Here is a 144,179-nt window from a genome sequence, read left to right on the forward strand (position 1 = left end):
TTATTCTCAGACAGCTATATATAAGGAGCCTCTGAAAGTGATTAAGGCAGAGAGGACAGACCGGAGAGAGGCCACGTCGGACAGGCCAGAAAGAGCGTGCCAGGGAGGCCACGTGGGTAAAATTATATACCTCTTTTACTACAGTTTTACCTTGAGGAGATAAAACCATTTGGCTGAACACTACGATAATATTTGTACGTTTCTGAGGATATCTTTTATTGGTCATTTTGACGAGTTATGCATTTATTATACTACGAACTATTTGAACGATTTTCTTCACTCGTTTTATGCTCAAGTGAGGTTTGTTATTGATAAATATACTTTATATCGAAGCCTGAGATAGGCCAATCTATTATTGATACGACGACGATATTTGAGTTTAAAACCAGCATTTGAAATTGACGCCCGAGAGAGACTATATACTGGTAATACAACAGTGGCTAACACTCATACTACAGAAGAACAAACATTGGTGCCCAAGCGAGGCAAGACAACTATTGAACTGGCAACTGAATATAAAACATTCACGAGAAGACAACTTGTGTCAGAATTGCAAATAAGGTATACCTAATTATATAACAGATCATACACAAATTCGCAGGATTGATTTGACAGTTTATTGATATAGAGAAGATTTCTTTGCCTGGCAGGAAGAGCCACTTTGCCAGTTCGAAAAATGTATTTGTTACGTGAGAAAATCAGTCAGGATTGCTACCTTACACAACATTATATAGAACCACACAAAAACATGATTGCATTTATAAGTTACATCTTATTAAATTTTTAAACACTGATTTATAGTTTAAATAATTATTTATATATTTGTAAAATATTATTATATTTTTCTAGTGACAAAGCTTTAGCTTTGCACCACACTATTTATTAATATAAAAACATTAATTCAGAAACATTTATACAATTAAAATATATTATATTATTTAAATATATTATTATTAACTTTTTAATTTTTCTCACGTTACAATATAAGGAGCTGTATTATAGAACCTGTATATAGCTGTATAGCTGTATAGCTGTATAGCTGTATAGCTGTATAGCTGTATATAGAACCTGGTTAATTATTAATCATTTTTGACTGGAGCTATTACTTGTCATAAGCTGCCAATAGCTGCTACCGGCGGTAACCATACATTACTGATAATTTGTCGTAATTTCAGTGGACATATTGTCTCAAAGCCCGCATATGTCATAAGGTATGCATCTATCTCTTATTACTTTTTGGGATTGTAAATAGCAATCGTTTTATTCAACTATAATTCAAAAGTCAGCATTCTCAGATTATGGTTGCTAAAAGTTACTAAAACTAATTATTTTTTCATTGTTACATTTGTCATGACTAATTATTTATATGCCTGAAAGAAACTTTGACGCATTGGATGTAGACCGGCGCAGGCAAGCCGCTGAGTATGTGTCAGGATATGACTGGATACCTGGAAGATTTGGGCCACCACCAGGCATTAAAAAAGAAAGAAAGGAGCAATTTGGTAAGTATGAACTACCAATTTGTTTTCAAAACCTTGTTGAGCTTTAAGCGTTTAACTGCATAGATCATCTTTTCATAATAATAATGAAATATTTTTATATTAAAAGGTATTATTTTCAGAGTATGTATGACAAGTGAGCAATCGAATGTACTCGTCACGACAGGGAATTAGTTCAACATCATTATTGGTTTGGAAAAATTCAGTTTATCAAAATCAGACATAATTATACTAGAGTTAGCTAGATATGCGCTAGCGGAGTTAGCTATGTCAGTGCTATGCTATTCAGTATAACTAATGATATACAGCCCCCCTATGGGGGCTGTATATCATTGATATAATTGTGATTGGTTCGTTGGATTCTATTTAGCTGTTGACTACAGTGCTTACAGCACTAATATTTGTATTGAGCAAACTCGCAAGGTCGAGAAGGAAATAATTTTTCATGTTTTCTGTCGTAGATCGCATGTCAGACAAGGAATTCCTCTATGCTTTTCTAAAGCTCAGTCAGGAAGAGAAAGAGTCTCTCATGGTCTCAGAGAGGGAACGGCAGCGAACCTTTGCTGCTCACTGGCCAATAGAAACAATAGTAAAGGCTCATGACTGTGCTAAGGAAGGGTTTTACTACACTGGTGTAGCGGACAGAGTGCAGTGCGCTTTCTGTGGTGGAATCGTCAGGAACTGGAAGAGGGGAGATGTACCCAAGTATCAGCATAAAAACTTCTTTAACTACTGCAAAATGGTTCAAAGTGAGTTGCATGTGATGAGTATTGTATTTCTACTAGTAGCAACTTTGGATAATTTAATATAATGACCTCAGTTTATTAAATTTATTTCGGCTACGAGATGCTGAGAATTTCTTGTTACTACAATCAATAAAAATGTTCCCAGATTTCTTAGATAGATAGCGGAGCATTTTGTCTTGTTAGTTTATCTAATATTAGTAGTATGTAGAGAGCAGATCTACACACGTTTGCACTTAAAGTGAGATTTTGGGTACATTTTAGCCCGAGAACCTCGGAGAATGGTGTTGTCTGATGGAAAGTTTGGGGGGGTAGGTGTGTGAGTGTTGGGAGCTAAGGTTATGAAGTTTGAGAAGAATTGTGGGAAGGATGCGGTGCTGGTCGAGAGGAATTGTGGGAAGGATGACGTGAAGAGGGCGATAGTTTCGGGTTTCGATGCGATGGGTTTGGGGTTCGGGTGTCGACGAGTTGAGCGATCGATCGTCGAATGGTTGGGGTTGGGTTGGCGACCGGTGGGGTGAACGGTGTTATGTCGTTTCGGTTGAATGAACGCTGATGTTGGACGAGTTCGGGCGTGTCTATTCGTGGAATCGGTTAAGTCTCCCTTCGTTATAAAACTCTTTAAAGATGAGTAATAAGAAAGGGGAAAGTCGAATGATTTATTCATTATGAAAAATTTCTTTTGAGAAGACATGAAGAGTCTTTATAGAAAACTAGATGATATAATTCAAATTTCTCCAATACTATTTATTAGTTTTGGATTTTTTTCGGTTAACGGTGAATTTTTACGAAATATAATTCAATTAGAACATAACCCCTCGGATTGTACTTATGGTATAGCTAGTTATGAAATTATTCAAAGGTTGGGAATTACTGAACGACTTGTTCAATGGGCTAATCCATCTTCACGGTTAGCGAGATATTGTGTAGGCAACTCAGCTCGTTCAAGGTTTTGTGGAAGGAGAGCATTGCCTATTAAGTTTGTTTGTCATCATCCACAATTCGAAGAAAATAATGGTAGATTTACAGCACCAATTAATACTTCCACTACTCGATCCACCATCAGAACTACACACACATCCAGAATTCCTACCACCACCACAACTACACTCGCTAGTACAATTCCTACTACCACCACAACTACACTCGCAACCATCATTCTAGCAAGTGGAATCACAACTCTTCCATCATCTGAAAATCTTAAGGAAAATATAACTAATATCCCATTTGTACCAATAGCCTCAAGATTATATAATCCGAATAATGAAGAAAGAGAATATGGAAATGAAAGTTTTTCTGTAGACAAATTACAGGATGTCGAAATTTTTTATCATAATCACATGCTGCTGCTAAAGTTGTAATCTAATTTTCATGCTTTCCTAAATTTTTATTCCACAATGAAAATGATATGTGAATATTGTATTGATTGTATTTTAATAATAGTATCTTAAAATATACAATAAAATATAAATTCTCCATCTTTGGAGATGAAGATTTTATTTCTAAAGGTTCTATTGAATTGCATATATATTCATTCAAAAAAAAAATTCTTTCTTATAAATACTAATTGCCAGTTTTCTGTGGAGTTGAAGAGCTTGTCACTTCAGAATATTGTAATTCTTTCTTATCGAGATAGAAGTATGTGTTGCTTGACTCGCTTTTCTCATCAACTTCTTTTTGTTTTGCATCATCACTGTTTAAATATATAAAACATTGAGAATTGAGAAAGGATAAAATAAATGGATAACTATATATCTTTGGTTTTAAAATTCTCAAAATCTACTTACCAAAATATACATTGAGCTAAGCCATCGTATACGTCTTGTCCACATGTACAGGAAGGTAATCCATCTATAGGATAATCCAATGGTAAATCCAATTGCAACTCCGTTTCACTATTTTGAGAGTTTGTTTCTTTTGAGTTGTTTTTTTCATCAGTTTCCTTACCATCTTCTTGATACCTGTTTAATATTTTGAAAATCCATTGAAAATTGAGAAAAGATGATGTATATAAAATGAATAATTATATATTCATATAAAACTTTAGAATTTAAAATTTCAAAATGTACTTACCAATGTACACATTGTGCTAATCCATCATATACATGTCCACATGTACAGGAAAGTAGTCCGTGTGTACAATATTCCCATGGTGTAGCCCAAATTTGAAGACAACTATCTGTACATTTCCATTCTAACATTTTACCCTTCTCAGAATTCTGTTAGCTTATGAAGAGTGTTATGATAATAATGATTCGTTCTCGATTGCTTTATATAATTGAACGTCTGTAAAACGCTTGAGTGAGTTTAATGAAAATTTATAAATAGATTACAAAACATTCCTCTATGCTTACAATTTCGAGAAAATGAATTTCGCGAAATTACACATATATATTATATAGTCAACTTTCGCGAAATTGAATTTCGCGAAAGTGAATTTCGCGAAATTGGATTTAGCGAAATTTTACATCATATATGTTATATAGTCAACTTTCGCGAAATTGGATTTCGCGAAATTTCACATCATATATATTATATAGTCAACTTTCGCGAAATTGAATTTCGCGAAAGTGAATTTCGCGAAATTGGATTTCGCGAAATTTCACATCATATATATTATATAGTCAACTTTCGCGAAATTCAATTTCGCAAAATTGGATTTCGCAAAATTTCACATTATATATTATATAGTCAACTTTCGCGAAATTCAATTTCGCGAAAATCTGTTTACTATTTTCACCTCATTAATTCCTTTGGACAAACCCATCATTCTTCAATTCATTATATAAGCGTTGCATGATCTGATGGAATATTCTGCCTCCTTAACCATCTCTTGATGCCTACTTATATACAGACTTGAGAATTTGGGTCGATCGAGCGTTGATACCATAAGGCTTGTATGCTTCAGCTAGAATTCTGTTAGCCGGCTACTCGCGATTAAGTTCGTTGAGTGTCGCTGTGTTCAGGCTGTTGTGTATTTGACCTGATTGTTTTCCTAGGTTTACCTATGGAATTCTCCTGTTTGGTTTGGCTTAACCATTCCATAACAGTCTCTCGACCAGTAAATAGATGAAGATGATGAACTAGTAAAGGGGCATACATGGATTAATATGTGGATTATTTTGAGGATAGCTCCAACTCAGCGTGAGTATATCAATATATAAAACTTATATCAAAAAAGTAAATAATATTCGGTTGTATTTGTTACCAAGTTTATTTCGATATAAAGTATATATGTATATTCAATTGTAAAATATAGAAAAAAATTTATGTCAGTTCTTCTAGTAATTTAACAATTTGGGAAGTTCCTTGAATATGTACATTGTCAACACCGTCATTTTCTTCGTTATTAAGACTTTTACTAATTTTTCCATTCCAATCATATCTATCTAGTATAGTTTTTTGAACTACATGATCTCGTGTATCTGTTTCAGAAATTTTTAGCATAACTGTTAGAAAATCTTCTATTGAACATCCTCTGCTCCAAAATATTGCAAAGAGAAGACAGTAATCTCCACATGTTGTTGAAAGAAATCCTTGGAGTAGAACATCATTCCATTTAATTAACTTTATTCCAGAAAGTTTTAAGATTTGAGCGACATCTGGATATGTTGAAGGATCTCGTCCTGTTGAATCGAAATAATTAATTTCGGATTTTGTTCGAATAACTCCTATCCAGTGTTCTCCTGGTTGATAAGAATAGTGTGTGTTAAAAATATATATTCCTTCATTCGATAAAAATTGTTCTTTAAATTCATTTCTTGCACAGACAGCAAAAAAATGATTATTAGTCATGTGATCTTGGGAAAGAACATCGAAAATATTTGCTGTATTCATCCTTAGAATATGCTTCTACCACTGAGTCGAACGCTAAAGTCAGAAGCGATTTCCATCATTCCATCTTTTTGTATATATGTATTAAGATAGACATTTTCTGGTGTTGCAGCCCGAAAACCGATATCGATTGTTAGTGAAACATGTCTCATTAAATGGAAACCTTCGGATGAGAGATCTCCTGTCAAATCGAAAGCGTATATTGCAAGTCCAGTTTCATATTCAGTCAGTCCAATTCCACTTCCTTCAGATGAAAGATCTTTTCCCATTGCATTTAGAAGTTGTACATATGGTCGAGTATACATTCTATTTTCAAAATTTGGAGTATATCGTTTTCCAAAAGGTAGTCCATCAATTTGTAGTTCTACATGACTCACATCGTAATGACCAAATTTGAAAGGATTACGATTGTATGATCCATTTTCTCCATCGTGTGATGAAAGTGAAACAAGTATTAAATTTGGTCTAAGTGTGTTATCAGCAATTTTTATTTGAGTATGGGTTAATCCAGTATTCACATTATAAGATCTGGTGTATACCCGAGAAAGAGGATACTTTGCATTAACACCATTAAGTAGTTTTTCATTATGTAAAAGCTGAATTGTTTGGTTGATTTTTAATTTTCGAAGATGAAGTACACATTTCGTCAACTTTACTTTTCCCCCTCCTCCAGGAGTAGCTGTTGCTGCCATCAAACAATAACTTGGTTTACTTCGGTCTAGTTCTAATTTACAATTCAATCCTGGAATGAGATATCTTTCCTGTTGAAAAATGCTAAGATGGAGTTGTCCAAAAAACTCAAATGTGTTTGAACCTCTAATAAGATTCTTTCTTGCTGTAGTCGCACTATTATCGAATTCCGCACCATCTTTTGCAAGATTATCATCTTGAAACCATCCTTCTGCTTTTAATTGGTATTGTTTTGCTTATCTGCTATTATTGAGAAGGGTTTCTATGAACGATCTCATAGGATAATCACTTGAATGTTCAACAACAGATCCATTAATTTTGAATGTTGCTGTTTTGATTAGCGAATGAAAAAACGCATCCCCTGGTACAACATTTACATTAGCAGCAGTATTGTCTAAATTGGAACCATCGTCCTTGACTACTTTTCCTTCGATTTGCAAATATGAATTACTTAAATCGCTATAGTCATCTACATCTCCAGGTATTTCAATTTCAATTGGCCCATATTCACTGAGACGTGACGGAGCTAATTCACTATAATATCCGTGCTCCACCGAACTATGTGTGCCTGGAACATCAAATATACCCAAACTTTCGTTTATCGTAAAAGGAGAACCCGATATTTTTAAACCTGTTGAACCAATCTCTCCAGAACTCATCTTTCACTATTGATGTATGTCAATGAAATGAACTAAAAAATATTGAGATAATAATATATAAAGCATTTTCAAATTTTAAAAAATATTTGGAGTGGCTTTTCTCCGTCGCTTTGCAGGTTTGCTACGGTTATTTAATTTTTTTTTCCCAGGTTTTCTAACTCTTGGAATTACTACTTCATCTGTTTCTTCTTCTTCTTCTTTTGGTCTCTCTACCATGTTATTAAGATAATTGGATGCAGCATCTAACCCTTTTTTCCCTAATGAGATAGCCGTTTTTTGCTAGAGGCGCAACAGCTTTTGCTAATTTTTTAAATATTCCTGATAGTCGTCCATTTCCCATCACTCTCTTTCCTTTATATGGTGTCAATCCGCCATTTCCTGATTGATTAGACGTGTAATATTGAATGTAAAAGTTTTTTGAGTCTTCTGGAGTATATGGAATTAATATGGAATTCATTGTTTCTTTCTGAAATGAACCGTTAGTATAACCTTCCCTCCATCAAATGGTACTTTTTCTCCATCATCACTTGTTATAAGGGTCTCTATCACATTAGTAGAAATTTTATCCACTTCAACGTAATGCGCTTGACTGAATTCTGTATAAACTCGAGAGAACTTCTTTCCACTTACTGGGACAACTCGTAGCAATCGTACATTTGCATCTCCAACGAGTCTGTTACTTACAATTGATGAATATACGTATAATGATGTAAATCCATAGTTGATATCCGGAGATGTGATGTTTCCGTGTTTTCCCACATTATAAGTTATCTTCGGATCTAATCCTAAGATATTTGCAAAATCTTGTGAAAACGAAACCTGAACACTCGAATCTCTTACATACAACATAGATTTGTTGGATATTTTGTCGTATTCGAATTCTATAGTTGGATGGAGATTGAAGGGTTTTAGAACATCATGAGTTCGTTGAATTACTTCATCTATATCTTCGTATCTTCCATTTCCAATCTTTATGTCGAAACGACGAAATCTCCCATTAAGTTCCGCTTTTGTGATGCTTATTATTCCTTCTACTACATTTGGCCAATTATTTAAAAACGATATATCTTTTAGAGCAACTTCCCATTGTCCTTCTGTAAAATCTACATATCTGGCTAGTCTAACTGTAAAGTTTGAATTAGTATTTTTAGGAAAGTCACTAAAACTAGCATCAGAAGGAAGAGTTACGAACTCCGACATTTTCAATTCTTTCAATGAAGTTCAATTCCTTATCATCCTCTTTTATTTAACAAAATCTCTTTCATTGACCCAGCTATTGAATGAATCAGGATATCCCATCCATTTAACGAGTATTTCCTTTGTTCTTCCTCGTTTCCGAGATTTGAGAATTTTCTCAATTCGAAAAAATGCGGGTTTTTTCACTTTCTGTAGTTCATCTTCATAAAAAGTTCCATCAACCGGTTCGTTTGCTAAATCACGTAATTTATAGATAATCGGTCTTTCAAAATCAAGCACTTCTGTAATTTGAAAAACTTCAACTGTCCAATTTATTGTGAAACCTCTTTCGAAAACTGTTCGAGCTTTACTAATACGAACGTAATCATCAATATTGAATTTGGGAGTACTGTCAGAACTATATTCTCCATTTTCATAAATCCTATTCCAGATTCTTTCTTGATTTTCATAATTTACATCATTCGGTTTTATTCCTAATGTTGTGTGAATAGTATTGTTATATGCTTTTACCATTTGTGGTAAAACATCAATATATCTACGATCATCCGAATATGTCATGAATCTATACATCTTCACCCGTAATGTTTTGTTGAATCGTTCTATGATGGAAGCTTTAATTGTCTCATTTTCAGATGTAAACCATTTTACTTTATTTTCTTTCAAAACTTTTTTGACATCTCGATTATTAAACTCTTTTCTTTTGTCTGTTTGAAAAACTCTATAATTAGTTCCATCCAATACTTTTTTTAAGGCTTTTGCTACCAATATACCTGATTTGTTAACAAGAGGCTCTACCCATGCTTTTCTTGAAAAAACATCAATCAATGTAAGTAAAAATGTAATTCCATCATTTTCAGCTCGATGAGATCTAACATCCATTAAATCAGCCTGTAATTGTTCACCAACTCCTGCAACAATTGTAGGTCTTCTTCTAAATTTCGTTTTTATTTGTTTGTGTAACGTATAAGCATTTTCACCACTTAACCAATCTCTAACTTCTTGTTCGCTTTCTTTTCTTCGAAGTGCTTCAATCAGTTTTCGTGCTCCACCTAATGAAAATGGTAGATTCGGGGTATAATAGAATTCATTTAGTAAGTCGTCCATTTTCCTCTTGTTCCTACATAAGGTTTTCGTGAAGACGATCTATTCGAATTGGATTTTATTTATTTGATAAGTTCGAGTTCGACTCCTTGATAATTTTTTCAAATAGGTTATATTGTTTCTCAAATGAACTTGGAGAAAAGGGAGAAGATACAATTGAACTATCTTTAACACGAATCTTTCTTTTAAGAAGATTTCGTAAGTTCTCAGGTTTAATCTCTCCTGTAGATCCTGTTATTTTCCCGGTTAAAGAATCATAATTTCCAGACTTTGCCAATTTTTCCAGAAGTTTTTTCGCTTTAGTTTGATCTTGTTTCGAACCGAAGTCTTCAACTATTGAAGAAATGGAATAAGTTCTAGAAGAATTTGACGATGGTTCTTCTTCGTTTAACTTCGGTGGTAATAATGTGTCTTCTTTTTTTGGCGAATCTTTAAAAACTGTAGAATCTTGAGACGAATTATCTTTGGGTAATTCAGGTGTATCTTTCTTTAGAGTTTCTTTTGAATTTTGTGGAGCTGAAGGTGTTTGTGACATCATTGAAATCGGTTTTCGAATAGTCGGAGACTGTTGAATTGGATAACTCCGAATTGAATTCATTTCATCTAAAAATTTTTGAAGTTCAGCTGCATACAAATTAACTTTGTTATAGTCTGAAATAGTGTTATCGTTATTAATTTGACGCATCCTATCTCTGGTCTCCTTAACCTTACTTACTCTTGGATTTTCTAATGGATTAAAACGAAGTGACGAACTATAGCCATCATTGATAATTTTTGAATCCTGTTGACTTTTAAATTGGTTCCTTTTGTACTCGTCTTCAGAAACCAAAAAAAATTTTTTTGTGTACTTAGGAAAGCTCATCTTCCTGCTGAATGATTAATACAAGTTGAGGGATGGCTTTATAATCCATTTCAATAATCCTCTTCCGTTTTGCAAAATCTTTCGTTTATATTTAATCGGTTTGTTTTCATCGATAATATTCATCAACTCCTTTTTATGTTGACTCAGAGAATGGTATTGATTTTTCGTTAAAGGTACATTCCCATATATAATATTTTTAACAATTTCAAGTAATGTTCTAATTACTTCTTCTTTCATATGAGGTAAAGCAGAACTTGCAAGTTCATCTGTAAGACTGTTCAGTATTTGCAGAATTACTCTGTTTTTTTCATTCTCTTAGAAAGTGGAGAATTATCCATGATAACTTAATTATCTTCTTTTTCGTGGTTTAAACAATCCTCCGAGCAATGGTTCAACTAATCCTGGGAGTATAGCACCCGCGATCGGACCTAATAAAGCCGATAAAAACCCTCCTTTTTGCAAAAGTTGTTTCTTTTCCAAATTCGATGTTCTAGGACTAATCAGTCGAGCGATGTTCGTACTTTGTCGACTCAAAGCTTTATACTGAGCATCAGTTAGTCGTTCTTTTCTTTTAATGAGTAATTTCACACAATCAATAATTGCTAAAATTAAATCCGTTTTAGCATTTTTAATAATTGATTGTTGAGAAGAAATAGAATCTCCAACTAGAGATAATAAAGTTAGTAAATTTCGTTGAATTCTTTTTGTTTCAGCCATATCTATGTGATCATTTTAGTGATGTTATAGTAATCACTCAGAGGAAGATACAGAAGTAGTATGGTGATTATTTAAAGAGAACTTGGAATATATACTTGTTTTATTTAATTATGGAATACCAATCAAAATCGTTTGCTTAATTAGGCTTATAAATAATCATAGGCGTAGAGTCAACAGGAGGGAAATTTCCCATAATTCTCATTGTATCATCGGTTTCTTGTCGGAGGTCCAGTCTCATGAAGGAATATGGTGAAGATGTTGCATCTCGGTAGGATTCCTGAAAATATTTAACTTGTCCAGGAAAAACTTGTTTTCCTAAAAATGTGATTGATGTAGAATCCCTGGGGTTTTTTCCTATAAAAAAATAGTGACTATTCAACGAAATTGTTCTAAGTTTACCAAAGAATAAGTTTTGTGTAATAGTAAAAATACTAATATTTAGATGGTGACTTTCTCGAGTATACAAATTGTTAGCCATCTTGATATTTGATGATAATTCCTCCATTAGATCATCAATGATCATCCATCTATTTTCTCCATCTTTGGGAAAAGTACTCGGATCTTTCAATCCTTCATGAAATTCCACTCCTTTCATATTCTCAAAAGCTTCCTGCCATATTCCATAGCAATATATAATTTCGATTGGAGAAGGGGTAGATATTAATTGAGATTGTTCAATCAACCGTTTAACGAGTTGAGATTTTCCTGATCCTGTTGGTCCTGTTATCATAGATGTGAAAGGAGAATGTAACCTCACATCAATTGATTGTAGTCCGTCTTTCTCCATGTTTTGATAATTACTAACATTGAAGTTTTCATTTCAACTAATTATAATGATGAGGAGATGTTTCAAAAATCACACTTTCATTATTCATAAGATTTTGAAAAAATACTTCTACGTAGTTCACAGTAGCATTCATCTTTTCTCCTGTAATCCGAATAAAAAAATATTCAATCAAAGATGAAGCTACAGTTATTGCAAGTAATATTAAAACCACTCCAAAAAATTGAAGCAAACTTTGTCGAAGCGGTTTTGATGTAGATTTAGTGATGTTATCAAAATGATTATGTAATAATACAGCCTCTTCAACTAATCCATCTGTTTCATCTTTTTCTTCTTCACAAGAATTGTAAACTTTAGAATTATCCTTATGAATAGTTTCCATAATTTTATATTCCTTCTAGTTGAACTTCTCAATGATATAATGTTCATATATATATAACTCTTAACTTATAAATAGTGAATGGACAGTTAATCGATTCCACGAATAGACACGCCCGAACTCGTCCAACATCAGCGTTCATTCAACCGAAACGACATAACACCGTTCACCCCACCGGTCGCCAACCCAACCCCAACCATTCGACGATCGATCGCTCAACTCGTCGACACCCGAACCCCAAACCCATCGCATCGAAACCCGAAACTATCGCCCTCTTCACGTCATCCTTCCCACAATTCCTCTCGACCAGCACCGCATCCTTCCCACAATTCTTCTCAAACTTCATAACCTTAGCTCCCAACACTCACACACCTACCCCTCCAAACTTTCCATCAGACAACACCATTCTCCGAGGTTCTCGGGCTAAAATGTACCCAAAATCTCACTTTAAGTGCAAACGTGTGTAGATCTGCTCTCTACATACTACTAATATTACTTCTAAACCTTTTAGCACAAGTATTTATCAGTGTATTTTTATTGCCAAATGATTTCAGCCTACCAAGCAATACTCTCAAGCATAATATAACATGTTGATTATCATGTTGTAGACAAGCCATGTCAGAATATCCCTTTAAGTAACTGCGGGCTTCCTAAAGACCTTATGACAAATCAACTGAGTAGCTTTGTCAGAGATGATCGAAGTGAGTATCTATTGACCACATACTGTATGAGAGTTCATTAAATGTTTAATAAATGTTTAGTATAAGTCCACATTACTATGCCAACTCTTACCATGAGTTACATTATAGTAGTTTGTGGTGTAATACTGTAATATAGCTGTATATTTTACCAATACTGTAACAGTTACTTTTTGCTGATATGTGAGTAATACCATGACTTCAACACCAGCCCTAACCATTTATGAACTATTGTGCAGAACCAGCTACTCTTGGTGACCTGAATATCAACACAATCAGACCCAAGGATCCACCTATGAGTGTCTACAGTAAGAGAATGGATACATACCGACGATACCCTAGCGGTAACCCAATAGCTGCAGACAAGCTTTGGGAAGCTGGCTTTCTGTATGAAGGCATAGGAGACAAAGTGAAGTGTTTTTGGTGTGATGGAGCGCTTGAGATGTGGAGCAGGGGAGACGATCCATGGGCAGAACATGCAAAGTATGTGTACAAACCTGAATTAACTGCTTAGAATGCTATTATAATTTTGTCAATTTCTCTTTACAAAGTTAATTTTATTGCGGTATTCAACTGCATTTTTGTTTTTTAAGGTGGTACCCAGGCTGCACTTTTGTTCAACAAACAAAGGAACTGGCCTTCATCAAAACTGTGCTGCAACAGATGACTTCCGATAACATCACTACTGCAGAAACCCTGCTTTACAACAAGGGAGATGTTTCTTTTCTTGGTAAGTTGCTTATCACTTTATTTCAGCTCTTAATTCTGGACCAACCTTTTCACCTTCTGATGGCAGTATATTTAATTTGTCATTCTGACTTAGATATTAGTTTTATTTACTAAACAAGTCCAGAAGTAAATATGTTGTTTAGTAAATGGTCTTTTTAACAAAATAGGTCATTTATGTTATTTACTCTGTCTAATTTGTGATGTAAATTCCATCAGTGTTTACAGACCTCTGGATATTAGTTAATTATTTTTGTACTGCTGCAGAGGAAGACATGGAAGCAAGTGAAGAGCCAGTGCCTATAGAGGAACTTGATGGATACAAATACTGTCGATTACTTGAGTATCCAGCTGTGATCATTGTCAAGGCTTATGAAGTTAATGATGGTAAGTTACATAGACCTTGATATTGTTTAGAAGACTTGTGTATGCTGGTAGCTTTGTTTAAGTGACATATTGTTTTAGCCCTTGAGACTATAATTAGTAATTGACTTTGAAGCAAAATCTTTCAGACTATAATAAGGCACAGTTAAAATAGTTTGTATTTACTCGTTATGTACCACACCATGAGGAACTCACTCTATCGTGGTTGTAGATGTTGAATTTGAGGAACCAAGTAAACTGGTAGAGATCGTACAGGAGCTGTATGAGGGCAATTCCATACCTTTAGGTAAGTGTAGATAGTTCATTTAAAGACATTTTGTGTCGTCATAGGTCATTTCGATGTTATTAGAGGTCATTGTACATTTACTGTTCTACCAATCAGCTTGCTTACGAACTTACTCTTACTGTTTACAGAGGAATACCAAAAAGAAGTAGCTAGTAGAAAGAATGACCAATCAGTGACAACTGGTGTCACTGATTCAACCACTCAACCAGGAAGGTGGGTACCTCATATTTAACTGTTCTTATTGGTTGCCATTAGATGAAACTCAATACTAACATTGTCTCCCTCCGTATAACACAACCTTATATTCTTATAGGAGGATTAACATGGTTGAGCTGATCACGAACCCTAATGATCCCTCTGAGCAGGATTGTAAGGACCTGGTTGATGCTCTCAGATGTAAAAAGTGTAGAAAGAACATGGTGAGGTTTCCTTACTGTTCTATCATAAGCCATATATTTATTATCAGGGCTTCAATGAGTCAATAGTTTACCTATAACATTGATTTCATTATTGACCAGTTTCGTGTATTGATCTGGTTGCTAAAATACTGTAAAACCTATAGTTGAATGCCATGACACTCCATTTTTCAACCATTCCCATATAGTGGCAGTCAAACAAAGGTGACGTTCAAATCGAGGCTGGCATTCAAATAGAGGCTGGCATTCAAATAAAGGTGACCTTGAAATGTAAGCTGGCGCTCTATTTTTCAACTCTTTTCTCATAGAGGCGTTCAAATAGAGGTGGCCTTGTACTAAAGGCATCGTTCAAATTCAGATATTATGGCAGTTTACATTTCACATCAATTTCATTATTGATCAGTTTGATTTGTTGATTTGAATGTTGGTCATTACACATGTACCCGCCCTGGCTAATATAGTTTTAATCTATTCTGGTTTAATGGATGTTTGTTTGTTGTAGTCTGGAGCCGTTGTCCTTCCTTGCGGATGTTACTGCCTCTGTCAGGACTGCAGCAAAGGAAATCTCCCTGCAAAATGCCCAGCATGTGCTAGCACTGTGAAGGGTGCCTGCAGGACCTTCCTCGCCTAATTGTGATATAGTATGATTTGGTTATGTAGAGATGCCAAAGAAATCCTAAAATTCTCAAGATTCTAAGTAAAATGTCACTTTTAGATTTTCAATGAGACAGAGTTGACGCAAACTCATCTTTTAGCAAGGTCACGTTGACGTCGTGAGATGGCTTATTTTGTCTAGTCAACATTTAGATTCTGGGTTTGTTTATTAATATCTGTAGGTGATGATAGTATTTATTGATAAACAAAAAATGAAAAAGAATTGATCTGAATAACAGCAACTGTTGTGCATTGACGATAACCAATAACCTTCCATACTCTTGTGATGAGAAACACCAGGTATACTAAAGTTTTCCTTAAGATTGACTTAAATTTTTCAAGCATTCCCTTTGCTGAGATCAGTTTTCAAGTGTTTTATGAAATGAACCCGTTACCTTATACTCTGCAATATATAGCCTATAGTTTATTTTTTATTTCGTTACAAGTTTTACTTCAGGATAATCTTATATTTCACTTATATTTTTTTATTTAATGCATTTATTTGTATTTTGAACCTCGATATTTAGTGCCAGTTTTTATATAGTTTTTTATAGGTAATTATAAATACAGTCAATGATGAATCACAATATAACGACATACACAACTTCAACCAATCACGGTACAGACATTTGACCTATCAACTTCAATGAGTTACATATGTATTTAAAACTATAACCAATAACTAAGTAGAGGCATGTGGGAAGAATTTAGTAGCTTGTTTTCAACTTCATGCTTATCTTGTTATGGTAAAAGACATTTTTATTACCGCTTTGTTTCAGCTATGCATGATATTTTTACGAACTGATGAAAAGTGAAGTCTACCAGAGCAATGTCTTTGAAATTTGCGGCGAACCTGTAGGAGTTGAATCTCCGCTGAATTAGGGTGTGAATGCTAATATGCTTGTGTGTTTTATGAGTGATTCATGTTTACATCTTTAGCGTTGTCATGGTTGGCTAACATAGAGCAGCAAACGCATATAATTGGTATTACAAGCGTGCCAAAAAACCTAGTCACTCGGAAATCATAAAGTGATGATGCATTTTTATCTGGGTACATCTTAATGATGCACCCAGATAAAAATGGTGCATTGATTGCACCATTTTCATCTTGGTTATGAATCAATGAAGGGGAAATGGAATATTTATTGCACCATTGTTATACATATATGAATCAATTAGGCAGAAATTGGAATAACGATTGCATCATTGTGTATATAGTATTTGAAACTTTAAGCATTTTCTCTTTACATTTGAGGCCCTTGTATATGTACACATTCTCAAATTTTACATAGCAAAATTCTATTAAGTCTCAAAACTAACAGAGAACTTCATGCACTCAACTCTTTACTATAATAAGAGAGCTAATAGTGTTGGGAAAAACACTGCGCTGTTTATAGATTATATATATGCACTCTGATATTTGGATTCTCAGACAACCATGCTATCATACGCACTGCTCGACCACCTTCCAACATCTGAGAATATTTGTGCACATAGCTATTACACGTGACCATCTCTCATGATAAAAGCCAGTGTACTAGTAACCATAACAACTCAGTATTTTTCTAAGAATATCAATTCATATTTCATCATTGATGTTCCGTGATGTTTTATAATGTGGAAAGATAATGGATGTGGAAAGCATATTGAGTTTGATTAAGAAGAGACCATAATCAAATAGCATTTAGTCACACACGCACACACACACACACACGCACGCATGCACGCACACACGCGCGCACACACGCACACACGCGCACACACACTTGTCGACAGATCTTGAAAGTGAGACTTCTCATGTTTCTTGCAAGAAGTGCTCAACAAGATGAGATTTGGTTAAACCTTGTCTGTGTTCACAGACTACAGATGGACGTATTATTACAACTAACTTGGCATGTTAAATTTTGGCATTTGGTCTAAAGTTTTGTGAATGTTACTCTCAGCATAAAATATAACTTTTTTATATAAAGCCCTAATTTTTTGCAACATTATTGGTTTTATAAATAAAAGTGAAGAGCAAGCCAATATTGAAAATAAAATGTGTAAAAAATAAAAAACCCTGTTGCAGTTGATTTTAAACCTGTTCAAGATTAAGTTATAAAGATTTATGGTCATATTTCTATCATTCACTCTAACTATACAAATATTTAAATGAAGAGAGCATGCTAGCAACATGGTAATAATATGTAAGCTAAACTAAAGCACCCAAAGTTTACTGGAAAGTTAGTTGCATAAATGACTTCTTTAAAAATCTAACAGAGTAAATAATTTTATTTCTTTTCATTCAATAAATTTGAAAATAAAACCGATGTACTCGGAAAAATATAATTTTTGTATGCAGGATTCAATGTAGTCTATCACCTCCTTTTGAACAATACTGGTGGGTGGAGTTAACAGTAGGTTGCTCAGGCATTTCTTCACACTACCTAAATTTACAAGACGTACAGGTTAAAATAGCAAAGTAAACACTAATTACACAATGATGATGTCTCTACTCAACCTTATGATGTATTGAAGGAATTGATCATAGGAGTACCCTTGTACAGTAATACCGGGTATGACAAACATATACCTTGAAAAGACAAAAGAAAAGGGTATATTACTTTGAAGAGGACATCGATTTATGCTGAAATTTTCCAGTTCCAGTTGAGATCCTTGGATAGCTTGTAATCTCCATATGATTTTGGTTAGAGATTCCCTTGAGAAGCATGGAAAATCCCTTATTGGAATTCCCCAGTGAACTGCATTTGTTTTACACGTAGGTATTTTGTTTAATGATTGCTTTCAGTGCAAGCGCTAGTGCAAAGACTTTAGCAAACAATGGGCAGTCCTTTATGTGGTAAAATTCACAAATGTTTTTTAGAATTCCTAATAGTGTTGCAGATTAATTTTTCAAAAAGCTACTTTCTATAGTTTTTAGTACAATTTTGAACAGCTTCACACATAGTTTAGTAGCCTGTTTTCAACTTCATGCTGATCTTGTTATGGTAAAAACACTTCTATTGCTGTTTTGCACATGTACTATCCTCTGGTTAATATACTTTTAGGCTATTATAGACTAATGGATGTTTGTTTGTTGTAGTCTGGAGCCGTTGTTCTTCCTTGTGGATGTTACTGCCTCTGTCAGGACTGCAGCAAAGGAAATCTCCCTGCAAAATGCCCAGCATGTGCAAGCTCTGTGAAGGGTGCCTGCAGGACCTTCATTGCCTAGCTGTAACATAGTTTGAACTGGTTATGTAGAGATGCCAAAAGAAATGTAAAATCCTTAAAATTGTAATTAAAACAACACCTTTAGACTTTCAATGAGCCCGAGTTGGCGCGAAACCATCTCTTGGCAAGGTCACGTTGACGTTGTTAGATGGCTTATTTTGTCTAGCCAACATCTAGTCAACCCTTTTGTTTATTAATATTTGTAGGTGATGATGGTATTTATTGATAAACAAAAATTGATAAAGAATTAATCTGGAACAAGCGGTTACTTTTGTGCATTGACGATAACCAAGAACCTTGCATATTCAAGTGATGAGAAACATCAGGTTTTCTAAAGTTTTCCGTAAGATTGACTTGATTTAGTCAAGCAGTCCCTTTTCTGAAATCAGTTTTAAGTGTTTTATAAAACAAACCAGTTGCCTTGTACTCTTTGCATAATATACAATTTATTTTTCTGTTTCTGTACATGTTTTAGTGCAGGCTAACCATGCATTTTATTTACATTTTTTATACTATTTTTTATGTATTTATTTGTACTTCGAACATTGATACTTAGTGTCAGTGTTTATATAATTTTTACAGGTAATGATAAATACAGTCAATATAGCTGTACATCAATGATCACTCACAATACAACTACATATACAACTCCAACTAATCACGGTACATATATTCAAACTATCAACTTCAAGGGGTTACTCTACAGATTTAAACTATAACCAATAACTGAGTAGAGGCATGTGGGGAAGAATTTAGTAGCTTTTTTTCAACTTCATGCTTATCTTGTTATGGTAAAAATATATTCATTGTTGTTTTGTTTCAGCTATACATGATATTTTTATTGACTGATGAAAACTGAAGCCCACTAAGGCAATATCAGTGAAATTCGCTGGACAGTCTGTAGGTGTTAAATCTCTGCTGAGCTAGGGTGTGAATGTTAATATGCTCACATGTTTTAAGAATGATTGATATTTATGCCTTCAGATTTGTCATGATTGGCTTGTTTATTGCAGCAAATGCATATAACATGCAAGTACAAGCATGTCACAAAACCTAATCTTTAGGAAATCATATGATGTAAATCAAGACGCCGAATTATTTATCAAACAATATTGCTGAGAGCAACTATGAGAACCCAACATAACTCACAAAATGCACAACAAAGTTGCTTTAACAAATAAACACTGATGAAATAATGCTATTATTGAAAGCATTGTTTTAACCAACGTTGCGCATATATGTATCAATTGTGCTATTGATGTACGCCTTAATGGCGCAATTATTGAAATAATTGATTGCACCATTGTTATCTGTGTATGAACCAATTAAGCAGAAATTGGAATATTGATTGCACCAATGTTATATGTGTATAGATCAATTGAGCAGAAATTGGAATATTGGGCGCCCCTTGTATATTTCCGTGTTCCAAAACTTTACATAATAAAATTCTATCATGTATGTGTCAAAGCTAACAGAGAACTTCATGCGCTCAAATTTTTATTTTAATAATAGTGCTAAGAGCTTTGAGAATAACATTGCACTGTATATACGTAAATCCACTCTGATATTTGGATTCCCAGGCAAGCATGTTGTCATATGCACCACTCAACCACTTTTTCCCATCTAAGAATAATTGTGTACATATTTATTACACATGACGATCTCTCATGGCGAGAGCCAGCTTACTAGTAACCGTCACCTCTCACTATTTTTTTAAGAATACCAATTGATATTTCATCATTGACATTCAATTATGTTTTATAATGTGGAAAGATAATAGATGTAGAAGACACATTGAGTTTGATTAAGAAAAGACAATATTCAAATAGCATTTAGTCAACCACACAATTATGTTGCATATTTCTATCACTCATTCTAACTATACAAATATTTAAATAAAACAGAGCATGCTAACAGAATAGTTATAATATGTAAGCTAAACTAAAGCAGCAAATGTTTACAGAAAAGTTAGTCGCATAAATGACTTTTATAAAAATCTAACAGAATAATTAATTTTTATTTAAACCATTGATTGAATTTGAAAATAAATCAGATGTAACCGGAAAAAGAAATTTTTTGTGTATATTACGCAATGTTCTCTATCATCCCCTCTCAAAGGATATTGGCAGGAAGAGTTAACAATATGGTGCTCAGACATTATTTCCAACTACTTAAATCTATATGAGGCATATGTTAACATAGGAATGTAATCACTAATTACATCATGATGATGATGTCTCTACGCAACCATATAATAATGTATTGAAGGAATTGCTCATGGGAGTACCCTTGTACAGCAACACCAGGTATGACAAACTCTAGACTTGGAGACAAAAGAGAGCAATATATTCATATAAATAAGTTTTTTGCCCAACTTTTCCCAATATAATTGAGATTATTGGGTAGCTTTTAATCCTCCAAATAATTTTGATTAGTTTTTCTTGACAAGCATGGAAAATCCCATGTTGGAATTTCCCAGTGAATTGCATTTGTTTTACGTGAAGGTATTTTGTTTAATGATTGATTTTAGCACAAGTGCTATTGCAAAGACCTTAAGCAAACAATGGGCAATCATTGATGTGGTAAAATCCACAAATGCTTTTTTGGGATTCCTAATAATGTTGCAGATTGATTTTTCAAAACAACTGTAGCTTCTATAACCTTTAGTACAACTTTAGACAGCTTCATACATATTTCAATACAACGTCACTTATAGTTATAAAAACTAAATTTAGTATAGGCACTTTCAAGTGTGCTATTCTCCACCGATAAACAATGATTCATAATAATTCCTTTATTCTAAGAAAACTACCGAATGCTCGTCATCGAATATTAGTCAGAATTCATACCTTATATATATTACAATAGGTATTACATGTACATGAGCTGGTAAAACTATTGCCTAATTCAGGTGATAATTTGCTCACAAAAAACACTGAACTTGTAGGCCTAAATAAATTATTTAATGTATTAAATTGCCTATTTCTGAGTATAGTCAACAGAGTACTATTGCATCATGGCAGAGACTAGCAGTCTCATGTAAAGGGATTAGCATGTAGCATTGGGTTTCAAAGACATCTCACACTTTTTATTTTGGCTGACGATGGCGGGCTGGTTTTAATTCTCTTATGTTGGATCTAGGGATTTGTATCATAAAAAGTGGCGCAGAAATTAGTGAGAGCAGAATACCAAGCTCAGGAGTGAGAGTAGTCTTCTCTTGCAACATTATAAGTTTGATTTCCCATCATCTGTCGCTGTGCAAGTTATATCTCACGTTGCGCTACTTTAAAAATTGGAAACATTGTAACTTGACGCAGCAGCAATAGGTTTTGAAATGCTAACGTGAATGTAAAATGATCTCACTCTAGCGAGATCATTTTTAATATTATCTTGCACTTTAAGATCGAAATATTGTTTTCACAAGTTTTGCAATGATGAGTAATAACATAAAGGTCTTCCATCTGTTAGTAGTTTTGGTACTGGCTAAACTACGAGACTCAACCTTGCAGTTATTAGTTTCATTTACAAAAAGCAATCACTACCAGAATTGATAAATGGCTCTAAGGATTCTTAGGGTAAAACGACAACAGCGATCAACTACTTTATTTGGTAAACACAGATGACGATGTTCACTAGAATTGAATAATATTCAATTCAAAATGTCCACAGTTTGAATACTGGTTTTGTTCATAATGAACAGAAAGAAATTTATATTATGAGATTAAGAAGTTAGGAATTAGGTATTGATCAGTAAAATTTACATAATCAAATACTACAAGAAAATAGAATGTAATCAAAAATGAGAAAATCTTTTTAATTTTTACAAAACCTCTTCATTCCAAAAGATGTTGGGTGGTTGAGTGTGAGCTAAAGCAAGCATAACTATACGGTTCATAATTTAAATTCAAATGTGATTATATAAATAAGTATAAATAAAAATAATTCAATTCAGCTTTTACGGGAGCAATACAATTATCATTTTAGAACCGCTAGAAGCAGTCAAATCTCGACTTACGATGGTAGAGATGAACTGAAGACGCCTCAGTTTTGCCATTACTGTAGGAGTGTAAACATCAATCATCTGTTCAGCTTTTAGTTTCTCTATAGCATTGTATGCACAGATGTAGATTCTTCACATGCTGCTTCTATGCCTGTAATTCAGCAAACTTTAAAAATATAATTTAATTGCTATGAAAAGCAGTAGAATTCCCAGTAAACAAAGCAGATATATACTTTACTATTGTAACAACAAAAAACAACTTTTAAATAAGATCTACATTTGACTAGTCAGCATTTACAGAAATGATTATGACTGAGAAGGTTTTAACCAACAAACAGAGCTTGGGAATAGTTGCAAACAATAAAAGGTAATGAGATATTTTGACCAATAAACAACTTTAGCTGTTACAGAGAGCTGACTAATCTAAATTGATTAAATCCAAGTAGAAGATAAACCGCACCATGTTAAATTTACCTTTTGTAACACATTGAAACAATTGATGGTATAATATCGGGGCATGCTGAATAAACCCTTTGCACATTTGAGGAATACGCAACGGAACCTAGATAAAATCTGGCTGCTTAAGGAATTCTTATTAATAAATGTGCAAATCCTTGGCACACTTGCTGCATCTGATCACCATTGAAAAAATAGCTGTCAATACTTCAACTATCACATGGTTAGGTATTTTGATTAACAAAAATAGGTAAGGCTTACATGCAGGTACACATGCTCTTGGCAGCCATCTGTTTTTCTAGTCGCTCTAATGTTTCCATCAGTGAGAGGAAGTGGTTTGGATCAGGGAGCTTTCCAATCAGCCATGCAGTCACTACCAACTCTTGTGCTGTCTTGTTGTCCTGATCAAACACAATTATACATTCTGCAGATTTGTTGTATTGAAGGTAGAGCTGTGTGCATTGCATCATATAGATCGCAATCAGTATTTCAAACTAGTTTAATGAGAACCCACATTCACAGTTACCAATAGTTGAATAGTTCTTACAGCATCTACTTTAACATTAGAGTAAATCTAAGTGACTAAATCTAGGGTCTACATATTTATTCTAGTTAATAGAGATGTGTAATAACATCATTATGCTAGTGTAAATGGAGAGATGACAACTATATATAAAACCACTGAGCCTGTTCAAGTGATAGGAACACTACTGCATACCAATGCTACACAGACCAGGGTGTGCTGAAAATTGTTTGTTCACCATTATTTAATTTTTATTTTCTTTTTAAGCCTCGCCACCAAACCTCTGATTTTGATTCATCAACTTATTTGGCTAGTATCTAGCGGAACGATGACTGAAATGTCATTTTCCAAAATCAATTGCCAGAAATCAGCAATCGTGTTAGAAAGTGGTAGTTGTGTGGCAATCCACTGTTTCTTCTTCTTGTAGCCCTGCAATTTAAAGAAAGTGACTATTTTTATATAGAGCTCAAATTTTATAAACATATAGCAGATATATACCCTAGGACACTTATGTATTCGCCTCATCTAATTTTCGCGTTTTCGCAGAGTCATCCTTTCAAGAAAATTTCATGTACGAAACTAAACCATCATAACGAATGAGCAAAAACGGGAAATTAAATAGCTTTGTTCATTGATAGTCCAAGAAACAAATGGCAGCAAGCGATCAAATTGCATTATTGACCTCGCCCACACCATTCTACCTGCGGTTCACAATTACAAACTAGTACCAAATTGAATTTTTTTTTATTGGTGAACCAAACCCGTATTCCTTAAGGCAGCTGGCCGGCTGAGCCGTCCAAACTCTTTAGAAACTTTCCGCGGCTAAGTACAGTCAAACTCGGAAAACTCGCCCTCGGATAATATGTAACATTTCATCTCAAACACAAGGTTAACTCGAACGGATTTGTTTGGTCCGTTCCCACGCAATGATAAATTGCTCCAGATAACTCGATCTCAACATCATTTATTTGAAAAGTTATTTGCCCAACGGCTATGGAGACGGTTTTTATCGCTGTAGAATATCACTTTATTCGAAGCCATAGAGACAAACATCAACTTTTAGTAGTTCTTAGGCGTCATTATTATCATCATCAGTGGCAAAATATTCTTGTTAACGACTTTTATAAAGATTTGCAAAATATCAAGTTTTGCCAAACATCCGCTTGGCCATGTCCCATCGAAAGCGTAGAAACTTTCATATGAACTTAAAATAAAATCGGCAAAATTGATCTTTGCTAAAACGCTCGAAAGAAAAAGATGTTTTTTTTCTGATCATTTTAACTGCGGTCAAGTTTTGCCTATTTTAATTTAAAAACATTTCGTTAGTCACATCACCGAAAACAAAACAGATCTCAAAAAATAGAAAAATTTTGATACTTTTCGATAAAATTTTTTAAAACTTCACACGAGAGGCCCGACTGAGGCCCTACATACGAAAACCTGTTGGGGGCTTACACCGTCCTCCTCAACACCCCCAGGTGTTTGTAACTAGTCGCCTAACATTAGCCACCCCAACTTGCAACCAGTGAATACAGGCCTGCGGTGAACTGAACCTGAGGAATCTAATTATGTTTGTTCCACTGCATTTATTTTCACATCACTATATTTTCGCACTCATCAGAGCTGCGAAATTAAGTTGCAGTAAAATTTTACTCTGTCTGCTACTCATGAAACTAAATACTAGCGAAATATAAGTGTCCTAGGGTAGTGTTACATATTGTAGTGAGAAGCAATAAGCAAATGTAAAATTTCAATTAGGCAGCTTTATTAGCAATTGAACGGCAGTTGACACTGGTCAACTCAACACTAAACAAGGCCAGCTGTTAAGCTTACATATGTTGAGCATCATAACTTATTAAATATGTACCTTAACCCAGGGGGCGTTAAATTCTGTTTAGTCAGAAAACAGTGTTAACCTAGACAATACTAAAACTAAGTTTAACTTGATTAGAGTCTTCTAAAAGTAAATAAATCTAGTGTCTACATATCTATTGCAGCTAATAGGTGTGTGAATAACTTCACAATGCTAGTGAATAAATGGCAACTAGAGATTTAACTACTGAGCCTGTTCAAGCGCTTGGAGCACTATTACACACAAGTGCTACGCAGACAATGGCGCCCTGAAGATTTTTTAGTTGCCATTATTTTATTTTTATTTACATTTTAAACATCGCCACCAAACCTCTGCTGTTGATTCATCAAGTTACTTAGCTAGTATCTAGCTGAATGATGACTGAAATGTCATTTTCCAAAACCAATTGCAAGAAATCAGCAATCGTGTTAGACAGTAGTAGTTTTGTAGCGATCCACTGTTTCTTCTTCTTGTAGCCCCGCAATTTAAAGAAAGTGGTTAGTTTTATATAGAGCTCAAATTCCATAAACAGATAGCAGATAGATAGTGTTACATCTTTTTTCAATTGCATCATTTCAATTAGACAGCTTTATTAGCAACTGAACCTATGTTAACACTGGTCAACACAACACTAAACCGACCCAGCTAGAGGGTAAGAGGAAAAAATTGGGGGGATTCAACCTAAGCTATTTATAGAGCACTAGCTGATCAGAAATTATTGATTTTAAATGTTTAATACTTATACGTGTTTAATTTTAAAACATTGACTTGCTAAAGCAATTTAATAACACTGTTTAGAGATGCCTATTTCGTGGAACAACAGAAATAATTTTGAGCGATTTAAGATAATTAACTAGTCTGGCGAAATTGTTTCGGCCAGATAATGACCCAAACGCGAGTCACAAAAAATACACACCGTCGTGAACAAGTTGCTAGGCAGTGTTGTTGATACATTGCGTGAACTCGACAAGTTGGGTTTCTGGCGGTAAAAATTCTTAGACAACAGAGATATGCGCTACAAACGTTATGAACATTTTTTAGCGCTCAGATAAAATTAGTTGCTCCACAGAACTTTTTTAATTTATGAGTTCTTTAAAAAGTTATCCTTTGTAAAGTTGATGTTGATTTAAATATCAGGTTGTTTCTTTAAGGTATTGCATTATGTAAGCGTTTGTCCACAAATTACTCAACATTGTTTTACACTGATACAAGATTGATATATTTATTCAGCAAGTTTTTTAAAACAAGACGCAATTAAATTTGTCTCATAATGTGCAAAAGTCCGTTGTGTGGCGTATCCGCTGCTTGAAAAGTGGCGTAATAGTTAATGAATAATTAATATCACAGGACTTTGTATGTGTATCTTGGTACACCGTATGATTATTTTATTATGTAGCATGTTTACCAAGGTACACAGTCTGTTTATCATGATACATCAAAAACTCTCAATCGATTCTAGAAACCATATTGCAAAGTATTTAATAGAACTATTACATATAATCTTAAAGCTCATCATCACTGTCTATATGATTACCTTCCTCAATCTCATCATGCATTTCATTGCTGCAGTCTATACAGCCACATCGACTTGTGCAAACTAAAGATGCAGTTTTGCAAGAGCTTCGACTTTCACATCTACTCTTTTTTGATTGCTACTACCAACACCGCGGAGTCACTGGGCGAGACCGAAAACATACTACAAACGCAGAGCTATTGAGTGTAAAGCCTGGTTTCCATATGACAGTGCAAGGCGCGCAACAGGGCGCACGACGTCGTGCGTAGGCCAGCTGTGATATGGAAATGTCAACTCATGACGATTGCGTGACATGCATACGCTGATCGCAAGGATCCAACAGAATGGCTCCTTGCGACGGGTGCGCACAATGATGTATCTCTGCTAAGAGTTATGCCATGCTAGTAACGCAAAAATTTGATCACGTGACCATTTGGTTGCCATCTTACTTCCACTCATTGTACTCAAAGTGATATGTGTCATGATCACAGAAACCATCATTAAATTGGGATTATAAGATTTAGAGTTATCTACATTAGCAAAAGGAGAAAATTCTCACAATTATTTTGCAAATTTTTTTTTGATTTTAGCTTAATTACAGCAGATGTTACGGTCAATGAACTAAATGCACGTTTACCATTAGTGCAAAAACATGGTTCCGAGAAAACTGGTGTTTAAGTTTACGAAACAAAAACCATTGCACAATTTTGTTTACATTTCAAAACGTCATAACAACCAATATCAAGAGGTTGTGATATTTATCTAGATTTCTGTCTTTATATCCAAAACCGTATGCTGAATTTAAAAATCTAAACAAATTTTAGCTGGCTGTCATAGAAATAGCTGTATATTTATAAGAAAATGTATTACTTAATTTTGCAGATATTAGAAACGGCTTGGCAGTACCGCGATATTGAGCACAACCATAATATGATCGACAAAATCTATAAAAAATAATAACAGTAACATATTGCACACTATTGGTCACTATATACTTCGATCTTGTAAATTCAAATAGTTATTTTTATAATTAAATCTTATAATATCAAATAATTATTCTTACAAATAAATATTGTAATAATCTTATAAGAATCGTTAGGAATATATCATCGTCATTCCCTTTACTTTCACTGCTTTTGACATCAGTTGGAATACCAAAGTACTCAATATAAGTGTCCAAAATGTCAGAATTATCTTTCAAATCGGCAAAAAAGAAACAATGACGTTTGTTGGACGCCATTTTTCAGTACTTCCTGTTTAGCATAGCAACGGTTTTAAAGGTTTTTTTTCTGAAGTTTAAAGACATTTATTATCTAAACTGATTTCAGATTCAGAAAAATCACTCTTTGATTGATCCAGATGCATGTGTTACAGAAATCGTTGCCAATATTATAAATTCAGTTAGTGTAACTGTAAAGTCGGATAACTCAACTTCGTGATTTGGACCTAACCATGGTTTCCGTGACCGCGACCCAATTATACGATATTTATCCCATGACCAAACACGAGCAAAGCGAATGTTTCGGAGCTTTACGATGAATGCATATGCGCACACAACTCCCAAAAATCATCTGTTAATGGTCGTTACCAAATCCTAGAACAATAGTCCCATCACAAAATTTACCATTTTTGTGTAAAGTCGTTTAAGTATAATAATGATACAAAAACATATCAACATATTTAAATATGTTACCAAGCCTTTGAAAAGTTTCCGCAATATCCTAAAACTAACCAATCTGATCGGATTACACATAAATAGACAGATTAATGTGGCCAAAAATCGCGATAAAAACTTGACAAGCTTTTTCTAATCAAAATGAATTCCGGCCAACGAAACGCCAATAAGGCCGTGCGACAAATAGTAGAACTATTAAGTCCGGCGCATTTCATGAAAAAAACGTGCACATTTCCACATTCTATGGCATTGTAGTCTAATTGCCAAAGGTTTCTGTAATTAACGTAAAAGTACTGAAAATTAATCGTTTTTTTTGCCAATTTTACTGATGGAAACTGAAGTCTACCAGAGCAATGTCTTTGAAATTTGCGGTGAACCTGTAGGAGTTGAACCTCTGCTGAATTGGGGTGTGAATGCTAATATGCTTGTGTGTTTTATGAGTGATTAATGTTTACACCTTTAGCGTTGTCATGGTTGGCTAACATATAGCAGCAAATGCATATAAATGGTATTACAAGCGTGCCAAGATACCTAGTCACTCGGAAACCATAAAGTTGCTGATAGCAACTATTAAAACAACATAACTCACAAGTTATATCATAAAATAGCTGAAACCAAACAACACAGATGAAATATTGCTATTATTGAAAGCATTGTTTTAACAATATTGCCCATTCATGTATCAATTGCGCTATTGATGTACACATTGATGGTGCAATTGGTGTAAGCATTGATTGCAACATTGTTATCTGGGTTACGAATCAATGAAGTGGAAATGGAATATTTATTCCACCATTGTTATACGTATATGAATCAATTAGGCAGAAATTGGAATAGCGATTGCACCATTGTGTATATAGCATTTGAAAATTTAAGCATTATCTCTTTACATTTTGGGGCCCTTGTATATGTACACATTCCCGACTTTTACATAACAAAATTCTATCATGTATTAAAGCTAACAGATAACTTCAAGCACTCAAATCTTTACTATAATAAAAGTGCTAATAGTGTTGGAAAAAACACTGCGCTGTATATAGATTATATAGATGCACTTTGATATTTGGATTCTCAGACAAGCATGCTATCATGCGCACCATTGAATATATTGAAAAAATGATTGCACCATTGTTATATATGTATGAATCGATTAGGCAGAAATTGGAATAATAATTGCACCATTATGTGTATATCATTTAAAGTTTAATGCATTTTCACTTTATGGGCGCCCCTTGTATATTTGCATGTTCCAAAGCTTTACATTACAAAATTCTATCATGTATGTGTCAAAACTAACTGAGAACTTCATGCACTCGGGTATTTGGATTCTCAGACAAGCATGTTATCATGCGCACCGCTCGACCACCTTCCAACATCTAAGAATATTTGTGCACATAGCTATTACACGTGAACATCTCTCATGACAAAAGCCAGCGTACTAGTAACCATAACAACTCAGTATTTTTCTAAGAATATCAATTCATATTTCATCATTGACATTCCTTCATGTTTTATAATGTGGAAAGATAATGGATGTGGAAAGCATATTGAGTTTGATTAAGAAGGGACCATAATCAAATAGTATTTAGTCACGCACTCACACTTGTCGACAGATCTTGAGAGTGAGACTTCTCATGTTTCCTGCAAGAAATGCTAAACAAGATGAGATTTATTTAAACCTTGTCTGTGTTCGCAGACTACAAGTAGACCTATTATTACAACTAACTTGGCATGTTACATTTTGGCATTTGGTCTAAAGTTTTGTGAATGTTACTCTCAGCATAAAATATAACTTTTTTATACAAAGCCCTAATTTTTTGCAACATTATTGGTTTTATAAATAAAGGTGAAGAGCAAGTCAATATTGAAAATAAAATGTGTAAAAAATGAAAAACCCAGTTGAAGTTGATTTTAAACCTGTTCAAGATTAAATTAACAAGATTTATGTTGCATATTTCTATCATTCAATCTAACTATACAAATATTTAAATAAAACAGAGCATGCTAGCAACATGGTAATAATATCTAAGCTAAACTACAGCAGCCAATGTTTACAGGGAAGTTAGTTGCATAAATGACTTCTTTAAAAATGTAATAGAGTAAATAATTTTATTTCTTTTCATTCAATAAGTTTGAAAATAAAACTGATGTACTCGGAAAATTATAATTTTGTATGCAGGATTCAATGTTTTCTATCATCCCCTCTCAAACAATACTGGCAGGAGGAGTTAACAATAGGTTGCTCAGGCATTTCTTCACACTACCTAAATTTACAAGACGTACAGGTTAAAATAGCAAAGTAAACACTAATTACACCATGATAATGTCTCTACTCAACCTTATGATAATGTATTGAAGGAATTGACCATGGAAGTACCCTTGTACAGTAATACCGGGTATGACAAACATATACCTTGAAAAGACAAAAGAAAAGGGTATATTACTTTGAAGAGGACATCGATTTATGCTGAAATTTTCCAGTTCCAGTTGAGATCCTTGGATAGCTTGTAATCTCCATATGATTTCGATTAGAGATTCCCTTGAGAAGCATGGAAAATCCCTTATTGGAATTCCCCAGTGAACTGCATTGGTTTTACATGTAGGTATTTTGTTTAATGATTGCTTTCAGTGCAAGCGCTAGTGCAAAGACTTCAGCAAACAATGGGCAAGCCTTTATGTGGTAAAATTCCCAAATTTTTTTTAGAATTCCTAATAGTGTTGCAGATTAATTTTTCAAAAAGCTACTTTCTATAGTTTTTAGTACAATTTTGAACAGCTTCACACATAGTTTAGTAGCCTGTTTTCAACTTCATGCTGATCTTGTTATGGTAAAAACACTTCTATTGCTGTTTTGCACATGTACTATCTTCTGGTTAATATACTTTTAGTCAATTCTGGACTAATGAATGTTTGTTTGTTGTAGTCTGGAGCCGTTGTTCTTCCTTGTGGATGTTACTGCCTCTGTCAGGACTGCCGCAAAGGAAATCTCCCTGCAAAATGCCCAGCATGTGCAAGCTCTGTGAAGGGTGCCTGCATAACCTTCCTTGCCTAATTGTAACATAGTTTGAACTGGTTATGTAGAGTGCCAAAAGAAATGTAAAATCCTTAAAATTGTAATTAAAACAACACCTTTAGATTTTCAATGAGCCCGAGTTGGCGCGAAACCATCTCTTGGCAAGGTCACGTTGACGTTGTGAGATGGCTTATTTCGTCTAGCCAACATCTAGTCAACCCTTTTGTTTATTAATATTTGTAGGTGATGATGGTATTTATTGATAAACAAAATATGAAAAAGACTTAATCTGGAACGAGCAGTTACTTTTGTGCATTGACGATAACGAAGAACCCTGCATATTCAGGTGATGAGAAACATCAGGTTTTCTAAAGTTTTCCGTAAGATTGACTTGATTTAGTCAAGCAGTCCCTTTTCTGAAATCAGTTTTTAGGTGTTTATAAAACAAACCCTCTGCATTGTACTCTTTGCATAATATACAATTTATTTTTCTGTTTCTGTACATGTTTTAGTGCAAGCTAACCATGCATTTTATTTACATTTTTTATACTATTTTTTATGAATTTATTCGTACTTTGAACATTGATACTTAGTGTCAGTATTTATATAATTTTTACAGGTAATGATAAATACAGTCAATATAGCTGTACAGCAATGATGACTCACAATATACCTACATACACAACTTCAACCAATCACGATACAGACATTTGACCTATCAACTTCAATAAGTTACATATGTATTTAAAACTATAACCAATATCTGCTTAGAAGCATGTGGGGAAGAACTTAGTAGCTTGTTTTCAACTTCATGCTAATCTTGTTATAGTAAAAATATCTTTATTGCTGTTTTTTTGTTCCAAAAGATTTTTGCTGCATATTTCTGTCACTCATTCTAACTATACAAATATTTAAATAAAACAGCATGCAAGCAGCATGGTAATAATATGTAAGGTAAACTAAAACACCCAATATTTACAAAAAAGTTAGATGCATAAATGACTTCTATAAAAACCTAACAGAGTAACTTATTTTTACTTTTTTGTTTATCAAGTTTAAAAATAAAACAGATGTACTCGGAAAAGTATAATATGTGTAATACAATGTTGTCTATCATCTTCTCTCAAACAATACTGGCAAGAGGAGTTAACAATATGTTGCTCAGGCATTCCTTCACACTACTTCAATCTATATGAGGCATATTTTAACATAGGAAGGTAATCACTAACTACATCATGATGATAATGTCTCTACTCAACCTTATCATAATGTATTGAAGGAATTTACCATGAAAGTACCCTTGTACAGTATTACCAGGTACGACAAACTCTAGACTTGAAGACAAAAGAAAACAATATAGTCATTTGAATACGACATCAAACTTTTGCTCAGTTTTTCCAACTACAATTGAGATCCTTGGATAGCTTTTAGTCTCCCAATGATTTTGATTAGATAGAGTTTCCCTTTTGAGAAGCATAGAAAATCCCTTATTGGAATTCCCCAGTTAACTGCATTCATTTTACATGGAGGGTATTTTTTTTAATAATTGCTTTCAGTGCAAGCGCTACTGCAAAGGCTTTTATCAAACAATCCTTGATGTAATAAAATTCACAAATGATTTTTAGAGTTCCTTATAATGTTGCAGATTGATTTTTCAAAAAAGTCTAGTTTCTATAAGTTTTAGTACAACTTTAGACAACTTCATACATGTTTCAATACAATGTCACCTATGGTTATAAAAACTAAATTTAGTATGGGAACTTTCGTGTATGTTATCCTACAGAATTATAGACAACGATTAATAATAATTACTCTACTGTAAGAAAACTACTGATTGATCACCATCAAATATTAGTCAGAATTCATAACTTTTTGTATATTACAATAGGTATCACATGAACTAGCAAAATTATTTACTCCTTCAGGTGATAATTTGCTCACTAAAAACACTGAACTTGTAGGCCTAAAAAATTATTTAATGTACTAAATTTCCTATTTCTGAGTATAGTCAACAGAGTACTACTGCATCATAGCAGAGACGAGCAGTCTCATGTAAAGTGATTATTTTATCAAAAATTGAGTTGAATTTTTTTGGTCCAGTCGTATTTTAGGTAGCATTGCGTTTCGGAGACATCTCACACTGTTGATTTTAGCTGACGATTTTGAACTGATTTTAATTCTCTCTTGTTGGATTTAGGGATTTGTATCAAAAGAAACTGGAGCAGAAATTACTGAGAGTAAAATACGCGAGAGGAATTGGGAGGAAGTGGTTTGTATCAGGGAGCTCTTCAGTCAGCCATGCAGTCACTACCAACTCTTGTACTGTCTTGTTGTCCTGATCAAACACAATTATACACTCTGCAGATTTGTTGTATTGAAGATAGAGCTGTGTGCATTGCATCATATAAATCACTATCAGTATTTCAAACTAGTTTATTGAGAACCCACCTTCTCAGTTACCAATAGTTGAATAATTCTTACAGCATCCCCTTTAACTTGATTAGAGTAAATCTAAAAGTGAATAAATCTAGGGTCTACATATTTATTCTAGTTAATAGAGATGTGTAATAAATAACATCACAATGCTGGTGTAAATGGAGAAATTGCAACTATAGATAAAACTACTGAGCCTATTCAAGTGATAGGAACACTACTGCATACCAATGCTACACAGACCAGGGTGTGCTGAAAATTGTTTATTTGCCAATATTTAATTTTCATTTACTTTTTAAGCCTCGCCACCAAACCTCTGATTTTGATTCATAGACTTATTTAGCCAGCATCTAGCGGAACGATGACTGAAATGACATTTTTGAAAACCAACTGCCAGAAATCAGCAATCGTGTTAGACAGTGGTAGTTGTGTAGCAATCCATTGTTTCTTCTTCTTGCAGCCTTGAAATTTAAAGAAAGTTGCTAGTTTTATATAGAGCTCAAATTTTATAAACATATAGCAGATATATACCCTAGGACACTTATGTATTCGCCTCATCTAACTTTCGCGTTTTTGCAGAGTCATCCTTTCAAGAAAATTTCATGTGTGAAACTAAATTATCATAACGAACGAGCGAAAACCTGAAATTAAATAGCTTTGTTCATTGATAGTCCAAGAAACAAATGGCAGCAAGCGATCAAATTGCATTATTGACCTCGCCCACACCATTCTACCTGAGGTTCACAATTACAAACTAGTACCAAATTGAATTTTTTTTTATTGGTGAACCAAACCCGTATTCCCTGGGGCAGCTGGCCGGCTGAGCCGTCCAAACTCTTTAGGAACATTCCGCGGCTAAGTACAATCAAACTCGGAAAACTCGCCCTCGGATAAAATGTAACATTTCATCTCAAACACAAGGTTAACTCGAATGGATTTGTTTGGTCCGTTCCCACGCAATGATAAATTGCTTCAGATAACTGGACCTCAACATCATTTATTTGAAAAGTTATTTGCCCAGCGGCTATGGAGGCGGTTTTTATCGCTGTAGAATATCACTTTATTCGAAGCTATAGAGACAAACATCAACTTTTAGTAGCTCTTAGGCGTCATTATTATTATCATCAGCGACAAAATATTCTCGGTAACGACTTTTATAAAGATTTGCAAAATATCAAGTTTTACCAAACATTCGCTTGGCCATGTTCCATCGAAAGCGTGGAAACTTCTGAATGAACTTAAAATAAAATCGGCAAAATTGATCTTTGTTAAAACGCTCAAAAGAAATAGATGTTTTTTTAAGCGTTTCAACGGCTGTCAAGTTTTGCCTATTTTAATTTAAAAACATTTCGTCAGTCACATCACCTAAAACAAAACAAATCTTAAAAAATAGAAAAAATGTTGATACTTTCCAATAAAATTTTTTAAAACTTTACACGAAAGGCCCGCCCAGCTGAGGCCCTACATAAGAAAAACCTGTTGGGGGCTTACACCGTCCCCCTCAACACCCCCAGGTGTTCATAACTAGTCGCCTAGCATTAGCCGCCCCAACTTGCAACCAGTGAATACAGGCCTGCGGTGAACTGAACCTGAGGAATCTAATTATGTTTGTTCCACTGCATTTATTTTCACATATCTATATTTTCGAACTCATCAGAGCTGCGAAATTAAGTTGCAGTGAAATTTTACTCTGTATGCTACTCATGAAACTAAATGCTAGCGAAGTATAAGTGTCCTAGGGTAGTATTACATCTTGTAGTGAGAAGCAATAAGCAAATGTAAAATTTCAATTAGGTAGCTTTATTAGCAATTGAACCGCAGTTGACACTGGTCAACTCAACACTAAACAAGGCCAGCTGTTAGGCTTACATATGTTGAGCATCATAACTTATTAAATATGTACCTTAACCCAGTGGGCGTTAATTTCTGTTTAGTCAGAAAACAGTGATAACCTAGACAATAACCAAATAAATTTAACTTGATGAGACTCTTTCAAAAGTAAATAAATCTAGCGTCTACATATTTATTTCAGCTAATAGATATGTGTAATAATATCACTATGCTAGTGTAAGTGGATAAATGGCAACTATAGACTCAATAGTTTTTACAGTGTTTCCTTTCACCGATTTCCTTCTGGTGATAAAAAATGGTCCACTCTCCAAAACTATGGTGTATTTATTTGGGTAGGAGAAAGTCTAGAACATATGGTGAGCATCATAACTTATTAAATATGTATCTTAACCTTGTGAGTGTTAAACTCTGTTTAGTCAGAAAACAGTGTTAACCTAGACAATACCAAAACTAAATGGAACTTGATTAGAGACCTCTAAAAGTATATAAATCTAGTGTCTATATATTTATCCCACGACCAAACGAGAGTGAAACGATTGATTGGGAGAATTATGATAAATGCACATGTGCACACAACTCCCAAAAAATTATCCGTTAACGGCCGTCACCAAACCCTTGCAACAAATCCTATCAACAAATTTAACTATTTTTCAGTAAAGTCGTTTAAGTATATTAATGATACAAAACGCATATAAACCTATTTAAATATGTTACCAAGCCTTTGAAAGGTTACCGCAAATTCCTAGAACTAACCCATCTGATCGGATTATACACAAATGGACAGATTTTTTCGGATGAAAGTCGCCACAAAACGCTTGAAAAGCTTGGCTTAATAAAAGTTAAGACCGGAAATTGAAACGCCGCGCGACAGAGAATAGAACGATAAGGTCTTGCGCATTTCACGAAATAAAGCGTGCACTTTTCACCAGTCTATAGCATTGTCGAATTGCTGAAGGTTTTGGCAATTAACGTAGGAGTACAGAAATCGTTTCATTCTTGCCGATTTCAATTTTTTCATTTTCAATTTCATTTGCCGGCATATTTGAATACTTTCGCATTCTAACTGACGTCCAACTGAGTGTCAGTAAAGCAAATGACGATGATATTTTTTTAACGTTTCTTACGAGATTATTACAATAATTAATTATAAGTTTGGATGACTAAGGAACAATGACTACGTAGTACAGATTTTCTAAAAATCTATATAAATATCACAACTTCGTGATATTGTTAGCTATGCCGTTTTAAAATGTAAAAAAATTGTGCTTTGGTTTTATGTTATTACTATATAAATAATATTGGTTATTCTAATAATATCAGTGCATTTTACTTCTAATATTGGCCAATATTGCACTTTTCTTTTTGCAGGAGGAGAAATATAAACATAATATTTTCCTTTCATTATTGCTATTTGTTGTATATAATAACACCCACACCCATTACATTACAGCTACCATTACAGTTATCCTATTTGACTGCTAATATTGCATTTCTCAACCGTCAGTACCCTTTTCTTTTTTCCAATATCACTTTGGTCGTAGGCTGTATGACAGTGGAATTTCTAGTTAGCTAGTCTGGCGAATTTGTTTCGGCCAAATAACGACCCAAACGCAAGTCACAGAAAATACACACCGTCGTGAGCTAGTTGCTAGGCAGTGTTGTTGATACATTGCGTGAACTCGACAAGTTGGGTTTCTGGCAGTAAAAATTCTTAGACAACAGAGAAATGCGCTACAAACGTTATGAACATTTTTTAGCGCTCAGATAAAATTAGTTGCTCCACAGAACTTTTTTAATTTATGAGTTCTTTAAAAAGTTCTCCTTGGTAAAGTTGATGCTGATTTAAATATCAGGTTGTTTCTTTAAGGTATTGCATTATGTAAGCGTTTGTCCACAAATTATTCAACATTGTTTTACACTGATACAAGATTGATATATTTGTTTAGCAAGTTTTTTAAAACAAGACGCAATTAAATTTGTCTCATAATGTGCATAATTCCGTTGTGTGGCGTTTCCGCTGCACAAAAAGTAGCGTAATCGTTAATGATTAGTTAATATCACAGGACTTTGTATGTGTATCTTGGTACACCATATGATTATTTTATTATGTAGCATGTTTACCAAGGTACACAGTCTGTTTATCATGATACATCAAAAACTCTCAATCGATTCTAGAAACCATATTGCAAAGTATTTAATAGAACTATTACATATAATCTTAAAGCTCATCATCACTGTCTATATGATTACCCTCCTCAATCTCATTATGCATTTCATTGCTGCAGTCTATACAGCCACATAGACTCGTGCAAACTAAAGATGCAGTTTTGCAAGAGCTTCGACTTTCACATCTACTCTTTTTTGATTGCTACTACCAACGCCGCGGAGTCACTGGGCGAGACCGAAAACATACTACAAACGCAGAGCTATTGAGTGTAAAGCCTGGTTTCCATATGACAGTGCAAGGCGCGCAACAAGGCGCACAACGTCGTGCGTAGGCCAGCTGTGATATGGAAACGTCAACGCACGACGATTGCGTGACATGGATACGCTGATCGCAAGGATCCAACAGAATGGCTCCTTGCGACGGGTGCGCACAATGATGTATCTCTGCTAAGAGTTATGCCATGCTAGTAACGCAAAAATTTGATCACGTGACCATTTGGTTGCCATCTTACTTCCACTCATTGTACTCAAAGTGATATGTGTCATGATCACAGAAACCATGGTTAAATTTGGATTATAAGATTTAGAGTTATCTACATTAGCAAAAGGAGAAAATTCTCACAATTCTTTTGCAAAATTCTTTTTGATTTTTGCTTAATTACAGCAGATTTTACTGGTGTTTAAGTTTGCGAAACAAAAACCATTGCACAATTTTTTTTACATTTCAAAACGTCATAGCAAACAATATCAAGAGGTTGTGATATTTATCTAGATTTCTGTCTTTATATCCAAAACCATATGCTGAATTTAAAAATCTAAACAGATTTTAGCTGGTTGTCATAGAAATAGCTGTATATTTATAAGAAAATGTATTACTTAATTTTGCAGATATTAAAAACGGCTTGGCAGTACCGCGATATTGAGCACAACCATAATATGATCGACAAAATCTATAAAAAATAATAACAGTAACATATTGCACACCATTGGTCACTATATACTTCGATCTTGGAAATTCAAATAGTTATTCTTATAATTAAATCTTATAATATCAAATAATTATTCTTACAAATAAATATTGTAATAATCTTATAAGAATCATTAGGAATATATCATCGTCATTCCCTTTACTTTCACTGCTTTTGACATCGGTTGGAATACCAAAGTACTCAATATAAGTGTCCAAAATGTCAGAATTATCTTTCAAATCGGCAAAAAAGAAACGATGACGTTTGTCGGACGCCATTTTTCAGTACTTCCTGTTTAGCATAGCAACGGTTTTAAAGGTTTTTTTTCTGAGGGTTAAAGACATTTATTATCTAAACTGATTTCAGATTCAGAAAAATCACTCTTTTATTGATCCAGATGCACGTGTTACAGAAATCGTTACCAATATTATAAATTCAGTTAGTGTAACTGTAAAGTCGGATAACTCAACTTCGTGATTTGCGACTTAACCATGGTTTCTGTGACCGCGACCCAATTATACGATATTTATCCCATGACCAAACACGAGCAAAGCGAATGTTTCGGAGCTTTACGATGAATGCATATGCGCACACAACTCCCAAAAATCATCTGTTAACGGTCGTTACCAAACCCTAGAACAATAGTCCCATCACAAAATTTACCATTTTTGTGTAGAGTCGTTTGAGTATAATAATGATACAAAAAACATATCAACATATTTAAATATGTTACCAAGCCTTTGAAAAGTTTCCGCAATATCCCAAAACTAACCAATCTGATCGGATTATACATAAATACACAGATTAATTTGGCCAAAAATCGCGATAAAAACTTGACAAGCTTTTTCTAATCAAAATGAAGACCAGCCAACGAAACGCCAATAAGGCCGTGCGACAAATAGTAGAACTATTAAGTCGGGCGCATTTCAAGAAAAAATCGTGCACATTTCCAGTCTATGGCATTGTAGTCTAATTGCCAATGGTTTCTGTAATTAACATAAAAGTACTGGAAATTAATCGTTTTTTTGCCGATTTTACAGGACTCGGACATTTTGGACACGTATAATGAGTACTTTGGTATTCCAACTGATGTCCAAAGCAGAGAAAGTAAAGGAAATGATGATGATATTTTTCTTGCGATTTTTATGATATTATCTACATGTATAAGATTATTACAATATTTACATTAATTGTAAGAATAATTTTTCAATTTTATAAGATTTAGTTATAAGAATAATCATTAAAATTTACAAGATAGAAGTATATAGTGACTGATGGTGTGCAATATGTTAATGTTATTGTTTTTGTTGATGGTACTACGGCTGTGCTCAATATTGCTCTACTGCTAAGCCATTTTTAATATCTGCAAAATTAAGTAATAGGCCTACATTTTCTTATAGATATACATCTATTTCTATGACAACCAGCTAAAATCTGTTTAGATTTTTAAATTCAGTATAATTCTTTAGATATAAATACAGAAACCTAGATAAATATCACAACTTCTTGATATTGGTTGCTATGACCAATGATATACAGCCCCCAGCTATATATATAATCCCATGACCAAACACGAGCGGAGCGATTGTTTGGGAGATTTATAATAAATACATATATGCACACAACTCACGAAAATTATTCATCAACGGCCATCGTAAACCCTTGCACCGAAATCTCATCAACAAATTTAACCATTTTTCAATGGAGTCGTTTAAGTATAATAACGATACAAAACACATATAAACCTATTTAAATATGTTACCAAGTCTTTGAAAAGTGTAGACAATATCCTAAACCTTACCCATCTGATCGGATTATACATAAATAGACAGATAAATTCGGCCTGAAATGGTTATTAAAACTTGACAAGCCTATTTTTATCAAAATTAAGACCGGCAAACGAAACGCCGAGCCACAGAGAATAGAACCATCAAGTCGTGCGCATTTCACAAAAAAAACGTGCACATTTCATCAGTCTATGGTATTATCTAATTGCCGAAGGTTTTTGTAATTAACGTAGAAGTACTGAAAAGTCATCGTTTCTTTTTTGCCGATTTCAAAGTAACAGAAATTTTGGACGTTTATGAGTACTTTGACATTCAAACTGATGTTCAAAGCAGTGAAAATAAAGGAAATGACGATTATATTTTTTTTCCTAAGAGATGCCACATTGCGAGTTAAGTGGATATATACCAGTATGGATATAATGTAGGCCTATCTAATATACAGATATTACTTTTCAGGCACACTTTGAAAATCAGATGTACGAGCCTAATCGTAAACATGGCTTGACGAAACTTTGGCATCTTGCTTATCCCACTCTGTTTCAACATCGTTCAGCTCCCAAAAAACAAAAGCCACTTTTAAAACAAGGTGCAGATGACTCAGGGCCATCGATTGCTTATTCCTCTGACCATGATTATGTCAGCAGCAAGCCATGCCCAGCCACTGAAGAAGAACCTGATGTTTCAGTTCTGGAGGCACCATCTTCTCCTGGTTTGCAAATTAGTTTTTTTCATGTTTGCTTTGACACACAATTACATTTATTTTTAATATGTGTTTATAAAATTTTCTATCAGTAGGCTTGCGATGATCATGCAAGTAAGTATAGCCAGTAGAAATGTGTGTAAGGAGTGCAGTGATTTTAATTTATTCTTCTGGATGGGACTTAACCATTGCCTCTATGCATTACTAATTCTTCTGTGTCTTCTTTCACATCTAATTTGCACACTTTGCTAATCCTAATATGCACAACTTAACATAACTCATAATTTGTATAACCACCTTCTGATTATATGTTCGTCTATCTTCCACTTATCAAAACTTAACTAAAGCACCTAGATATACTGAGCTTGCATTGACAAAATTATTTCATTTTACTTTTAGTGGAAATATACAACTAGCATTAATGAAGATGACCAGGATACAATAAACACACTAAAGAGAAAGATTTCTTCAGTAGAAACTCAGAATGCCAAGGTATAAGACTTTTGTATATTTTATAAGCTATATTTGACACTGATGTGTATTACTTGATGTCTGATGTAATGGGTATATATTAGATTGAATTTACTATTTTTGTGTAAGGTACGAAAGAGATGCTTTGATCTTCGCAAGAAGCTCAAGCAGTCCGAGTCAGCTGTAAGTTGTTTAATGAGGATCAGCTTGAAGCGCTTCGATGAAAATCTACAATAGGACTTAAATGGAGCCCGGGAACCATTAAAAAAGGCCTGCAACTAAAGTTTGCATGTGATTCCACAGGCTACAACATGTTGCTTGAGCAGAATCAACCACTTCCTTCTATTAGAACTCTCTAAAGACATATGCAGAGAGTTCCATTTTCATCTGGTGTACTCAAGGGAGTGTTTGAGTATATGAAAGTTAAGGTAAAGTTCCGTTATTACAGACTAAGATGTGGTGCTTCGCTCTGTAAAAAAATCATGTTGATTAAATCAAAAATGCCTATTTAAAATTATAACATTGCCTTTGGTTCAAATGTGAAATATTTTTGGTGTGACTAAAGGGCTTTAGTGTTCACAGGTTGAGAAAATGTCTCCCTTTGATAGAGACTGCTGCCTCACACTAGATGAGCTGCAGATTACTCCAGCTAAAGAGTACGATCGAGCCAGCGGAAGCATCATGGGTAATGTAATTTTACCTGGACATAAAGGAAAAGCCACGCATGGGCTTGTTTTGATGTTACAAAGGTATAATCTTAGGTCTTAGATTTATTAACACAAACAAGTAAACAGAAATCAGGATGCAAATCATTTTTCAAGTCGTTCATAGAGAGTATGTATCCCGGCTGTTTGGGTTAGCTTGCAAGTCAGAAGTCGCAGGTCAAAATGAGGAATTTGATTCAAGTCACAATTGGTGACTCGTTTTTGTTGAACCAAATCTGAAATGTCAGCAATCACACTTTTATTCCTGTTATTTTAGTTATGTTACAAATTAATTAGTTTACTAAAATTTATTAAACAACTATTTTTATGTTTGCAGAGCTGGCAATAAGGTGGAAACAGGTAGTAGCTTACTACTTTACAGGTAAGGCTGTGTGAGGAGCTGTTTTCAAGCCGATGTTCTTGGACATTATCAGCCATGCTGAGAGCATAAGGTTACATGTGGTATCTGTTACCTCAGATATGGGTCCCTCGAATCGAGCTATGTGAGCAGCCTTTGGTATTATTGTTACCAAGTTTTGCAAACCTTGCACAAGTGTTACGCATCCTAGTGATGCTAACATACATCTATATTTTCTTGCAGATGTTCCGCATCTTATCAAAAACTTGAAAGCATCTTTGCTCAGTAATGAGTAATTCAAGCTTCCTTCAGATATTGTTCAGATGTACAATTTGCCTTTTGATAGAGTGTCTCTATTAGGCCAGTGAAAATTTTGACTGATTACCAATGCAGCAAAAAGGTCGAGGCTTGCTCATAAACTTTCTGAATCCACTCTAGAGCCTAGTCACTTTGAGAAAATCAAAGTGTACAATGCATTGAATTTCTTCAGTCATAGTGTATCTTGTGCATTGAAACTCATGGTTGAATATTAGAAAAGCCCCGACTCTGAGCTTAATGTTCTTTATGTAGAAGGTGAGGTAGAGGAGTTTGAGTCAAAAGCATGGTTCATAGAAAAATGCAACAAATGGTTTGACTATATGTCGAGTAGGCAGCCAGTAATGACTCTATCTAACAATAATATGGAGTCGTACAACTTAGCTGTAGAGTCACTTAAAGAGTTCATAGTAGTTATTCAAGGTATGAAAGTAGGTGCAGGTGATTGGAAACCCGTGAAGACTGGTGTGATTCTGTCCACAACATCTATATTTGACATGTGTGAGGGATTACTCCAGTCTCACAACTTTCTTCTCACTTCAAGATTTACTCAAGATGGTCTTGAGAACCTATTTAGATCAGTCAGGATCAAGAATCCAGTTCCATCACTACTTGAGTTTAGAAACAATTTTAAAATTATTATGACAGCTCTATTTTTGAAAGTCCCTCAAACAGGTAGCTATGATATTGATGAAAGTGACTATCTTGGTAACCTATTAAGTTCAGATACTGAGCCCGAACCAGCTGTCGATCAGACAACATCACAATACATGATGTCATTGTCTTTAGAATCGAACATTTCTGATGATGAGGAAAATTCTCTCTACTACATTTTAGGCTACAGTTTAAAGTCTCTTAAAATGCAAAAATTGGTTTGCCAAACATGTTTTCAATCTGCATCAACTTCGGATGCATTAGATGGGGTCAGTAAGTTGGTTCAACTTGAGGACTATAAAATGGGTGTTTTATGCCGCATTGCTAGACCCGTATATAATGCTATGCTGAAATGGGAAAAGATTTTCAGAGCTAATGTAGAACAAGTATCACATAGAAACATCCGGAGAGCTCTGATCGATGGCTGTGGTAGGGTTGCCAGCATAGAAGAAATTAAGCTCAAGTGTCATAACTTACCATCTAAGATGCTTAGCACTTATATAGACACTAGGCTTAGGATTTTTTTGCAAAGACTAAACAAAAAAACTAGGTAAAAGTCAAACTGTAGGATCTACCAAGGGGATCCGCTCTACATTCAAAAGGTCAATGGCCAAAAAGGCAAAGTAAACATCCATACGTTTACTTCGGTTCATGTTTACTAACTTAGTGTCTGTAACAGCTCTACTAATAGGTGCTAACTGCTATAAACCCGCATTAACAATATTTATACAGCGCAACCAGGCTGGCATCGTATGGCAAAAAAATCGTATGTCCGAGTATAGAAACCATTGTAATTATACAATTAAAAATGCTGTACATATTGAAAATTAATAACAAAATAGCATGCTTACCCGAGTAACTATAGTTACCTACAGTAGCTGCATCGTATTAAGTGCACCTAGTGATTATAATCTGCAATATTGTAATCTGTGTACCAAATGCAGATCGTACGGTAAGGAGTTCTTACCTTCTAAAGGTACGCATAACATAAACTTTGAATTCACTTCGAATAAGTTTAGCTTGCCAAACTCACACTTAAAACTAAGTTTTAGTATGTATTTTGAACTATTTTACAAAATTTCCACTTTTTATTAGGAAATTTCATCCTTCATAAGTTTTTATCTTCACTTTCATTATAAAACTTAGCGTGTCTGGTTAAAACCTTTTTCAACCAGAATTCAATAAAAAGGGCTGAGCGATGCAGCTATTGAAAGCGGCCTCTCATACACCTGACCATTTAATGGCTACCGGAAAGAAAAATGAAATTTTATTTACTGTTATACAGGACGTACATACCTTTGGAGTAATGTAACTTTAGCTTGTACGTGTAGCGAATAAAGCAGAGAGGAGACAGAACCGTATCAATGCTAATTATGTTGCTGTACACTTGAAGATTTTAGCAAGTTAAAAGAAGTTGTCTGGTCATGTCCAATTTTTCTTCTTGTTTAAAAGAAAAAAAATGTTGGTGCAATGCAGAAAACTGCTAACTAGCTAACGCTTGTAGAAGGATCCAGATAAGGTGCTACACTAGTTTTTCTTGTATGAAATGTGCACAAGAATCAATGTAACTATATGTACAAAGTTTGTACGTATTTATACCCAAGAGGACAGGGCTTTAACAAGTTTCAAAAAATAATGTGGATGTGTCAACTATCTTGAGTAGCTAGTTATATGAGTTACATACATACGATGAATAGTATTCCCGTAGGAGGTAACATGCCCACCTGCAAAGACCTGGGGAAACAAGAAAATAAAACATAAAATCAAAAGGGAACAAATAAAATATGAAAAACATGCCACACAAGAGATAAATAATATTAATTATACGTCCATTGTTTTAATGTACCAGTCCACATCAGCAAATTAAACACTTGGAATATTTCTGCCGATGTGGGTTTTTCTGTATCTTCTACTTCCCCGCCCTTACTAAATGATTACTCTTTTTGAATGCTGATCGCGTGCATGGCCTTCTAACTCCTTCAAATCGTCAGTCGTAAGCTCCTTTTTGTGCTTGCTTCCATGGAGTTCCTGTTTTAATAATTATTGCATATGCTGATTGGTTGCGATCATATTCCTTGACAATTTTAATAATACGGGTGCCTTCTTATTTATGACATCCAACTTTGTTGACATGGAAATCATTTTTTCTTCGTTTTGTAACGCTTGTATTGGTCTCAGATTCCATAGCTAACGAATTAAATATAGATACTTGTAGTTATATACGTATGCTGACTAAAAGTTTATAGTAAAAGATATTAAATGCAACAAATGAATATTTGCTCTCGCCTGTGTATTTTACACGAAGTTTTCCACGTGGAAGCTGACATGAGAGAAGTCGATCATCGCGTCTCTTTTAAACGTTCTGAAAATGTTTTCGGCAAACTATATTCCGGTGTCTTTTTTTATTTCGACATGCGTTATGAGCACATCGACTGCCAAATTTAACCCAGGCGAAACTTTTCTCGAAATGGTATGGTGAAGTAAAATTCAGATAGCGAGGTCAAGATCTCACAATGTTCGACTTCGTAAGGTAAAAAAATCGTATATCAGGGTAATCATATCTCGAGGGTGCACTGTATATGAATGTGACATTAAAATGTTTCTAGGAGCTCCACTACTAGGTGCTAACCGCTAATAAACCCATATTAACAATAATTATATATGTATGTTTCTAGCAACTTCATTAACTCGACTGTAAATATTATATACTTGATACATGTATATTTGGCCTTATTTGGTGCATTTGAATATATACAATTATGTTGTTTGCGAATCCTTGCCCAATCACATGACATATGTAATTTGTCTATTTAATTTTACTGCATTTGAATATGTGTGTGTACATATGCATTATATTTGCAAATATATGTGCATGTGTAAAAACCTCAGTTCAGAGTTTTTATGAATTTGTGCTCTTTTTTTGCTTGATCAGAGGCAATAAGGCAGTCAAAGATAATACATCATGTCAACTGAAGTATTGTAGTGAAGTTTTACACTTGCCTCTCGCTAATGTAGCGACTTACGGCACTTGCAAGCACTACTATGTGGGATCTACTACAAGTTGGATGACCTTACCAACAGACCTGCCAACTCGAAAGTGGGGCAATGCGTGAGATTTGGTTTTGGGGCAATTGATGTATTAATGATAGTATATATAAAATTGTGCAAATTGGGGCAAAAATCTCACGCATTTTCATTTTTTCTTTGGGATGATTGCGTGAGAGTTGGCAGGTATGCTTACCAAGTGTGATTAAATAAATATGGCTGTATTAGCCATAGATATACAAACCTAGATTGGCCAATAATAGCTATTCCTATCGGTTGCCTTGTCAGACTTAAATAGCATGACGTAATGTCATTGTATTGTACCTCACGCTTGACTGCACTGCTGGTAACAATAAAGCTTATGAGGAGCATTTAACAAAATCACATTTATTTTCACCTAAAAACCTTCTTGGATATATAATCCAGTAAACTAGAGCAATTATGTGATAACATCTGATAACCACTTTAGATTAAAACTATAAAAGGTATGAAGTGTTGCACACAAATCATGAGCCATCAGGGCTTTATTTGCCACCCTCTCCTATCCCCATTTTCTCTTTTCCCCTTCTCCAAAGAAGAAGTGGGAAAGGGAAAAGAGAGAAGGGAGAAAGGAGTGGAGGGGGGGGGGGCAAATAGCCCACCCACTCAAAGAGCCAGACCCTGGCTAGGTAAATAGACTAATATCATGCTGAACTAAACATGACTAAATATGATGAGTATGTAAGTATGTCTTAAGTCAAAAATGAGACAGAATGATTATTTTACAGCTAGCTATGTAGCTGGCTAGGTCACCAAAGCTGAAATGTAATGATTGTATCACTAGCATCGTAGATGTTACCAACTATGATGTAAACCAAGCAACGAATTCCCTAATCACAGTTAAGAATCGTGGTGGCTTGGCTTTGTCTTCGCCTGTGGTGATTGAGGTTTGCAACCACAGTGAGAAAGCGACGAGAGTGTTGCTTAGTAGTGCTGGATTGGTGAAAAACTTTCCCAGGCTAGCACTAAGTGCTACCATGGAGAAGTCGCTGAGGTTCAACATCATGCTATTGTTTAAAGGTTGACTTGCAATAAAATTCTCATTACAGTTATTTGGTGTTAAAAGATTTACCATGTCTTACTCTGTTGTGTTGTAGGTGCCAAATATGTGGAAATGTGATTACAAGCTCTTAAAAGTTAAAAAACGAACAGTTAATCGCAGCCACACAAGACCGCCGTAGTTTGGATTCGCTTTCCCAAACGGCTCAAATAGGACGTAGTTGTTACAGGATGGTTTCTGTTTACACTTTCATGCAACCTCATTCGCCAAAATATTTTCATAAATATACTTCACGCATTCAATAAAACCATGTCTATTGTTCTTACGCGTCTGTTTTATCGTCATTGTAATGCTGTCACTTTTAGCACTGATATCTTATAACTTACCGTTAAAAATCGTTAAACTTTTTAACCTTAGCTCGAAGGAGTACATATCATTGTCTGATAATCATGATGAGCCTGTTGGTCACCTGTGATAAGTCACCTGTAATAATCGAAAAATGCTGCAAAAATTATTTTCGAAATATTGGGTCACGCGATCAGATGACGACTTGACGATTGAATAATGCCGAAACAAAACTGTAAAGTAGCGAGCATCTATATTTGATACGGGGTATTCGGTAAAACCCGAAGTGTTTGTCATAAACTAGTGCTACGATAAGTTTTATATTTAGCTTTTTATTGGCTTTTCAATTCACGTGAGAACATCACGTGACAAGACGATAACCAAACTGTAATGTCTACGTCATCGAAATAAAGAGATTCCAATCTATGGCGGCTTTTCGTTTTTGAGCTTTTAAATGCTTGTAATCATCTTTCCACGTATTTGGCACCTACAACACAACAGAGTAAAACATGGTGAATATTTTGATACCAAATAACTGTAATGTGAATTTTGTTGCAAGTCAACCTTTAAGCTACAAAGAACGATCCAGCTCAATACTATTGAGGCATTTACAACGAGGGCATCCTGAGGAATTTAAAAGCGGGTCTAAGAACCTTCAATCCAACAAATTTATTTTATTTTTAGTTTCTTTCACTAATACCAGAAGTTTTAGGGAAGTGATGAATTTTTGTTTTCTACTATGCTGGGTTATCTATTTCTATATTTGTAAAGTATTTCTCAACTAATCTCTTGTTGATTATAATAGCAGTTGAAAATAAAATTTGTAATAAAAACACTAGCCAAATCATGCCATTAATCTATCACCCATTGAATAGCATTGATCCAACAATGTCTAGCCATAAATTGTAGATTGCATCTATAAACCAAGCCACAAAATATAATGATTGGTGTGATAAGGGTTTCTTCTATCTCAGTTTATTGATGTAACAACATTAGGCTGTAATAGAACTATTTCTTAACCTTAAATGAATAAAAAATCGTGCTGACCCGGTCCGACCCGATCTTGGCCCTCATTGCTGACCACGAGTCTGGTCCGACCCTGCATTCCTTGGTCTCGTTCCAGCTCTAGCTAAGAAAGCCGTTGGTTCCATTTCCCTGATCAGATCAAAACTTCACAGGCTCATCATATTTCGTCATGTTTAGTTCAACATGATATTAGTCTATTCACCTAGCCAGGGTCTGGATCTTTGAGTGGGTGGGCTATTTGCCCACCCCTCTCTTTATTACCTTCTCTCTTTTCCCCTTCCCACTTCTTCTTTGGAGAAGGGGAAAAGAGAGAATGGGGATAGGAGACGGTGGCAAATAAAGCCCTGATGGCTCATGACTTGTTCGCAACAATTCATAACTTTTATGGTTTTAATCTAAGGTGGTTATCAGATATTATCACAGAATTGCTTTAGTTTACTGGATTATGTATCCAAGAAGGTTTTTATGTGAAAATACATGTGATTTAGTCAAATTCTCCTCATAAGCTTCATTGTTATTAGCAGTGCAGTCAAGCGTGAGGTACAATACAATGACGTTACGTCATGCTATTTAAGTCTGACAGGCTTTTTCCCTATTGGCCAATCTAAGTATATATATATATATATATATATATATATATATATATATATATATATATATATATATATATATATATATATATATATATATATATCTATGGTATTAGCGTACTACGTGCTTTAGTCAGTGACTCCGTAATACATGTGATTAGTTGAGTGCCAAAGTAGACCAAGTGGTACACAAACAGAAGATCATGTGCAGACCAATACAACAAAATATATTATGTAATAAATAATCACTTGCCACCAATAAAAGATAAACTCACGTTGTCTACACACGTACTCAGAAAAACTTTACGTATATTAATAACCAAAAAGAATGAGCCCATTAGGTGTTACAGTCTGCCGTGAAAGAAATCAACTGAAACACACGTCGATCCTCGTACAAGCTCTCTCTTTTAATGCCTCGGCTTTCCTAAAGAGAAAAAAGCTAGCAATGTTTTAGTTACCCTAACCTTAGCTCTTTTATAAGCCGGTGTTCATAAAGAATAATGGTAACTTCATCGCTTACAGTTGACAAACAAGTGCGAAACACAGGCTATCAATAACTGCAAGTTTCTATGAGAAACTAAGGAAGGTCTCAGGAAGGTCAAAGACCTGCGCTTGACAATTCGCGTTATATTAATGACTCGCTAATGCATAGCCTGACGGCGTAATTTCACCCCAGTAATGTTACCCCAATTAGCATTGTCTATAACAATGAAATGAAACCATTGCGCAAAGTGGAACTAAGATGGCGCCCGTACATTGTTAGTAGCGTAACTCTTACACTAAATGGCCCTGTACAAACGTACCGGTATTTGCTATCGGCGATACACCCCATCACCCCCGGACAACAACAGAACGTAAATGTAGGTCTCCGGCTCTGAATAGCTGAGTCGGCGGATTGCCCACGGCGTAAGATGTTTTATTTTTTATCACTACTCACTTTTTAATGGCCAATTACTCTTAGCTTATCAAATAAAATAGCGATTGGAGACCAGAATAACAATGAATAGGTTATAAATATGCTCAAAGTATTAAGCTACCATAAACCCCATCTTCTGCCACCTGCTGACACAAACTGCCCTCTGGCCCCCAGACTATAACCAGAGCCGTAGAGTTTCGCCGGCGTGCGTCCAACATACTGACATTGTGAACCCATATTTCTCTTAATGAATTACTTCGAGGGAACTGAGAAAAAACAAGAAATCGGTTGTGCACTCAACTGCACAGCAATTTACCAGTTTAATAATCAAACCGCAACTGAATCCACGAATCAAGTGATCGTATGAGTGTTGGAAACTATTTTGGCGCCTGTTCTTGTTTAGACAGGTATTAATCAGATTAAAAATGATCCGAAACCACACTTCTTGCAAATGGTTGAAAAGCAAAATTTTTGCTTATAGAAATGGTGTTGAACAAGTTCAAGTGCACAATTTCCTTCTTTGCAAAAAGCAGGTATTCAGAGCGAGGTATAAATATTCCATTGAAGATCATTTTGTCGATCAGGTTTATTTGGAAACGGGCGTTTTTGTTTCCGGCTTTTGTTAACGGACTCTATGAAACTATAATACGCCTCTGGACTATTACAGTGTCGTATAGGGAGAGTTACGCCAACTGGAGTTACCTCATTTTCGATAGTTCCAAACAAACTCGCTTTGCTATATAAAGTTCTGTTGAAAATTAAGGTATCGAATCATAAATACGACTTAAACACAGTCGAAATCACCATTTTCTTAGCCTTTTTATATACCACAAAGATCGTCAGAATTTTCTGATTTTTTTCATGTATAACACGAGCACCTTATCTATAGTTCGTTAGATTTACACCAGGCTAAAGTCAAAGTTCCGTTCATCACACAGCGTGGAGTTATTTCGATATTTGCGTCAACACATTTCCCCTTTATTTTTTATAATTTTAAATTTAATTGTGATTTAAATATCTTCATCACAATGGTTAATTGTTGGGCTGTGGGATGCTCAGGCAGATCGGAGTTAGGTCTACAGGTTTTTCAATTCCCAAAAGATCCTGAAAGAAGGAATGCATGGATTGTTAAAGTGGGCAGGTAAGATTCAAGTTGTTTTTAGTGTTTGCAATTGTATAGATTTAGATATTACTATAAGTTTAATATTGAACTGATTAGTAGGAAAGCTAAGGATAGTTGTAGACTTATTCATAGCCGTGTCAGGCCTATGTGAACGGAGTCATTTTTTATTATTTTATTTATTTAAACAGTGTCAATGTGAAAATTACAGGTTGAATTCTGGAAGTAGCAAAAGGAATCCAAAACTTTTGCAGCCAACTGCTTCTTCTAAACTTTGAGGTTAGTCAAAATATTGTTTAGAATTATCTTGTTATACGTATATACGTACATGTATATCGCTTTTTAAACCATATTGGTATTCTTATTGTCATTGTAATTATTGCTGCTAGTTGTTAGAATACATTTTACAATTATAATAAATGCTATTTATAAGTTTAGTTGTTTGTATAGTACCACTATTGTTTTTGTCATGTTTTATTATTATTACCAAAGTTTTCTTATCTGTTGTATTGCTTTGCATTTGTGTTATTATTGAAGTTGATGAAAATTGCATATAGTATGTTGCATTCATTAAGAGATAACTGGTTAAAAGTATTGGAAAAAGTTGTATAGGCATCTAAGAATAAGTTGAATAGTAATAGTAGTAGCCCTATTAGTAGGCCTAATAGTAATAGTAGTATTCATATTACTGTTTCCCTTGCTTACCTCTCCTCTTTTTTGTTTACTTATAGAGACATTTTGAAGAAAAGTGTTTTACACTGACTAAAACGGAAAAACGTCGACTGACAAGTGATGCCATTCCTACTCTGTTTGCTCACAGGCCACCACCTGTCTCTGAAAGAAAAACAGCTTTAAAAAATACTATAATCACAAGCCGCAGCTCTTCTGCATTCCCCAGAACAAGCCAAAATATGGGTGAGAAAATTTTTGTCATTGATTTCTATACAATTCAATTTCTCATTTATTGCTTATGATATATCAAACTGTGCAACAGATTTTTGCAAAAGTAATTTTATATTACAATCAGTTTCAGTTATTAATTTAAATGTATCTTTTAACAGGTGACTACAAAGAGGTATGGGAACAAAATTGCTGTGTGATTAACAATTGTATTCATTATATATGTAGCTTTCTTACACACTCTAACTTTCCTAACTGACACTCACTTCTATAACATTTTTCCTATTAGCGGTACAGCAATTATCTTATCAGTTGTTGTGGCCAGTAGAACTTAAGGGCTCAGGCATAAGTTTTATGTATGATTTAAATATCTGTCTAACATTCACGCATTTACTAATGAATTCAATCCCTCATCGCCAATGATAATAAATTGCTTGCTGCACAATTTCAATTCACTCGGCCAAACGTTTCTCACATTCTATTCATATTGATTTGCAAGTTTATGCGCTGTCCAGAGAGTAACAGTGCTCCCCATTTGCTGAATCTTAAAAGTGACTATAATTGTCATTATTTTAATATGGTATATTTGAATTTTTAGAAATTGATTCACCGAATGTCTTGGAATCAGAACTAGCGACAAGTAAGCCTACAACTTTGATCACATCCGAAATCGAGAGCATAGAGCGAATGTTACGGAAGAAGCTTAAGAAAGTATGTTATTAGTGAAATATATCGAAAACTATCATTTGATATAGATTATTTTTAAAAATATAAGCTGATTTACGCTATTATGCATTGAGGTAAGAGCAGTTCAGACTCATAGTGTTATAGAACAGTTTTATACGAGTAATTTTGAGGAAATTTAAGTTCTCTGAAACCCTAACATGTATATGCATGTACATGTATATGCTTGTTGAGAATTGTGATCGATTTCACTTTGATAACATGCAGATCTATGTTGCTATTGATTATTTTAATACCAACTTGCGTAGTCGATTACTTGTAAGGGTCAGCAGTGGTAATCAAGAACATTTTCAACAATGTTGCCACTTGTTTATTTTTTTACAGGTCCAACAAGAATATAGGGCTACGTTAGAAAAACTCCAAACCCATGAAATGGCTCTCAAAAAGTTGTTCAACAGGGATCAACTTGTTGCTCTTCAAAGACATTCTACTAGAGGATTGCAATGGCAACTCGATACAATAAAGAAAGGGCTGAAGTTGCGGTTTACTTGTGGGTCCACAGGTTACAATCATCTTCTGGATTCAGGAATGCCTCTTCCGTCTGTTAGGACACTGCAAAGACGACTTCAAACTATCTGCTTTGAGCCAGGAGTTCTCACGACTGTTTTTCAATACATGAAGGAAAAGGTGAGCTTGTGTAATTAAGAGTTATCTTATGTTTATATTCAATTTTATGCTTCTCATTTGTTTTGTTAATCGCTCTTTTTATATTCTGATGTCTTTGCGGATTATACTGCATTTACAAGTTTCTTTGTTTTAGGCTGCGAGTATGGATGAGAGGGGTCGACAGTGTTGCCTTGTGTTGGATGAGATGGAGATTACTGAAGCCCTTGAGTATGATGCTAGCAACAGCTCCGTAATAGGAGAAGTGACGTTACCTGGCCATAGTGGCCTTGCTAGTCATGGTTTAGTGGTTATGCTTGGAGGTTGGTGACGTTAATTTCTTGTTTATTTCACTTATTACTTTCCTCTTTGTGTCTGCAGTTTTACCACTAATATTACATGTACATCGAATCCGAGTGTTGGCTGTATCTTTGCAGGAATTACTGAAAGATGGAAACAAGTTGTCGCATTCCATCTCACTGGTAAATCTATTTCCGGGGACAGTCTAGCTTCTCTTATTATTGATGTCATAACACATGCAAGCGGTATTGGTCTGAAAGTTGTCGCTGTTACTTCAGACATGGGGTCAAGCAACCAAGCGATGTGGAAGACGTTTGGTATAGAAAGCAAAAGGGATTCACTAGTGAGCTGTATTCCACATCCTGTGTCTGGTGATAATGTACTTCATTTCTTAGCTGACGTTCCTCACGTTATTAAAAATTTAAGAAATGCGTTTGCCACTCATAAAGTTTTTACAATAGCTGACGATATTTGTAGAAAACATAATCTTCATTTTAACTGCATTAAACTCGCCCATGTTTTGGATCTTCTTGAATTCCAGTCTGGTAAAGACTTAAAATTAGCACCCAATCTGTCTGATAAAACTGTCTCGTCTACAGGACACTTCAGCAAGATGAATGTGGCGAATGCCATGCATCTCTTTAGTAAGTCTGTTAGTGCTGCTCTGAGATACCTCGTTAGTAAGGAAGGTAGATCTGAGGAGTATTTGACAACGGCTTGGTTTATTGACACAGTCGATCATTGGTTTGATTTGATGTCCTCTCGACATTCGGTAATGGCTTTATCTAAACACAAACTTGACGCTTATGCAGATGCTCGTTCATTTCTTGATGATTTCATACAAATAGTTCAGTCAATGCGGATAGGATTCAAGTATGCATGGAAGCCAGTCCAGGCTGGTATTCACCTATCTACACGGTCCATACTCAACATTTGTGATGACATGCTTGACAACATGGAGTTCTTACTCACCTCCAGGTTGACACAAGACTGTATCGAGAACCTTTTCAGCTCGGTAAGATGTAGGAGTCCTGTGCCTACAGCTAGAGAATTTAAATATGCTTTAAAACTGATCACTGTGGCACAGTATCTCAAACCGACCAAAGCTTCTAACTATGTAGAAGATGAGCGAGAGTACTTCGGAGATTTATTGCCATCTACCATAGAAGTACCAACTGCCGAGCCTTTGCTCATAGATGTACCTCTGGCTTCACGTGAGGAAATCAGCGCAGCAGAAGAAGAGTCATTATACTATCTTGCTGGCTATTGTCTACAGAGTTTGCTAAAGCTGAAGCAAGTATGTGAAGGTTGTTGCACCAGCCTATCTAACACATCTGGTGTTCCGCACTGTAGGTCTGGTTTTCTGCAATTTAAAAACTTTAAAGAGGGTGCTTTGTGTGAAGTTTCCGGTGACACATTTGCTCTGTTCAAAAAGTGGGAGTCTGTCGTGAGAAGCTTTGAACCTCATCTTAAGAACAACCATATAGGTACTTTGATAGCTTCTAAATGCATGGAGAATATTGATATGCCATGTGAGCTGCCCACTTGTCATCCTATATTGCAGAAGCTAGTGAGAAAGTTTGTGAATGTTAGACTTCATATTTTATGTAAAAAACATACCTCCGCCTCACAATCAGTGCAGTTTGGTAGCAGAAGCATGGCCATGCGAACACTAGCTCAGAATATTCATCATTAAGTGTTGTTGAAATTTGATGCTTTCTCCATTTTTACTGTACTCATTCTTGTGGACTAGTATTATATTTATATATGTTATAAACATGTGTAAGTCCGCTATTGCACACAAAATACTTTGTTGGCGTACCTTACTATAGTACTAGTACAGCTTAGCTTCTTTGACTTGTTTATTTGAAGTTAATAATTTTTATTGTAACATTACTATGAAAGATTTTCTATGTAGTATAATATGCTCTTTTAGTATTCAGTTTTTATTATGGAAAGTTGTTCAATTTTTATGTTGTACCTCATACTTCTTGCACGTTTAGTTGAAATCATTGTCCGTAATAAATTTGTGGTTGTCTATTAATTTGCATAAAACAAGCCTGTTTATAAGTTTTATGAACAAAAAAATTGGCAAGTGATGGTATTATAAATATAATTATCATTGTGAATACATTTAATTGTTTGTTTGGTCGCCCAAAGTTGTGAAATTGCAAGTAAACACAATTTAGCTAAGACATTCTAGTGCAGATAATAGGAGGTATTTACTATGAAGTAGCAGAAAACCTGTAAATATGGAGTTGTCACTTTTACAACTGCTATGTGAGTTAGAGCAAAACCTGAGCTTTCTTGTGGTATACTTGATAGTGCTCTAAGGTTACCCAAAGTAGTTTTATTAACTGATAAACAAAGACAGGTAAGTGCAGTCCATTGTAACTCTATATAAAAGTAGGCGTGGCCGATGTTTGTTTGGAACTTTCGATGCGTTTGTATAGGCTCCGTTGGTGGCGTAACTCTCCCTATACGACACTGGACTATTATAGCCTTTCGCAAGCGTAACCAAATAGCTGACTAATTCGTCTGGAAAATTCCTGATATTTGGCGAATGGTTTTTTCCTATCGTGATGGTTTTTTCCTTTCTGCGCTCTATATAAAGAGCTGAATAGAGCTTAGTCAACTATTAGCCGTTTTCGACTGGAGCTACTACTCGACATAAGCTGCCAATAGCTGCTAACCAGGGTATACCATACATTATTGACAAATTGTTGTATTTTCAGTGGACATATTGTCTCGAAACCCGCGTATGTCATAAGGTGTGCATCTATCTTTTATTACTTTTTGGGATTGTGAATAGCAATTGTTGTACTCAACTTTAATTCCAAAAGTCAGCATTCTCAGATTCTTGTTGCTAAAATTTACTAAAACTGATTATTTTCTTCATTCGTGCATTTGTCATGACTAATTATTTAGATGCCTGAAAGAAACTTTGACGCATTGGATGTAGACCGGCGCAGGCAAGCCGCTGAGTATGTGCCAGGATATGACTGGATACCTGGAAGATTTGGCCCACCACCTGGCATTCTTAAAGAAAGAAAGGAGCAATTTGGTAAGTGTGAACTACCAATTTGTTTTCAAAACCTTGTGGACATGTAAATTCTAAGTGTTTTGCTGCATAGATTGTCTTTTCATAATAATGAAATATATTTATATTAAAAGGTATTATTTTCAGAGTATGTATGATAAGTGAGCAATTAAATGTACTTGTCATGGCAATGAATTTGTTCAACATCATTATTGGTTTGAAAAAATTCAGTTTATCAAAATCAGACACAATTATACTATAATTAGCTAAACTTGTGCTAACTGGGTTAGCTACGTTAGTGCTATTCTATTCAGTATAATTGTGAATTGGTTCGTCACATTTGATTTAGCTGTTGACAACAGTGCTTACAGCAAAAATATTTGTATTGTGCAAACTCGCAAGGTCGAGGACGAAATAATTTTTCTTTTGTCCTGTCGTAGATCGCATGTCAGACAAGGAGTTTTTGTATGCCTTTCTAAAACTTAGTCAGGAAGAGAAAGAGTCTCTCATGGTCTCAGAGAGAGAAAGGCAGCGAACCTTTGCCGCTCACTGGCCAATAGAAACAATAGTCAAGGCTAATGACTGTGCTAAGGAGGGGTTTTACTACACCGGTGTAGCGGACAGAGTGCAGTGCGCTTTCTGTGGTGGAATCATCAGGAACTGGGAGAGAGGAGATGTGCCCAAGTATCAGCATAAAAACTTCTTCAACTACTGCAAGATGGTTCAAAGTGAGTTGCATGTGGTGAATATTGTAGTTTTACTATTAGAGACTTTGGATAATTTAATATAACAACCCCAGTTAATCAAATTTATTTCTGCTACAAGATACTGTGAATTTCTTATTGCTACAATCAATAAAAATGTTTCCAGATTTCTTAGATCGATAGCGGAACATTTTGTCTTGTTAGTTTATCTAATATTACCCCTAAACATAACTAACTACTATATTTAGTAGGTGTTTTTAGCGCAAGTATTTATCAGTGTATTTTTATTGCCAAATGATTTCAGCCTACCAAGCAACACTCTCAGGGATAATATAGCATGTTGATTATTATGTTTTAGACAAGCCATGTCAGAACATCCCTATAAGTAACTGTGGACTTCCTAAAGACCTCATGACAAATCAACTGAGTAGCTTTGTCAGAGATGATCGAAGTGAGTATTTGCTGACCACATACGGTATGAGAGTTCATTAAATGTTTAATAAATGATTAGTATAAGTCCACATTACTATGTCACCTCTTACCATGTGTTACATTATAATAGTTTATGGTGTAATACTGTAATATAGCTATATATTTTACCAACACTGTAACAGTTACTTCTTGCTGATATGTGAGTCATACCATGACTTCAACACCAGCCCTAACCATTTATGAACTATTGTGCAGAACCAGCTACTCTTGGTGACCTGAATATTAACACAATCAGACCCAAGGATCCACCTATGAGTGTCTACAGTAAGAGAATGGATACATACCGACGATACCCTAGCGGTAACCCAATAGCTGCAGACAAGCTTTGTGAAGCAGGCTTCTTGTATGAAGGCATAGGAGACAAAGTGAAGTGTTTCTGGTGTGATGGAGCGCTTGAGATGTGGAGCAGGGGAGACGATCCATGGGCAGAACATGCAAAGTATGTGTACAAACCTGAATTAACTGCTTAGAATGATATTATAATTTTATATTTATATTATATTAATATCATAATTTTTTTAATTAATTTTATATTAATATTATATCAATATTTTATATTAATATTATAATTTTTATATTATATTATAATTTTTCTTTACTAATTTAATTTTATTGCGGTATTCAACTGCATTTTTGTTTTTTTAAGGTGGTACCCAGGCTGCACTTTTGTTCAACAAACAAAGGGATTGGCCTTCATCAAAACTGTGCGGCAACAGATGACTCCCGATAACATCGCTACTGCAGAAACCCTGCTTTACAACAAGGGCGATGTTTCTTTTCTTGGTAAGTTGCTTATCATTTTATTTCAGCTTTGGGTTCTGGACCAACCTTTTCCACTTCTGATGGCAGTATATTTATTATGCCATTCTGACCTAGATATTAGTTTTATTTACTAAACAAGTCCAGAGGTAAATATGTTGTCTATTAAATGGTCTTTTTAACAAAATAGGTCATTTATGTTATTTACTCTGTCTAATTTGTGATGTAAATTGCATCAGTGTTTACAGACCTCTGGATATTAGTTAATTATTTTTGTACTGCTGCAGAGGAAGACATGGAAACAAGTGAAGAGCCAGTGTCTATAGAGGAACTTGATGGATACAAATACTGTCGATTACTTGAGTATCCAGCTGAGATCATTGTCAAGGCTTATGAAGTTAATGATGGTAAGTTACATAGACTTTGATATTGTCTAGAAGATTTGTGTATGCTGGTAGCTTTGTTTAAGTGACATATTGTTTTAGCCATTGAGACTATAATTAGTAATTGACCTTGAAGCGAAATCTTTTAGACTATAATAAGGCACAGTTAAAATAGTTTGTATTTACTCGTTATGTACCACACAATTAGGAACTTACTCTATTGTGGTTATAGATGTTGAATTTGAGGAACCAAGTAAGCTGGTGGAGATAGTACAGGAGCTGTATGAGGGCAACTCCATACCTTTAGGTAAGTGTAGAGAGTTCATTTAAAGACATTTTGTGTAGTCATAGGTCATTTCGATGTCATTAGAGGTCATTGTACATTTACTGTTCTACCGATCAACTTGCTATAGAACTTACTCTTACTGTTTACAGAGGAATACCAAAAAGAAGTAGCTAGTAGAAAGAATGACCAATCAGTGACAACTGGTGTCACTGATTCAACCATTCAACCAGGAAGGTGGGTACCTCATATTCAACTGTTCTTATTGGTTGCCATTAGATGACACTCAATACTAACATTGTCTCCCTCCGTATAACACAGCCTTGTATTCTTATAGGAGAATAAACGTGGTTGAGCTGATCACGAACCCTAATGATCCCTCTGAGCAGGAATGTAAGGACCTGGTCAATGCTCTCAGATGTAAAAAGTGCAGAAAGAACATGGTGAGCTTTCCTTACTATTCTATCATTAGCTATATATTTATTATTAGGGCTTCAATGAGTCAATAGTTTACCTTTAACATTGATTTCATTATTGACTAGTTTCGTGTATTGATCTGATTGCTAAATGACCGTAAAACCTCAAATTGAATGCCGTGACATTCCATTTTTCAACCTTCCCCATAGTGGCAGTCAAACAGAGGTGGCGTTCAAATAGAGGCTGGCATTCAAATAAAGGTGGCCTTGAAATGAAAGGTGGCATTCTATTTCTCAACCCTTCTCTCCTAGAGGCGTTCAAATAGGGGCTGCCTTAAATTAAAGGTGACGTTCAAATACAGATTTTATGGTAGTTTACATTTCACATTGATTTCATTACTTGCCAGTTTGATTTATTGATTTGTTTGTTGGTCATTGCACGCGTACTATCCTCTGGGTAATATACTTTTAGTCTATTCTTGACTAATGGATGTTTGTTTGTTGTAGTCTGGAGCCGTTGTTCTTCCTTGTGGATGTTACTGCCTCTGTCAAGACTGCAGCAAAGGAAATCTCCCTGCAAAATGCCCAGCATGTGCTAGCACTGTGAAGGGTGCCTGCAGGACCTTCCTCGCCTAATTGTGACATAGTTTGAACTGGTTATGTAGAGACGCCAAAGAAATCCTAAAATTCTCAAGATTCTAAGTAAAATGTCACTTTTAGATTTTCAATGAGCCAGAGTTGGCGCGAAATCATCTGTTAGCAAGGTCACGTTGACGTCGTGAGATGGCTTATTTTGTCTAGTCAACATCTAGATTCTGGGTTTGTTTATTAATATCTGTAGGTGATGATGGTATTTATTGATAAACAAAAAATGAAAAAAGAATTAATCTGAGAAAAACAGCAACTGTTGTGCATTGACGATAACCTAGAACCTTGCATACATTGGTGATGAGAAACATCAGGTATACTAAAGTTTTCCTTAAGATTGACTTGAATTTTTCAAGCAGTCCTTTTTCTGAGATCAGTTTTCAAGTGTTTTATGAAACGAACCCGTTGCCTTATACTCTGCAATATATATAGTTTATTTTTTTATTTCTTTACAAGTTTTACGGCAGGATAATCTTATATTTCACTTATATTTTTTTTATTTAATGCATTTATTTGTATTTTGAACCTTGATATTTAGTGACAGTCTTTATATAGCTTTTTTATAGTTAATTATAAATACAGTCAATATAGCTGTACAGCAATGATGACTCACAATATAACTACATATACAACTTCAACCACAGACATTCGACCTATCAACTTCAATGATTTATATATGTATTTAAAACTATAACCAATAACTAAGTAGAGGCATGTGGGGAAGAATTTAGTAGCTCGTCTTCAACTTCATGCTTATTTTGTTATGGTAAAAGCCATTTTCATTACCGCTTTGTTTCAGCTATGCATGATATTTTTACTAACTGATGAAAACTGAAGTCTACCAGAGCAATGTCTTTGAAATTTGCGGTGAACCTGTAGGAGTTGAACCTCTGCTGAATTGGGGTGTGAATGCTAATATGCTTGCGTGTTTTATGAGTGATTAATGTTTACACCTTTAGGGTTGTCATGGTTGGCTAACATATAGCAGCAAATGCATATAAATGGTATTACAAGCATGCCAAGATACCTAGTCACTCGGAAACCATAAAGTTGCTGATAGCAACTATTAAAACAACATAACTCACAAGTTATATCATAAAATAGCTGAAACCAAACAACACAGATGAAATATTGCTATTATTGAAAGCATTGTTTTAACAATATTGCCCATTCATGTATCAATTGCGCTATTGATGTACACATTGATGGTGCAATTGGTGTAATCATTGATTGCACCATTGTTATCTGGGTTACGAATCAATGAAGTGGAAATGGAATATTTATTCCACCATTGTTATACGTATATGAATCAATTAGGCAGAAATTGGAATAGCGATTGCACCATTGTGTATATAGCATTTGAAAATTTAAGCATTATCTCTTTACATTTTGGGGCCCTTGTATATGTACACATTCCCGACTTTTACATAACAAAATTCTATCATGTATTAAAGCTAACAGATAACTTCAAGCACTCAAATCTTTACTATAATAAAAGTGCTAATAGTGTTGGGAAAAACACTGCGCTGTATATAGATTATATAGATGCACTCTGATATTTGGATTCTCAGACAAGCATGCTATCATGCGCACCATTGAATATATTGAAAAACTGATTGCACCATTGTTATATATGTATGAATCGATTAGGCAGAAATTAGAATAATAATTGCACCATTATGTGTATATCATTTAAAGTTTAATGCATTTTCTCTTTATGGGCGCCCCTTGTATATTTGCATGTTCCAAAGCTTTACACTACAAAATCCTATCATGTATGTGTCAAAACTAACAGAGAACTTCATGCAATCAAATCTCTACTATAATGAGAGGGTCAAGAGTGTTGAAAAAACACTCCACTGCAAATGGATGCACTCTAATATCCGAATTCCCAGACAAGCATGCCACTATCTACACCACTCGATCACCTTTCTATGTTCCAAAGCTTTACACTACAAAATTCTATCATGTGTCAAAGCTAACAGAGAACTTTATGTGCTAAAATCTTTACTATAATGAAAGTGCTAATAGTGTTGTGAAAAACACTGTGCTGTATATAGATTATATGGATGCACTCGGGTATTACACGTATTACTAGCTATTACACGTGACCATCTCTAATGATAAAAGCCAGTGTACTAGTAACCATAACAACTCAGTATTTTTCTAAGAATATCAATTCATATTTCATCATTGACGCTCCGAGATGTTTTATAATGTGGAAAGATAATGGGTGTGGAAAGCATATTGAGTTTGATTAAGAAGGGACCATAATCAATTAGCATTTAGTCACACACACACACTCACACTTGTCGACAGATCTTGAAAGTGAGACTTCTCATGTTTCCTGCAAGAAGTGCTAAACAAGATGAGATTTATTTAAACTTTGTCTGTGTTCACAGACTACAGATAGACCTGTAATTACAACTAACTTGGCATGTTAAATTTTGGCATTTGGTCTAAAGTTTTGTGAATGTTACTCTCAGCATAAAATATAACTTTTTTATACAAAGCCCTAATTTTTTGCAACATTATTGGTTTTATAAATAAAGGTGAAGAGCAAGTCAATATTGAAAATAAAATGTGTAAAAAATGAAAAACCCAGTTGAAGTTGATTTTAAACCTGTTCAAGATTAAATTAACAAGATTTATGTTGCATATTTCTATCATTCAATCTAACTATACAAATATTTAAATAAAACAGAGCATGCTAGCAACATGGTAATAATATCTAAGCTAAACTACAGCAGCCAATGTTTACAGGGAAGTTAGTTGCATAAATGACTTCTTTAAAAATCTAACAGAGTAAATAATTTTATTTCTTTTCATTCAATAAGTTTGAAAATAAAACTGATGTACTCAGAAAATTATAATTTTGTACCACGTAAACCTACAAGACGTACATGTTAACATAGCAAAGTAAACACTAATTACACCATGATGATGTCTCTTCTCAACCTTATGATAATGTATTGAAGGAATTGACCATGGAGGTACCCTTGTACAGAATTACCGGGTATGAAAAACTTAAACCTTGAAAAGACAAAAGAAAAGGGTATATTAATTTGAAGAGGACATCGATTTATGCTGAAATTTTGCAGTTTCTGTTGAGATTTTTGGATAGCTTCTAATCTTCCAAATAATTTTGATTAGAGATTCTCCTTGAGAAGCATGGAAAATCCCTTATTGGAATTCCCCAGTGAATTGCAATGGTTTTATGAGAAGGTATTTTGTTTAATGATTCTTTCAGCGCAAGCACTAATGCAAAGGCTTAAGCAAACAATGGGCAACCATTGATATGGTAAATTCCACAAATGCTTTTTTGGGATTCCTAATAGTGTTGCAGATTGATTTTTCTGTAAAAACTGTAGCTTCTATTAATTTTCGGACAACTTTAGACAATTTCATACATATTTCAATACACTGTTGCTTATGGTTATAAAAACCAAATTAAGTAGTGACGTAGTGCCTTTGTGTATGCTATTCTACACAATAGACAATGATTAATAATAATTACTTTACTGTAAGAAAACTGCTGAATGATCACCATCATTCAGCATTCGTGCATTAGTCAGAAATCATAACCTTTTGTATACAAACAGGTATTATATGAGCTGGCAAAACTATTGCCTATTTCAGGTGATATTTTACTCTCCAAAATGACACTCAATCTTTAGGTTTAAATGAATTATTTCATTTATTAAATTGCCTACGTCTGGGTATAGTTAATGGAATACTACTGCATCATAGCAAAACTATCACGGGCAACCTAAAAAATTTTTATTTGCCATTATTTAATTTTTATTTTCAGTTTAAGCCTCGTCACAAAACTTCTGTTTTTGATTCATCGACTTACTTGGCTAGTATCTAGCTGAACGATGACTGAAATGTCATTTTCCAAAACCAATTGCCAGAAATAAGCAATCATGTTAGACAATAGTAGTTGTGTAGCGATCCACTGTTTCTTCTTCTTGTACCCTTGCAATTTAAAGAAAGTGGGTAGTTTAAATAGATCTCAAATTTGATAAATAGATAGCAAATATATAGTGTTACAACTTGTAGTGAGAAACAATAATCAACTGCAACATTTTAATTAGACAGCTTTGTTAGCAACTGAGCCACAGTTAACGCAAGCCAACTCAACGCTAAACAAGGCCAGCTGACCAGCTGATAGGTAAGCAAAAAATAGGGGCTGTCTTTGGCATGTAGACATTTGTAGACAAATCATTTAACATTGTTTTACACTGATACAAGGCTGATATATTTGATCAGCAAGTTGTTTAAAACAAAACGCAATTAAATTTGTTTCATAATGTGAAAATTTTGGTTGTGTGGTGTGTCCGCTGCGTAGAAAATGGCGTAATAGTTAATGATTAGATAATATCATAGGACTTTGTATGTGTATCTTTGTACATTGTATGATTATTATATTTTGTAGCTCGTTTACCAAGGTACACACTCTATTTATCATGATACATCAATCACTTTCAATCGATTCTAGAAAGCATATTGCAAAGTATTTAATAAAACTATTACATATAATTTTAAAGCTCATCATCACTGCCTATATAATTACCATCCTCAATCTTGTCGTTCATCTCATTGCTGCCGTTTACACAGCCACATGGACCTCTGCAAACTAAAGATGCAGTTTTGCAAGAGCATCGGCTTTCATATCTACTCTTTTTGCATGAGCAATTAGTCCATGGGACCAACTGCCTGGAATAGCTCTGGGTCAATCAGGAAACCACTGCACAGAAATCCCATGATCGTCTTTACTCCATCCATGATTTGTGGGATCAGGTGGCATGCTTAATGGTTGAATTGCCAGCTGCCATATTGCTGCTTGATAATTGACCCTCATAATTGACCCTTCAAGCCTTTGTTGGTGGAAGGATTTTTCATAAGATGCCCTTATTTAAAACCACCTGTATTTTGCATCGGCTAGATTTGTGGAATCAGACTGAACATAATTAATGTTAAAGTGAATTAAAGTTTTTGTTTGCTACTAACGACGCTGAAGAGTCGCTGGCGAGACCGGAAACAGACTATAAACCTAATTGCTTTCGGCGTAGTTTAATACTCCCGTACTAAAATATGATGTAAACAGAGACATCGAGTTACACTCGATGACTCTGGATGTAAATGTCGGTCTAAGGCTCCGCTAAGCTGATTCGACTGATTGCACACGGTGTAAGCAAAATCTTATGTTTGTATTACTACGCACTTTTCACTGGCCAATCACTGTTAGCTTATTAACTAAAATAGCGGTAGGAGACCAGATTAATGATGACTAGATTATAAATATGCTAAAGGTAGTAAGTTATCATAAACTTTATTTTCTGCCACCTGTTGACACAAAAACACCCTGTGGCTCCCAGACAATAACCTTTTGCAAGCGTAAACAAATACGTATGTAGCTCGCTGGTGCGTGTGGCTGGTTCGGAAAATTCTAGATAATGGCGCATGGTTTTTCCAATCGTGATGGTTTTTCCCGCGTCACGCGGGAGGGGCGCGCACTCTCTCTATGCTGTCAGATATCAGTTCTGGAAGAAAACAGGAAAACCTATTTTGCCAAGGAAACCAGAAACTACTATGACCTATGATGACAACAATACACGCAGAAAGGAAATTTAATGACCTATTCATCTTAGACACAACCCACAGACCACCCCAGGATGTCTGATGCTAACTGGACGGGAAAACCACAAATTACTGTATCCTACCATAATATATACATTTATTTGTTTACTTATTCAGATTCAACACAACTCACCAAAATATTGCATAAACATCGGAAGGAGAGACGTAAGAGCTGAGCAGCCCTCCAATCCTATAAAAAGCGTGTACAGAGTAGAAGAGAGCCTCCATGCGTACATCCCCGAGCTACAACAAAAAGATTGAGTATGTCACATAAACAATAACTGCATGATTTGAGCATACACCATAATCTTTGTAATTTATGCTTTTACTTTAGGTTAGTTTTAAATTTTATGTTTTACGCTAATTTTTGTTTTATTATACATTGGCAATGTCAAAGCAGTCCTCAGAAACTATCAAACTCATGAAAAACAGTCCTTTCAACTATCTCTCAATGGGATTCCATTTAATCATGGAATTTCTCAAGGAGCCCACTTCTAGCAGCAAACACAGCCTCTAAAAAGATAAGTTTTCATAATTTTCACAGCTAGAATAAACTTTTCAAAATATGACATTTATAGTAATAAAAAGAATGGAGCAAAATACATACTCCAGACTTTTACTATATTTTTGAAGCTAGAAACAAAAGAGATAAAGACACTTTTATAAATTCTACACTTAGAAAATTGGCTAAGTTTTTCAAACATCATGGGCTTCCCAGAAAGATGAGCTCAGACATTCCACTACAACTGATTTGTTGCGATATGCCTAGTCAGCAATTGCACAATTGCAAAATGCTGACTAGAAGCCAATTAAAAGTGGTTATTCTCAGACAGCTTGTATATAAGGAGCCTCTGAAAGGGATTAAGGCAGAGAGGACAGACCAGAGAGAGGCCACGTTGAACAGGCCAGAGAGAGTGCGCCAGGGAGGCCACGTGGGTGAAATTATATACCTCTTTTACTACAGTTTTACCTCGAGGAGATAAAGCCATTTGGCTGAACACTACGATAATATTTGTACGTTTTTGAGGATATCTTTTATCGGTCATTTTGACGAGATATGCATTTATTATACTACGAACTATTTGAACGATTTTCTTTACTCGTTTTATGCCCAAGTAAGGTTTGTTATCGATAAATATACTTTAGGCTATATCGAAGCCTGAGACAGGCCAATCTATTATTGATACGACGACGATATTTGAGTTTAAAACCAGCATTTGAAATTGATGCCCGAGAGAGGCTATATACTGGTAATACAACAGTAGCTAACACTCATACTACAGAAGAACAAACATTGGTGCCCAAGCGAGGCAAGGCAACTATTGAACTGGCAACTGAATATAAAACATTCACGAGAAGACAACTTGTGTCAGAATTGCAAAAAAGGTATACCTAATTATATAACAGATCATACACAAATTCGCAGGATTGATTTGACAGTTGATTGATATAGAGAAGATTTCTTTGCCTGGCAGGAAGAGCCACTTTGCCAGTTCGAAAAATGTATTTGTTACGTGAGAAAATCAGTCAGGAGTGCTACCTTACACAAGATTATATAGAACCACACAAAAACATGATTGCATTTATAAGTTACATCTTATTAAATTTTTAAACACTGATTTATAGTTTAAATAATTATTTATATATTTGTAAAATATTATTATATTTTTCTAGTGACAAAGCTTTAGCTTTGCACCACACTATTTATTAATATAAAAACATTAATTCAGAAACATTTATACAATTAAAATATATTATATTATTTAAATATATTATTATTAACTTTTTAATTTTTCTCACGTTACAATATAAGGAGCTGTATAGAACCTGGTTAACTATTAATCGTTTTTGACTGGAGCTATTACTTGTCATAAGCTGCCAATAGCTGCTACCGGCGGTAACTATACATTACTGATAATTTGTCGTAATTTCAGTGGACATATTGTCTCAAAGCCCGCATATGTCATAAGGTATGCATCTATCTCTTATTACTTTTTGGGATTGTGAATAGCAATCGTTTAATTCAACTTTAATTCCAAAAGTCAGCATTCTCAGATTATGGTTGCTAAAAGTTACTAAAACTAATTATTTTTTCATTGTTACATTTGTCATAACTAATTATTTAGATGCCTGAAAGAAACTTTGACGCATTGGATGTAGACCGGCGCAGGCAAGCCGCTGAGTATGTGCCAGGATATGACTGGATACCTGGAAGATTTGGGCCACCACCAGGCATTAAAAAAGAACGAAAGGAGCAATTTGGTAAGTATGAACTACCAATTTGTTTTCAAAACCTTGTTGACATCTTAAGTCTAAGCGTTTAACTGCATAGATCGTCTTTTCATAATAATAATGAAATCTTTTTATATTAAAAGGTATTATTTTCAGAGTATGTATGAAAAGTGAGCAATCGAATGTACTCGTCATGGCAGGGAATTTGCTCAACATCATTATTGGTTTGAAAAAACTCAGTTTATCAAAATCAGACATAATTATACTAAAGTTAGCTAAATATGTGCTAGCGGAGTTAGCAATGTCAGTGCTATGCTATTCAGTATAACTAATGATATACAGCCCCCCTATGGGGGCTGTATATCATTGATATAATCGTGAATTGGTTCATTGGATTCTATTTAGCTGTTGACTACAGTGCTTACAGCACTAATATTTGTATTGAGCAAACTCACAAGGTCGAGAAGGAAATAATTTTTCGTGTTTTCTGTCGTAGATCGCATGTCAGACAAGGAAATCCTCTATGCTTTTCTAAAGCTCAGTCAGGAAGAGAAAGAGTCTCTCATGGTCTCAGAGAGGGAACGGCAGCGAACCTTTGCTGCTCACTGGCCAATAGAAACAATAGTCAAGGCTCATGACTGTGCTAAGGAAGGGTTTTACTACACCGGTGTAGCGGACAGAGTTCAGTGCGCTTTCTGTGGTGGAATCGTCAGGAACTGGGAGAGGGGAGATGTGCCCAAGTATCAGCATAAAAACTTCTTTAACTACTGAAAAATGGTTCAAAGTGAGTTGCATGTGATGAATATTGTATTTCTACTAGTAGCAACTTTGGATAATTTAATATAATGACCCCAGTTTATTACATTTATTTCTGCTACGAGATGCTGAGAATTTCTTGTTTTTACAATCAATAAAAATGTTTCCAGATTTCTTAGGTCGATAGCGGAACATTTTGTCTTGCTAGTTTCTCTAATGCTACTTCTAAACATAACTAACTATTATATCTATTAGGTGTTTTTAGCGCCAGTTTTTATCAGTGTGTTTTTATTGCCAAATGATTTCAGCCTACCAAGCAACACTCTCAGGCATAATATAGCATGTTGATTATCATGTTGTAGACAAGCCATGTCAGAATATCCCTATAAGTAACTGTGGACTTACTAAAGACCTCATGACAAATCAACTGAGTAGCTCTGTCAGAGATGATCGAAGTGAGTATTTGTTGACCGCATACAGTATGAGAGTTCATTAAATGTTTAATAAATGTTTAGTATAGGTCCACCTTACTATGTCACCTCTTACCATGTGTTACATTATAATAGTTTGTGGTGTAATACTGTAATATAGCTATATATTTTACCAATACTGTAACAGTTACTTCTTGCTGATATGTGAGTCACACCATGACTTCAACACCAGCCCTAACCATTTATGAACTATTATGTAGAACCAGCTACTCTTGGTGACCTGAATATCAACACAATCAAACCCAAGGATCCACCTATGAGTGTCTACAGTAAGAGAATGGATACATACCGACGATACCCTAGCGGTAACCCGATAGCTGCAGACAAGCTTTGTGAAGCTGGCTTTCTGTATGAAGGCATCGGAGACAAAGTGAAGTGTTTTTGGTGTGATGGAGCCCTTGAGATGTGGAGCAGGGGAGACGATCCATGGACAGAACATGCAAAGTATGTGTACAAACCTGAATTAACTGCTTAGAATGCTATTATAATTTTGTCAATTTCTTTTTACAAAGTTAATTTTATTGCGGTATTCAACTGCCTTTTTGTTTTTAAGGTGGTACCCAGGCTGTACTTTTGTTCAACAAACAAAGGGATTGGCTTTCATCAAAACTGTGCTGCAACAGATGACTCCCGATAACATCGCTACTGCAGAAACCCTGCTTTACAACAAGGGAGATGTTTCTTTTCTTGGTAAGTTACTTATCACTTTATTTCAGCTCTTAATTCTGAACCAACCTTTTCCACTTCTGATGGCAGTATATTTATTATGTCAATCTGACCTAGATATTAGTTTTATTTACTAAACAAGTCCAGAAGTAAATATGTTGTCTACTGAATGGTCTTTTTAACAAAATAGGTCATTTATGTTATTTACTCTGTCTAATTTGTGATGTAAATTCCATCAGTGTTTACAGACCTCTGGATATTAGTTAATTATTTTTGTACTGCTGCAGAAGAAGACATGGAAACAAGTGAAGAGCCAGTGTCTATAGAGGAACTTGATGGATACAAATACTGTCGATTACTTGAGTATCCAGCTGAGATCATTTTCAAGGCTTATGAAATTAATGATGGTAAGTTACATAGACTTTGATATTGTCTAGAAGACTTGTGTATGCTGGTAGCTTTGTTTAAGTGACATATTGTTTTAGTCCTTGAGACTATAATTAGTAATTGACCTTGAAGCAAAATCTTTCAGACTATAATAAGGCACAGTTAAAATAGTTTGTATTTACTCGTTATGTACCACACAATGAGGAACTCACTCTATTGTGGTTGTAGATGTTGAATTTGAGGAACCAAGTAAGCTGGTGGAGATAGTACAGGAGCTGTATGAGGGCAACTCCATACCTTTAGGTAAGTGTAGAGTTTATTTAAAGACATTTTGTGTCTTCATATGTCATTTCGATGTCATTAGAGGTCATTGTACATTTACTGTTCTAACAATCAACTTGCTTACGACCTTACTCTTACTGTTTACAGAGGAATACCAAAAAGAAGTAGCTAGTAGAAAGAATGACCAATCAGTGACAACTGGTGTCACTGATTCAACCACTCAACCAGGAAGGTGGGTACCTCATATTTAACCGTTCTTATTGGTTGCCATTAGATGACACTCAATACTAACATTGTCTCCCCCTGTATAACAACAACCATATATTCTTATAAGAGAATAAACGTGGTTGAGCTGATCACGAACCCTAATGATCCATCTGAGCATGATTTTAAGGACCTGGTTGATGCTCTCAGATGTAAAAAGTGCAGAAAGAACATGGTGAGCTTTCCTTACTATCCTGTCATTAGCTATATATTTATTATTAGGGCTTCAATGAGTCAATAGTTTACTTTTAACATTGATTTCATTATTGACCAGTTTCGTGTATTGATCTGATTGCTAAAATATTGTAAACCTCAAATTGAACGCCGTGACACTCCATTTTTCAACCGTCCTCATTGCGGCAGTCAAACAGAGGCGGCGTTCAAATAGAGGCCAGCATTCAAATAAAGGTGGCCTTGAAATGAAGGGTGACACTCTATTTCTCAACCCTTCTCTCCTAGAGGCGTTCAAATAGGGGCGGCCTTAAATTAAAGGTGACGTTCAAATACAGATATTATGATAGTTTACATTTCACATGGATTTTATTATTGGCCAGTTTGATTTATTGATTTGATTGTTAGTCATTGCAGATGTACTATCCTCTGGCTAATATACTTTTAGTTTATTCTGGACTAATGGATGTTTGTTTCTTGTAGTCTGGAGCCATTGTTCTTCCTTGTGGATGTTACTGCCTCTGTCAGGACTGCAGCAAAGGAAATCTCCCTGCAAAATGCCCAGCATGTGCAAGCTCTGTGAAGGGTGCCTGCAGGACCTTCCTCGCCTAATTGTGACATAGTTTAAACTGGTTATGTAAAGATGCCAAAGAAATCCTTAAATTCTCAAGATCCTAAGTAAAATGTCACCTTTAGATTTTCAATGAGCCAGAGTTGGGGCGAAATCATCTTTTAGCAAGGTCACGTTGACGTCGTGAGATGGCTTATTTCGTCTAGTCAACATCTAGATTTTGGTTTTGTTTATTAATATCTGTAGGTGATGATGGTATTTATTGATAAACAAAAAATGAAAAAGAATTAATCTGAGAAAAACAGAAACTGTTGTGCATTGACGATAACCTAGAACCTTGCATATTCTGGTGATGAGAAACATCAGGTATACTAAAGTTTTCCTTAAGATTGACTTACATTTTTCAAGCAGTCCTTTTGCTGAGATCAGTTTTCAAGTGTTTCATGAAATGAACCCGTTACCTTATACTCTGCAATATATATAGTTTATTTTTTATTTCGTTACAAGTTTTACTTAAGGATAATCTCATATTTCACTTATATTTTTTATTTAATGCATTTATTTGTATTTTGAACCTTGATATTTAGTGCCAGTTTTTTTTATAGTTTTTTATAGTTAATTATAAATACAGTCAATATAGCTGTACAGCAATGATGACTCCCAATATACCAACATACACAACTTCAATCAATCACGATACAGACAGTCGACCTATCAACTTCAATGAGTTACATATGTATTTAAAACTATAGCCAATAACTGAGTAGAGGCATGTGGGAAGAATTTAGTAGCTTGTTTTCAACTTCATGCTTATCTTGTTATGGTAAAAGACATTTTTATTACCACTTTGTTTCAGCTATGCATGATATTTTTACTAACTGATGAAAACTGAAGTCTGCCAGAGCAATGTCTGTGAAATTTGCGGCAAAGCTGTAGGAGTTGAACCTCTGCTGAATTAGGGTGTGAATGCTAATATGCTTGTGTGTTTTATGAGTGATTAATGTTTATGCCTTTAGCGTTGTCACGGTTAGGTAACATAGAGCAGCAAATGCATATAAATGGTATTACAAGCGTGCCAAAAAACTTAGTAACTCGGAAATCATAAAGTTGCTGATAGCAACTATTAAAACAACATAACTCACAAGTTATATCATAAAATACCTGAAACCAAACAACACAGACGAAATATTGCTATTATTGAAAGCATTGTTTTAACAATATTGCCCATTTATGTATCAATTGCGCTAGTGATATACGCATTGATGATGCAATTGGTGTAAGCATTGATTGCACCATTGTTATCTGGGTTACAAATTAATGAAGTGGAAATGGAATATTTATTGCACCATTGTTATACGTATATGAATCAATTAGGCAGAAATTGGAATAGCGATTGCACCATTGTGTATATAGCATTTGAAAATTTAAGCATTATCTCTTTACATTTTGGGGCCCTTGTATATGTACACATTTCTAAATTTTTCATCAAAAATTCTATCATGTCTCAAAGCTAACAGAGAACCTCATGCACTGAAATATTTACTATAATAAGAGTGCTAATAGTGTTGGGAGAAAACACTGGGTTGTATAAATATGCACTTTGAAATTTGGATTCTCAGACAAGCATGCTATCATACGCACCACTCGATCAACTTTCTTTATCTAAGAATAGTTGTGCACATAGCTATTACACATGACGATCTCTCATGACAAAAGCCATCATACTATTAACCATAACAACTCAGTATTTTTCTAAAAATATCAACTCATATTTCATCATTGACGTTGTTCCGTGATGTTTTATAATATGGAAAGATAATGGATGTGGCAAGCATATTGAGTTTGATTAAGATAGGACCATAATCAATTAGCATTTAGTCACACACACACACACTCACACTTGTCGACAGATCTTGAAAGTGAGTCTTCTCATGTTTCCTGCAAGAAGTGCTAAACAAGAGGAGATTTAGTTAAACCTTGTCTGTGTTCACAGAATACAGATAGACCTATTATTACAACTAACTTGGCACGTTTAGTTTTGGCACTTGGTCTAAAGTTTTGTGAATGATACTCTCACCATAAAATATAATTTTTTTTATGTGAAGCCCTAATTTTTTGCAACATTATGGGTTTTATAAATAAAATTGAAGAGCAAGTCAATATTGAAAATAAAATGTGCAAAGAATGAAAAACCCAATTGAAGTTGATTTTAAACCTGTTCAAGATTAAGTTCAAAAGATTAATGTTGCATATTTCTACCGCTCACTCTAAGTATACATATATTTAAATAAAACAGAACATGCTAGCAGAATGGTAATAAAATTTAAGCTAAACTAAAGTACCCAATTTTACAGAAAAGTTAGATGCATAAATGACTTCTATAAAAATCTAACAGAGTAAATATTTTTGTTTGTTTTCATTCATTATATTTGGAAATAAAACAGATGTACTCGGAAAAGTATAATTTTTGTATGCAAGATTTAATGCTTTCTATCATCCCCTTTCAAAGAATACTAGCAGGAAGAGTTAACAATATGGTGCTCAAACATTTCTCCACACTACGTAAATCTATATGAGGCATATATTAAAATAGGAAGGTAATCACTAATTACATCATGATGATGATCTCTTTACTCAACCTTATGGTAGTTTATTGAAGGAATGGACTATAGGAGTACCCTTGTACAGGAATACCGGGTAGAACAAACTCTAAACTTGAAAAGACAAAAGAAAAGGATATATTAATTTGAAGAGGACATCAATTTATGTTGAAATTTTCCAGTTCCAGAAGAGATTTTTGGATAGCTTCTAATCTTCCCAATGATTTTGATTTGAGATTCTCCTTGAGAAGCATAGAAAATCCCTTATTGGAATTCCCCAGTGAATTGCATTTGTTTTACGTGAAGGTATTTTGTTTAATGATTGCTTTCAGCGCAAGCGCTAATGCAAAGGCTTAAGCAAGCAATGGGCAATCATTGATGATTGCCCATTGATTTTACATTGCCCATTTTACAATCATTAATTTGTAAAATCCACAAATGTTTTTAGAATTCCTAATAGTGTTGCAGATTGATTTTTCAAAAAACTAGTTTCTATAAGTTTTAGTATAACTTTAGACGACTTCATACATATTTCAATACAATGTCACTTATGCTTATAAAAACTAAATTTAGTCTGGGCACTTTTAAGTATGCTATTCTACAATGAAGAACAATGATTAATAATAATTACTTTACTTTAAGAAAACTACTGAATGATCGCTATCGAATATTAGTCAGAATTCATGACCTTATGTATACAAAAACAATTATTATTTGAGCTGGTAAAATTATTGCCTATTTCAGGTGATATTTTACTCTTCAAAATGACACTCAACTTTTAAGTTTAAATAAACTATTTCATTTACTAAATTGCCTATTTCTGGGTATAGTTAATGGAATATTACTGCATCATAGCAAAACTACTACAAACAATCTGAAAAATTTCTATTCGCCATTATTTAATTATCGTTCCCATTTTAAGCATCGTCACAAGACTTCTGTTTTTGATTCATCAACTTACTTGGCTAGTATCTAGCTGAACGATGACTGAAATGTCATTTTTCAAAACCAACTGCCCGAAATCAGCAATTGTGTTAGAAAGTGGTAGTTGTGTAGCGATCCACTGTTTCTTTTTGTTGTAGCCCTGCAATTTAAAGAAAGTGGCTAGTTTTATATAGAGCTCAAATTTTTATAAATAGATAGCAGATAACTTTATTAGTAACTGAGCCACAGTTAACACTAGCCAACTCAACACAAACAACTCAAACAAGGTCAACTGACCAGCTGATAGGTAAGCAAAAGATAGGAACTGACTTTGGCATGCAGACTTTTGTACACAAATTATTCAACATTGTTTTACACCGATACAAGGTTAAAATATTTGTTCAGCAAGTTATTTAAAACAAGACGCAATTACACTTGTCTCATAATGCGAAATTTTCGGTTGTGTGGCGTATCCGCTGCGTGGAAAGTGGCGCAATAGTTAATGATTAGTTAATATCACAGGTCTTTGTATGTGTATCTTGGTACATTGTATGATTATTATATTATATAGCACAATTACCAAGGTACACAGTCTGTTTAGCAGGAAACATCTAAAACTTTCAATCGATTTTAGAAACCATATTGCAAAGTATTTAATAAAACTATTACATATAATTTTAAAGTTCATCATCACTGTCTATATGATTACCAACCTCAATCTCATCATGCATTTCATTGCTGCAGTCTACACAGCCGCATAGACTTGTGCAAACTAAATAAGCAGTTTTGCAAGAGCATCAGCTTTCACATCTACTATTTTTGCATGAGCAGCTAGTCCATTGGTTAAACTGTCTGGGAATAGCTCTGTGTCTATCAGAAAACCACTGCACAGAAATCCCATCATCGTCTTTACTCCAGCAATGATTTGTGGGATCAGGTGGCATGATTAACGATTGAATTGCCAGCTGGCATTTTGCTGCTTAATAATTGACCCTTATTAAATGCTGACAGAGAGAAGCCTCTGTTGGTGGAAGAGTTTTCTCATAAGATGCCTTTGATGAAAACAACCTGTATTTGGCATCGGCTAAATTTGTAGAATCCGGCTGGCCATAATTAATGTTAAAGTGAATTAAAGCCTTTGTTTGCTACGAACGATGCTGAAGAGTCGCTGGCGAGACCGGAAACAGACTATAAACCTAATTGCTTTCGACGTAGTTTAATACTCCCGTACTAAAATATGGTGTAAACAGAGCCATCGAGTGTAACTCTGGATGTAAATGTCGGTCTAAGGCTCTAATTAGCTGATTCGACTGATTGCACAAGACGTAAGCAAAATCTTATTTTTGTATTACTGCGCACTTTTCAATGGCCAATCACTCTTAGCTTATTAACTAAAATAGCGGTAGGGGACCAGATTAATGATGACTAGATTATAAATATGCTAAAGGTAGTAAGTTATCATAAACTTTATTTTCTGCCACCTGTTGACACAAAAACACCCTGTGGCTCCTAGACAATAACCTTTTGCAAGCGTAAACAAATACGTATGTAGCTCGCTGGTGCGTGTGGCTGGTTCGGAAAATTCTAGATAATTCTAGATTTTTCCCCGCGTCACGCGGAAGGGGCGCGCACTCTCTCTATGCTGTCAGATATCAGTTCTGAAAGAAAACAGGAAAACCTATTTTTCCAAGGAAACCAAAAACTACTATGACCTATGATGACAACAATACACACAGAAAGGAAATTTAATGACCTATTCATCTTAGACACAACCCACAGACCACCCCAGGATGTCTGATGCTAACTGGACGGGAAAACCACAAATCACTATATCCTACCATAATATATACATTTATTTGTTTACTTATTCAGATTCAACACAACTCACCAAAATATTGCATAAACATCGGAAGGAGAGACGTGAGAGCTGAGCAGCCCTCAAATCCTATAAAAAGCGTGTACAGAGTAGAAAAGAGCCTCCATGCGTGCATCCCCGAGCTACAACAATAAGATTGAGTATGTTACATAAACAATAGCTGCATGATTTGAGCTTACACCATAATCTTTGTAATTTATGCTTTTACTTTATGTTACATGTAGTTTTAAATTTTATGTTTTATGCTAATTTTTGTTTTATTATACATTGGCAATGTCAAAGCAGTCCTCAGAAACTATCAAACTCATGAAAAACAGTCCTTTCAACTATCTCCCAATGGGATTCCATTTAATCATGGAATTTCCCAAGGAGCCAACTTCTAGCAGCAAACAGAGCCTCTAAAACGATAAGTTTTTATAATTTTCACAGCTAGAATAAACTTTTCAAAATATGACATCTATAGTAATAAAAAGAATGGAGCAAAATACATACTCCAGACTTTTACTAGATTTTTGAAGCTAGAAACAAAAGAGATAGAGACAATTTTATAAATTCTACCCTTAGAAAATTGGCTAAGTTTTTCAAACATCATGGGCTTCCCAGAAAGATGAGCTCAGACGTTCCACTACAAATGATCTCTTGCGATATTCCTAGTCAGCAATTGCACAAAGTTTGCAAAATGCTGACTAGAAGCCAATTAAAAGTGGTTATTCTCAGACAGCTATATATAAGGAGCCTCTGAAAGTGATTAAGGCAGAGAGGACAGACCAGAGAGAGGCCACGTCGGACAGGCCAGAAAGAGCGCGCCAGGGAGGCCCCGTGGGTAAAATTATATACCTCTTTTACTACAGTTTTACCTCGAAGAGATAAAACCATTTGGCTGAACACTACGATAATATTTGTACGTTTCTGAGGATATCTTTTATTGGTCATTTTGACGAGTTATGCATTTATTATACTACGAACTATTTGAACAATTTTCTTCACTCGTTTTATGCCCAAGTGAGGCTTGTTATTGATAAATATACTTTATATCAAAGCCTGAGATAGGCCAATCTATTATTGATACGACGACGATATTTGAGTTTAAAACCAGCATTTGAAATTGACGCCCGAGAGAGACTATATACTGGTAATACAACAGTGGCTAACACTCATACTACAGAAGAACAAACATTGGTGCCCAAGCGAGGCAAGACAACTATTGAACTGGCAACAGAATATAAAACATTCAGGAGAAGACAACTTGTGTCAGAATTGCAAATAAGGTATACCTAATTATATAACAGATCATACACAAATTCGCAGGATTGATTTGACAGTTGATTGATATAGAGAAGATTTCTTTGCCTGGCAGGAAGAGCCACTTTGCCAGTTCGAAAAATGTATTTGTTACGTGAGAAAATCAGTCAGGAGTGCTACCTTACACAAGATTATATAGAACCACACAAAAACATGATTGCATTTATAAGTTACATCTTATTAAATTTTTAAACACTGATTTATAGTTTAAATAATTATTTATATATTTGTAAAATATTATTAGATTTTTCTAGTGACAAAGCTTTAGCTTTGCACCACACTATTTATTAATATAAAAACATTATTTCAGAAATATTTCCTCAATTTAAATGTATTATATTATTTAAATATATTATTATTAACTTTTTAATTTTTCTCACGTTACAATATAAGGAGCTGTACAGAACCTGGTTAATTATTAATCGTTTTTGACTGGAGCTATTACTTGTCATAAGCTGCCAATAGCTGCTACCGGCGGTAACCATACATTACTGATAATTTGTCGTAATTTCAGTGGACATATTGTCTCAAAGCCCGCATATTTCATAAGGTATGCATCGATCTCTTATTACTTTTTGGGATTGTAAATAGCAATCGTTTTATTCAACTATAATTCAAAAGTCAGCATTCTCAGATTATGGTTGCTAAAAGTTACTAAAACTAATTATTTTTTCATTGTTACATTTGTCATGACTAATTATTTAGATGCCTGAAAGAAACTTTGACGCATTGGATGTAGACCGGCGCAGGCAAGCCGCTGAGTATGTGCCAGGATATGACTGGATACCTGGAAGATTTGGGCCACCACCAGGCATTAAAAAAGAAAGAAAGGAGCAGTTTGGTAAGTATGAACTACCAATTTGTTTTCAAAACCTTGTTGACATCTTAAGTCTAAGCGTTTAACTGCATAGATCATCTTTTCATAATAATAATGAAATATTTTTATATCAAAAGGCATTATTTTCAGAGTATGTGAGCAATCGAATGTACTCGTCACGGCAGGGAATTTGTTCAACATCATTATTGGTTTGAAAAAACTCAGTTTATCAAAATCAGACATAATTATACTAGAGTTAGCTAGATATGCGCTAGCGGAGTTAGCTATGTCAGTGCTATGCTATTCAGTATAACTAATGATATACAGCCCCTCTATGGGGGCTGTATATCATTGATATAATCGTGAATTGGTTCATTGGATTCTATTTAGCTGTTGACTACAGTGCTTACAGCACTAATATTTGTATTGAGCAAACTCACAAGGTCGCAGACGAAATAATTTTTCGTGTTTTCTGTCGTAGATCGCATGTCAGACAAGGAATTCCTCTATGCTTTTCTAAAACTCAGTCAGGAAGAGAAAGAGTCTCTCATGGTCTCAGAGAGGGAACGGCAGCGAACCTTTGCTGCTCACTGGCCAATAGAAACAATAGTCAAGGCTCATGACTGTGCTAAGGAAGAGTTTTACTACACTGGTGTAGCGGACAGAGTGCAGTGCGCTTTCTGTGGTGGAATCGTCAGGAACTGGGAGAGGGGAGATGTGCCCAAGTATCAGCATAAAAACTTCTTTAACTACTGCAAAATGGTTCAAAGTGAGTTGCATGTGATGAATAATGTATTTCTACTAGTAGCAACTTTGGATAATTTAATATAATGACCCCAGTTAATTAAATTTATTTCTGCTACGAGATGCTGAGAATTTCTTGTTACTACAATCAATAAAAATGTTCCCTGATTTCTTAGATCGATAGCGAAACATTTTGTCTTGTTAGTTAATCTAATATTACTTCTAAACATTTTAGCACAAGTATTTATCAGTGTATTTTTATTGCCAAATGATTTCAGCCTACCAAGCAATACTCTCAAGCATAATATAACATGTTGATTATCATGTTGTAGACAAGCCATGTCAGAATATCCCTTTAAGTAACTGCGGGCTTCCTAAAGACCTTATGACAAATCAACTGAGTAGCTTTGTCAGAGATGATCGAAGTGAGTATCTATTGACCACATACTGTATGAGAGTTCATTAAATGTTTAATAAATGTTTAGTATAAGTCCACATTACTATGCCAACTCTTACCATGTGTTACATTATAGTAGTTTGTGGTGTAAAACTGTAATATAGCTGTATATTTTACCAATACTGTAACAGTTACTTCCTGTTGATATGTGAGTCATACCATGACTTCAACACCAGCCCTAACCATTTATGAACTATTGTGCAGAACCAGATACTCTTGGTGACCTAAATATCAACACAATCAGACCCAAAGATCCACCTATGAGTGTCTACAGTAAGAGAATGGATACATACCGACGATACCCTAGCGGTAACCCAATAGCTGCAGACAAGCTTTGTGACGCTGGCTTTCTGTATGAAGGCATCAGAGACAAAGTGAAGTGTTTTTGGTGTGATGGAGCGCTTGAGATGTGGAGCAGGAGAGACGATCCATGGGCAGAACATGCAAAGTATGTGTACAAACCTGAATTAACTGCTTAGAATGCTATTATAATTTTGTCAATTTTTCTTTACAAAGTTAATTTTATTGCGGTATTCAACTGCATTTTTGTTTTTTAAGGTGGTACCCAGGCTGCACTTTTGTTCAACAAACAAAGGGACTGGCCTTCATCAAAACTGTGCGGCAACAGATGACTTCCGATAACATCGCTACTGCAGAAACCCTGCTTTACGACAAGGGAGATGTTTCTTTTCTTGGTAAGTTACTTATCACTTTATTTCAGCTCTTAATTCTGGACCAACCTTTTCCACTTCTGATGGCAGTATATTTATTATGTCGTTCTGACTTAGATATTAGTTTTATTTACTAAACAAGTCCAGAAGTAAATATGTTGTCTACTAAATGGTCTTTTTAACAAAATAGGTCATTTATGTTATTTACTCTGTCTAATTTGTGATGTAAATTCCATCAGTGTTCACAGACCTCTGGATATTAGTTAATTATTTTTGTACTGCTGCAGAGGAAGACATGGACGAAAGTGAAGAGCCAGTTTCTATAGAGGAACTTGATGGATACAAATACTGTCGATTACTTGAGTATCCAGCTGAGATCATTGTCAAGGCTTATGAAGTTAATGATGGTAAGTTACATAGACCTTGATATTGTCTAGAAGACTTGTGTATGCTGGTAGCTTTGTTTAAGTGACATATTGTTTTAGCCCTTGAGACTATAATTAGTAATTGACCTTGAAGCGAAATCTTTCAGACTATAATAAGGCACAATTAAAATAGTTTGTATTTACTCGTTATGTACCACACAATGAGGAACTCACTCATATGTGGTTGTAGATTTTGAATTTGAAGAACCAAGTAAGCTGGTAGAGATCGTACAGGAGCTGTATGAGGGCAACTCCATACCTTTAGGTAAGTGTAAAGAGTTCATTTGAAGACATTTTGTGTCTTCATAGGTCATTTCGATGTCATTAGAGGTCATTGTACATTTACTGTTCTACCAATCAGCATGCTTACGAACTTACTCTTACTGTTTACAGAGGAATACCAAAAAGAAGTAGCTAGTAGAGAGAATGACCAATCAGTTACAACTGGTGTCACTGATTCAACCACTCAACCAGGAAGGTGGGTACCTCATATTTAACTGTTCTTATTGGTTGCCATTAGATGACACTCAATACTAACATTGTCTCCCTCCGTATAACACAACCTTATATTCTTATAGGAGGATTAACGTGATTGAGCTGATCACGAGCCCTAATGATCCCTCTGAGCAGGATTGTAAGGACCTGGTTGATGCTCTCAGATGTAAAAAGTGCAGAAAGAACATGGTGAGGTTTCCTTACTGTTCTATCATAAGCCATATATTTATTATCAGGGCTTCAATGAGTCAGTAGTTTACCTTTAACATTGATTTCATTATTGACCAGTTTCGTGCATTGATCTGATTGCTAAAATATTGTAAAACCTCAAATTGAACGCCGTGACACTGCATTTTTCAACCTTCCTCATATTGGCAGTCAAACAGAGGTGGCGTTCAAATAGAGGCCGGCATTCAAATAAAGGTGTCCTTGAAATGAAGGGTGACACTCTATTTCTCAACCCTTCTCTCCTAGAGTCATTCAAATAGGGGTGGCCTTAAATTAAAGGTGACGTTCAAATACAGATATTATGATAGTTTACCTTTCATGTATATATATATATATAGTTTACCTTCCATATATATATATATATATATATATATATATATATATATATATATATATATATATATATATATATATATATATATATATATATATATATATATATATATATATATATATATATATATTATACGTTGTTGTCGTGAGATGGCTTATTTCGTCTAGTCGACATCTAGATTCTGGGTTTGTTTATTAATATCTGCAGGTGATGATGGTATTTATTGATAAACAAAAAATGAAAAAGAATTAATCTGAGAAAAACAGCAACCGTCGTGCTTTGACGATAACCTAGAACCTTGAATATTCTGGTGATGAGAAATATCAAGTATACTAAAGTTTTCCTTAAGATTGACTTAAATTTTTCAAGCTGTCCCTTTGCTGAGATCAGTTTTCAAGTGTTTTATGAAATGAACCCGTTACCTTATACTTTGCAATATATATAGTTTATTTTTTATTTCGTTACAAGTTTTACTTCAAGATAATCTCATATTTCACTTATATTTTTTATTTAATGCATTTATTTCTATTTTGAACCCTGATATTTAGTGCCAGTTTTTATATAGTTTTTTATAGTTAATGATAAATACAGTCAATATAGCTGTACGGCAATGATGACTCACAATATACCAACATATAAAACTTCAACCAATCACGACACAGACATTCGACCTATCAACTTCAATGAGTTACCTATGTATTTGAAACTATAATTAATAATTGACAGGCATGTGGGAAGAATTTAGTAGCTTGTTTTCAACTTCATGCTTATCTTGTTATGGTAAAAGACATTTTTATTACCGCTTTGTTTCAGCTATGCATGATATTTTTACTAACTGATGAAAAGTGAAGTCTACCAGAGCAATGTCTTTGAAATTTGTGGCGAACCTGTAGGAGTTAAATCTCTGCTGAATTAAGGTGTGAATGCTAATATGCTCGTGTGTTTTATGAGTGATTAATGTTTACACCTTAAGCGTTGTCACGGTTGGCTAACATAGAGCAGCAAGTGCATATAAATGGTATTACAAGCGTGCCAAGATACCTAGTCACTCGAAAATCATAAAGTTGCTGAGAGAAACTATTAAAACAACACAATTCGCAAGTTATATCATAGAATTGCTTAAAAAAACAACACAGACGAAATATTGCTTTTATTGAAAGCATTGTTTTAACAATATTGCCCATTTATGTATTAATTGCGCTATTGATGTACGCATTGATGGTGCAATTGGTGTAAGCATTGATTGCACCATTGTTATCTGGGTTACAAATCAATGAAGTGGAAATGGAATATTTATTGCACCATTTTTATACATAGATGAATCAATTAGGCAGAAATTGGAATAATGATTGCATCATTGTGTATATAGCATTTGAACATTTAAGCATTTTCTCTTTACATTTTGGGGCCCTTGTATATGTACACATTCCTAAATTTTACATCAAAAATTCTATCATGTCTCAAAGCTAACAGAGAACCTCATGCACTCAAATCTTTACTATAATAAGAGTGTTAATAGTGTTGGGAAAAAGCACTGCGCTGTATATAAATGCACACTGAAATTTGGATTCTCAGACGAGCATGCTATCATACGCACTGCTCGACCACCTTTCTTTATGTAAGAATATTTGTGCACATAGCTATTACACATGATGATCTCTCATGACAAAAGCCATTATACTAGTAACCATAAAAACTCAGTATTTTTCTAAGAATATTGATTCATATTTCATCCTTGACGTTCCGTGATGTTTTATAATGTGGAAAGATAATGGATGTGGAAAGCATATTGAGTTTGATTAAGAAGGGACCATAATCAATTAGCATTTAGTCACACACACGCTCACACTTGACGACAGATCTTGAAAGTGAGACTTCTCATGTTTCTTGCTAGGAGTGCTAAACAAGAGGAGATTTAGTTAAACCTTGTATGTGTTCACAGACTACAGTTAGGCCTATTATTACAATTAACTTGGCATGTTAATTTTTGCCATTTGATCTAAAGTTATGTGGATGTTACTCTCAGCATATAATATAAATTTTTCTATATAAAGCCGTAATTTTTGCAATATTATGGGTTTTATAAATAAAAATGAAGAGCAAGTCAATATTGAAAATATAATGTGCAAAAAATGAAAAACCCAATTGAAGTTGATTTTAAACCTGTTCAAGATTAAATTAACAAGATTTATGTTGCATATTTCCATCACTGATTCTAACTATATATATATTTAAATGAAACAGAGCATGCTAGCAGCATGGTAATAATATGTAAGCTAAACTAAAGCACTCAAAGTTTACAGGAAAGTTAGTTGCATAAACGACTTAAAAAATCTAACAAAGTGAATAACTTTTTTTTCATTCATTAAATTTTAAAATAAAACATATGTACTCGGAAAAGTATAATTTTTGTATGCAGGATTCAATGTTGTCTATCATCTCCTCTCAAACAATACTGGCAGGAGGAGTTAACAATATGTTGCTCAGACATTTCTCCACACTACGTAAACCTACAAGATGTATATGTTAACATAGCAAAGTAAACACTAATTACACCATGATGATGTCTCTACTCTACCTTATGATAATGTATTGAAGGAATTGACCATGGAAGTACCCTTGTACAGTAATACTGGGTATGGCAAACTTATACCTTGAAAAGACAAAAGAAAAGGATATATTAATTTGAAGAGGACATCAATTTCTGCTGAAATGTTCCAGTTTTAGTTGAGATTTTTGGATAGCTTCTAATCTTCCAAATAATTTTAATTATAGATTCCTCTTTAGAAGCATAGAAAATCCCTTATTGGAACTCCCCAGTGAAATGCATTTGTTTTACGTGAAGGTACTTTGTTTAATGATTGCTTTCAGCGCAAGCACTAATGCAAAAGCTGAAGCAAACAATAGGCAACCATTGATATGGTAAAATCCACAAATGTTTTTTAGAACTCCTAATAGTGTTGCAGATTGATCTTTCTTTAAATACTGTAGCTTCTATAATTTTTGATGCAACTTTAGACAATTTCATACATATTTCAATACACTGTTGCTTATGGTTATAAAAACCAAATTAAGTAGTGACGCGGTGCCTTTGTGTATGCTATTCTACACAATAGACAATGATTAATAATAATTACTTTACTATAAGAAAACTGCTGATTGATCACCATCAAATATTAGTCAAAATTCATAACCTTTTGTATACAAAACAGGTATTATATGAGCTGGCAAAACTATTGCCTATTTCAGGCAATATTTTACTCTCCAAAATGACACTCAATCTTTAGGTTTAAATAAATTATTTCATTTATTAAATTGCCTATTTCTGGGTATAGTTAATGGAATACTACTGCATCATAGCAATACTACCACAGCCAATCTAAAAAAAAATTATTTGCCATTATTTAATATTTATTCCCATTGTAAGCATCGTCACAAAACTTCTGCCTTTGATTCATCAACTTACTTGGCTAGTATTTAGCTGAACGATGACTGAAATGTCATTTTCCAAAACCAATTGCCAGAAATCAGCGAATGTGTTAGACAGTGGTAGTTGTGTAGCAATCCACTGTTTCTTCTTCTTCTTGTAGCCCTGCAATTTAAAGAAAGTGGCTAGTTTTATATAGAGCTCAAATTTGATAAATAGATAGCAAATATATAGTGTTATGTTTCTGCACAGAAGCAATCAAATAGAGTATTAAATTAGAGGAATGTGGTTTATTGCACTCTCCAGAGACAACTGATTTGATAACAGAAAACCCAAGTATTTATATGTTTGGTCATAGAAAAGCTTTGTAAAAAGCTACAAGCATTATTAATAGCTATAGCACTATAATATATTAGCTTGTATAAAGCTTTAGCTAATAAGCATAATGTTTGTTGGCAAAGTACCAATAATACTTGGCACTTGCATGACAGATAGTGTTACATTTTGTAGTGAGAAGCAATAATCAACTGTAACATATTAATCAGACAGCTTTGTTAGCAACTGAATCACAGTTAAGGCAAGCCAACTCAACACTAAACAAGGCCAGCTGACCAGCTGATAGGTAAGCAAAAGATAGGGGCTGTCTTTGGCATGTAGAATTTTGTACACAAATTGTTCAACATTGTTTTACACCGAAACAAGGTTGATATATTTGTTCAGCAAGTTATTTGAAACAAAACGCAATTAAATTTGTCTCATAATGTGAAAGTTTCGGTTGTGTAGTGTATCCACTGCATGGAAAGTGGCGTAATAGTTAATGATTAGTTAATATCATAGGACTTTGTATGTGTACCTTGGTACATTGTATGATTATTATATTATGTAGCTCGTTTACCAAGGTACACAGTCTGTTTATCATGATATATCTAAAACTTTCAATCGATTCTAGAAACCATATTGCAAAGTATTTAATAAAACTATTACATATAATTTTAAAGCTCATCATCACTGTCTATATGATTACCATCCTCAGTCTTGTCGTTCATCTCATTGCTGCTGTCTACACAGCCACATAGACTTGTGCAAACTAAAGATGCAGTTTTGCAAGAGCTTCGGCTTTCATATCTACTCTTTTTGCATGAGCAATTAGTCCATGGGACCAACTGCCTGGAATAGCTATGTGTCCATCAAGAAACCACTGCACAGAAATCCCATGATCGTCTTTACTCCATCCATGATTTGTGGGATCAGGTGGCATGCTTAATGGTTGAATTGCCAGCTGCCATATTGCTGCTTGATAATTGACCCTCATAATTGACCCTTCAAGCCTTTGTTGGGGGAAGGATTTTTCATAAGATGCCCTTATTGAAAACCACCTGTATTTTGCATCGGCTAGATTTGTTGAATCAGACTGAACATAATTAATGTAAAAGGAAATTAAAGTTTTTGTTTGCTATTAACGATGCTGAAGATTCGCTGGCGAGACCGGAAACAGACTATAAACCTAATTGCTTTCGGCGTAGTTTCATACTCCCGTACTAAAATATGATGTAAACAGAGTCATCGAGTGTAACTCGATGGCTCTGGATGTAAATGTCGTTCTAAGGCTCTGCTAAGCTGTTTCGACTGATTGCACACGGTGTAAGCAAAATCTTATGTTTGTATTACTACTCATCTTTTAATGGCCAATTACTGTTAGCCTATTGACTAAAACAGCGGTGGGTGACCAGATTAATAATGACTAAACTATAAATATGCTAAAAGTAGTGAGCTATCATACACTTTATTTACTGCCACCTGTTGACACAAAATGCCCTGTGGCCCCCATACCAGACAATAACCTTTTGCAAGCGTAAACAAATACATGTATGTAGCTGACTGGTTCGTGCGACTGGATCGGAAAATTCCAGATAGTGGTGCGTGGTTTTTTCCATTCATTGTGGTTTTTCCATTCATTGTGGTTTTTTCCGTGTCACGCGAGAGGGGCGCGCACTCGCTCTATATAAAGAGCTGTATAGAACTTGATTAATTATTAATCATTTTTGCCTGGAGCTATGACTCATCATAAGCTCAAATAAAAACGTAAATATTCCCAGATTTCTAAGATCAATAGCGGGATATTTTGTCTTGTTAGTTTGTCTAGTGTTACTTCTAAACATAACCAACTACTATATTTACAATTGTAAGTGTTTTTAGCAAAAATATTTATTTATCAGTATTTTTTTATTGCCAAATGATTGCGGTCAACCAACTAATACTCTCAGACACAACATAGCATGTTGATTATCATGTTGTAGACGAGCCATGTCAGAATATCCCTATGAGTAACTGTGGACTTCCTAAAGACATCATGACATATCATCTGAGTAGCTTTGTCAGAGCTGATCAAAGTGAGTATTTGTTGAACACATACAGTATAAGAACTCATTTTTTGTATAATAAATGTTTAGTATAGGTCCACATTACTCTGCCAACTTTTATAATTTGTTACATTAGAGTAGTTTGTGGTGTAATACTGTAATACAGTTATCTATTTTTCTAATACTGTAACAGTTACTTTTCGCTGATATGTGAGTCACACCATGACTTCAACACCAGCCCTAACCATTTATGAACTATTATGTAGAACCAGCTATTCTTTGTGATCTGAATATCAACACGATCAGACCCAAGGATCTACGTATGAGTGTCTACAGTAAGAGAATGGCTACATACCGACGATATTTTAGCGGTAACCCAATAGCTGCAGACAAGCTTTGTGAAGCTGGCCTTCTGTATGAAAGCATCAGAGACAAAGTGAAGCGATTGTGGTGTGATGGAGATCTTGAGATGTGGAGCAGGGGAGATGATCCGTGGGCAGAATGTGCAAAGTATGTGTACAAACCTGAATTAACTGCCTAGAATGCAATTATAATTTTAAAAATTTCTCTTTGCAAAGTTTTAAGGTGGTACCCAGGCTGCGCTTTTGTTCAACAAACAAATGGATTGGCTTTCATCAAAACTGTGTGGCAACAGATGACTCCCGATAACATGCCTACTGCAGAAACCCTGCTTTACAACAAGGAAGATGTTTCTTATCTTGGTGAGTTGCTTATCAGTTTATTTTAGCTCTTGGTTCTTGACTAACATTTTCCACATCTGATGGCAGTAAATTATGTAATTCTGACATAGATATTTGTTTTGTTTACTAAACAAGTCCAGAACTAAACATGTTGTCTACTGAATAGTTTTGTTTAATAAAATAGGTTATTTATCTTATTTGCTCTGTCTAATTTCTGATGTAAATTCCACCAGTGTTTACAGACATCTGAATATTAATTAATTATTTTGTATTGCTGCAGAGGAAGACATGGAAACAAGTGAAGAGCCAGTGTCTATAGAGGAACTTGATGGATACAAATACTGTCAATTACTTGAGTATTCAGCTGAGATCATAGTCAAGGCTTATGAAGTTAATGATGGTAAGTTACATAGACGTTGATAATGTCTAGAAAACTTGTGTATGCTGATAGTTTTGTATTACATACATTTTTAGCCATTGAAACTCTAGTTAGTAACTGACATTGAAACGGAATCTTATAGACTATAATAAGGTGCAGTTGAAATAGTTTGTATTTACTTGTTACGTGTCACTCAATGAGGTAAGGAACTCATTCTATTGTGGTTGTAGGAGTGGAATTTAAGGGAAAAAGTGGAGATAGTACAGGAGCTGAATGAGGGCAACTCCATACCTCTAGGTAGGCATTGAGGATTTATTAAAAATCATTGGATATCTTTAGAGGTCATTTCGATGTCATTAGAAGTCATTGTACATTTATTGTTTTACCAATCAATTGCTTATGAACTTACTCTTACTGTTTACAGAGGAACACCAGAAGGAAGTAGCAAGTAGAAAGGATGACCAATCAGTTACAACTGGTGTCACTGATTCAACCACTCAACAAGGAAGGTGGGTATCTCATATTTAACTGCTTTTATTGGTTGCCATTAGATGACATTCAATAATAACATTTTTTCCCCCTGTATAACACAACCTTATATTCTTATAGAAGGATAAATGTGGTTGAGTTGATCACCAACCCTAATGATCCCTCGGAGCAGGAATGTAAGGACCTGGTTGATGCTCTCAGATGTAAAAACTGCAGAAAGAACATGGTGCGGTTTCCTTACTGTTCTATCATTAGCCATATACAGTAAAACATGGATAACTCGCCCTCGGATATAGCGAACACATAGTTAACTCGAGTAGATTTGCTTGGTCCGTTCCCACGCAATGATAAATGGCTCTATATAATTCGAACTCAACAATGTTATAACGAACTGTTTTTTGCCCAACGGCTACCGAAACGGTTGCTATCGCTTTAGAAAATCACTTTATTCCAAGCCATAATGGTAAACCTCAACTTTTCGTAATTCATAAGCATCGTTATTACCTCCATCGGGAAAACATTTTTGTCAACGACTTTTCTAAAGGTTTGGTGAAATTTGATTTATCCTGCTTTACGATGAATAGCACGGACTAGCCGGGTCACGCGCGCAAGGATTTTCGCCACGCCCATACAAAACAAAAACAGCATGTTGTTTTTGTTTTGTATTTGTGTGGCGAAAATACTTGAGTGCGTGACCTGGCTAGCCCGTGATGAATAGTTTTCCGACGTTGATTCCGTGTTGAATCAACGTCGGAATGTTGAATGTTTAAAACGTCTTAAAAATTGTTGTAAGTAATTAAACGTATACGTTGTCTTAGCTAAAAAAACTATTCATCGTTTGACCTAAACACAGAATACGTGTGTACATTCAATAAGTATCCATTCAAAAAGCGTGAGTGATGTACAATGTACCGTAAACCTTGTAAAACTTTTAATTGAACTGCCTCGGAGTGTTGCTCTTAACGAATCTCAGGTAAAGTAAGGTAATCTTTGCATAAACTTCAAGAAAAATCGGCAAAATTGATCGTGGATAAAACGCTCAAAAGAAAAAGATGTCTTTTCTTTTGAGCATTTCAGCAACGATCAAGTTTTGCCAATGTCAATCTAAAAAACGTCCTGGCAATAGCATCACCTCAAACAACAAACCAATCTCAAGTGATAGAAAAATCTCTATACTTTTTGATAAAAACGTTTGAAGCTTTACATTAGAAGCATTTAATTTGAAACAAGCCATTTGTGATTTTGATTTATATTATAGTTTGTATATGTACATGTATCTACTAATAAATAAGTAAATACGTGGACTTGTGATAGTGCTCTGATAACTTGAACGCTCTGATAATTCGAACACTTTTGCTCGGTCCCTTGAAGTTTGAGTTATCCGAGTTTCACTGTATTTGTTATTAGGGCTTCGATGAGTCAATAGTTTACCTTTAACATTGATTTCATTATTGACCAGTTTCATGCATTGATCTGTTTGTTAAATTACCGTAAAACCTATAATTGAACGCAATGACACTCCATTTTTCAACCATTCCCATGGTGGCAGTCAAACAGAGGCGACGTTCAAATAGAGGCTGGCATTCAAATAAAGGTGGCCTTGAACTGTAAGGTGGTGCTCTATTTTTCAACCCTTCTCTCATAGAGGCGTTTAAATAGAGATGGCCTTAAATTAAAGGTGGCGTTCAACTACAGAATTTATGGCAGTTTCATTTCACATCGATTTAATTATTGACCGGTATGATTTGCTGATTTTAATGTTGGTCATTGCACATGTACTCGCCTCTGGCTAACATACTTGTAATCTAATCTGGTTTAATGAATGTTTGTTTGTTGTAGTCCGGAGCCGTTATTCTTCCTTGTGGATGTTACTGCTTCTGTCAGGACTGCAGCAATGGAAATCTCCCTGCGAAATGCCCAGCATGTGCAAGCACTGTGAAGGGTGCCTGCAGGACCTTCCTTGCCTAATTGTGACATAGTTTGAACTGGTTATGTAGAGATGCCAAAAAAAATCTAAAATCCTCAAAATTGTAATTAAAACGTCACTTTTAGACATTCAATGAGCCCGAGTCGGCGCGAAACCATCTCTTGGCAAGGTCACGTTGACGTCGTGAGATGGCTTATGTCGTCTAGTCAACATCTAGAATCTGGGTTTGTTTATTAATATTCGTAGGTGATGATGGTATTTATTGATAAACAAAAATTGAAAGAGAATTAATCTGGAACAAGCAGTTATTTTTGTGCATTAATGATAACCAAGAACCTTGCATATTCAGGTGATGAGAAACATCAGGTATACTGATGTTTTCCTTAAGATTGACTTGAATTTGTCAAGCAGCCCTTTTTCTGAACTCAGTTTTTAAATATTTCAAGAAACAAACCAATTGCCTTGTACTCTTTGCATAATATATAATTCATTTTTCTGTTTCTGTACATGTTTTAGTGCTAGCTAACCTTGTATTTTATGTATATTTTTTATACTGTTTTTATGTATTTATTTGTACTTTGAACCTTGATACTTAGTGTCAATTTTTATCTGAATTTTTATAGATAATGATACAGTCAATATAGCTGTACAGCAATGATCACTCACAATACAACTACATATACTACTCCAACCAATCACCGTACAGACGTTCAACCTATCAACTTCAATGAGTTACATATGTATTTAAAACTATAACCAATAACTGAGTAGAGGCATGTGGGGAAGAATTTAGTAGCTTGTTTTCAATTTCATGCTGATCTTGTTATGGTAAAAGACATATTTATTGCTGATTTGTTTCAGCTATGCAGGATACTTTTACTGACTAATAAAAACTAGAGTCCACTAGAGCAATATCTGTGAAATTCTCCGAGGAGTCTGTAGGTGTTGAACCTCTGCTGAACTAGGGTGTGAATGCTAATACCCTTGTGTGTTTTATGAGTGATATTATGCCTTCAGATTTGTCATGATTGGCTCGCTTGTTGCGGCAAATGTATATGAAATGCGAGTAAAAAAATCAAATTGTTATGGAATCATATGATGCAAATCAAGATGTAAAATTATTTAATGAATAAAATTGCTGAGAGCAACTTTTAGAACACAACATAACGCACAAAATGCATAAAAAATTGCTTTAAAAAAACAACAGAGACAAAATATTGCCAATATTGAAAGCATTGTTTTTACCAATATCGCACATATACATGTATTTATCAATTGTACTATTGAGGTATGTGTTGATGGTCCAATTGTTGAAAAAAGTTTATTGCACCATTGCTATACCTGTATGAATCAATTAAGCAGAATTTGGAATAGCGATTGCACTGTTGTGTGTATGAAGCTTTCAGAGTTTTATGCATTTTCTCTGTACCTGTTGACACCTCTTGCATATGCGCACATTCCAAGTCTTGATATTAGAAAATTCTATCATGTGTCAAAGCTAAATGGGAACTTCATGTGCTAAAATCCTTACTATAATAAGAGTGCCAAAAGTGTCAAGACAAAAATTGCACTGCTAATGGATGCACTCGGATATTTGAATTTCCAGTCAATCATGCCACCATTTGAACCACTCGACCGCCTTGCTTTATCTAAGAATAATTGTGTACATAGTTATTACACATGAAAATATCTCATGGCGAAAGTTAGTGTATTATTGACAATACCACCTCAGTATTTGTCTAAGAATATCAATTCATATTTCATTCTTGACATTCAAGTATGTTTTATAATGTGGAAAGATATTGGTTGTAGAAGGCATCTCGAGTTTGATTAAGAAATGACAATATTCAAATAGCATTTAATCACACACTGACACTTGTCGATTATTTTGAAAGTGACTTATCATGATTCCTGCAAGAAGTTCTACACACTTGAGATTTAGTTAAACTTTGTTTGTGCGTACAGACTACAGTTAGACCTATGATTACAACTAACTCGCCATGGTGAATTCAACCTAAAATTTTTTAATTGTTATACTCAGCATATAAAACAACTTTTTCTATATAAAGCCTTAATTTTTTAGCAACCTTATGGGTTTTATGAATAAAAGTAAATAGCAAGTTTATATTAAAAATAAAATGGGCAAAAAATGAAAAATACAAATGAAGTTGACTTTAAACCTGTTCAAACCTGTTTAAAAAACTTATGCTGCGTATTTCTATCACTCACTCTAACTTAAGATATGGTTAAATGAAGAGAGCATGCTAGCAGCATGGTAATGGTATGTAAGCTAAACTAAAGCACCCAATGTTTAAAGGAAAGTTAGATGTATATATAAATTAAAAAAATTCTAATGAAGTAACTAATTTTTATTTTATCCAATTAGCCCAGCATTTGGTGAAACTGCAGCTCCTACACCAACTTAGAGAATTCCGATCGATTTGCTGATGAATGCATATTGAACATCATCTTGGGTGTCACTTCAACATAAATACTTTTGTGATATATGGCTGAAGAGCTAAATTAAAAAGTTATTAAATTTAATGATTATTAGTTTTTGGAATAGTTTTCGTTCTTTGAAAAGGGGTGTATACTAGTATATGTTGGTGTACAACACTCTTTGAAGGCTTTTTTTACATGTATCTATAATAACAAAAAAGCCAATTAATATGGTTTCAACATTTTTGTACACTGCAATATTTTAATGCTTCTGTTAGAATTACTCAACAGAGCTTATCGGTCTGCATGAATCAAAGGTGACAGATACCATCCAATTGGTGATGGTGACAGAATGAAGCAAAATATCTCAGAAATACTAGTTTAGACAATATTTTGTTAATTGGTCCCAAATGCAAATTGTAAAAGTTCATAAACAAATTGAACACACTGAAGGACTGGTTTTGTATGGTTTTGTGAAGCTGCAGCATTGCACAATTTGGTGATGTAAACAAAACAAAGTATTACAGACAGAAAGATGCTCTTTTGCCATAGTTGAGAAACAAACATGGACAAGGCCGAATATCTACGCAGTCCCTACTGCTCTTTGTGTAAAGCTGTAATTAGTCAGACGTCAGAGTTAAAATGGCTGCCATTAAAAAGTTTTTACATGTAGCTCCATGAGGACACCATCATGACAAGGTAATCAGAGAACTGACATATCATAGACAAACAAGAAATACTAATAAAGGCCTTTTTGCAACACCTCATTTTCTAATATATATAGTGGCTCGTCATATACATTAGTTGAAAATTAGACATGTAGTTGATATTATTTACCTGCTAATCTGATATACAGTAACATTTTAGTTGCCACAAGTAGATTTGGTTGAGGGTTGCAGACTCGGTGAACCTGAAGACGGATATCTAAAGCTTAAGTAGCTTTATCGCACATTTTCCAAAGTCAGGTTAATATTGAAACTAAACAAGTTCATACAACTGCAACTAATAGTACAGTAAATGGTTTCAATTGCTCAGTCCTAAATAGCTACAATTCTCTAAAAGTAGAAGCTATCAAAGAATAGCCACTACCACAATATATAAAACTGTTGCAGGTTTTTAGAAACGTACTTACCTCATCAGCATATCAGGGTATGTGCTAAATAAACTAAACTGTTGGTAATCCTATCAAACAGATCTGCTCTCATCAAAGATCGTGTACAATACTAAACATTTTGACAAAACAGTTAAATTTAAAAATAATTGAGATAACTTTCAACTTTTGTTCTGTAGGCAGTACCAACAGAATAGAAAAAAAGGTGTTTGAGACGACTTTATGATTTGGTTAAGTGATTTATTCTTTTTCTATGATTGCATGTTGACTTTAATGACATATTTTTTAAATCAAGTGTACCATTCTTATTATAATTATAACAGTTAGTCATTAATTGCCTTAGTTATTAAATGGTTTATTGGTGCAAGTTAAAATACAAGATACGTTGAATAGTTCTTTGTTAAAACATGTTTATTGTTTGCAGCAATGTTAAACCCTCTTTACGAAGAAAAGCAGTTAGCAAGCGGGAAGACAGAAGGAAGTGTTTGTTTATGTAAATGGCATGAGCCATTTTCAAACCACAAAAAACAAATAACAATAAGATGAATATCTGGTCAACACAAAAAAATAGTACAAAGCTAGAAAAATAAAAGTATATTCATATTCAGCAAGCAGATATTCAGTCTGGTATCTAAAACTGACAAAAATTTAAATGCTGTAAATGCTGGCATTTACAATGATTTATTTTAATGTTTCCCACAAACTATTCATAACATTTCAAACAGTTTAAAACAACAAAATGCTTTCACTGAACATAATAAAGTCATATTTAATGTATCTGCCTGTAAAGCAAGCATAGCTGCAATAAGACCATAATGGTTTAGATAATAAGCATTACATGATAATAATATTTCAATCTCAAACAGTTTTTTGTGCATTAGTAAATCAAAGCAAACAACCACACTTTACTTCACCCATCTATTTTTTGGAGATGTTATGATTATCCGAAATTAGCATAGTCTCCATATTCACTGCAATGGTCTTTGAGTACTTGGTACAAGTATTCATACTGTTCCTATTAAACACGGAAAACCACCCTTAAAATTGCTGTTACTGTTTCTATGCAAGTTCTGTCATAATGAACAGAAAAATAATTTACATGCACATCATGAGCTTAAGCAGCTGGAGATTGGGTTTTGATCACTAGAGTTTACACAATCAAACACTACAAGAAAATATAAAGCAATGAAATGCGAGATAAATTTTCTCGATTGAAGTCTAGATTTTAAGGGAGCAATGAAATTAAAGTATTATTTTACAACCAGTAAAAAAGCAGTTAAATCTTCACTTACGATAGCAGAGATGAACTGAGGGCGCCTCAGTTTTGCCATTACTGTGGGAGTGTAGACGTCAATCACCTGCTCTGTCTTCAACTTCTCTATAGCGTTGTATGCACAGATGTAGACTCCACACTTGGTGCTTCCATCCCTGTAATTCAGCAAACTTTACAACATGCGTTAATTGTTTGGAAAAGCAGTGAAATTTTCCGTCAACAAAGTATATATGTATATACTTTGCCATCATTACAACGGAAAAACAACTTTCAAATTAGATCTATATTTGAATATTCAGCATTTACAAAGATGATTACGTCTGAGAGAGAGCATTTAAACTAAAATACAGAACCTTAGACTTATTACAAACAATAAAATAAAGCCTGATAGTTTGACCAATGAACGACTTTAGCTATTACACAGAGTTGACCAATCTGAAATGGTTAGATCCAAATAGAACATAAGCAGAATCGTGTTAAATTTAGTTTTGGTGACACATTGAAACACCTGATGATATAATACCAGAGTGTGCTGAACTAACCCTTTAAACATTTGAGTACTACACAACACAACAGAACATAGACATTACATCTGGCTGCTTAAAGAATTCTTGTAAAGAAATCTGTAAATTATCGGAACACTTGCTGCATCTCAATATCATTGAGAAACAGCTAACGCTACTCAAGCTAGCACACAGTTATGTATTTTGATTAATTGAAATAGGTGAGGCTTACATGCAGGTAACACACATTCTCTTGGCAGCCATATGTTTTTCTAGTCTCTCTAATGTTTCTGTCAGTGAGAGGATGTGGTTTGTATCAGGCAGCTCTTCAGCCAGCCATGCAGTCACTACCAACACCTGTACTGTCTTGTTTTCCTGGTCAACACAATGATACATTCTACAGATTTGTTGTATTGAAGGTAGAGATGTCTGGATTGCATCAAATAGATTACAATCAGTATTTCAAACTAGTTTAATGAGAACCCACCTTCTCAGTTTCTAGTTGGAGCTCAATAGTTTTCAAAGTGTCTCCTTTCACCGATTTCCTTCTGGTGATCAAAAATGGTCCACTTTCCAAAACCAAGGTGTCTTTATTTGGGTAGAAGAGAGTCTAGAACATACGTTAAGCATCATAGCTGATTAAATATGTATCTTAACCCTGTGAGTGTTAAATTCTGTTTAGTCAAAGAACAGTGTTAACCTAGACAATACTAAAACCAAGTTTAACTTGATTAGAGTCCTCTAAAAGTAAATAAATCTAGCATCTAGAAATTTATTTCAGCTAATAAAGATGTGAATAACATCACTGTTTTAGTGTAAATGGAGAAAAGCCAACTATAGATAAATCTACAGGGACTGTTCCAATGCTTGGAGCACTATTACACACAAGTGCTACACAGACCAGGGTGACCTGAAGATTTTTTATTTGCCATTATTTTAATTTTTAATCACATTTTAAGTCTCGCCACAAAACCTCTACTTTTTAGTTCACCAATATCCAACTTACTTGGCTAGTATCTAGCTGAACAATGACTGAAATGTCATTTTCCAAAACCAGTTGCCAGAAATCAGCAATCGTGTTAGAAAGTGGAAGTTGTGTAGCAATCCACTGTTTCTTCTTCTTGAAGCCCTACAATTTAAAGAAATTAGCTAGTATTAAATAAAGCTCAAATTTGATAAAGAAATAGCAAATATGTAGCATCCGGCATAGTAATACTCACATCCACAATCACAGCATTGATGTAGTTTCCATTAGCTCCATTTGTTAGGTAAGGCATCACGTTATCGGCTGAAAATGCCACAGATATAATAAGCGACAAATGATCTTTACAATTCTGATAATAAGGAAGTATGCCAAATTCGATATTGGTTGTTATTGTATTTGACAAAACACAGATAATAAGACTGCTTAAAAACTAGTGTCCGGTACTGACTGAATTTTCAACTATGTTCTATTTGCAAAAATTTTAACAAATTCCATAGGTTCTTTACATTGAAAAGTTTATCGGTGCAAACGGAGCCAACCAAAAAAACCGCATCTCAAATCAACACTATCGATAAGTAATCAAGGTACCTGGTAGAATTTCAGAAAACCTATTCTTGGGCTGATTTGTTGGGTCTTTTGCAGTAGCAAAAGAATGATCCATAGATGCCACTCTTCCCACGGCATGCTGAAAAACATTAGAATATCTAGCATTATTCTCTTTCCCTTGCGTTACTGCATAGTTTAATTGCTATAAACAAACTTGGTGCTGATAGATTTGTGTAAAACCATTGCTACTACCGACTAGTGGCTACGACTTCAAACTAGGCTAAAATTCTCTCACTATCTAATATCATTGTCATAACTTACCTGGTACTCAGCTGAAATGAGGTCAGCTTCATTGTTAGGCTGTAGCTTATGATTAGACAGTTTGGTTTCAATCTCAGTTGGCTGGCAAGGGAAGGTTTGTGTTGCTAGCGCCTCACACAAAGCATCATGGAGAAGCTCATATTGATCCTGTGATATAATAATATACTGTTCAAGAAGAGAATACAACTTAAAATAGCTTGGATGTACCTCTACAAATAAGGCAAATGAAATTCAAACAAAACTAGAAGATGAAAACCATTGACTAATTATTCTTTATTTAAATAGTAACACATACAACTGTCTGTATCATGCAAGGTCGTCTGGATCTCATCTCCTTCAAACACTCAAACACATCCACAACACCCTCAGCTTTGGCTTGATCTAAGAGGTAGTCAAGCACTACATAAGTGCCAGTTCTTCCAACACCAGCGCTAAAATAAAGTGGAAAATTCAGGCTCACTACTAAAATCATTTGTACAAGTGATTATTCAATAGCCTGTAAAACCATCAAACGTACAAGTCAAACAACATTAAAAACTAATCAATGCATATGGCATAAAAGCTATAACATATAACTTACCTGCAATGCACAAGCAAGGGCTGAGTTCTGCCAAGATGGGTAGAAGCTTTGATTAGCCTGTGGAAGGATACAAATACTTCAATATCAGGTACTCCATGATCAGGCCATGACAAGTAGTAAAAGTGGGGGATTACTCTTGTCTCTCTGTCCTGAAAGGGCAAGTACACATTCACATAAATATGGCACTAGAATATAGTAATGAAATATTATATATGCTTCATGTTGTTCGTAGTTGATTTATATTAGTTTCCACTCCAAAATTAAAAGCCAACTTGGACAATGTTAAACTTAGAATGGTTTCGTAGTGCTCATAAAAATATCGCCTAATGATTCATATATCTTTACTAGGAAATGTTCACCATCTCTTTTAATAATATAATTAATAATTAAACTATATAATTATTAATTAATCTCTAATAATTTATAGACCATGTAACAGCATTGGTTGTGCAAATATCTACAACCACAGTAATCTCTTCAGCATGCCATAGATTCTTTCTAAAGATTTAAGAACTACCATATATCTGATAAAACGCACAACTAACAGCTATTTACAAGAAGGTCCTTGACTATCTGGAATGCATACAAAGTGAATGAGCATGGAATTATCTAAAACTCTGAATAAGTCACCACACTAAAACTTCAAATACAACCTTTGTTGATTTTACTACAGTTACTCTCTTTTTCTTTACCATGAACGCTCTAGCAAAAGTATTAAATACTTCAATAAATTTGGTTTACCTTTGTAACCTCTAGATAGTTCATAGCAAACTCAGAAAACAATTCCGTGCTCTTGAGTGACACTCTGATGCTGCCAAAACTTTGAACAACTCCTTGCTCTAGAGGCCAGTACTGCATGCATTTAACCTGCATATAAGTAATACTCACATGACATCTGCCAAAGAAATGATTTTCTGGCAGTGAAGGTTAAACCAAACTAAAGAATAATTCAAGGAAGCTTTATATTTTTTTATCAAAATAAATATAATATACCTTGGCATTTTCAATGGTATTTGTCACCATAACAATAGCGACTGGCTTTTGTTCCCATATCATCTGCCAAAAATCCTTGACAGTCTCATCAGTAAATGGCCCTTGAAGTACAATTACAATTTAATATTGATACACTTTCAAACAATAATTATTATTGCGCTCTGATCATTAATTAATAAATTAGGTTTCGAGCTACAGACCAATAATATGGTTAACAAAAGGTATTTGGTATTGTCAATTGAGAGGAATTTATAACAACTGACCAGTGAGCAGAACACGCCTAAGTGCAAAGCAATCATACTATATGCAGACTTCGCTTGCCAGAGATATTATACTAACCTTGAGCCGCAATGTACTGGTTGCCTCTTTGGTAACCCTACAATAGTATTTGGTATGTACTTATAACATTTTCAACCTTTACAATTTACATGAGTCTTAAAATCATCAATCTATAAAATAAACTAGCACAATATTTTTATTTTTCAAGCACAATTTATGCACTTCATACAATTTTCAGAATAAGCCAATTTAATAACATAATAGAAAGATTTATATAATTATTAATTGTATAAAATCAATTACCTTTAAGAAAGAAGCATTAATAAAATCTGTCTTCCTTCCAGTTACTTCACTCAGTTTCACTCTGTGGTCATCAGCTGGAACAATTACCATAGACATCTACTATCAAGTCTAGATTACATCAAAAACCACCAAAATTACCATTACCTATAATGACTGCACGTTTTCTTCATATGAAATTTTAAGACCATTAGTATGGGTTTAGCTAAATTTTACTACACCAATGCTAGGTAGTAATAAACTGCATGTAGCTATAGATTCCACCAGTACTTTGTATTTATGTGAAAACTAAGCAATACTGTTCAACGCATGTTCTGCATAGCTTACTGTAAAATAATTTACTGCATATTCCCACATGTGGGCCATTTCTAGAACACAAAAAGCTATTAAACTGAAATGTTCGGCTTATATGGGCATAACTCAAATTGAAAGCAAATGAAATGACATTATGCTAACTTAATTTCAACAACTGCAAATTGAACCTTTATTAAGTAGAATTTAACAATAAAAGTAAAACATAATAAGATTAGTTACTATTAACATTAACTCTTTTGCTACCAAATAATGTTTTACCGAGACCCTTAAATATTCGGTAAAACCAAATACTTGACTTGGGCCATTACGATGTCATTACCTCGGACCGACTTAATTAGCATAAAATTTCACATCCTTCTACATGTATGCAATAACAAGGCTGTTGCAGCAGAGCTGCATGACCACAGTCATGACGATTAACCTCCTGGTTACCACAGTTACTGCGCCAAACGTCTTGGTCACAAGAGAAGAGTGTAGAGTGAAGAGAGCCAGCAGGTTCCTTTACAAGGCCACAAATATGTTGCAGAAAAAGTTTAAACAGTTTTTTTCTTATTCTTACTGTTGCAATTGACAAGTTAAGCATGTATCTGAGTCAGATGAGTTATCACTATTACTATAGCTTACAACAGTATTATTACTGTTAAAAATAAATACTGTCGCCACTACTATTGCCCGATAGATAATCAACAAAAGTTTATTGATCAACAGTTCGTGAAACCTACCTAGTTGTAATGTGTCTGATCACCCCGAAAAATAGCTATAAAAACGTTTTTGCAAAGAAAAATTAAGGTTGGCATGAGATGCAAACTTGTGTTCGATTGTTTCAACACAAACATAATTTTTTGTTTGATTACAAAACTAATTACTAATCAGAAGAGCTTTATACTAAGCTTGTGAAGGCCACTCTCGTTCTGCAACATTTTGCTTTGACAGATATGAGCAGTTTATAAGGTCAGCTCATAATTATGCAAATTTTTATGAGTTTCTTGATTTCAGGGCCGTTTTTCTAAGAGTTGGCTTACATCCAGAATAGGTTTATGTGAGGATAAGTACGGTAAACTATTTACCAGGATACAAGTTCAAATATCTGCATTTTCCTTTGTTTGGGGCCTGCCGAGCCACATCCATCTGAGGAGCTGGCACATCTTTCAGTTTCTGAAACAAAGATAAGCAGAAATGATTGAGATAAAATGCATTGCAAAAAATTTGTTTTTTAAATAACTATTTTTTGCATTTTCTTAAAGCTGTGCAGAAAAAACTTTATATTTGTGGTGTACCTTATGACATCTCTTCATAGATTACAAGAGTCGTGTTCTAAGAGTCATCAAAGTACTTCCTGATTGAAAAAGTTGCCATTAGTTGGTAAGATTATTTTTCTGATTGTTTTAGCTCAACCCAGTCAGTAGGTTTGTCACTGACAGAAATCTTTGGTACCACATGCCTTCCATATATACTTTCCTTTCTGCTTCCCTGTTTTCCCTGTATAGAACCCATTGTAATTATACAATAGTAAAATGCAAGACAAAAATCGTTCAAAATTTTATAAAAATGCGGTACATATTGAAAATTAGTAACAAAATAGTATGTTAATTTATGTTTTAGTATGTATTTTGAATTAGTTTACTGATTTTCAACTTATTATCACGAAATTTTATCCTTCATAAGTTTCTGTCTTCACTTTCATTATACAATTTAGCGTGTCTGGTTGAAACCTTTTTCAACCAGAATTCAATAAGAAAGGCCGAGCGATGCAGTTATCGAAAGTGGCCTCTCACACACCTGACCATTTAATGGCTACTGAAAAGAAAAATGGAACTTTATTTACTATTATACAGGGCGTACATACTTTTGGAGTAACGTGAATTTAGCTGGTACATGTAGCGAATAAAGAAGAGAGGAGGTAAAAACATATCAATGTTAATTATGTTGCCGTACACTTGAAGGTTAATTTAATACGCAATGAAATGGAATTTTTAGCAGGCGAAAAAAAGTTGTCTAGTCATGTCTAAATTTTCTTCTGGTTTAAAAGAGAAAAAAATGCTGGTCCAATGCAGAAAACTGCTAGCTAGCTAACGCTTGTAGAAGGATCCAGAGAAGGTACTACAGTAGTTTTTCTTGTATGAAACGTGCACAAAAATCAATGTAACCATACGTACAAAGTTTCTATGTATTTATACACTAGAGGACAAAACTTTAACCGATTTCAGAAAGTAATGTGAAGGCATCAACTATCTTGAATAGCTAGTTATATGAGTTACATACATACAATTAATTGTATTCACATAGGAGATAACAAGCCCATCTGCAATGACATGGTTAAACAAGAAAATAAAACATAAAATCAAAAGGAAACAAACAAAATGAATAAAATATGAAAAACGTGCCACACAATAGATAAATAATATATATTATACATGTATTGTTTTAATGTACCATTCCACATCAGTAAATTAAACACTTGAAACATTTCTGCCAATGTGGGGGTTTTATGTATCTTCTACCTCCTCGCCCTTACTAATTGGTTGCTCCTTTTGAATGCTGATCGCGTGCATGGCCTTCTAACTCCTTCAAATCTTCAGTCGTAAGCTTCTCCCTGTGCTTGCTTTAATGGTGTTCTTATTTCAATAATAATTGCAAAGGCTGATTGGTTGCAATCATTTTCCTTGGCAATGTTAATAGTACGGGTGCCTTTTTCTTGTTTACGACATCCAACTTTGTTGACATAGAAATCATTTTTTCTTCGTTTTGTATCAGTCTCAGATTCAATAGCTAATGAATTAAATGTAGATACTCGTAGCTATATATGTATGCTGACTAAAAGTTTATAGTAGAAAATATTATAACGCTACAAATGAATATTTCCTCTGCCTTGAGTATTTTACACGAAATTTTCCACGCGGAATTCTGACATGAGAGAAGTCGATCATCGTGTCTCTTCTAAACGTTCTGAAAATGTTTTCAGCACACTATGTTTCGGTGTCTTTTTTTATATCAACCTGCGTTGTGAGCACATCGACCGCCAAATTTTAACTCGGGCGAAACTTTTCTCACAATTGTATGGTGAAATAAAATTTGTATAGCGAGGTGAAGATCTCACAAAGTTTGACTTCGTAAGGTGAAAAAATCGTATATCAGGGTAATCGTATCTCGAGGGTACACTGTAGTCAATTTTATCTTTTTTCAAAAGTTCTCATTCAAGATGTACATATATGCATGCGTTGTCGTTCTTTGCAATGTTGGATTCTCCCATTAAGTTTGCAAATAACAAGGTTGCATAGACCAATTTCTTCATAATAAAAAAGCTCTTTTAAATAGGAGTAAGTGTCTCTAGAACATTTCAAGCACTGAGAAGTGCTAAGTAACATAGATCACAACAGAATGGTAACAACTGCAATATATCAGATGTTGAAATCAATGGTAAGAGTTGTATTCTTTTATTACTTTCTGTTTTCTGTTGCTACTATTATCCACTGGCAAATAAGTTACAAGTTATAAAACAAAATCACTTACACAAAGTGGTTCTTATCCAATAGGAGCATAAAAAGGCCTTTAGGAGAATGGTTGGTGACGGGTATAAAAATCATAACCAAATTAAAATGATGAAGAATTTTTGTTACAAGTTGCACCTTAAAAATAATCCTTCAACACATGAGCGTTCAATATCAGGTAACAATTTAATTATCACAGCATGATGGCAAATTTAGATTTCGTTGATCATTTTAATGGCATTTATACTGTCTAGAGTAACTTTATTCTACACAAGGGTGATAGTGAACATTGCAACATGCACCTTGAGATAATTTTTTAATGGATTCTACCCTATTTCAATTGTGTTTAGGTTTTTGTCATACAACGAATCCTCCAGTAACAAGTTATATTGTGTGCAACTAATTGCAATGAAACATTGCCAAACAATTTAGATGACTTCAAACAGCTGCTAGAGTATTTGATATTTATATGAGTTTTTACAACTGCTTATACATAGAAAGCTTAAGCCTTGAGTAAGAGAGAATTACCAATAATTGGTCGCTGCTTTGATCTTTGTGTCATCAGGTTAATGCTCTCTGAAAGTTAAACTAAGCACTCTTTCCACCTGAAGTAATACCTGATACTGATCTCTAATAGCTGCTTTGTTAGTCCTTGTATACCACTCTAGTTTTTCTACTGGAATCGATTCTGATGCACACGTTGATCGAGCTTGAGCAAGGTTCCCATAGTTTTCTTCAACCTCTACCATGGACTCCTCTGTATGTACAATGTATCAGGTAGAGAAAATAGTTGCTGAATAATTTAGCTAATAAAAGTTAACTTTAGTTTAATATAAGATACATTTTGTTACAGAGAGTGGCATGATGACCACAGATAGCTGTAAAATATTATTTCTCATCTTGTGAGCAAATGAAGGTATAGAAAAAGTCAAAAGCCAAATATCTCTTAGCAAGTTATATTGCTTAAAAGAAAGATTTTCTTACTTCTGATGTCTTATTATCTAATGTAAAGATACACAATCAATTTATTGGTATATTCGTGAGCACAAGTTAATATTTTCTGCCTTAAATGTCAAATAAACATGTTTCAGCAGAATGTAATCACTTTAACAGAATTTAACATTGATTACCTGAAGGATCAGAAGCTAAAACTACACGCTCTCTTGACAGTTCTATAGAGCCATCTTTTAGTTTGGGTTCTCTCTGCAGCCTTTGAACAAATACAAAAAGGCAAAAATCAATACATGTAAGATAAGCAGGTGTTGATAATGCTAAAGCTGAAATGAATGCTTACCTTCTCCAAGCTACAACGATGACTGCCAGTATCAGTGCTGCTGAAACCAATCCACCAACAGTTGCTCCAGCAATAACACCACTGCTAGATCCTTGTTTTTGTGCTGAAGAAATAAAAATGATGAAATATATTCACTAGTTTTTTCTGAATAAAGTAAAACAAGTTTTATGTTTTAAACTGTCAGTGACTTTATTCAAAATATTCTAGACAGGTTAAATACATTTTTTTTGAAGTGATAAGTATGAATTTTATTTGCTAAAGTTTGAGTTGTTTTAAAGCAGGAGACACATAGATTAAAGCCTCAAGATAAATAAACTTGAAAAAGACGCTAAAAATTTTATTTTGAATAGCTAAAATCACTTAAATTTTGCTCGACTCTATGTCTGAGATTATATAAAACTGCTACTAACCAGTCACGGTTATAAACTCAGGATGTAGTTCAATAAGTGGGTCAAGGCCGTCCTACAAAAAATATAAGTTTGTACATACTGATAACTTTCTCTATAGCAATTCCATGACAAGTGTTTCAATAATTGATAGTAGTGAATTTAGAATAGGGCAAGCAAAGCATTACAATACATTCCTTGCTATAATGTTGCTGCTGTGATATTTCATTTTGCATATGCCATATGATACTGAAAAGTTTTTTTATTATCACCAGTGTTTTACAATAACACAAAAATCTCAGCTATAACAAGCAGCTGTTTATCATTTAAACTAAAATGCTAAAATTTATACTAGTGCCCATACAACAATATGCAAGTATATCTATATGTACATGTATATATTTTGTTCTTCTCCTATATAAACGGCGATTGTTGTGTGTGTGATTGAGTGTCCGCGATATGGAGTACCGTACTTTTCGAACTGTTACCCGCTACTAGGTATCTAGGGCGCGTTAACGGGAATCTCCGGTAAGTACACACCTCTATTATACATAACCTAATCATCGTTTCTACACAAACACATCATATCCGGTTAGCGCGTAGTAATTTACACACAATTAATATTTAGTGCCAACGTGTACCGAGAAGGTCGCGTAAACTTTTTTTTCTTGCGGCCACTGGAAAAACGCATTTCTCACCTACTAAATTTCCACATTGAAAAGGTAAGTGTTTCTTACTCAATGTTGTATTGTCTATGAATTGCCACACTTTCAATACATAACCCTTTCACTTGCGTCCATGTACAAATTTAGCTATCGGCCTTGTGCCAGCCATTTTGCCAAAATTGCTTCATGATATTTTTTCAATTTCAAACTCCATCTAGAACATTTGTTTCGGTTATATATTTCATTTTGCCAACACGTTAACAAGCACTGCTATTCAAAAAAATCATTGTGTGTATACTTTGTGCATTGATAAAGTGATGTGAAGTTACAAAGCAAAACGATCCTCTTCAATGTTCCTTATTCTTACAAAACCATTACTTTCATCGCCATCAGAGTCAGTGCTGCTATTTAACCACTTTGGGTACAATTGCATAATCCAATTTCGCGTTCAGGTACAATTAAATCATGATGCTCTACAGTCTACAGATTATGACATGGGTCAACAAAATGTCGTTTTCACCATAGAAGCACTCACATTTTCACATAGAATACTTATACTTTTTGGAAAGCGGAGAACATTCTGTATCTGATCATATTATCTTTATTGCAAAAATTAAAAATAATAAATATTGAAAGTAGCATGAAATAGCGGTTTTATTAAAATTCGTGTTCTACGAATATATTTGACTCATAAGGGTAGCATATAAATGTATAAAAGTATATATGATAACCAGCAATTAAAACATTGTACTGTGTATAATATGCAATCTACAGTCTCTTCCATAGCTGTTAACTTATCTTCATCACCATTCCGCTGGAAGTCTACCATTTCTATCGCTGAATTGAAGCCTATAATACACATCCACTACTAGCTACTACGCGTTGTTACTAACTAATAGCGATGTTGAGCTTTGAACGCAAATTACTCGAAAATCTGTCATTTGACCATAACTGTTTGACCAGTCCAATGTCTGCAAACATGTCTGAAGGTCATGCTTATCTTTGTAGATAGAGTGTAACTGTAAGCGGGCTCTAAATATAGATGGGTGAGTAATGCGACTAGGCAAAGTCTAAATACCGGCTGATGAACTTGAAAGGAATATATTCGAAGCCGCTATAGCGGGCATGCCCCCGAAGTGGTTAAGTTGGAAATTCTCAAACAAAGATTTAAAATTAAATTTTAGGCTAATTTTATAGAGAAATCTTTGGACAACACTGTCACTATCTTAAAAGTCTTAAAGATCGTTGGTTATGTTATCAACGAATAATAAAATTCAATTACTAGCAATTGCTGGGAAAGTCGCAAAAATGTGTCTACCGGGTCGACCATAAAAACACATGAATAAGTCTACTTCAGTGAAAGGGTTGAAAACGTTGGAATTGCCACTGCTTGTGATAATAAACATGTTCATTTCCTTCCGCAGCTGAATTAATTTTACTTCTTTTTAGCTACAAGTACTACAGAACTACAGCTACTACGGAATTTGCACTGACACTTCGAGCGTTGCAAAAGGCGACAGTGAGAAGAAAGCGAGCAGCGTATATTACAAAAAAGCACACTATCTCATTTAATTTTAGAAATGCTTGAAGCAGTACAATGCCTCCCAAAAAGTCTACTGCCCAAACGCAAGAACAGATTGATTCCCGTAGAGAAAGAGACCGAATTCGCAAAGCTGCAGCTAAACAAGCAGAAACTGCAGAGCAAACACAGCTACGCCCGCAACAAAACGGAACTGCTACTGCAGCTATTAGAAGTGCAGAAACTGCAGAGCAAACACAGCTACGCCTACAACGAAACAGAATAGCAGCTGCTAGAAGAGCAGAAACCGCTGAACATACACAGGTACATTGAGAGCAGGCCAGAATAGATGCTGCAGCCGCTAGAAGTGCAGAGACTACTGAGGTGACCCAGCAGTGACTCAAACAGCTCAGAGCAGCCGTTACATTGGCCAGACATTCAGAAACCTCCGAGCAGATGCAGCGGCGACAAGAACATGATGAACTAGCTACAACAGCTGCTCGACGAGCTGAATTTTTAGAGCAGATGAAACGGCGACAACAGCGAGATGCACCAACTACAGCAGCTGCTACCAGGCGCCATGTATGGACAGAAAACTTCGCAGTTGACTACAGTCCTGCAACACAGTATAGGGCCAAATTTTTCTATGGGGTGAACGTCCAAAAATGCTCCAGATGTAATGCTTTTCGTTGGAAAGGCGAGAGGCCATATATGTAGTTTATATAGTAGATTTTATTTTATTGGTAACAAATTTTATCAACACAACCACATTACTGCTGCACAGTTTGTATAAACCATGTCAAAACACGGGCTATAGTAGAAGAACTGGTGAGTCATGATTAGTGTTTCAAGCATGTATAAGTCTCAATTCAATAAATGCTGGCGATAGCTTAGCAGTGCAATAGCAAAATATTTTCTAGAATTTCATAAAATATGTAAAACTTTTCAGTACTGCCAGTTTGAAGAACTTCAGATTGCCTAGCAATGTCAATTTCATTATCAGTTCTGTGTACAAAATTAGGACAATTCCGATTTGAGTGGTTCGGGACTGATGCATTGTAGACTAGCTGTAAAACACATTGAATATTTCCATTGGTCTCTCCAACATTATTGACATGAACAACTGCATATGTGTATGCATTCAGATCAGCACAAAAATTTCAGTAGGTTGCATATTTGGAATTGTTTTACAGTATGAAAGACAACTCCCAATAAAACTATTGCTTTACGTAAATCTGTTCCCGAACACGGGTAATGCAGCTAGTCTCCTATAAAAAGTTCATGCCATGTTGTAGATATATTACACCAATTGTTTTTCAGCAAACGGTCAAATAGAGATAGTGTGATTGCATTTTTCTACAATATGTTTCACCAACAAATATAATGAAATCAAAGTTGTGGTTAGTTTTAGGACAATGCAAAAAACTAAGTTTTAGCAATCATAGCAGTGATGATAAGAACCTAAGTTTAGCAATTATAAGGACAATTTTATGAGTAGATGTAAAAGGCCCTTACCTCAGTGTCTACTTTGGCCGCGACATAAATACTATATTTCTGCTGAGGTTCCAGCTCACCATTGTAGTACCCTCCGTATTCTTCACCATCACCAACGGCAAATACTAGCTTCTGCCCAACTTCTTCTTTAGTCAGCTCAGCTGTGGTGTAGCAGTGACAAAGGTCTTTATCTATGTAGCTTATGTTTGCTGACTCTCTTTTACATTCACAACTAACTACATCCCTTTTTACCCTCTCTGAAGGCAGTTTTAGAACCATCACCAAATAAGATCTAAAATATGTTAAGGGAGGTCAGAGCATGCCAACTCCATCACCTAGATGTGATAATCAACACTGGTCTAAGACTTTGCTGTGCTACTAGCTGTATACCGCTAGCACGACTGGCGATACTAGCACTATACGCTGTAACTCGGTATTAATAACTGCAGTGTATACTGAATTGTATTCCATGTAAAATAACATGAACTGTTAATAGCACTATTGTGTCTTGTTTTGAAAACTCTGTAAAACTATTTGACAGATACAGAACACTTAAACATACTATCATTTTATGATAAAGTCGTAAATCGATGTTAAATTTTTGTTTACTAAAGATAAAAATGAGGGTTATTTTGACGGTATTTGCTTAGTATTGGTTTAGATGATGTGCATGTTAAAATTAATTTTTGGTAGATCACTTAATATGACCCAGATAACTTGACCTACATGTATTGACTAATAGATACTGCAGCTACAGCTGTTAAATACCATAAAGATTCCTCATACCGGATATCCCCTTTTTCTGTTTCCATCTTCTTCACTCTGATCTTTACAGATGTGCCTTTGCTACCTCCTTTAGCTTTTTCTAGCATTGAGTTTTCTGTGTTGATAACTGCAAATTACCCACCAGATAAGAAAATTCATACACGTTGTCTAGCTTCTCAAAGCATAACCGTTATTTTTTAATGTAACTCGATAATAACATACATGAATAACAACATAATAACAACTGTAGATAACTTGTCAGATGAATAAATTTATACACTTTGTCTAGCAGTTATTGTTCAATGTATCTCGATAATAGAATACATTAATGTTTTGCCGTCTAAAGATAGGTAAATCGATAAACTATAATTTTAATTTAGGTAATTACTTTACAATAAGAGTTTTTGTGAAGTAATTACCCTAAATAGAACACTAGGCGAATAGAACACTAGGCACCACAGATTCAACAATATCTTAACTATAGAAAAACTCATCAAAACAATAATTTGAGTGCAAAAGTGCAGAAACTCTTTGCTAACTTGAAAATAATAGGTTTTTGTTTGCTGAGAGATATTGAACGACTTACGCTTGCTGTAGCTTTGAAATTATAGTTATACATAACTTATAGCTAAACAAATACAAAAAATTTCAGTTTCTACTCAAATGACTTCCTAATCTAAATGCGTTACCATGATCAAAAGCTTTTAAACAGAACACAAATATAACTGCTCAAAAATATAACAATGAAAATATTTTTTACCGTTAAATTTCTAAATACTTTATTGAAACATTTTATGTATCTCCATTTCATTCCAATCCAGCACGTACGTTTAAGTTGTGTGTAGGTTCTTTTTAAGGTCTGTCTTCCTTCTCCAACAGAGTTATGAGCTGAACTCAAGCATTCAACAAGAGTTGCTGATGGAATTGAACACAACTCAGTTTTTGCGGATTCCTCTGAATCTGCTGCCAACTTTAGTGCCATATCAGACAACTCAGAATGGCTACAGGAGACCTAAATGTTAATGTAAAAACTTGTTTCATATTGTGGAGGACGAGACTATACTAACCATATTCTTAACACTACTCTTTGAGCTTGTGATTGGGACAACGTTATTCCTAGTTTACTTTATGTATATTTCTTTACCCGGTGACATAATACTCTGGTGAACCTGTTACGTAATACTACATTTTTGGGCCTGCTTCGCAGGCCTGCTAGCACACCATTATACCTATTGTCTGGGCCTGCCTCACAGGCCTGATATAACACAATGGATATTATATAATTGTGGGCGCAGTAAATATTATAAAAGGAGAAGGCATAGGCCAACTCTTTGGGATTCTTCTTACGGATTCGATACTGTCAAGACGAAGTTGTACATGTGCTGATATACGTTAAATACACTATACTTATTCTTACAAACTGCCTGCGTTTAATGCCTGTCTGGTCGGCTTAATAAGGATCCTTCTGCCAGAACTGATCTGGCTTCAAGCACGAACTGCTTTGGGGAGACACCTAGGGAAAGCTGGGGGTTGGCTGCATTACGATCGGACCTGATCAGAGATGCGATAGCATTGGAGATCAGGCCCTCCAGTAAGCTAGCTGGGACCTAAATTAGCCAAGATAGGGTCTCAGAGAGCAGGCCGTGCTAGCCTTCCAAGCGAGCCTGAACTGAGGACAACCAGCCGCGGCCCGATCCGACCACTAGGTGTGTCAGGCAGGCCGACGAGGAGAAGGCCCAGTGTTCAGACTGCACTGCCTTGCTAGGAAAGTAAAGCTGGCTCAGCTACCGGTGCCAGACCTTTACACTGGTGGCAGCAGTGGGATGTAATCAATCCACAAAAGATAACTAGCAAGGCACAATCATGGAAAGACGCACTCGCAGCGCGGAACGACCGAGTGTCCCCCAAACGGAAGGACTAGAGGGTCTAGAGCGATTAATGAACGCGTTAGAGAGGATGCTTGTGAACCAAGAAGCACAAAGGAATCCGGAGCCACCGGCACCCAGAGAGACATTCAAGGCTCCTGAGTACGATGGGAACGGTGATGTGGAGGCCTTCATAAGGCAGTTCAATGATGTGGCTGTCGCCAATGACTGGGGAGCCAAATCCGCCCTATTACACATTCGAGGAAGGCTGAAAGAATAGGCCAAGGAATGTGGGCATGGACATACACTACAGGCGGTGTTCAACACCCTCCGGGCAAGGTTCGGCATGACCCCCAAGGAGGCAAGGTCGGAACTGCAGGGCCTGAGGAAGGAAACCCACACTACGTTATTCGAGCATGCTGCTCGTATAGAAAGACTTATGAGCATTGCGTTCGAGGAGTTGTCCGATCGAATGAGGGAGGAGATGGCGGTGGATACCTTCTGCGGGTCCTTGGGTAAAATATACCGACAAAGACACCTTTTGGCAGTACCCACCCCCACCCGGGAGGCCGCCGTGAGAGCAGAGAATGAGTACCTACAGATACGGCCCGAAATGACCATTCGACAGAACCATCCAACGAGATCCGGGGTAAGGGCAGTCCAGCCGGACGAGCTCGAGCAGGCCATGGAGGAGCAGGCGGAGGTAGAGCAGGCCGTAGTAGTCCATGCTGCCCCTGACTCGCTGGGTCTACTCCTGACCACGATGGAGGATCTAAAAAAGGAAATGGCCGATCTGAAGAGACAAGTCGGTCACCCACAAGGTCCCCCACAGCAAGTGACTCGGGAAAAAGGAGTAAGGAGATGCTGGGGGTGTGATCAGGCAAGTCACTGGAGGAGAAACTGCCCCAAGAACCAACCCAGTAGCCGCACCACCCAGGAACAGAACCAGGGAAACGTCTACTGCCCGCAGCAGTAGGGCAACCTGCTGGCTGCAATAGGGCGCCAAGAACCAATAATTACAAAAAAGGTGAGAGGGGCAGGCCGAAGGAAGGCGGAGGTGGACCCGGAAGGCTGGTTATACCCCGCGAATTCGGTAGCTCTCACGCAGAGGCCTGCGGTAGGGAAGGTTCCCACCCACAACCACTACCAGAGCTTAGAAGGCCTAGACGAAGACCAAGAAGACATAGAGATGGATCCTCGAGTATCGCCACAGGAGGCCCGACAGGCCCAGAGGCGATATGTCCGCCAAATACAAAGGCAAGCTAGACAAAAAGCGACATCAGGAGATGTCGGTAGTCTAGAGGAAGGTACAATTGGGAAAAGCTACTCCAAGAGATCTGGACCGCGAGGGTCGGGACCGAGAGCCGATCCAGCACCAGCTGGAGCTCTCGAGAGATCTAAACGCAGATCGGGAAAGAAGGAGAAGTTAATTTCGAGCGAATGCTTCCAGGAACCTGGATGACCTAGTTCGGGGGAAAAAGGCCCAGCCAGTGCTGATCCTTCCCAGAGATTTGGACAGGGTAGATTGGGAGCGAGAGTCAGTTCATGCGGAGCTGAGCTTCTCCAGAGATCTATACCCTCCAGATCGGGAGTGGAAGAAGAACCAGCTATGAAGGAGCAATTCCAGAGATCAGGGGGTCGCAGATCCAGGAACGGGTGGGGCTGGGATTGAGCCTACTGCCCCCTAGGATCAGGAGTAGAGGAAGGATGGGAGTCGAATCAAATCGACCCGTTCCGGGGTGGAGACCCAGGCCAACGCCTGAGTCCGGTGTCGGGTCCGACAGGCTGGTATGGGGAGAGCACAAGGCCAGCTGCTCCCGAGGAAAGCCTGGCGAACCAGCTCAATGAAAGTTCACCACCGAACAGGCCTCGGCGTCTGCCACGAAAAAGATATTCCAAATGGGCGCCTAACGACACCTGCGAAAGGAATGAGTTACCAAGAATCGGAGCCTAAGAAAAGCCCCACAAATCTAGCTACTTCTTGCCCGAGAAAATGGAAAGACAGGACTTGCTCTTTTTCATAGATACCGGCTGCAATACGAACCTGTTGTCAAAGAAGGTGTTCGACCAAATGCCAGCCAGGATTAGAGATCAACTGGAGGAAAATGACCGATACGGTCTGATGGCAGACGGGAGTAAGCTCCAATTCTACGGACTAATCCAACTAACCGGGAGAGTCCGCGATGTGCCGATTGAGGAGAACTTCATTGCGAGCCAAATCAGCAAGGACGCCATCCTGGGGATGCCCTTCCTGATCTCACACCAATGTCACATGGACTTCGACTAACCCGTCATCTCCATCGGGGACAGAAAACTCTCCTGTACCGATAAATACGGCAGACTGATGGTGTCGAAGGTACACACCTAGAAGAAGGTTACCATTCCACCATTGTCTGAAGTAACGGTGGCGGGAAAGATATCAGCCCGAAATTATGTACCCGTAGACATAATAGAGGGAGCTGACCCGCACCTTCCGGTGGCACGTAGCCTGAATCAGCCCGGAGACCAGGGCGACGTGGCCGTGCAATGCCTAAACCCAGGTAACCACCCCATCGAATTGGCAGCTGGACAAGTGATAGGCTTGTACACTGCCATCAAGGCAGAGGATGTGCAGGCCGAACCCTGGACGGAACCAAAAGACTTCAACACCGAAGTAACTGGAGTAGGGTGTACAGCTGTATACGCTGGGAAAGCAGTGCCCGAACATCTAGTCGAGCTCTACAATCAGGCCGTCCGAGGTTGCTCGCATGACCAGGAAAGGCGGAGGTTGGCCGCCCTGCTGGCTAAATACCAGAATGTCTTCAGTAAGTACGAGGGCGATGTGGGGCGGACCGATCTGGTAAAACACAGCATACCGCTGATAGAAGGAGCCAGGCCCATTAGACAACCTCCCCATAGGTTGGGGCCCCTCAAGGAGGCAGAGGCGGACAGACAGGTGACCGACCTATTGGAAAAGGGCCTGATCGAACCTGCAAATGGGGCCTGGAGCTCACCAGTGGTGATGGTACGAAAGAGGACGGCAGGTGGGGGTTCTGCGTGGACTACCGGCAACTAAATGCCATCACACAACAGGACGCTTATCTAATCCCAAGAATCGATGAAAGCCTGGACGCCCTGGCAGGAAGTCGATTCTTTAGCACCCTAGACCTGACCAGCGGATACTGGCAAGTGCCAATGGACCAGGAAGCCCAGGAAATATCTGCTTTCACCACCCGAAGTGGGCTATGGAAGTGGAAAGTGCTGCCATTCGGACTAACATCGGCTCCCGCCACCTTTCAGAGGTTGATGGAATCGGTGTTGCAAGGACTCCACTGGAAAACTCTCTTGCTTTACCTGGACGACATTATCGTCATTGCCCCTGACTTTGAAACACACCTGGCTCACCTGGAAGAAGGCTTCCGGAGGCTGGCAACGGCCAGGTTGAAGCTAAAGCCCTCGGAGTGTGAACTCCTCCAGGAGAAGGTGAAATATATCGGACATGTGGTGAGCCCGCAAGGAGTGTCCACTGATCCGGAGAAGATCAAGGCAGTGGCAGAATGGCGAGTCCCAAAGAATGTGAAACAGTTACAAGCATTTTTAGGGACAACTGGATACTATCGGCAGTATCTGAAGGACTACGCCACTACCGCCAAGCCACTCACTGTTCTGACAGGAAAAGGGAAAGCCTGGCAGTGGGGTAACAAGAGCAAGCGGCATTCGAGACACTCCGACGGGGGTTGGTCACGGCACCGGTCTTTGGCTATCCCAACCCCGGGAACCAGTATATCTTGGATACCGATGCTAGTAATGTGGGAGTGGGGGCGGTGTTGTCTCAGAACCAGAATGGTAGGGAGACAGTAGTAGCGTACTACAGTAAAACACTCAGCCCCGCAGAACAGAATTACTGTGTAACCCGTAAGGAACTGTTAGCGGTAGTAAAGGCCGTAAAACACTTTCGACCTTATTTATATGGACAGCGCTTCCTACTCCGAACGGACCATGCCTCCTTGAGATGGTTGTGCCGATGAAGGGAACCGTCGGCTCAGGTGGCCCGGTGGTTGGAGATCTTGTCGGAGTTCACCTATCAACTGGAACACCGACCCGGGGCCAAACACGGGAACGCTGACGGTTTGAGTCGGCAAGCCTGCCCAGAGGACTGCCGGCAATGCACCCGCATAGAAGAGAGAGACGGAGGTCCAAGTAAGCAGGCTAGGATGAAGGAAGACCCTAACAAGGTGGCAGCCATCAAATTGCCCGGAGAGCAGAACTTCCGTCAATTAGTACAAAGTCAGATGGAAGGGAACCAGGCCGTGGCCCGAATGTACTGGGCCGTAAAAAATGACCAGGAATTGACGGAAGAAGAACTGACATTGGGGAACAATGAGCTCTGAATCTTGCACAGAAGGCGGGAAGCCATGCGGCTATCAACCAACGGTGTCCTGGAGATCCGGCTAATAACGAACGGCCACTCTCGATGGTGCACCCTATGCCCCCGAGCAGACCGAAACTGGGTAATCTGGGAAACTCATCGGCTGGCGCATGCAGGAGTACACAAGACAACGAAGAGAGTCCTACTAAATTGGTACTGGCCGGGCCTAAGTGCAGACATACGTCGCCTGATCAAGACGTGCAAGGTCTGCCAGGTAGCCAAGACCGGGGGGAACCACGCCACCAAGAGCCGGCACCGGCTTTATGCCGCGCGGCCTTGGCAGAAGTTGGCAGTGGATCTGGTGGGACCAATGCCAGAGACTGAGAAGGGGAACAAGTGGATTCTCGTGATCAGTGATCACTTCTCAAGATAGCAGGACCCCATAGCCATTCCGGATGCAACTGCCCCGGTAGTGGCCACGACCCTGGATGAGAGGATATTCTGCTACTTTGGCCTGCCGGAGGAGTTGCATTCGGACCAAGGAGCCCAGTTTGAATCTAAACTCATGAGCGAGTTGTGTAGATTATGGAATGTAACCAAGACACGGACTACCCATACCACCCTCAAGGAAATGGAGTCGTAGAGCGGAACAACCGTAGCCTGGGAGACTCATTGAGGGCCCTACTTCTCCGCCAAGGACCAACAGAATGGGACCTGATGTTACCCCAAATCATGAGGGCGTTTCGGGGCACACCTCACTCTGCTACCGGATAAACTGCGAACTTCATGATGATGGGCAGGGAGCTGCGTCTGCCCGACCAGCTATTCGAACCAGTAGCCACGGACAACCAAGCCATCCAGCCCTACGTGTTGGAGTTGGCCGGTCGACTAGAAGAAACTCACGAGATTCTCCGGGAGCGCCAGATGAAAGTAAGGGTAGAGGATGAGGAAGAGCCGCCCCTGTTTGAAGTGGGAGATCTGGTGTTGTTTGTGAATAAGCGGCGAAGGAGGGGTGAAAACTCCAAACTCCAACCCAAATATGTGGGGCCGTACACGGTCACCAAGTGTCACTCTAATAATACCTATCAAGTAGAGCGGCAGGGTCAGGTATCCGTTCAAAATGAGGAACGCTTGAAGCCCTATGTTGCATGCCCGGAAGCGGATGGTAGGGCCCCGGCCACCAGGGAGCCGACTCGGCGCCCCAACATGAGAGGAGCTATCGGCAATAGGAGGAGAAGTAGAGAAGAACCGATCGAGTTGTTGCCTACCCTGGAGTTCCACGAGAAGGAACCCGCTTTTCAACCACCCCTGCAGCCTAGGGACAGGGACCCTCTTCCCGCACCCAGTAAGGGGGAAACGTTCCAGAGGCGACTACTGGAAGCCCTGACGGAGGAGGAGCATCCCCTTCCTGTGGATAGCAGTATTGAGGAGGAGCCCGTCGATGTGCCAGGACACACAGACCCCTCGGAGTTAGGACTTGGCCTCGATCCTCACAGAGCGGGTGGACAGGGAGAGGAAACGACTATAGAACCACAGGCCCGTGCAGAGGCTGAACAGGCAGAACCGACCCCCGCCATGAACTCTAGACCGGTTCCGACCGGGGGAGAGACTCAGGTGGAGGCGGAGCCCACTGGAACCGACAGACCCGTGGAGTTGAGAAGAGATGGGAAGCCCCGAAGAACCACGGGACCACCCATCCGGTATGGGCAGGCAGTGTGTCACCAGGTCGAACCCGAGAAGGAAGATGAAGAACAGTGCCGATACTCGGAAAAGATTAGGAATAACCAAAAAACCAGAGAAAGGTACGAGATACTGAGAGCACGAGTGGAGGACATAGAGAAGCTTCTCGAAGTAGGGAGCATTAGCCTCGACGAAGAAGGAGAATTACAGTACCGAGCGTTGAGGGACTCCATGGAAGAGTTACAGACGACATTGACCACCAATAGCCAGAACACGGGAACAGGAGAAAAGGAACAGATGGAAAGCTTCCAGCTCTCAGAAGAGGTGAAGAGTAGCCCGGCAGCTAGAGAGAGGTACGAGTTGTTAAGGAGCCGTTTGGAGTACATAGATGAGCTGCTTAAAGAAGGAAGCATTGTACTCGAAGAGGAAGGAGAGTTACAATATCGAACGTTGAAGGACTCTATGGAAGAGTTGGAGAGGGCGAAGAATACAGAGATCCAAACTACAAGAACAAGTGAGAAAGGACAAACGATCTGGAACGAAGGGGCGAAGACCGCAGAGACTGGAGAAATCTCAGAGAGAGAGAGAGATTTTCCGGCCAGGGACGATCTGGACCGATGACTATTGGCGATACAGTTGACCCGGGTCAAGGACGAGGCTCCACAGGAAACTGGCCGCTATTGAGCTCAGTCAACCACAACGCTGCTTCTAGCCAATTCACATACACGTCATTTCACGACTGCTCTCTGCTTCAGATAGTTCGCAACTGTGTTAGCCACATGGACCCGAGAAGTACCCAGTTTGAAGATAAAGAATTGCAGCAACTACTAACGGAGCTCGATGGAATACTTGAGGAGACGGAGACAACAGCCACACAGACAGGTATAGATCCAGAGCGCTGTGCCAGCGTATCTTCAACAAATCCAAAGGTCGTACCAATGGCATATAAAGGGACCAAACCAAATCAGGACGATGAGATAAATGTGCGAGTGATCCAGCTAGGAACGACGCCAACCAATATAACTAGCCACCTATGACTCCACCTCGTGTAATTGTTGACCTCAGAATAAACAATTGGGGGGAGAGTGTGGAGGACGCGACTATACTAACCATATTCTTAACACTACTATTTGTGCTTGTGCTTGGGACAACGTGATTCCTAGTTTACTTTATGTATATTTCTTTACCCGGTTACATAATACTCTGGTGAACCTGTTACGTAATACTACATTTTTGGGCCTGCTTCGCAGGCCTGCTAGCACACCATTATATCTATTGTCTGGGCCTGCCTCACAGGCCTGATATAACACAATGGATATTATATAATTGTGGGCGGAGTAAATAGTATAAAAGGAGAAGGCATAGGCCAACTCTTTGGGATTCTTCTTACGGATTTGATACTGTCAAGACGAAGTTGTACATGTGCTGATATACGTTAAATACACTATACTTATTCTTACAAACTGCCTGCGTTTGATGCCTGCCTGGTCGGCTTACTAAGGATCCTTCTGCCAGAACTGATCTGGCTTCAAGCACGAACTGCTTTGGGGAGACACTTAGGGAAGGCTGGGGGTTGGCTGCATTACGATCGGACCTGATCAGAAATGCGATAGCATTGGAGATCAGGCCCTCCAGTAAGCTAGCTGGGACCTAAATTAGCCAAGATAGGGTCTCAGAGAGCAGGCCGTGCTAGCCTTCCAAGCGAGCCTGAACTGAGGACAACCAGCCGCGGCCTGATCCGACCACTAGGTGTGTCAGGCAGGCCGACGAGGGGAAGGCCCAGTGTTCAGACTGCACTGCCTTGCTAGGAAAGTAAAGCTGGCTCAGCTACCGAGCCAGACCTTTACAATATGTAGCATTTGCAATCATGTAACGCAAGCTTGTCAAACTGGTTTCATTTTGACTTCAAGACTAAATGAAATTGGAACACCTATGCAAATGAGCTAAAAACATTAAAGATTAAATGAAAATACAGCCAAACATGTGCGTTATTTGATGTAACTGCCTCAAGGACTCGCTGAATGCTCGCCGTTGCCCAGGTAAAAATAGTTTTTGGATAGAAAATTTATTTTTATTTAACATATGAACATCTACCATTTTAATCTTTAAACTTAATATCATGGGAAAAGTGTTTTTGTGCAGTTCAAATAAATTGAGAAAAAAAATAAAACAACCGTAAAGATTTTCAAACTTTAAAAAAAAAACTGTTACTTTCAAATTTTATACAGTGAAACATGGATAACTCGCCCTCGGATATAGCGAACACATGGTTAACTCGACTGGATTTGCTTGGTCTGTTCCCACGCAATGATAAATGGCTCTATATAACTCGAACTTAACACTGTTAATTCGAACTGTTTTTTGCCCAACGACTACCAAAACGGTTGCTATCACTTTAGAAAATCACTTTATTCCAAGCCATAGAGGTAAACATCAACTTTTCGTAATTCATAAGCGTCGTTACTACCTCCATCGGCAAAATATTTTTGTCAACGACTGTTCTAAAGGTTTGGTGAAATTTGATTTATACTGTTATACAATGAATAAAACGGGTTAGCCGGTTCACGGGCGCAAGGATTTTCGCCACGCACATACAAAACAAAAACAGCATGTTGGTTTTGTTTTGTATTTGCGTGGCGAAAATCCTTGTGTGCGCGTGACCCGGCTAGCCCGTGATGAATTGTTTTCCGACGTGGATTCCGTGTTGTATCAACGTCGGAATGTTGAATGTTTTAAACGTTTTAAAAATTGTGGTAATTAAACGTATACGTTGTATTAGCTAAAAAAAACTATTCATCGTTTGACTTAAACACAGAATACGTGTGTACATTCAATAAGTATCCATTCAAAAAACGTTAGTGATATACAATGTACCGTAAAACCTCGTAAAACTTTTAATTGAACTGCCTCGGAGTGTTGCTCTTAACGAATGCCAGGTAAAGTAAGTTAATCTTTGCATAAACTTCAAGAAAAATCGGCAAAATTGATCGTGGGTAAAACGCTCAAAAGAAATAGATGTCTTTTCTTTTGAGCATTTCAGCAACGATCAAGTTTTGCCAATGTCAATCTATAAAACTTCCTGGCAATAACATCACCTCAAACAACAAACCAATCTCAAGTGATAGAAAAATCTCTATACTTTTTGATAAAAACGTTTTAAACTTTACATTAGAAGCATTTAATTTGAAACAAGCCATTTGTGCTTTTGATTTATATTATAGTTTGTATATGTTCATGTATCTACTAATAAATAAGTGAATACATGGACTTGTGACAGTGCTCAGATAACTTGAACACTCTGATAATTCGAACACTTTTGCTCGGTCCCTTGAAGTTTGAGTTATCCGAGTTTCACTGTATTATTAAAGAAGTGTTTTGTTGAAATAAATTAGGAAGAAAAATAAAACTGTAAAAGCATTTAAATGTAAATGGGAAATCATTAGTAAGTAACGGGTAAATATAATCTGTTTTGCTACTATTACAATAAAAAAATTTGGTATGCATTATAGGATTTTAGTTTGTCTCAGTGTTGGCTTCGTAAGGCTAACATATCGTATAGACGTATAGAGTGGTATAAAATCAATACTAGTTATCTAGTGCAATCACTGACTGGTAAAAATCATCAAAATCATCAACATTGAAAAATAGTAACCAAACAATATCTTAACCTTAGTAACCATAGTTACCTACAATAACTTTAATATATTTTGCAGTTTTGATCTGCAAGGAAATGTAATATTACAATGTATTTCGTGCAGAGTTTTTACTCTCAAGATAGACGTATAACATAAACGCTGAATCTAACCCAAATGAATTTAGCGTACTAAAAACATATTTGACAGAAGTTTTAGTATGCATTTTAGTAAAATTTTAACTGAAATTTTATCACTGATCTGTTTGTGAATCAGTTTTCACCATAACGGATAAAGCTGAACTGAGATACAATCTCAAAATTTTAATTTCGAGAAAAATTATTGTTGATATCGTTTTGTAGAAAAAAAATTAGCTCTACCAGGCAAGGAAAAAAAGCATCATGTTTCATAGAGTTAATAGAGTTCATAGAGTTTCAATTAACATGTCTTTTAGCATGTGGAATTGGCAAAAGGTTGTATAGAGTATATAGTAAGGGCTTAAATCATAAGAACCTTTGTGGACTTGTGGGTAGACAATTGGATTGCAAATCTGCCGTGCAATAATCGTAGTTCAATTCCACCATAACGCGAGATTTTAATTACAAAATTTTGATAGTTTTAGACAGACATCTAGAAAGACGACCACAAACTTTGAGATTTATATAACAATATCAAAGATTAGCAAATTATTTCTTATACGATACTCACTATTGGTTTTGTTGGTTGAACCACAGAGTTACGTTAATCAAACAACATTTGCGTGAAAAAATTTCTACCTTTAGATAACATATATGTAAATACTATATACTCCCTTACCGTGTAGTTTGTAATAACACCATTTGGTACTGTTGGTTTCCTTAGACTGACTCCAACACAACTCACATTGGATAGAAGGTCAACCAAAGGCTCTTCTGGCGGTTCTAAAAAATTAAGCAGCATAACAGATAGTTAGAAGCTGCTCGCTACACTGATGAAATTTGTTATTCCCTAGATAGACTCTGCAGGCCTACCAATAAAATATGTTATATAACAAAAGCGCAACTTTTAAGCTTACAAAGTTTAATAAACACAATGATAGTCCTAAAACAGCAAACATTGACGGCTACAGAAGTATAGATATGAATGCAGCTGACAGCTAAATTACCGCACTTCTAGAATTGTTACTATATCTACTCTAGTATAGGTAGACAAGTTTCAAATAATTATAAAAGTAGAGAAAACTGAACGGTATCTTTGTACTGCCAAAGGACGGACTCTAATAATGCAAAATCTATCATTCCATACTAACATTTGCATGCAGTTTTGAAATGCACAAATTAATGGTAGGCACACCGACTCGAGTGTCACTCGGCCTAAAATCTAAGTGTAACATGAAGTTGAAGGAGCCAATCAGATGGCAAGCGCAACCAGAAGAAATAGATGATATATGAAATTCAGTGGTAAAGCCCTAAACTATAAGGCAGACATAGCTAAAACAGTTGACTGCAAGAATGAGAAAGAGGTTAAATGCTGCAGAAGAGTTGAATTAAAAACAAATAAAGATTACAAAGTTATTTGTTCCATGAAGCTGTATTATTTAGAATCTAAATGCAAGGATTAAGACTGACTTCAAGCTTGTTTGTCATTAAAAGGTTACGACCATTCTCCGAAGATCGTGCAATCAAAACAAAGTTTACAAAAATCATTTTTTCTACAAACTTTGAAAATGTTCAGTTTGTTCATCACTTGAGAGCTATTAATTAGATGAAACTATTAAAAAATTGTAGAACGGTAGCTGTAAAAGAATCTGTAATGCGTTAATGTCACAAAAAGATATGCTATGGAAAGAGAGGAATCACTGTATTCTGATTTTTTTAAGTAAATGCACAGTTTAAAGTTAGCAAATAACAACAATTACCAGCTCCAATTGTAACAAATCTATGTTTACAGGTATACAAAATGATAAAGTTGAAAAAAATTGCAACATTTTGAGTGAAAAAGAGATGGTAGGACTCACTAGTTTCAGTAGTGACTAGGTATTTTTCTTTCTTGTTCATCAACTTTGCATCATTGACTGCCTTTATGGTAACCGAGTAGTTAGTAAATGGCAGTGCATATCCAATAGAAATGTTACCAGCAGTAGCATTGGTTACATAGTATAACTGTTCCCCTGCAGGATCTGTGATGTTGATTGTGTAGCTATCTATAAAATGGCACTTGTGCATAGACTCCTAAAATTATTATGTACATTTAGTCAAACTGATTGTGTCTGTGGCACTATTTTAATTTCACATTATTTAAACATGAAGTTGTTTTTTTAAAAATGTTTACGTTACTTTCGATATGCAATTTAACAGAAAAATACATGTTTTCAGTTGTGAAAAGTTAATTGGTTAACCTATTGTTTCCTACAAGCCTTTTCCTTTTTATAACCTCTGCTATCTTGCATGGTAGACACCCAAATCGATTTATTTAAACACGTATTATTTATTACAAACATAAGGACTAGAAAGGGTTCAACTGCTGTAAACCTGTAGTACCTGCACCTGTAGCTTGGTATTAAGCTATGGTACCGGTTCCATCTGTACCTGAAATGGAGTATTTTTATTACAAATAAATTCTTGTTATGATGAAAAATGAATCATGGCTAGCAATGCCTCGTCAAAATGATGACTAGAAAAACTTTAGTTGATGTGAGCATTTCAATAACAACTTCGAAAAGCTAAATTACTTCGATATTTACATGTGTTGTAATCGAAGAGATGAATCGGTATAAGCTTTATTATTAAAATGTCAGTACTCTGTTAATACCAACATGTATGAATGATTAAACCAATTGTTCCTAAAATATAATGATCTTATTACATTCAGCAGTAACACACTTCAGTGATGTCTTTGTGTTTATTCGTATAACAGCAAAATCCTAAAAAAATTAGCTCTTTTGTTGGCTAACTTTTTTCAAAAACGATATACATACTTTTTGGAGCAAAATTATCAATAAATATAACCTAAATTTATGAAAGTTTTGTAATAGCAAGAAACACCAGGACAAAGAGTCAGCGGGAGCCCAATAGTGCACAGGCTACAAGGGCAGAGCGGCCTCTCAGAACTAGTAGAGAGCCGAAGAGGAAAGACCGAGTTGGCTCTCAACTCGGCTAGAAGGGCAAGCGGTCAGCTACCAGTTGTTAGGAGATTGCCAAAGCACTACCAAGTCACAATGGAGAATCTGACCAACCACCGAGTCCATAATAGAGAGACCAAGTGACTATCAAGTGTAAGGTAGAGGCCAAGCTACCACCAAGTCAGCAATTGATAGATTGACCTTCTACCAAAATGGCTATTGAGAAACCAACCCCAAACCCATTAGACTCTCAAAAGACCAACTTCCTACCGAATGATTTTTTTAGTGTAAGGATGGAACATATGAGTGGCTGTAGTATACAAGGAGCCTCATAAAAAAAACAAGCAACAGTGCACAGAAAAGACACACCGCTTGCAGTTGTCTGTAAAATGTGTACACTGTACTTAATAATATTAATTTGTTAAATATAAATATTGCCTTATGCTCAAAATTGGTTCAGTTTCTCATGGAGCAAAAAATGGGCAAGGCGCATTCTTTTACACTGGTGGCAGCGGGGAATCTCCATAAAAACCAGCAAGCCATTAGATTAACTGCCTGAGGCTGCCCTAGTGGTAGTAAGAGAACAGACCTAGGAAATACAAGTATCTTGAGGTGAGATACCCTTCAGAGAATGAGGAGCCTGACTGCTTTAAAAGCTGCAGCCAGCCTCTGAAGACCCACAAGGTCACTCCATCATAGAAAGACAGAGCATGGCTACCCAGTATGCCAGACAGAAATACAGACTATCCGGCCGATGTGTTGGAAAGGCTGATGATGGTGGCTCAGGCCTGTCCATCATGTCAAAGCACCTCATTACATCAGCTTGGGAGGAGTAAAGTATTTCATATGCTGTTTTTAAAAAGTATTCAATGCTAGTGGCTGGATCAAGGCAGCCAGTCTGCTTCATTTTCAAAAGGACCTAATGGAAAAGGGGGAGAACTGCGGACAGGCCAACTGAGTGGAAGCCGTGTTTGATGCGCTCAGGTTTCGGTTCGGCCTTTCTCTAGACAGGATCAGTCCAAAATGACTGCCCTGAGTAAAACCAGACAAACTACACTCTAAGAGCATGCAGTTTAAGTAAAACAGCTAGCCTGAGTGGCCTACAGCAACCTACCCACTTTTCACTAAACCGTAATGACAAATGACATGTTTCGCAGCACACTAAAAATATATGACCTACAGAGACACTTGGCTGTATCAACCAGAGCTGGCACCGAACTCCCCCATAATTGATCTAAGAACCGCCCACAAAAAATGACTATGAGGTAGGGGCCAACAGAGCAGGTGGCAGTAGTCCAAGACCAAAAAGCTTGCACTTTTGGTGCGGCAGCTGAAGAAGCAGGTCTGGTAACAACAAGACAAGCGGCCCTGCACCAAAGAAGCCATGCTGGCTATATCCTCAAATGTTGGGAATGTAGGGGCTTAAGACATGTCCAGGGTAGTGCTGGGCATGGGTAATAATACTCCCTCAACTGAATTCTCTCAGGTCTCGGGTAATAGAATGTACGAGTAATTTGATCTTCAGGGTTTGGGTTTTGACTTTCGAGTTCAAGTTTTGGTACCCAGATCCTTCGAGTATAGTGAACAAAAGCTCTGTTTATTGCTTCCTGTGCTCTTGACTTTTTGCCAACACATGTTAGTGCTGCGGGCATAAATATCAGGCGATAAAAAACGGTAAAAAGATTTGAACCTGATTATAATTGCATTGTAAATAATAAAACATGTCTGATGTTTGGAAATTTAAAACATAAAACCCGTATCAACTAATCTGATACAAAAAAAAACCTATTGGCCAAGAAGTACTCATGTCAAGCACTACCAGCTACTGTATACTCGAAAAACTCGAGTGGAAGGGGGTGAGTCTAAACTCACTGGCCAATAAGTACTCGTGCCCAGCACTAGTGTAGAGGGACTGCTCTGGTGAGAGGCAAGTCAATCAAAGAACTAGATGCGGGCCGCAACAGTAGTGATACTTGCTAGTTGCACCGAAACTCCAACCATCCAAACCCCAGCAAAAAGTGCCTCAGTCAAAAAGCATTCAGCTTGACTGCAGCAAAAGAAACAGCTAGAGCCTGACTGGATCCCAGCAGGGAGGAATATGAAAAGTGATGGGAAGGTGATGTAAAGATTTACTCTAAAAATCACTTGAACTGAAGAGATGCCACAGCAACCCTCTGCCACGATTTCCCAGAACGATTGGGTGACACAAAGGTTCTTCGTCATAAGTACGCGAGACGGAGAAGTGACAAAAAAATCTTTTGCCAAAGCCACTCTGGATAGCTGAGAAGCTTTTAAAAATTGGAGTCTAGACGCCTGAGCCTCAAACCGGCTGAGAATAAACAGTCAATACCTAAACTACTCACACCAGGTAAGGTTGTGTGGAGCAGGCTCGAGTGTTGGTCTGAGGAAACTGGGCCTACTGCCAACCAAAACTCTGTCTTCAAAGCGACAAGGTCAGAACTACCCGCACTACCACTCTGGACTGGACATATGTGGCGAAAGTGTTTTTTGGAAAGTGTAGAAGCATATAGGTTAGCTACCGCTGCCCTTGAGAGTGAGGGTGGTGCCAAGTCGATCAAAATGCGAGGGTTGAACTAACCTCATTCCATGAGCTAACTCCTACATGGTAAATAAAAAGAATGATCTATCCAGCTGCTGGTTGAGCACCAGCACACTACATACTTACTGAGTAAGTCAATATTTTTGACAGGTTCCCGCAGCACAAAAATAACCTGTTATAAGGGAGTGACTGCTGCAATTTCATAACCGATAGGAGGAGGCTGCCATTTTATAAAGTTGTGCAGTTGCCAGTGCGACTGCAAGCAATGGAGACCAAGATATCTTTGTAGTCAGCTACATTAATAAGAATGCTTTTTCAGGTATGCAATTCTTAGTTGCTCATCAGTGCACTTTAGGCTTCTGTTGATAGGCATCCATTGGCCTGTATGGATAACACAAGTGGCTGTTAATGAACCGAGTACAGGCGATGGGAGGATTGGTAGAGTGACCAAGGCTGAAGTGGCAGCTCTATGGTAGGACACTGTCTAAAACCATCGTACATTTAAACTGAAAAGAGTTTTCCAAAAGAAGTGGAAGAAAGCACCTGTCATAGTAGAACTTGATGGAGGTCACAACTCAAAACTATGCATCAACGGTGGGTCAGAAATCAAGTCGGAAAAAAACAATGGATTCATTCATGCCCAAGCCAGGTTTCCTAGAGCTAAAGCACAGTGCAGAAATTGCAAGGGAGGAGCAGGAACAAGCTCGGGTTATGACAGACTTTTATGGAAGCCAGAATTCAATGGAGACTTGCCGGAGGCAGGCAGAGCTTTGACCTGAGGAAAAAATGAGTTGTTTAGGCCTGAATCAAGTGCCCTGACAACATGAGAGCTAAAACGCAGTCTAGAGAAGGTGTCTGCAGTCAGCAAAAAAAATTAAGAAAAGTTCAGCAGACTGAAACAGCCAGCTCAGCTTCGAGATTTGGAAAACCTAGCCAGCACCCAACGCAAGATGCAACCGACTCAAACAACTAGAAAGTCATACTCTGTGTAGGGAATAGGAGTTCATTGAAATAACACCAGCCAATTCCCTACGGTTGCAGCAAAGTATATCGGAACACTATATTGGAACAAAAGGGCACCAAGCCTAACTCATGCACTACTGCGCTAAAATCGCTATTCTGACCAAATTAATTCAAACGGATTTTCGAAAAATTGATGCATCGCTAGTATTTATGCTATATTTCGAGAATAAATGCAGATATTGTTTTACTGTACAATGCATCCTATTTAGAACAAAACTTTTTACAAGACAAGTATAAAATTGTTTGGTGAATCCTACTCTTGCAGAATCTCTGACGCTTCCTTTCCATTGAAAGAGCAGAATAAATTTTTTATTGGGATGACAATTGCAATCTGCTTTTTTCGGTTTGAAAAATAATTAGAAATGAAATTGCTTAGCAAAAAATGGTTTGATTAGTTGCACGTGATTGGTAACAGCGCTGTTTCTTTGAAATCAAAATTTGATTGGCCTAGCTAATGTATTGGCTGCGTAATCAAAATAAAACTGAAACATTATTGATAAGCCGATAAATTGGCTTTATGGTCTCTACTTCTAGTACCACGAAAGCCGATACATCGGCTCACGGTAGCGAAAGAGTTTAGTAGTAAGACCATTTTCACTTTAGAGCGCTTATTAAGCAGTTGTGCTGAGGAACCTTTACCGAAATGACTTCACAAAACAAAGTACAGCTTTTTCACTTTATTATGGAATACCGGATTTTCTAGATGAAATACTCAGCTAGCTAAAACATTTGGGAACAAGTAAAAAAGAGCAACTAAAGGATCTCTTAGACTTGAATAAAGAGCCTGTGGCTAAGTGTCAAAACTCGTCACAGCAAACTTGAACAAGGCAGTTGGACCCTCTACCAAGGCGAAGGGAGATGTAGAATGTCTTGGTCAAGCTGAAGCTGTAGTTGAGCTTGGTTCTAAAACCAAGAGTAGTATGTAGAGAGCAGATCTACACAAAAAAGTGACGGATCCAGCGGGGGGATAGAAAAAGGGGGTTGCGAATTAAATTGGCTAGGGGTGTAGATTGAATTGGGTGGAGTTGAATGAGATGTTGGGGTTTGGGGGGAAATTGTGGTGTAGAGTAGGGGGTTGAATTCGAGGGGGTATGGATTCGCTCCCGGCGTAATCGACGGATTATCTGTGGATGAGTCATCCGATTAGTGGGGGATGAGTCATCCGATTAAACGTGGATTATCGCGGGATTAGTCGGGGGAATCGTTGCGGATTAGTCGGCCGAATCGTCGCGGATTATCGGTGGATTAGTGGGGGGTGAATATCTGGGACATCGAGGGCTGGTTGGTTTTCCGGAGTGGATCTCGCGGATTATCGAGGAGAGCGAGAGATTACCGGATGAGTGAGAGGGTTAATATCTGGGACACCTAGGGGTTGATTTTCCGGAGATTGTTATATATTTGAAACATTGAATATATATGAGAAAGTGTTTATGTACAAAGTTATTTTTTGAAGAATTGATGATTTTGTAATGTTGAAGCTCTTGAATGGTTAAGAATTTTAAGGAATTTTATTTTTCGAATTTTTTTGTATTTTTTTGTATGTAAGATTGAAATTTGTTGGAGAAATTAATATGTTGAATGAAAGATCAGTTTTATTACAAAATTATTCACTTTAAAAGATATATTTATACTACATCGTAGTATTCGCGAGTATTGTGAGATGTTACTAGCCCCTTGTATATAATGATACCCGGATAATTCTCTTTCAACGAAAGGGCATATCTCGAAGGCATCGTCTTCATAAATTCTGAAATTATCCATCACTGTTATGGATCCACTACTTTTTTAAAGATAATGTATAAATTGATGAAGTATTATTAGTTAGTGTTGATTGTTACTGAAGCTTCTGAGGAGTCAACTTCCAATAGTATGAATATCGACAATATTTCTGAAAGAACTCCCCAATTGAATATGAAACAAAGACAGTGTAGAAGACCAACCAAGTCTAGATTGAACAGAACTACGTCATTACGAAGATCATCAAGAAAAAGTTCGGTAGTAAAGCGGTTATTCGAATCCAAGGAAAATTATATGGAAGGAGATGAGAAAATTACATCACCTATTGCAACAGTTTTTAAATCCGAGGAAATGCAAGAACCATGGAAATGGATTGATCTAAAAGTTTTGGATATTCCAGCTTCGTTAGAAGTAATACAAGCAAATAAGTCTGAAGAAAATGACAATTGTGAGATTGCGTTGCAATTCTTCGTTGAACGTAAGGGAGAGCGTGTGGCATTATGTTCGATCATCGAACCTCAAAAGTATAACATTCCCTCATCATTTCAATGGTTGACACCAACTCACATGATATTGGATCGAAGTGAGATTTACATGAACTCTAAGTCTTCATCAGGATTAAAACTTTTCACGATTGACGGAGCGTGCAATCTGAAGGAATTCAGAGAGAAATTAAACAAAGATTATAAACTCTGTATATCAAGACAGTAATTAGTTAAGGAAATGTTATTATGATTAAATTTTATATAGTTTATTTGATGATATATCATAGGAATTTAAACTTACTATCAATGGATATATTATTGAATAAAAGTTTTGTATATAAAAATGCTAAAACATAATATAAAAAAAGACTATTGAATATTGAATATCATTCAACCCCAATTTTCTTCTTCTTTCATTGACGAAAGAGAATGAACTGTCTACAATCAAAACATACATTTTCTTTAGTGAGATATAGTAAAAGTAAGACATACAGACAGATTAGATCATTCATTCAAACTAAAAAACAAATATAATGTAATACTTACTGAAGAAGAAGATCCTTCCTTTTTCTGAATGGAATCTTCCTGTTGAGATACGGGAGCCTGCAATTGCAATGATTACAGTCAGGATGGTTTACTATAACCTTGTTGAGATAGTAGACTCTACATTCACAATGGACTCCAACTTAAATTGTAAATTTCAATTGCATTACTCATCGAATCATAGAATGATATGCAAGATGTAATGCAGACAGAATAGGATATGCAATCAGCTAGAGTAGGACATACAGACAATAAGAAAAACAAATATGTTACATCACATAGTCAGACTAGGACACACAGACAGAGGAGGATATTCAGTTAAAACAAAGAAATAAATATAATGTGCTACTTACTGAAGATTCAAATTTATAAACCCTTCTCCGAAAAGGTCTATATTTAGTTCGCTGATACCCAGGATCCTACAATTGCAATGATTATAGTCAGAGTAGAATATGCAGACAAATTAAAACACAGTCAGGTCTTACTTTGAATTTCAATTCCAACACCTTTTGTTTTAAAGTGAAGTTATACAAATATTAATTACTGTTTTCACGGACTGTTACTCATTTTAACATTCCTACATACCAATTGGAGTGAATTTTGTTGAATGTATTTGATCTTTAGTTACATGTTTTATCATTATACAATGATATTAGACGAAATAAATATAATGTAATACTTACTTTTAAAGTCAATGTAACATCGAAGTTACAAAATAATTCTTCTCTTTGTCGCTGCATGACCAATGATTTCTACAATAATTTCCAAATTACTTTGTATAATTTAATTGTTTCATTTAAGCAAACCCTATAATTCGAAATATATTTAATATGTAGTTTATATTCTCAAGTTTCCTTTAATCAAAAATATAATTTAGTAAAATATTATAATGTAATACTTACTTTCTTTTGAAGCTTGATCTTGTTTCGAAAAGCCTTCTGTTTTTCAGGATCTACCTCTCTACCCCAAGGGCAGTAGCCCCATATCTCCACACACGTGTCGATGCAATTTGTCTGAGTTAGGAGTCTATCCACGTTTTTGTCTCGAGCACACATTGTAAACTATTATAAATAAAATGAGATGAAAAACTTATTCTTTCTCGTTGCTTATATAGTAAGTAGAAGCAATGTTGTGGTTCATTAAATTTGTGTAATTTATGTTCACGAAATTGTAAAATCAGCTAAACAGTTTTCACGAAATTCACTTTCGCGAAATTCAATTTATCGAAAGTTGACTATATAATATATATGTGTAATTTCGCGAAATCCAATTTCGCGAAATCCAATTTCGCGAAATTCACTTTCGCGAAATTCAATTTCGTGAAAGTCGACTATATAATATATATGTGTAATTTCGCGAAATCCAATTTCGCGAAATCCAATTTCGCGAAATTCACTTTCGCGAAATTCAATTTCGCGAAAGTTGACTATATAATATATATAATGTGTAATTTCGCGAAATTCACTTTCGCGAAATTCAATTTCGCGAAAGTGAATTTTTGTTGGATACGCCACTATTCTTCAATACTCTGTATAAGAAGCTTGCTCAGTGTAATTTTCCTTTTCATCACTTAGTCCTGCTCCTGATGCCTACTTATATACAGATTGAGATTTTGGGGCAATCGAGCGATGATACCATAAGGCTTGTATGCTTCAGCTAGAATTCTGTTAGCCGGCTACTCGCGATTAAGTTCGTTGAGTGTCGCTGTGTTCAGGCTGTCGTGTGGACAAGCGCCTTGGCAATCGACCTGAGTGTTTTCCTAGGCGTGCCTATGGAATTCTCCTGTTTGGTTTGGCTTAACCATTCCATAACAGTCTCTTGCCCAGTAAATAGAGGAATGAGCAAAAAAAAAGAAGGCCCAATGGACAGATGGAGGAATTGTACTAAGGTAGGTATAGGTAAGTATTCGTTTTGAAGAGAATATAAAGAAAATGAATATATGTATTGTTTTGAATAAATGTAGTATGTATCATTTATTCTCTCAAAGATTGATGAATGATAACAGGGTTCTCTTTACCAAAAGTATTTTGTCATGATTTTATCGAAAGATTGTGTATTATATATCACTTCACAGTCTTTTTTATATTTTGAAGATATCAGTTAGAATGTGATGCTAGCAAGTCTACTAGTTTAATTTAATTAAAGGATTCATGGGTGCTTTACCGCTTCATGGAATAATTCTCAATATACTGATTACTCATGATGATCTCTCACAGTGCAATCAGGAGTGTTAATAAAGTACTGAGAATAAGTATATGTACAATTATTATAAAGTGTAGTAAGAGATCATCAGGTGTGTTAATAAAGTACAGAGAATAAGTATGTGTACAATTATTATAAAGTGTAGTAAGAGATCATCAGGAGTGTTAATAAAGTACTGAGAATAAGTATGTGTACAATTATTATCAAGTGCTGTAAGAGATCATCAAGAGTGTTAATAAAGTACAGAGAATAAGTATATGTACAATTATTATAAAGTGCTGTAAGAGATCATCAAGAGTGTTAATAAAGTACAGAGAATAAGCATATGTACAATTATTATAAAGTACTGTAAGAGATCATCAGGAGTGTTAATAAAGTACTGAGAATAAGTATATGTACAATTATTATAAAGTACTGTAAGAGATCATTAGGAGTGTTAATAAAATACTGAGAATAAGTATATGTACAATTATTATAAAGTACTGTAAGAGATCATCAGGAGTGTTAATAAAGTACTGAGAATAAGTATATGTACAATTATTATAAAGTACTGTAAGAGATCATCAGGAGTGTTAATAAAGTACTGAGAATAAGTATATGTACAATTATTATAAAGTGCTGTAAGAGATCATCAGGTGTGTTAATAAAGTACAGATAATAAGTATATGTACAATTATTATAAAGTACTGTAAGAGATCATTAGGAGTGTTAATAAAGTACTGAGAATAAGTATATGTACAGTCATTATAAAGTGTAGTAAGAGATGATCAGGAGTGTTAATAAAGTACTGAGAATAAGTATATGTACAATTATTATAAAGTGCTGTAAGAGATCATCAGGAGTGTTAATAAAGTACTGAGAATAAGTATATGTACAATTATTATAAAGTGCTGTAAGAGATCATCAAGAGTGTTAATAAAGTACTGAGAATAAGTATATGTACAATTATTATAAAGTGTTGTAAGAGATCATCAGGTGTGGTAAAAAAGTACAGAGAATAAGTATGTGTACAATTATTATAAAGTGTAGTAAAAGACCATCAAGAGTGTTAATAAAACTCAGAGAATAAGTATGTGTACAGTTATTATAAAGTGTAGTAAGAGATCATCAAGAGTGTTAATAAAGTACAGAGAATAAGTATGTGTACAATTATTCTAAAGTGCTGTAAAAGATCATCAGGAGTGTTAATAAAGTACTGAGAATAAGTATATGTACAATTATTATAAAGTGTAGTAAGAGATGATCAGGAGTGTTAATAAAGTACTGAGAATAAGTATATGTACAATTATTATAAAGTGCTGTAAGAGATCATCAGGAGTGTTAATAAAGTACTGAGAATAAGTATATGTACAATTATTATAAAGTGCTGTAAGAGAACATCAAGAGTGTTAATAAAGTACAGATAATAAGTATATGTACAATTATTATAAAGTGCTGTAAGAGATCATCAGGAGTGTTAATAAAGTACAGAGAATAAGTATATGTACAATTATTATAAAGTGCTGTAAGAGATCATCAGGAGTGTTAATAAAGTACAGAGAATAAGTATATGTACAATTATTATAAAGTGCTGTAAGAGATCATCAAGATTGTTAATAAAGTACTGAGAATAAGTATATGTACAATTATTATAAAGTGCTGTAAGAGATCATCAGGTGTGGTAAAAAAGTACAGAGAATAAGTATGTGTACAATTATTATAAAGTGTAGTAAAAGACCATCAAGAGTGTTAATAAAATACAGAGAATAAGTATGTGTACAATTATTATAAAGTGTAGTAAGAGATCATCAAGAGTGTTAATAAAGTACAGAGAATAAGTATGTGTACAATTATTCTAAAGTGCTGTAAAAGCTCATCAGGAGTGTTAATAAAGTACTGAGAATAAGTATGTGTACAATTATTATAAAGTGCTGTAAGAGAACATCAGGAGTATTAATAAAGTACAGAGAATAAGTATATGTACAATTATTATAAAGTGCTGTAAGAGATCATCAAGAGTGTTAATAAAGTACAGAGAATAAGTATATGTACAATTATTATAAAGTGCTGTCAGAGATCATCAGGATTGTTAATAAAGTACAGAGAATAAGTATATGTACAATTATTATAAAGTGTAGTAAGAGATCATCAGGAGTGTTATTAAAGTACAGATAATAAGTATATGTACAATTATTATAAAGTGCTGTAAGAGTTCATCAAGAGTGTTAATAAAGTACAGATATTAAGTATATGTACAATTATTATAAAGTGCTGTAAGAGATCATCAAGAGTGTTAATAAAGTACAGAGAATAAGTATATGTACAATTATTATAAAGTGCTGTAAGAGATCATCAGGTGTGTTAACAAAGTACAGATAATAAGTATATGTACAATTATTATAAAGTGCTGTGAGAGTTCATCAAGAGTGTTAATAAAGTACAGATATAAAGTATATGTACAATTATTATAAAGTGCTGTAAGAGATCATCAAGAGTGTTAATAAAGTACTGAGAATAAGTATATGTACAATTATTATAAAGTGCTGTAAGAGATCATCAGTAGTGTTAATAAAGTACTGAGAATAAGTATATGTACAATTATTATAAAGTGTAGTAAGAGATCATCAAGAGTGTTAATAAAGTACAGAGAATAAGTATACGTACAATTATTATAAAGTGTATTAAGAGATCATCAAGAGTGTTAATAAAGTACAGAGAATAAGTATATGTACAATTATTATAAAGTGCTGTAAGAGATCATCAGGAGTGTTAATAAAGTACAGAGAATAAGTATATGTACAATTATTATAAAGTACTGTAAGAGATCATCAAGAGTGTTAATAAAGTACTGAGAATAAGTATATGTACAATTATTATAAAGTGCTGTAAGAGATCATCAGGAGTGTTAATAAAGTGCTGAGAATAAGTATATGTACAATTATTATAAAGTGCTGTAAAAGATCATCAAGAGTGTTAATAAAGTACAGAGAATAAGTATATGTACAATTATTATAAAGTGCTGTCAGAGATCATCAGGAGTGTTAATAAAGTACAGAGAATAAGTATATGTACAATTATTATAAAGTGTAGTAAGAGATCATCAGGAGTGTTATTAAAGTACAGATAATAAGTATATGTACAATTATTATAAAGTGCTGTAAGAGTTCATCAAGAGTGTTAATAAAATACAGATATTAAGTATATGTACAATTATTATAAAGTGCTGTAAGAGATCATCAGGTGTGTTAACAAAGTACAGATAATAAGTATATGTACAATTATTATAAAGTGCTATGAGAGTTCATCAAGAGTGTTAATAAAGTACAGATATAAAGTATATGTACAATTATTATAAAGTGCTGTAAGAGATCATCAAGAGTGTTAATAAAGTACTGAGAATAAGTATATGTACAATTATTATAAAGTGCTGTAAGAGATCATCAGTAGTGTTAATAAAGTACTGAGAATAAGTATATGTACAATTATTATAAAGTGTAGTAAGAGATCATCAAGAGTGTTAATAAAGTACAGAGAATAAGTATACGTACAATTATTATAAAGTGTATTAAGAGATCATCAAGAGTGTTAATAAAGTACAGAGAATAAGTATATGTACAATTATTATAAAGTGCTGTAAGAGATCATCAGGAGTGTTAATAAAGTACAGAGAATAAGTATATGTACAATTATTATAAAGTACTGTAAGAGATCATCAAGAGTGTTAATAAAGTACTGAGAATAAGTATATGTACAATTATTATAAAGTGCTGTAAGAGATCATCAGGAGTGTTAATAAAGTGCTGAGAATAAGTATATGTACAATTATTATAAAGTGCTGTAAAAGATCATCAAGAGTGTTAATAAAGTACAGAGAATAAGTATATGTACAATTATTATAAAGTGCTGTCAGAGATCATCAGGAGTGTTAATAAAGTACAGAGAATAAGTATATGTACAATTATTATAAAGTGTAGTAAGAGATCATCAGGAGTGTTATTAAAGTACAGATAATAAGTATATGTACAATTATTATAAAGTGCTGTAAGAGTTCATCAAGAGTGTTAATAAAGTACAGATATTAAGTATATGTACAATTATTAAAAAGTGCTGTAAGAGATCATCAAGAGTGTTAATAAAGTACAGAGAATAAGTATATGTACAATTATTATAAAGTGCTGTAAGAGATCATTAGGGGTGTTAATAAAGTACAGAGAATAAGTATATGTACTATTATTAAAAAGTGCTGTAAGAGATCACCAGGTGTGTTAACAAAGTACAGATAATAAGTATGTGTACAATTATTATAAAGTGTAGTAAGAGATCATCAAGAGTGTTAATAAAGTACAGAGAATAAGTATATGTACAATTATTATAAAGTGCTGTAAGAGATCATCAGGTGTGTTAACAAAGTACAGATAATAAGTATATGTACAATTATTATAAAGTGCTGTGAGAGTTCATCAAGAGTGTTAATAAAGTACAGATATAAAGTATATGTACAATTATTATAAAGTGCTGTAAGAGATCATCAAGAGTGTTAATAAAGTACTGAGAATAAGTATATGTACAATTATTATAAAGTGCTGTAAGAGATCATCAGTAGTGTTAATAAAGTACTGAGAATAAGTATATGTACAATTATTATAAAGTGTAGTAAGAGATCATCAAGAGTGTTAATAAAGTACAGAGAATAAGTATACGTACAATTATTATAAAGTGTATTAAGAGATCATCAAGAGTGTTAATAAAGTACAGAGAATAAGTATATGTACAATTATTATAAAGTGCTGTAAGAGATCATCAGGAGTGTTAATAAAGTACAGAGAATAAGTATATGTACAATTATTATAAAGTACTGTAAGAGATCATCAAGAGTGTTAATAAAGTACTGAGAATAAGTATATGTACAATTATTATAAAGTGCTGTAAGAGATCATCAGGAGTGTTAATAAAGTGCTGAGAATAAGTATATGTACAATTATTATAAAGTGCTGTAAAAGATCATCAAGAGTGTTAATAAAGTACAGAGAATGAGTATATGTACAATTATTATAAAGTGCTGTCAGAGATCATCAGGAGTGTTAATAAAGTACAGAGAATAAGTATATGTACAATTATTATAAAGTGTAGTAAGAGATCATCAGGAGTGTTATTAAAGTACAGATAATAAGTATATGTACAATTATTATAAAGTGCTGTAAGAGTTCATCAAGAGTGTTAATAAAGTACAGATATTAAGTATATGTACAATTATTAAAAAGTGCTGTAAGAGATCATCAAGAGTGTTAATAAAGTACAGAGAATAAGTATATGTACAATTATTATAAAGTGCTGTAAGAGATCATCAGGGGTGTTAATAAAGTACAGAGAATAAGTATATGTACTATTATTAAAAAGTGCTGTAAGAGATCACCAGGTGTGTTAACAAAGTACAGATAATAAGTATGTGTACAATTATTATAAAGTGTAGTAAGAGATCATCAAGAGTGTTAATAAAGTACAGAGAATAAGTATGTGTACAATTATTATAAAGTGCTGTAAGAGATCACCAGGTGTGTTAACAAAGTACAGATAATAAGTATGTGTACAATTATCATAAAGTGTAGTAAGAGATCATCAGGTGTGTTAATAAAGTACAGAGAATAAGTATATGTACAATTATTATAAAGTGCTGTAAGAGATCATCAGGTGTGTTAATAAAGTACAGAGAATAAGTATATGTATAATTATTATAAAGTGCTGTAAGAGATCATTAGGAGTGTTAATAAAGTACTGAGAATAAGTATTTGTACAGTTATTATAAAGTGCTGTAAGAGATCTTCAGGTGTGTTAATAAAGTACAGAGAATAAGTATATGTACAATTATTATAAAGTACTGATAAAGATTGTACATGAACATTTTCTTATGTATATATTCAATGTTTCATTTATACTATATTATCTTTATTGTGTCCTATCTACTTGAATATTTTCATATATTTCAAGTTAAACATAAACTATTTTATTTTTATTGAAACAAAATGATGATGGAAATAATGAATAATACATATAAATATAACTTTTAAAGTGAATAATTTTGTAATAAAACTGATCTTTCATTCAACATATTAATTTCTCCAACAAATTTCAATCTTACATACAAAAAAATACAAAAAAAAACCGGAAATAAATTCCTTAAAATTCTTAACCATTCAAGAGCTTCAACATTACAAAATCATCAAATCTTCAAAAAATAACTTTGTACATAAACACTTTCTCATATATATTCAATGTTTCAAATATATAACAATCTCCGGAAAATCAACCCCTCGGTGTCCCAGATATTAACCCCCTCACTCATCCGGTAATCTCTCGCTCTCCTCAATAATCCGCGAGATCCACTCCGGAAAACCAACCAGCCCTCGATGTCCCAGATATTCACCCCCCCACTAATCCACCGATAATCCGCGACGATTCGGCCGACTAATCCGCAACGATTCCCCCGACTAATCCCGCGATAATCCACGTTTAATCGGATGACTCATCCCCCACTAATCGGATGACTTATCCACAGATAATCCGCCGATTACGCCGGGAGCGGATCCATACCCCCTCGAATTCAACCCCCTACTTTACACCACAATTTCTCCCCAAACCCCAACATCTCATTCAACTCCACCCAATTCAATCTACACCCCTAGCCAATTTAATTCGCAACCCCCTTTTTTTATCCCCCCGCTGGATCCGTCACTTTTTTGTGTAGATCTGCTCTCTACATACTACTACCAAGGACACTCACGCTGAGTTACACCTAATTGGCTATCGTACCTCAAAGCCAAATTGGTCGTAGCCATCTTCCATAATTTTCTACAAGCCTAGAGAACTAGAAAAAACTACTAACCCAGTCCAGCTCGAGGTAATCTTTACTAATCAAAATTCACAAAAGCTACAACTGGCTAGAGGAACTGGAGGAGAACAAAAGCTTTGCTTCGGCTCAGATTTCAAAAGATTTTCAAGTAGATATAAAGACTGAATGGAAAAGCCTATCCCCACCACTTTGTCAGCTGTTACCAAGAGACCCAAGACCTAAGCTACAGCGTAACAAGGCTCTGAAGTCACCAGCCAAGAAGAAAAAAAGCTAACGCTCAAACTGGGCCATATATTTCTCAAGAGATGTGGGACTGTATGCAAGCGGCATTGCAAGACAAACCAGATATTTGCGGTCTTTGTGGAAATTTTAGCTGTGTCAAGAGAGACCAGCAGCATTTGCTCTAACCCTTTGCCATCTTTGTCCATCACAAAAGGTTGCTACAAGTGTCATGAGATCAAGTTATGTGGTATTGAGGAGCACACGAAGGTGGCAGATGCCGCCTAGAAAATAAACCAGGCAAATTTGCAGCCATTTCTCTTTCATCAAAAATTGAGAGCCGAGTGACCACAAAGTCGATAAAGGAGAGACCAAGTGGCCACCAAATCAAACTACCACCAGGTCGGCAATTGAGAAACTGGCCTCCTACTGAGTTGGCCAACAAGAACTGACCCATATAAGTCAGCCTTCGAAATTTTGACATCCGAACGAGTTGGTCCTTCCGCAGTAGGAGCGAGGCTTACATGTATAAGCTGCCACAGTGTACAAGGGCCTCAGAAGAACCAAGCCATAGAGTAAGGGAAAGACGCATTGCTTGCAGCTGTCTGTATAAAGCATAGACTGTATTTATTTATATACAATTGTTAAAATAATTATAATACAATGTACCCCAAAGTAGTTCAGTTCCTTGTAGTGCAGCGAAGAAGCGAGGTGCGTTCTTTTACAGCGTTTGCAGCTTGCTTTACTGATTTAGTAATAAACATTCTCAAAATTGAAAAGTTAGTAATAAAAATTTAATGTAAACTAATTTCTCAAACTGCTTTTTTTAGGTCTGAAAAAGGACTTTAAGAAAGTAATATAGATTATACTTTTGTAAGTCAATTTTTGAATTTTCAAAATTTGCAACAATGGAAACTTTAACAAATATATACGTATTGTACATCAAGCAGAAAACTATCTTACCTTTTTATCTATCTTTATACACATGGCTATCAACAAATAAAAAATAATTGAAAATCAACTACAAAATCATAAAACATATACAGCAGATCTTCCATGAATGACACCTAGTGGCACAACTTTTAAAACTTGCAGAGTGCTTGAGCAATAACTTGAGAATTTGAAGATAAAACTTCTACTAACAGCCTATTTCAAGCTACTTACCTCCAAAGAGATAAATATTGTAGTTTTCTCAGAGGAAGCCATCGCTGAGCTCAGAGAAAATGAAGGAGAAGAGGGTACTGTTAAAGAATGTATGACATATAATGTTTATGCATCTTATGTTACTTTAGATCTAACAGCACAAAGTATGTATACAGTGCAGGAGTCTTAGTGAATGTAACCCTAAAAAACACGAAGAAAAATGGTAGCAAGTCACTGAGAAGAAATAAAAACAAAATAATGAGCACACTTTGTGCTTGTGCCACTGTTGCCATATAAACTATTTGCAACT

The 144,179-nt window shown here is 35.6% G+C and overlaps 5 protein-coding genes and 2 long non-coding RNA genes across 7 annotated transcripts; 4 read left to right on the forward strand and 3 right to left on the reverse strand.

The window, feature by feature from the left end:
• Window positions 1-1,363: 1,363 nt before the first annotated feature.
• Window positions 1,364-15,606, forward strand: LOC137404765 (baculoviral IAP repeat-containing protein 7-B-like; the record flags this gene model as incomplete). Its single annotated transcript, XM_068090996.1, has 10 exons — window positions 1,364-1,502; window positions 1,961-2,248; window positions 13,074-13,166; window positions 13,403-13,646; window positions 13,757-13,893; window positions 14,163-14,276; window positions 14,485-14,559; window positions 14,688-14,772; window positions 14,873-14,978; window positions 15,478-15,606. Coding segments are annotated over 10 exons (1,410 nt in total), but the record flags the coding sequence as incomplete, so codon positions are not given.
• Window positions 15,607-22,465: 6,859 nt separating this feature from the next.
• On the reverse strand, window positions 22,466-23,857 carry LOC137404535 (uncharacterized). The gene is made up of 3 exons (XR_010979697.1): window positions 23,810-23,857; window positions 23,569-23,696; window positions 22,466-23,005 (listed from the first exon to the last, which is right to left on the reverse strand). It is a non-coding gene; the product is annotated as an uncharacterized lncRNA (long non-coding RNA).
• A 10,269-nt stretch (window positions 23,858-34,126) lies between these two features.
• On the reverse strand, window positions 34,127-50,729 carry LOC137404532 (uncharacterized). The gene is made up of 3 exons (XR_010979695.1): window positions 50,599-50,729; window positions 34,320-34,382; window positions 34,127-34,206 (listed from the first exon to the last, which is right to left on the reverse strand). It is a non-coding gene; the product is annotated as an uncharacterized lncRNA (long non-coding RNA).
• A 6,831-nt stretch (window positions 50,730-57,560) lies between these two features.
• LOC137404513 (baculoviral IAP repeat-containing protein 7-B-like) lies at window positions 57,561-62,047 on the forward strand. The gene is made up of 11 exons (XM_068090743.1): window positions 57,561-57,603; window positions 57,835-57,970; window positions 58,387-58,674; window positions 59,009-59,101; window positions 59,338-59,581; window positions 59,789-59,925; window positions 60,189-60,308; window positions 60,517-60,591; window positions 60,720-60,804; window positions 60,905-61,010; window positions 61,491-62,047. Exons 2-11 carry the CDS (start codon window positions 57,835-57,837, stop codon window positions 61,617-61,619), a joined length of 1,413 nt encoding a protein of 470 aa, XP_067946844.1. The 5' UTR covers window positions 57,561-57,603; the 3' UTR covers window positions 61,620-62,047.
• Window positions 62,048-68,035: 5,988 nt separating this feature from the next.
• Window positions 68,036-72,339, forward strand: LOC137404043 (death-associated inhibitor of apoptosis 1-like). Its single transcript, XM_068090197.1, is given in 9 exon segments — window positions 68,036-68,206; window positions 69,401-69,536; window positions 70,003-70,290; window positions 70,625-70,717; window positions 70,954-71,197; window positions 71,307-71,443; window positions 71,713-71,826; window positions 72,035-72,109; window positions 72,236-72,339. Coding segments are annotated over 9 exon segments (1,362 nt in total).
• Window positions 72,340-78,534: 6,195 nt separating this feature from the next.
• Window positions 78,535-93,291, forward strand: LOC137404044 (baculoviral IAP repeat-containing protein 3-like). The gene is made up of 17 exons (XM_068090198.1): window positions 78,535-78,634; window positions 80,502-80,637; window positions 81,095-81,382; window positions 81,690-81,782; window positions 82,019-82,262; window positions 82,373-82,509; window positions 82,773-82,892; window positions 83,101-83,175; window positions 83,304-83,388; window positions 83,489-83,594; window positions 90,410-90,476; window positions 90,736-90,855; window positions 90,930-90,943; window positions 91,065-91,131; window positions 91,259-91,343; window positions 91,444-91,549; window positions 93,163-93,291. Exons 2-17 carry the CDS (start codon window positions 80,502-80,504, stop codon window positions 93,289-93,291), a joined length of 1,872 nt encoding a protein of 623 aa, XP_067946299.1. The 5' UTR covers window positions 78,535-78,634.
• Window positions 93,292-97,726: 4,435 nt separating this feature from the next.
• LOC137404766 (receptor-type tyrosine-protein phosphatase T-like) lies at window positions 97,727-112,613 on the reverse strand. The gene is made up of 21 exons (XM_068090997.1): window positions 112,528-112,613; window positions 111,763-112,033; window positions 108,088-108,139; window positions 107,678-107,780; window positions 107,514-107,593; window positions 107,001-107,140; window positions 103,963-104,050; window positions 102,584-102,657; window positions 102,341-102,377; window positions 102,002-102,102; window positions 101,750-101,875; window positions 101,009-101,157; window positions 100,724-100,859; window positions 100,429-100,575; window positions 100,150-100,246; window positions 99,797-99,864; window positions 99,583-99,705; window positions 99,064-99,186; window positions 98,809-98,951; window positions 98,093-98,228; window positions 97,727-97,815 (listed from the first exon to the last, which is right to left on the reverse strand). Exons 1-21 carry the CDS (start codon window positions 112,611-112,613, stop codon window positions 97,741-97,743), a joined length of 2,355 nt encoding a protein of 784 aa, XP_067947098.1. The 3' UTR covers window positions 97,727-97,740.
• Between the last annotated feature and the right edge of the window lie 31,566 nt (window positions 112,614-144,179).

Source organism: Watersipora subatra, chromosome 9 (assembly GCF_963576615.1).
Source record: "Watersipora subatra chromosome 9, tzWatSuba1.1, whole genome shotgun sequence".
In the NCBI taxonomy this organism is placed as follows: domain Eukaryota; kingdom Metazoa; phylum Bryozoa; class Gymnolaemata; order Cheilostomatida; family Watersiporidae; genus Watersipora; species Watersipora subatra.

Excerpts from the sequence above, each read along its gene's own strand:
- LOC137404513 (XM_068090743.1), top strand. The coding sequence starts at position 57,835 with ATGCCTGAAAGAAACTTTGACGCATTGGATGTAGACCGGCGCAGGCAA. Across the intron at positions 59,582-59,788 it reads CCATGGGCAGAACATGCAAA|GTGGTACCCAGGCTGCACTT; the intron begins GTATGTGTACAA and ends TGTTTTTTTAAG. Across the intron at positions 61,011-61,490 it reads AAAAGTGCAGAAAGAACATG|TCTGGAGCCGTTGTTCTTCC; the intron begins GTGAGCTTTCCT and ends TGTTTGTTGTAG.
- LOC137404766 (XM_068090997.1), bottom strand. The coding sequence starts at position 112,613 with ATGCTAGAAAAAGCTAAAGGAGGTAGCAAAGGCACATCTGTAAAGATC. Across the intron at positions 112,034-112,527 it reads ACAGAAAAAGGGGATATCCG|ATCTTATTTGGTGATGGTTC; the intron begins GTATGAGGAATC and ends AACATATTTTAG. Across the intron at positions 99,187-99,582 it reads TTCAGCTAGATACTAGCCAA|ACTCTCTTCTACCCAAATAA; the intron begins GTAAGTTGGATA and ends CGTATGTTCTAG.
- LOC137404044 (XM_068090198.1), top strand. The coding sequence starts at position 80,502 with ATGCCTGAAAGAAACTTTGACGCATTGGATGTAGACCGGCGCAGGCAA. Across the intron at positions 81,783-82,018 it reads CTTTGTCAGAGATGATCGAA|AACCAGATACTCTTGGTGAC; the intron begins GTGAGTATCTAT and ends ACTATTGTGCAG. Across the intron at positions 83,176-83,303 it reads GGGCAACTCCATACCTTTAG|AGGAATACCAAAAAGAAGTA; the intron begins GTAAGTGTAAAG and ends TACTGTTTACAG.